General features: G+C 40.8%; 2 protein-coding genes and 1 pseudogene across 3 annotated transcripts; 1 reads left to right on the top strand and 2 right to left on the bottom strand.

Annotated features, from left to right (window-relative positions):
- Window positions 1-39,617: 39,617 nt before the first annotated feature.
- LOC137943737 (3-ketoacyl-CoA thiolase 1, peroxisomal-like) lies at window positions 39,618-84,128 on the bottom strand. The gene is made up of 5 exons (XM_068789176.1): window positions 83,979-84,128; window positions 40,461-40,751; window positions 39,965-40,258; window positions 39,836-39,911; window positions 39,618-39,736 (listed from the first exon to the last, which is right to left on the bottom strand). The coding sequence occupies exons 1-5, from the start codon at window positions 84,126-84,128 to the stop codon at window positions 39,618-39,620; spliced, it is 930 nt and encodes a 309-aa protein (XP_068645277.1).
- Window positions 84,129-94,210: 10,082 nt separating this feature from the next.
- On the top strand, window positions 94,211-97,592 carry LOC137944352 (pyrophosphate--fructose 6-phosphate 1-phosphotransferase subunit beta-like). 2 transcript variants are annotated; one of them, XR_011110810.1, is made up of 2 exons: window positions 94,211-94,608; window positions 97,398-97,592. XR_011110810.1 is itself a non-coding variant. In XM_068790012.1 (2 exons), the coding sequence occupies exon 1, from the start codon at window positions 95,003-95,005 to the stop codon at window positions 96,518-96,520; it is 1,518 nt and encodes a 505-aa protein (XP_068646113.1). In that variant the 5' UTR covers window positions 94,211-95,002; the 3' UTR covers window positions 96,521-97,286; window positions 97,398-97,592. The 2 variants fall into 2 exon arrangements, 1 of the variants encoding a protein (XP_068646113.1); XM_068790012.1 differs by having other exon boundaries at window positions 94,211-97,286.
- Window positions 97,593-100,759: 3,167 nt separating this feature from the next.
- On the bottom strand, window positions 100,760-102,174 carry LOC137944728 (glyoxylate/succinic semialdehyde reductase 1-like; annotated as a pseudogene).
- Window positions 102,175-144,179: the final 42,005 nt, after the last annotated feature.

Below are 144,179 nucleotides of genomic sequence, written 5' to 3'. Positions count from 1 at the left end.
GAGGAAAGTATTATTTTGGCCAAAAACAGGATCCTGAGTTTTCCTTGACGAGCTCAGGGTTGAAGTTCCCTATTGAGCTCTTATTATCCCTCTTGATCCCTCCTTCCCCCCTTCCCCTTCCGTTTTATATAGTTCAGCCCATAACAACAGCACTGAATGCGTTCACTGGTTTTAGGTGTTGTTGTTCGGTTTGTAGTCGACCAAAGCAGGGGAATTACAATTCCATTCTAGCGAGCAGCAATGTGCTGTTGTTCGTTTGAACCAGCATACCGTGGGTGGCTACCCAGCTTCCACCGAGAACAGAAGGTGCTGCAGTCTAGATCCCACCGAGCCCTGTAGCTTACAATTGTTCTGTAACTAAGCATAACCATGGGTGGCTACCCAGCTTCTGCCAAGAACAGTAGGCAATCATGATACGGTCTTCATTTGCCACTTTTGGAGAGAGCTTTTCTAATTATGTGGTACCAAGCTGAATTTTTCCTCTTCTTATCACCCGCATTTCAATGGGTAGACTAAGGTTGTTAACCACACGGTGGAAATGTACTTATGGTGCTTCATTGGTGACTGCCCGCCACGGTGGCTTGAATGGCTCCCTTGGGCCGAATATTGCTATAATACATCCTTCCATATGCCTTGTAAGCCACGCCATTCAAGGTCCTCTACAGTAGGGATCCGCCCAGGTTGTTGTCCTATATGTTCTTCCCTAGTTGACACCCTTGACCAAGCACTACTGTACCGTGAACAGGTACTTCAAGCAGCTACCCAACGTCTCTAGAACGTTCAGGACAGGATGAAAGCATACTATGACAAGGGCCACCGAGATGTTACGTACAACCCCGGTGATTATGTGTGACTTTGCCTCCAACCCTACCGTCAACAATCTCTGGCTGGCCCCCGCCACAAGCTATCTCCCAAATTCTTTGGGCCCTTTTCGGTTCTCCATCGTATTGGTCAAGTGACGTACCAGCTGCAGCTTCCACTAGACGCTCAATTGCACATCGTCTTTAATGTGTCCCTCCTCAAACCCTTAAGGGGTCCAGCACCTCCTCCTCCTCCGTTCTTACCGCCCATAAAGGATGGGCGTGTTATTTTCTCTCCGGCCACAGCCTTGCAAGCCTGTCAACTTCATAACAAGTGGGAGGTTCTCATCCAGTGGGCTGACATAGATGCAGCGGCGGCCACTTGAGAAGATGTGGAGACATTTCGCCGGGCCTATCCTACCTTCGAGCTTGAGGACAAACTCTTTCTCCAGAGGGAGTGATGTTATGAACTTGATAGAGAGCCGTGTAACTCAGCTGCACCGTGGCTGAGTCACTAAGTACTGAGTCCCTTAGTTTTATATTTCTGCATTTTATATCAGTTTAGGAGTAAATATGCCTCATGGGCATTCTTTTAATTTTTGCCCCAAACTATGGTTGGTGTCAAGCTTATGTAGGAGGGAAGATGGAATATGAAGAGGCAAGTATTATTTTGGCCAAAAATAGGATCTCGAGTTCTCCTTGATGAGCTCATGGTTGGAGTTCCCCATTGAGCTCTAGTTATCCCTCTTGATCCCTCGTTCTTCCCCCCTTCCCCTTCCGTTTTACAGAGTTCAGCCCAGAACAGCAGCACTGAACGCGTTCACTGGTTTCAGGTGCTGTTGTTTGGTTTGTAGTCGAACAGAGCAGGGGAATTACAGTTCCATTCCAGCGAGCAGCAGTGTGCTGTTGTCCATTTGAACCAGCATACCATGGGAGGCTACCCAGCTTCCACCGAGAACAGCAGGGTGCTGCTGTCATGATCCAGCCGAGCCCAGCAGCTTATGGCTGTTCTGTAACCGAGCATAATCGTGGGTGGCTACCCATCTTCCACCGAGAACAGCAGGGTGCTGCTGTCCAGATCCAGCCAAGCCCAGCAGATTACTGCTCCCTTGTTAACCGAGAGCATCAGTGGGTTGATATCCCGTCGCAGTCGAGACCAGAAAAGTGCTGTTGTTCAGATCTGGTCGACCACCTCAGAGAGTTTCTGTCCAGTCCCAGTAGAGAACAAAGTGGAAGAACTTACTCGCTCAGCTCTGGATCTATCCATCCCACACCGTGTTACACGATCTATAACAAGGGACCCCAACAATGGACTGGCTCCAAGGACTGAACACTATGCCTGCATGGTTGATGTACTCAATCGAGCAAGTCAGTTACACGAGGCGCTTAAGTTTATTGAGACAATGCCAGTAGAGCCAAATGCCTCCATGTTAGGAGCTATACTTACTGGACACAATAACCATGGAACAGTGGAGCTTGGTGCACATAATTATCGGTGTACCTACACATTTCAATGCCTGGTTCTCTGGTGTTTTCCAGAGTCAAAGTAGTTCACACTTTAGATAAGATACATGGCCAAGTCTATTGTTAGGATCTGCCCTTGCTATGGATATCGTCACCCTGTGTTCTCCTCTTTCCTCTAGATTGTCTATTGATGAAGAGAAGAATTTCTCGTGCTTGCTACGCCCAATTGCTTGGGATCGAACGAGCCTTGAAGGAGGCTCAACCTTGGACCTTAGAGAGGGAGAATCCAACCTTCTATTCTAATTTGATTTCAATGCTTACTTTTATTCCAGCCCATTCTCCTCCATAAAAAGGATTAGGGACACAAAACATCAAGCCCAAACCGAGGGGCACAAGTTATAAGAAAATTACAAGTAAACCACCCAAACACATCAAAAGGAAATTACATAAATTAACTCCTGTGTCTGCTTATTATTTGGGATGTTATGGAGTCTATAACATCACCCCCTCCTAGAGAAAGAGCTTGTCCTCAAGCTCGAAAGTGGGGTAGAGAGCCCTGAAAGACGCCAAGGGCTCCCATGTAGTATCAAGTGGGACTGTGTCGGCCCATTGTACTAAAAGCTCCCAGTCGCCCTGGACTCGGCGAGCCTGCAACACCTGAGCCGGGGTGGAAAGCACATGCCCCTCTTGAAATGGTGGCAAAGGGGTGTAGTGCAATGAAGAGTCACCCTGGAAGGCCTTCAATTGTGAGACATGGAAAACGTCTTGGAGCTTTGCATCCAGTGGAAGTTGCAAATGGTAGGCCACAGTGCCAATGCGTTCCATTATTTGGAATGGCCCATAAAACTTTGGGGATAATTTGTGACGTTTGGAGGCCTTAAGGGAGAGCTGGCGATAATGTTGGAGACAAAGGCACACATAATCTCCCGGAGAAAAGACCAGGTCTTGATGCCATTTATCATAATTTATTTTCATTGTATGTTGAGCTTCCTGTAAATGATCTTGGACCTAGCGGATCATTGCATCTCGTTCTGCCAAAGCCGGATCAAGAGTGGCCTCCCTAGAAGAGCCAGGTTCATATGATAAGAGCCGAGGGGGATCTCTGCCATAAATGACCTTGAAAGGAGTGGTGCCGAGTGATGTGTGGTATGAGGTATTATAACAAAAATTCGCCTAGGCCAGCCATCTGACCCAACCTTTAGGTGAATCCCCAACAAAACAACGGAGGTACATCTCAATGGTACGGTTGACTACCTCTGTTTGTCCATCGGTTTGCGGGTGGTAGGCGGAGGAGAAAGCCAACTTTGTCCCTTGCAGCTTGAAAAGTTCTTTCCAGAAAGTACTTGTGAAGACTGCATCTCTGTCACTGGTAATGGACGTAGGCACACCATGTAGGCGGAAAATTTGATCCATGAAGAGCTGGGCGACATGAGTTGTAGTATATGGATGCGCCAGGGGCAAGAAATGTCCATATTTATAGAATCGGTCGACCACCACAAAAATGATTGATTTGCCAGAGGATGGCGGAAGGCCATCAATAAAGTCCATGGATATCTGCTCATACCTGTGAAGGTAACTGAAGTGGTTGCAGCAACCCTGCGGGACTTAAAGACTCCACTTTGTTCCGCTGACAAATCTGGCAAGCTGTCACATAGTCCGCCACACTACTTTTCATGCCCGGCCAGTAAAAATCACGGCTTATACGAAAAATATGTTTTCTGCCGGCCCTCATGTGTGCTGTCATGAAATGTAGATAATATGTTGTGAATGAGGGGCGATGTCGGATGGAGATAAATCCGATTCTTGAACAATATGAGTTGGTCCTGAATGGTCCAGTTGCTATCCAGTGTTTTCTGCTCAATATTGTGATATAATTCAAGGAGCTCAGGGTGCTGGTGAGTTTCATCCCGAATGGAGTCCAACAAAAGAAATCTTGGCAGACTGATTGCATGCAGCTGAGGCTCAGACAGGTCCCTATGGGACAAGGTATCTGCACCCATGTTGAGGTGGCCAGGTTTGTACTGAACACTAAAATCAAATCCCATCAATTTGCTCAACCAATTCTGTTGGGGGAAAGTGGTGAGACGCCGCTCGAGTAAGTACTTCAAACTGCAATGATCGGTCCGTATGACAATGGGGTGCCCCCAGATATAGGGCCTCCAGCACTGAATGGCTTTTGCTAAGCCGATCAGTTCCCGTTCATAGGCAGCTAACTTGTGGTGATGTTGGCCTAGATGCTTGCTGAAATAAGCTATGGGGTGTCCTTGCTGTTGTAAGACCATGCCAATACCTCCTCCTGATGCATCACATTCAATAAAAAATAAATTATCAAAGTTGGCAAGCTAGAGTACCGGTGCGGATGATAATGTTGTCTTCAAGTTCTCAAAGGAGGACGCAGCAATGTCAGACCATGTGAATGCATTGCGCTTAAGGAGATTGTTGAGTGGAGTTGCAATCTATCCATAGTTACAAATAAATATTCTAAAGTAACCAGCGAGTCCCAAGAATCCCCTTAACGCTGTGACTGATGTGGGAATAGGCCAGTCGACGAGGGCCTAAATTTTGCTATGGCCTGCCTTCACGCCTGATGCTGATATGATGTGGCCCAAATATGCTAGCTCTGAAGTTCCCATCGAGCATTTGGATTGGTTGAGAACCAAATGATGGGAACGTAGGAGAGTGAACACCTGGTGTAGATGTTGAAGGTGCTCGTCCCAGTGCTTACTATAAACTAGAATATCATCAAAGAACACAAGAACAAAATTCCGTAAAATAGAACGAAATACCTCATTCATGAGGGCCTGGAAGGTGGAGGGTATGTTGGAACGACCAAATGGCATGACTAAAAACTTGAAATGCCCATGGTGCGTGCGGAATGTTGTCTTCTTCACATCGGAAGAGTGCACTCGAATCTGGTGATACCCTGATTTCAAATCCAGATTGGTAAATAAGTTGTCCCCGTGCAATTCATCTAAAAGTTCATCCACCACTGGAATGGGAAATTTATCTTTGATGGTATGAGCATTGAGCTCTCTGTAGTCCACACATAACCGCCAGGATTTGTCCTGTTTCTTGACAAGTAACACTGGTGAAGAAAAGGGAGACTTGCTGGGCTGAATAATCCCTTGTGCGAGCATAGTCTGGCATTGGCGCTCAATTTCATCTTTTTTTAAGTGTGGGTAACGGTAAGGCTGTACCACCACAGGCTCAGTGCCCAATTTTAATTGGATACGATGATCACAATTTCTAAGAGGTGTAAGTGCAGTAGTCGTCTGAAATAATTCACCAAATTTTGTAAGTAAGGAATTTAACTTATAGTGATCTGCGTCCATGACTTGAATTTCTTGAAGAGTACAAGGCATGGGAGCATGAGTGCCATGAAGTGTAATCGGATGTTGTTGGGCTGTAAAAGTGATAGTGAGTGCCTTGAAATCCCATAATATGGGCCCAAACATCTGGTGCCATTTAATGCCCAGTACCAAGTCAAACCCAGCCAGTCGAATGACTAGAAAATCTACTACAAATGAGTGCCCTTCTATATGAAATTCAGTAGAGTGAGAAATGCCCGCACTTGAAATTTTTCCTTATTGGCAACCGATACTGAAATGCCTGTATTATTTTGAACCACCAACCCAAGTTGTTGAGTGGCTGGCTGGCTAATGAAATTGTGAGTACCGCCTGAATCCACTAATGCCAGTAACTGGAGATGCTGCAATCCTGCATGGACTTTCATAGTGTTGGAGTTGTGCTTGCCTGTCATAGCATGGAGGGAAATGGCTGGTTCTTCCAGTTCGGGTTCAGCACTGTCTTCCAACTGTGGATCTTCCTCTGACTCATCCAGTACCTCCAACCAGAATAAACGTTTGCATTGGTGGCCCTGGACATATTCCTCATCACAATTGTAACAAATCCCCTTGGATTGTCTCTGTTCCATCTCGGGTCTAGACAGACAACATATATATTGTGCTGGTGGCATGGAAGTAGAATTGTCAATAAGCGGTGCTGGATTTTGCCCATAGCGTGGAGATGCTAAATAGGATGTGGGGGCACTAGTGGGAGCCCTGTTTGGCCAAAATGGCCGTCATATGAGAGACTCCTTAGGGACCCATTTTTTTGTATCTATAGTCCGGGCATGGTTCATAGCATGGGACAGATCTTGAGGGTCATGCAGTTCTACTTCCAAGCTCAAGGCCTCCACTAACCCGGTAGTGAATAAATTAACATATTGGGTAGGAGGCACAAATTGACTGGCTTGGGCCAGGCATTCCTGAAATTACTTCTGATACAACTCAATGGTCCCTGTCTGTTTTAAATTCACCAGATCCCCCAAGGGGTTGCTACGTGCAGGCGGGCCAAACCTCAACATGCAATAATCTTTAAATAAATCCCAATCATGAAGATGATGCTCTGAATTAAATTGGTGGTATGTTAGGATCCTCACGAGCCATGGATCTTGTCACCCTCCTCTCTTCTCTTCCTTCCATTACCTTGTTTGACGTTGGGGTAGAATGATGGAGTGATGAAAAAATAATTTCGGAAAGGAATTGGGGAAAAATGGGAGAGAGCTTGAAGGAGCTCTCAACCTGTTTAGCTAATTTACTCTAGGCTAAAATAGACTCAATTGCTACCTCTCATTAACCTACCCGTCCCCTTAAATAGGGTTGAGGACGCCCAATACAATTCAGACCCCTTGGGTCAATGGTTCAAACTAATAAATGCTAAACCATCCCAAACCAAATTCAATTACATGGAAATTGAAAATCACATTAATTAATTCCTACGCCTGTTGGTAACTCGTGATGCTATAGAGTCCATAACATCACCCCCTCCTGGAGAAAGAGCTTGTCCTCAAGCTCGAAGGAAGGATAGAGAAGTCAAAATTCTGATAACGGCTCCCATATCGTGTCACTGGGGTCTGCATCTGCCCACTGGACAAGAATTTCCAAATCACCTTGAATGCGGCGTGTTTTCAATACCTGAACTGGAGTAGAAAGGACTCTGCCCTCATGGAGTGGCGGTAAAGGAGTGTGCAATAGGGGAGAGTCACCCTGGAATGGCTTCAGTTGGGATACATGAAATACATTATGTATCTTTGCCTCGGTTGGTGGCTTCAAGCGGTAGGCCACGGGGCCAATTTTGTCCAACACTTGAAATGGACCATAATATTTTGGAGACAGTTTATGGCGCTTGGAGGCAGTTAGGGACAGCTGGCGTAGTGCTGAAGCTTTAACCACACATAGTCTCCTAGGCCATAAGATATCTCACGGTGCTTCTTATCATAATAGAGCTTCATAGAGTGCTGGGCATCCTAGAGATGAGTACGTACCTCAGTGATCATAGCATCTCGTTCAGCTAACGCTTGGTCCAAAGTAAGGACTTTGGATGCCCCCGGTTCATATGGTAATAGACGAGGTGGATCTCTGCCATAAACTACCCTGAAAGACGTAGTTTTCAGTGCTGTGTGGTAAGAGGTGTTATAGCAAAATTCTGCCCAGGAAAGCCACTTCATCCACCGTTTAGGTGAGTCCCCCACAAAACAACGAAGATACATTTCAATCGTGCGATTGCCGACCTCTGTTTGTCCATCAGTTTGTGGATGATATGCAGACAAAAATGCCAACTGGGTACCCTATAATTTGAATAATTCCTTCCAAAAGATACTGGTAAAAATGGCATCCTTGTCGCTGATAATGGATGTGGGAATTCAGTGTAATCGGACAACGTTGTCCATAAATAACTGAGCGACCTGAGCAGCAATATATGGATGCGCCAAAGCAATGAAGTGACCATATTTTGAAAAATGATCTACTACAACGAATATCACTGATTTACCAGATGAAGTGGGAAGGCCATCTATGAAGTCCATTGAAATGTCGGACCAGATTTGAGATGGTAGTTGGAGAGGTTGCAGTAGGCCGGCAGGACTTAAAGATTCGGCCTTGTTTTGTTGACAAATCTGACAAGCAGCTACACAATCAGCAATTGTGCTCTTCATGCCCTTCCAATAAAATTCCTGACTGATTCAGAAATATGTTTTATGTCGACCCTCATGTGTGCTATCATCGATAGAAGACAGGATGGTGGGAAGAAGAGGGGACGTATGATGCACAAAAATCTTGTTTTTGTAGAGTATAAGACGATCTTGAATCGTCCAATGATGAGCTGCTGTCCCCTACTGAATATCCTAATATAATGACATGAGTTCCGGATATTGATTTGTTTCCTCACGAATAGAATCCAGCAAAAGTGAACGTGGGTTACTGATAGCATAACCTTGTGTTGCTGAAATATCTCGATGTGACAAAGCATCACCCCCCAAATTCAAACTACCTGGCTTATAGTGAACAGTAAAATTGAAGCCCATGAGTTTAGTTAACCAATGCTGCTATAGGGATGTGGTGAGGCATTGTTCAAGAAGATACTTGAGGCTACAATGATCTGTACGAATGAGAAATGGTCATCCCCATAGATAAGGTCGCCAATGTTGGACAACCTTGGCTAACCCAATCAGTTCCCTCTCGTATGCAGCTAATTTATGGTGGTGTTGTCCCAACTGGCGGCTGAAATAAGCAATGGGGTGTCCCAATTGTTGTAACACTGCCCCTATACCTCCCCCGGAGGCATCACATTCCACCACAAAGTTTGCATCGAAATCTGGTAACTGTAGTAGTGGTGCTGAGGCTAAGGCCTCCTTTAATAGCTGAAAGGCCTGATCCGCTGAAGAAGACCAGTTGAATGCATGTTTTTTGAGAAGGTTGTTGAGTGGTGCTGCTATCTGGCCATAAGATTGGATAAACTTTCTGTAATATCCCGCTAGGCCCAAAAATCCCCTTAATGCGGTGATGGAGGTGGGAATCGACCAATCTGTTACTGCTTGTATCTTGCTCTGGTCAATTTTCACTCCCACAACTGATATGACGTGGCCCAAATATGCCACCTTGGAGGTACCCATAGAACATTTGGATTTATTCAAAACCAAATGATGAGAGCGTAGATTGGTAAATACCTGATGGAGGTGTTGGAGATGTTCGACCCAATTTTTGTTGTAGACCAGGATGTCATAAAAAAATACTAACACATAGTTGCGCAGAAGCGAGGAAAATACCTCATTCATAAGGGCCTGAAAGGTGGACGGTGCATTGGAGAGACCGAAGGGCATGACGAGGAACTCAAAATGACTGTGATGCGTGCGGAACGTAGTCTTCTCCACATCTGCCGGGTGAACTCTCATTTGATGATAACCCGATTTCAAATCTAACTTGGTAAAAATCGTTGCACCATGTAACTCATCCAACAACTCATCCACCACTGGAATGGGGAACTTGTCATTAATTGTCTTCAAATTGAGTTGCCTATAGTTGACACAAAACCTCCATGATTTATCCTTTTTACGTACCAGTAACACAGGTGAGGAGAAGGGAGACCGACTGGGCTGGATCACTCCCTGAGCGAGCATATTCATGCACTGTTTTTCTATTTTGTCTTTCTGTATATGTGGGTAACGATAAGGGCGCACCACTACTGGATCAGTTCCCAACTTTAAACGAATGCGGTGATCACAATGACGCACTGGTGGTAGACCCGTAGGGTCATTAAATAAATCCGCAAATGTTGTAACTAAAGGAGCTAACTGACCATCACCCGTGTTTTGAAGCTATAAAGTGTGAAGTGCGTTAGGTACCTGTGCCACAATACCCTATAATGTAATCTGGCCCTGTGGTGCTGTAAATGTCATAGTTCGAGCCTGAAAGTCCCATAATATAGGGCCTAATAACTGAAGCCATTTGAACCAGAGCACCAAAATCAAATCCAGCCAAAGGAATGACCAGTAAGTCTACCTGAAATGAATGTCCCTCAATGGTAAAAGGAGTGTTTGCACATAACCCCACACTGGCAATTTTAGCCCCATTGGCCACTGAAACCGAGAGACCCATTTGTTGTTGAATTTCCAATCCCAATTGTTGTGCTGCGGGTTCACTGATAAAATTATGTGTGCTGCCAGAATCAACTAAAGCAAGTAGCATGAGGTGGTGTAACTTGGCCTTTACCTGCATGGTATTAGAACTACGCAGGCCATGCATGACATGGAGGGAGAGTTCTGGTTCTTGCTGTTCCTCTTCAAAAAATTCATTTTCAGGAAGCTCTTCTGAACCTTCTTCCCAAAGTTCAATACTGAATAAACGTTTACAGGTATGTCCTAGAAGGAATTGTTCATCACAATTAAAACATAGGCCCTTGGCCTTTCTAGCCTCCATTTCCTGTCTAGTCAAAAATTTACGTGGAAGAGTGTGGGGGGGCACACTTGTAGATTGGTCTGCTCGGTTAGGGGCAGAGGAACCAAATCGTTGGCCAGATGCAGTACCCTGTATTCTATTGTTCCAAAATGGTTTTCTGCCTAAGGATTCTTTTAGAACTCTTTGTTTGTGTTCCACAGCTCTGGCATAATTCATGGCTGAGTCCAAGTCTGTCGGACCAAGTAATTCCACTCCCATCTAACCGCCTCAATCAATCCAGCATTAAAAATCTGAACATGTAGGTGAGGAGAAACAAATTCACTGGCTCGGGCCAACCTTTCTTGGAACATTTTTTGGTACAATTCTAAGGTGTCAGTCTGTTTATAGTTCATCAATTCCCCCACTGGGTTGCTGCTAGCTGGAGGTCCAAATCTCATCTAAAAAGCATGTTTAAAGTGTAGCCAATCCTGAGTGGAATGGACATTTCGGTAGTGATGGAACCACATGAGTGCTTCATCGAGCAGGTGGTAGGCGGCCAGTGTAACCTTGTCCATATCCACCGTTTGTTGATGATAAAAATTTTTTTTACATTTCATGAACCACAGTAAAGGATCTTTAGAGCCATCATATGTAGGAAAGTTGAGTTTGAAGTACTTGGGAACCGTAGTTGGTCCTTGTGCGTGATTAACCATGGGAACAGGTTGTTGGCGCAGTGGTGGCATTGGCGATTGAATTGCAGCAAGTTGGCGGATGACTGTCTGGAGAGAGGATTCCAGCGTGTGTAATGTATTGTGGATGTTAGTAATTTCAGTACCTTGAAGAGTGGATCGTTGTTGAAGTTCTGAAAGCACTTGACGTATATCCTCTGGAGAAGAGGAGTCACCAAGGGTGGACCTGTCTGATACCATGTTGTTATGATCCTCACGAGCCATGGATCTTGTCACCCTCCTCTCTTCTCTTCCTTCTATTACCTTGCTTGACGTTGGGTAGAGTGATGGAGTGATGAAGAAAGAATTTCGGAAAGGAATTGGGAAAAAATGGGAGAAAGGTTGAAGGAACTCTCGACCTGTTTAGATAATTTACTCTAGGCTAAAATAGACTCAATTGTTACCTCTCATTAACCTAGTCGTCCCCTTAAATAGGGTTGAGGATGCCCAATACAATTCAGACCCCTTGGGTCAATGGTTCAAACCAATAAATGCTAAACCAACCCAAACCAAATTCAATTACATGGAAATTGAAAATCACATTAATTAATTCCTACACCTGCTGGTAACTCGTGATGCTATAGAGTCCATAACATCGAGCTCTCAACCTATTTAGCTAATTTACTCTAGGCTAAAATAGACTCAATTGCTACCTCTCATTAACCTAGCCGTCCCCTTAAATAGGGTTGAGGACGCCCAATACAATTCTGACCCCTTGGGTCAATGGTTCAAACCAATAAATGCTAAACCAACCCAAACCAAATTCAATTACATGGAAATTGAAAATCACATTAATTAATCCCTACGCCTGCTGGTAACTCGTGATGCTATAGAGTCCATAACATGGTACCATAGGAGCGCTTCATCAAGCATATGGAAGGCAGCTAAGTGGACCCGATCATCAGCATGCGTTCTTTGATTATAAAAGAACTGGTCACAGTTGTGTAACCAAACAAGGGATCCGTAGATCCGTCATAGGTAGGAAAGTCGAGATTGGCATACCTGGGCACCGTATTGTGGCCTGGGGCGGGAGGTCCCATGGCAGCTGGAGGTTGGTGGTGCAGATGTGGTGAAGGTGGGGGCGGGTGGGGAGGATGGGGTGCGGCAGGAAGTGTGGAACAGCCCGGTGGCGTAGGACCACGAGCAAAACCATCCTCCACTCGCTGAAGTAAGTGTTGAAGAGTGTCATTGATGGTGGACACTGCCGATTGAAGTCCTTCAGTTTGATTTCGATTTTCCTCAACGCTATGATGCAACTCCTCAAAGATATGATGCAAATATTCTTGTGAAGAGGACTCACCAAGGGTGGTCCTGTCTGATACCACGATGTTAGGATCTACCCTTGCCATGGATCTTGTCACCCTGCACTCTCCTCTTTCCTCCAGTTGTCTATTGATGAAGAGAAGAATTTCTTGTGCTTGCTACGCCCAATTTCTTGGGATGGAACGAGCCTTGAAGGAGGCTCAACCTTGGACCTCAGAGAGGGTGAATCCGACCTTCTATAATAATTTGATTTCAATGCTTACTTTCATTCCAGCCTATTCTCCTCCATAAAAAGGAATAGGGACGCAAAACCTCAAGCCCAAACCGAGGGGCACAAGTTATAAGAAAATTACAAGTAAACCACCCAAACACATCAAAAAGAAATTACAAAAATTAACTCCTACATCTGCTTATTATTCGGGATTCTATGGAGTCCATAACATCTATATTCCTGATATTAACTACATCATACTACTTTGCCTATCCATCACTATAGGTTTCTGTTGGAAGATAGTGCCCAAGCCCACACGACCAAGGAAGGCCCACATATCTAAGAGTATTGTAAGATGGGCCACATGACCAAGGAAGGACCACAAGATGGGCCAAACACCTAAGAAGTAGGACCCACTACGATTACCACGAGCTTACATCCTTATCACATAAGTTGGAAGATCAAGAAGGACTCACAAAGGCATCTTTATCTTATGTTCACATTCTAGAAGAATTCTAGTTTGACTTATGTTTGTCTTTTATCTATATTGAGTTATTTAATTATGCTAGGACGTATCTTTAAGTGTTAGAGTTTGGGCGTAATTGGGACAAATTTAGTTTTATTTGTAATTGGACTCTACTCCCTTCCTCAATTATAAATAGAGGTTCATGTACTCTGATTATAAAAATTTAATGAAGTCAATGAAGTATTTCTCTTTTTCATAAATTCAACATGGTATCAAAGCAGGTTCTGTGAGTTGACTTGGTCAACTCACAGAGATAATGAGATCCTTTTCTCTAAACCCTAAACCCTAAGTCTAGGTTCGTAGTTATTGTTTTTTCAGTCCCTACACCCGTAGTTTGATTTGTGTTTTTCACCTCTATACTGAGCTTTTCATATTGAAAATTATATATTGATGGAAATATATTTGAGTCTACTTTCCAATAAAAAATTATTTTTTTCCAATTGAAGTTATCTACAAAGAGAAATCAACATTTGAATGAGCGAAGGTCAGATTACACAAGAGGTTTGAGCAGCAGCAGAAAGCTTCAACTTCTGAGGTAGTTTATGCTATAAAGAAGGAGACTTTATATGGACATATATATATATATATATATATATATATATATATATATATATATATATATCAAAATAAATATCTATAAGTCTATTCTCTTACATATTCAACCAATTTTTAATCGGATTTATCTACAAAGAGAAATCAATATTTGAAGCTGCGAAAGTCACATTGAAATAAAGGTTAGATCAGTAGCTGAAAGCTTTAAATACCGAGGTATTTTATGCTATCAAGAATGAGACTTTATACAAATAATTATATATCAACATAAATATCTGTAAGTCTATTTTGTTACCTATTCAACCAATTCTCAATTTGAGTTTTTTTATAAGGAGATATGGATCTTGGAAGAGTCAATGCTCATGCTGGAAAAGGAGAAACATTGCTAAGCTCGGCCAGATGACAGAGACCAAAATCTATCAGATTATTTATCTTCTGATAATTTTATTTTATGAAGATAGTTTATACATGGATGAAATGTATTTAAGTAAAGTTTCATACGGATAAAATTTCTTGTCAATCTGATCTACATTTAAAGATATATTTACATTGGAAGAATCAAAGGTCATTCTGGTATTTTGTTGAATTAAAAAATCTGAATTTATGCCATTTGTTTTGCATCACTATTTGAGTTGCTATATGAGGAAAATATCTCACTTCTCCCAGGTTTAAGGGATTATTGCTACATCTATATTATTTGGGCTTTTTGTTGCATCTATGATATTTAGTTCAAGCTGGGATCATTGTCATTGCCTCCTAGTTTGAGTGGGATAAGTAGAAGAAGTACAAGAAAGAGGTATTTTATTCCATATGTTGTGGATAAGTTTATGTGACCAAAATATTCAAGAAAGATGGAGCACAAAATATGAAGCTTATGCATCTAAGAAAAAATATTTATATCGGATTATGATTATTTCATGGGTCCTTCTACAGGGTTTATTATTTTGGTTCGTGTTATATGTGTTGGAAGATGGTCGTGTTACATTATAGTTGTAGCTATTATGTCTCTTTGGGAACATTATTATTGAAGAAGAGGTGACCTCATACCATTATTTTATTTGTCCCCATAAAAAATATCAAATGGCTGGGATTCCATGATGGAGGAACTTAATACCCATCTAAAATATCAAATATCAAAGGTTGGGATTCCATGACGGAGGAACTTAGTACCCCGTCAAAAATATAAAAAATGTCAATGGTTGGGATTCCATGACTGAGGAACTAAATACCCCATCAAAAATATCAAATGGCAATGGTTGGGAGAACATGACGAAGGAACTTATTATTACATCTATGTTATACCCCCCCCTGAATTGGCCAGCTGGGCCTAATTCAACAGAGCACCAACATGAGGGGGAGTGTTGGAAGATTGGAGGACTGCCATTTTATACAAAAAAGATTCTATACATCATTTGTAGCAAGTTGGGAGTTCTTGATGTTCTCTCACGCCCAGCTTGAGGGGGAGTGTTAGAAGATAGTGCCCAAGCGCACACAACCAAGGAAGACCCACATATCTAAGAGTATTGTAAGATGGACCACAAGACCAAGGAAGACCCACAAGATGGGCCCAAACACATAAGAAGTAAGACCCACCATGATTACCACGAGCTGGCATCCTTATCACATAAGTTGGAAGATCAAGAGGGACTCACAAAGGCATCATTATCTTATGGTCATGTCCTAGAATAGTTCTAGTGTGAGTTATGTTTGTCTTTTATCTATATTGAGTTATTTAATTATGCTTGGACTTATCTTTAAGTGTTAGAGTGTGGGTGTAATTGGGACAAATGTAGTTTTATTGTAATTGGACTCGACTACCTTCCTCAATTATAAATAGAGGTTCATGTACTCTGATTATAAAAAGTTAACGAAGTCAATGAAGTATTTCTCTTTTCCATAAAGTCTATAGTTTCAGAGATATTGGACACATTTGAAATGTAGCAGGTCTTGCCATAATCACTGGGATGCTTGCAATAACTTGGATCGTGTCACCATCATTTCTCTACACTGGGAGAAGAATGTACTGATCTCTGCCTTATTTTTTATTTTTTCTGGAGCCGTAGAAGCTATGAATTTTTCAGCTTGTGTGCTAAATCTTCATGAAAGTACAGGGTTTTTCATCTTCTTTGTGGTTGTTCTCATGGTAGTTATGTTGACATGGCACTATGGAACCATAAAAAAGTATGAGTTTGATTTACACAACAGGGTTTGCATGGATTGGCAAACTGATCTAGGTCCAAGTCTTGGAGTTGCTCGTGTCCCAGGAATTGGATTTATATACACAGAATTAGTCAGTCTTAACCAGTACTATTGCGGCTGCTTGTCGATTTCACAAGGATATGCAGAGTGATCTGAGGGCAGTAGTTTATGCAAAGAAAAGAGATGATACACTGGAAGAACTTGGGCTGAAAGAAGTAAGTAGGAATTAGTTGAATCCTGTTTGGATTTCAAAAATTGGAGTTGTGTCTCAATTTGAAACTACCAAACCACTGGTATGTAGGGTGTATGATGTTGCTACCCAGTTTCATGACATTCTTGTGAAGGCAATTAAGGTGGATGCGCAAAATTTTCTTTGTGAAGGTACTTGTGTTCTGTTAGAGATAGTACCTAAACAAAGTAGGAGTTCATCCCTCCATCTTCAAGTGAGCAATTTTGTGCACGATGGTATCAAGTACATGATGACACCTACAATCCGGGTTGAAGAAACAATTGTTGCAAGGAAGTTTGTAGATGTGAATATGCAGCTTTTGACAGCAATGGAGAATACTTGGAATGATTTACTGAGGATGATGAGGTCAGCAACCCAACACTCTCAAAATGCTAATAATGTCTATATAAGAGGTGATCATTTTTTTGCTCAGTAGCTTTCCCTAAAGGCCCATGATGAATTTTTAGTTGCAGAGGAATTGAATGGACAGGCAGCTACAAAATTTTTATATATTCAGAACCATAAACATGACCAATGGAAACTAGATTTGCATGGCCTGCTTGCATCTGAAGCCAATTCTACACTCAAAGAGCCTCTTCACAAGATTGAAACTAACATGCCTTGTATTCATTCTGTACCATTGCTTTCTCCTGCCTATCAAGATGGAGTGAGTATGTCTTCTTCATCAAAATATGTTGCGTGTCCTGACATGAAGGAAGAGCTTCAATCGCTAAAGAGACAGCAACATCGACTCACTCAGACCAAATCATCCTTTGAAAACTTGTAACGTGAAGACCAGCACCTTTCTCTAGCCTCTGTATTGCATTCCCGACTTATTAATGCCTAGTGGGAGATTCTAGTCTAGTGGACCGACATAAAACCAGCAACAACTACAGATAAACCCTTCAAGGGTACTCCACCTCCGTTCTTACCTCCAGTGATAGGGGGGCATGTTATTCTCTCTCCAACCACAGTTTTGCAAGCCCGACAAATTCATAACAGGTGGGAGGTCCTCGTCTAGTGGGCTGACACAGATAAAGCGGCTACTACCTGGGAAGATATGGAGACATTTTGCCAAGCCTACCCACCCTTCGAGCTTGAGCACAAACTCTTGCTCCACGGGGGAGTGATGTTATGGACTCAATAATAGGCTGAGTCATTCAGAGGCACTGTGGCTGAGTCATTGAGTTATTCAGTTAATTGCTTTTCTTTCAATTTGCTTTTACTTCATTTTTATTTCAATTGATGAGTTAGTATGTTGTAGTGTTATGGTCCTGGGTTAAGTACCTATGTCTTCCGCTCCTAACAGGCCGGTCTTTTGGGTAGTATTGGCTAGGTGCTTAACATTTGGTATCAGAGCAGGGTAACCCGGTAGAGAGAAGCACCAATGAATACTTTGAATTGCTTGAAAGAAAATTTGATATTATCCTAGAGAGGTTCTCAAAAATTGATATTGATATGGAGACCTTGAAGAGAAGGATGGATAGCATGGAGAATGGTCTAACTACTGGAAAGAAATTTGCTGCATTGGAGGAGAAGTTCACTCTCAGTTTGGAAACTTTGAAAGGAAGGATGGATAGCATGGAGACTGGTCTGAGCACTGGCAAGAACCCAATTTCGGGAGACCATTCGCATATCAGAGGGGGAGATGAGTTTACTAGACACACGAGTTTCTCGGGTCAGCAAGGACCCTTCATTCCGGGGGGACACCTCAACCATGGGGGAGGGACTGTACCCCTCATTCCAGATCAGAGAGGAGGGGACCATTCATATAACAGAGGGGGAGATGAATTTCCGAGGCGCACGAGTTTCTTAGGACAGCAAGGACCCCTCATTCCGGGGGGACACTTAATGTTAAGCACCTAGCCAATACTACCCAAAAGACCGGCCTGTTAGGAGCGGAAGACATAGGTACTTAACCCAGGACCATAACATCACACCCCGCCCGCCCGAGCCGACGACCACGGCGGCATTAACACAGCAACGCGACCGGGTCAGGGGTCACGCCAGGGGCTTGTGGTCCACCTGCGCACGCGGCCGCTGGGACTCGAAGTCAGGACGTAGCGCCTGCTCTGATACCAAATGTTACGGTCCCTAGCCATGGATCTAGTAACTCGGCGAGTTGAATATGAATCCAGCACTGTTTGAGGGTTTCTTATCACGTTTTTGTGAAAAGAACTCTCTTATACTTCTCCTTTCACGTTAGGATTGAAAAGGATTTTCCTTTTCTCAATTATAGATGCAACAAGCAAGTTAAAGGACTGTTTAAGCACTCAGATATGAAACCCCTCTTTTATGATTCAAGACAAGAGGGTTTTACTTGCTGTAATGACTCAAGAACAACCCCTTTCCCTTTACTGAATTCATTCCCCTTGAAAAAGAGTTTTCTTTTCTTAATTATGAATGAACCCAGCTAGTCAAGGAAGCTCCTTGAGGCCCCAACGTGGAACCCCCTTTCTTATGGCTCACGTCAAGGTAGGGTTTCCAATTTTATGCAGCACTGGTTCCTTACGTAAAAGAGAAACATAAATCTAATCTTAATGCTTGGAATAAGATTAGCAAATACATCTTGACATCAACACCAATCCAGCAACCAGAATTCGTCCTCCTTCCTGGTTAGCTCACGCCAACCCTTCTCCAAATACCTCTTGACGTCAACACCAATCTAGCAACCAGAATTTTCATGAAAGAGATGACCTCTCTTGTAGCTCGAAAGAGAAAGGTAATTCCTCTTACTTTTCCTTCCAAGATCTCCTCAAAGACTCCCCAATGGATGCAGCAAAACCCCAAGAGAGTTCACACCAAGAACCCTAGAATAGAGAGCCTAGAAGGAACCTAAATTACCCTAGTTTATGCTAATTCCGAACTTGCTTTATTTCTCCATCCTTACCCCTTAAATAGGGTAATTAACATCAACATAGGTTAGGGTTATTAAACCCAATTCTACCCCTGCCTTTAAGTCTTATTACAAATTAATAAAATTCGAAATTAAAAGCAACATAAATAATAAAAGTAAAGTAGATGACTCAGTCTTATTGAGTCCATAACATGTAGGGGCATTGTTTTAATTCTTCTCTTGAAATCTTATTGGTGTTAACACAACTTATGGGGGAAAGGAAATGAGAAAGGGTAAGTCTTGATTTAGCTTAAACAGGTATTTGGAGTTCTCCTCAACGAGCTCTAGGGCGTGCATTCTCCTCAACGAACCTATCGATGTGTGTTCTCCTCATTGAACCTAGGGCTTCAAGTTCCCCTTCGAGCTTGGTTTTCTCCTCTTCCTCCTCCTTCTTCCCTACAAATCGTTGTGTGAGATCTGAGACCGTAACAGGGGGGCCTTATTTATTTTTTTTAGTTTGGGTTAATTATTTTAAATATTGGTTTGTTTAAGTTGTAAAATTTCATGAATTTTCAAGAAAATAAAGAGGCAATATGGGAAAAGAGAGCTGGAAACGAATTTATTCACGTTAAATTTTGTTGAATTTAGGATCCCTTTTCCAATATTCCGAGCAAGAGAAAGAAGAAAAGGGAAGAAGAGCTCTCGGGTAGAGAGAAGAAAAAAAAAAAAAAGAGAAAAAGAGGGGTATGTGCCAAGCAAAGAAGGAGATGTGTAACTTGATTAATTCCAAATTACAACACCTCTATTTATAGTAGAGGAAGAGATAGAGTCCTTATACAATTAGCCTTTCAATCTCCTAATTATATTCCAACTCTAACTCTCTAAGATAAGTCTACTCCAAACAATCTACTAGAAGACTAATATGAGTTGAACTACAACTCTTTCTTTAATCACGTGAATATAAGGAGGAGGCCAGCTCGTGGCCTTATCCTTGTGGGTCTTGCATGATCTTCCAGCTTATCTTGATAAGGTTGCTAGCTCGTGGGATATTTATGGTCCCACTTGATCTTCAAGACTTCTAACTCATTTTAGGTTGTGCTCCTAAACTCCTTAACTCGTGCTGGCTTGGGTGAGGACTCTTCTTGGTGTCCCACATCCTCATGGTGGGTCCCACCAGATCGAGCACCATGGTGGGTCCCACATTGTAACACTCTCCCTCAAGCTGGGGGTGAGAAGACATCATAAATGGTCAACTTGCTGCATATGGTAGATATAATATTGTGAGTGACCGGCTGGGTAAGAATATATGCAACTGGACTTTGTGATGATATATGCTTCAGAGATAAGAAACCTACTTGGAATTTTTCGCGTATAAAATGGCAATCCACTTCAATATGCTTTGTTTTTTCATGGAAGATTGGATTCAATGTAATGTGTATTGCTGCTTGATTATCACAATATAGATCTATTGGAGCTTCTTTGTAGAATCCCAATTCAGTGAGAAGAGATCTTATCCATAGGATTTCACTAACACTGTGTGCTATGGCTCTGTATTATGCTTTTGCACTAGACCGTGCTACTACATTTTGCTTCTTGCTTTTCCATGTAACCAAATTCCCTCCAACCATCGTACAAAATCCCAAAGTAGATTTTTTGTCATCCGAGGATCCGGCCCAGTCTACATCCGAGAATCCTTCAATGTTGAAGTGACTATAGTTTTTATAGAGAAGTTGTTAAACACCTAGCCAATACTACCCAAAAGACCGGCCTGTTAGGAGAGGAAGACATAGGTACTTAACCCCAGGACCATAACATCACACCCCACCTTCGTGAGCCAACGACCACGGTGGCGCAACGACACTGGCCCAACCCTGTGGCCTACTCTAGCGGCGGCCTACTCCTAGTGCCCCTTCTCAGTTCTCCAGGTCGCCCCTTCCGAACCTACCAGTAATTTTAATCCAGCCTTTGCGCGCCCGGGACTCAAATTCTGGTCGTGGGAGCCCGCTCTGATACCAAATATTAAGCACCTAGCCAATACTACCCAAAACACCGATATGTTAGGAGCGAAAGACATAGATACTTAACCCCAGAACCATAACAAAAACCCTCTTCCGGGAGCTCCTTTTAGATATCGTAGTATCATTTCAAGTGCTTGCCAATGACTAAGTTGTGGCTTGTGCATGTATTGACTTACCACACTTATTGCATATGAAATATTCGGCCTTGTTACACACAGGTAAATAAGTCTTCCCACTAGTCTTTGATATTTCCCAATATCTACATCTTCTCCAGTGCCTCCACATAATTTTGTATTTGAGTCCATTGAAGTGTCTGCTAGTTTGCATCCCATCATTCTTGTCTCCTCTAGTAGATCAAGGGCATACTTCCTTTGGGATACCACAATCCCATGTCTGGATTGTAATACTGCAATACCCAAAAAATATTTGAGTAGTCCAAGATCCTTCATCTTGAATACAACACATATTTTTTCCTTTGTTTTCTGGATGCCCTCGGAATCACTACCAGTTAAAATGATATCATCAACATATACAACTAGAATCACCTTACCTCTAGGTGCATTTTCAATAAATACTGAGTGAAATCCAGAGCATCTGTAAAAGCCGGCCCGTATGAGGGCTTGACTAAATTTCTCAAACCATGCCCGAGGGGACTACTTTAGACCATATAAAGATTTTTTTATGCGGCATACTGACTCCCCCTCAACCACATAGCCAGGTGGTTGTTGTATATAAATTTCTTCTTTAATATCACCATTAAGAAATGCAGTTTTCACATCAAGTTGATATATCGGCCATGATGAATTGTCTGCCAGAGATAATAATTTACATAACTAGTTCATTTTTGCCACTAGAGAGAAGGTTTCTTCATAATCAATTCCATACACACTGAGTATAACCTTTGGCAACTAGTCGAACCTTCAGTCTTGCAATTGACCCATCCGGATTATGTTTGATAGTATAAACCCACTTACAACCAATCGGTTTTTATCTGATGGAAGAGGAACCAGTGACCATGTATGATTGTCTTTTAGTGCCTTCATTTTTTCATTCATTCCTGCCTTTCATGTTGTAGAGCCTCCTTATAGAAGTGTGGAACATATATGGAGGAATTAGAAGAAAGAAACTGACAACATAAATGTGAGAGGCGATGATGAGACACAAATTTGCAATGGGATGAGAAGTAGAAGTTCTAGTGCATGATCTAGGTTCTTTCTTTATGGCAATAGGATGAGTATCATATTGAGGGAAAAAAAACTGGTGATGAAGGACTTACCTCTGTTGGATCTGTTAACTCGATAGGTGCAGTGTCGGCCACTTGCTCCAGGGGTTGAATAATCTCTGTATCATGAGGCACAACTGGTTGAGGGGAACCTAGTACTGAGGACAAACCAGGAGGAGCACTATCAAAATAAACTGAGGAGTCTTCAAAAAATGTTCCATCCCTGGACACAAATAAACGTTGAAGAGTGGAACTATAACAAACATAACCCTTTTGTGTGCGAGAGTATCCCAAGAAGATACACTTGATAGATTTTGGATCAAGTTTGTAATGTCCAGGAAATGAATTATGAACAAAACATTGTCATCCGAAGACTTTCAAAGGTAGTGAAAACGAATCATAATTTGGTAATAATCTAGAGTAAGGAGATTTAATACCAAAAATGGAAGATGGTAGACGATTTATAAGAAATCAAGCTGTAAGAATGCATGAGGCCAATAAAAGTATGGAACTTTCATGGCATATAATAAACCTCGAGCTGCCTCAAGAATATGACGATTTTTCCGTTTGGCTACTCTATTTTATTGAAGAGTGTAGCTGCATGATTTTTTATGGATAATGTCATTTTCTTGACAAAAAGAGTCAAGGTCTTTGGAAACATAATCTTTGGCATTATCAAATCGGAGATTTTTTATTTTCTGACCAAATTGTGTGAGTACCATAGCATGAAATGATTTAAAAATAAGTGGTATCTCAAAACGCTCCTTAAATATAAACAACCAAGTTGTGCGAGTGAAATCATCAATAAATGTAATAAAATATTTTGCTTGAGAAATATTGGAGACACTCAAGGGCCCCCAAACATCAGTATGAATTAAAGAAAATGGAGTAACACTTTTGACTTCTGCGTGAGGAGAGTATGTACTCCTTTGATGTTTACTCAATTGATAAACCTCACAACGAAATTCTGACCTTACTTTAAGAGAAGGAAACATATAATGAAGAGATTGTGCAAATGGATGTCCCAACCGATTGTGCCATAACTGTGTCTAATTTTCAGTAGTGGAAACCATATTAATTTTTGGCACGTCCAATTAGCAAAGCCCCCCTTGTTCATGGCCTCCACCAATCACCTGCTTCGTTATAAGATCTTGAAAGATGCATGAAGTGGGTGAGAAGGTAACAAAGCAATTAAAATATTTTATCAACTGACTAACAGATAATAGATTCAAAGGGAAAGTAGGAAGGAAAAGAATATCAGTGAGTGGAAGTGATGGTGTGATAGAAGTGGAACCTTTCCCTTGGAATTTGGTTTGAGAACCATCAGCTATGGTAGCAAACTTGTGTGGAAGACTCAAAGATAGAGAATGTAATAAATTTTTGTTATCTATAAGATGCTCGGAGGATCCTGAGTCAATTATCCAGGATGAAGATGAGGCAGATAGCATACCTGAAGTGGTAGTGGCAGTAGTAATTGTGGAGGAACTAGGAGAAGAACCCTGCATTGTCTTCACTTTTTGAAATAGCTCATACTCTTTATCATTAAAAATTTTCCGTGATGCTGATTTTGTGGGTTGTTCTTCTTTTGTATTACTTACAAAGGCTTGATTGGCCCTTGTCAATTCTAACTGTCTATTGGCTTTATAGCATATTTCTTTATAATGTCCATATTGTCCACAGTACCTGCATGCTTTGGAATCCTTGTGTGGCCAAATTTCTTACAATGAGTACATTCTTCTCATCTGCTCTGCCAGCACCAATCCTTCGACCTCTTCCCCTACCTCCTCTATAACCTCAGCCTCGGCCTTGGCCGCGGTCAGATGATGATCCTCTATGATCGAAATACATAGTGGATGATACTTCAGTAGTGGAGGAAGAATTGTCTAGAATACGAATTAGTGTTGCACATACATCATCGAACTAGGGGACAACAAAAGCACTCTGAAGTTGAATCTTGGCAAACTCAAGATGGGGTTTAACATTTGCAAGGCAAATAGCAGTAATTAAGGCTTTCTTCTGCTTGTCTTGGATAGAAATATCTATGGTTGAAGGCTGAACTAACTTCCACTCTTGAAGAAAGCCTCTAAATTGGGTCAAGTACTCATGGATATTTTCTCCTTGTTTAGTATTCAACATTCTTTTGAGAATGTCATATGGTCTATGTAGAGTATCCGGGCAAGAATACGGTTTAGCACGTGTCTCCCAAATTTGTTTAGCAGTGTCAAGATGAATGACATTGTTGGAGACATCTTCTTCCATGGTATTGATTGGCCAACTAATCACCAAAGTATCATTTTCAACCATTTGTTATAAAAAATATCATCTTCATCAATAGGTGGTCCTTGGGTGGTGAGGTGACCAAGTAGGTCTGTTGTTATAAGGAACCTCCGAACCGATGTGGACCAACTCATAAAATTATACCCCACGTAAGGATATGGTGGTAATTCTCAGTACATCACTTTTGATATTCATATTCTCTTTAGCCATGATAGGCCTTTCTTCAAAAAATTCTAATAATAACACCAAGTAGTACTCTTCAAACAACTCAATGTATGGGGAATTTTAGCATTGATGCTAAATTATTATTTTGATTTTTTTATAATGCCACTCATAAGAGACTCAATAACAATCTTCTATATTAGGGGACTCTTGTTCCCATGAAAAAAATCCAATAATCTGATCATGGACTGGTCTAGGTTAACAAAATTTTCAAACCGACAAAACTGTTTTGATAGCTTCTTCTAGATAGAGAGACATGCATATCCATAATATAATAAGATAAAAGCATTAACATACTCAGATTTAAATAATCTTCTAAATTCGGAAACCAGTAACATGAAAAAAAAAATTTAAGCACTTATCTCACGGCTTGTGATCTTCCTACTCAAAATTGCCTTCTTTGAGTGGTGTTGATCATCACTTCTTTAGAGCATTCCTTCGACGAGGGATCCTAAATTTAATGTTTTGATACCATGTTGAATTTAGAATCCCTTTTCCAATATTCTGAGCAAGAGAAAGAAGAAAGAAAAAGAAGAAAAGGAGAAGAGCTTTTAGGTAGAGAGAAGAAAAAAGAAAAGAGAAAAAGAGGTATGCGCCAAGCAAAGAGAGAGGGAGAGATTAACTCAAGAAGGAAATGCGTAACTTGATTAATTCAAAATTACAACACCTCTATTTATTATAGAGGAAGAGATAGAGTCCACATACAATTATCATTTCAATCTCCTAATTATATCCCAACACTAACTCTCTCAGATAAGTCTATTCAAAACAATCTACTAGAAGACTAATATGATTTGAACTAGAACTCTTTCTTCAATCACGTATAAGGGGGGAAGCCAGCTCGTGGCCTTATCCTTGTGGATCCCTCATGATCTTCCAGCTTATCTTGATAAGGTTGCCAGCTCGTGGGATATTTGTGGGTCCCACTTGATCTTCAAGACTTCTAACTCATTTCAGCTTGTGCTCCTTAACTCCGTAACTCGTGCTAGCTTGGGTGAAGACTTTTCTTGGTGTCCCACCAGCTCGAGTACTATGGTGGGTCCCACGTTGTGATAAATTTTGAATAGGATAGTTAGGGTTCCCTTTTTTTTTACTATTGAAAAGCAGGCACGGAAGAGTCTTATATAACTCTCACAATAAGAAGTCTCACAAAGCAAAAATTAATATGGTGGAGTCTAAGAGGAGTCTCATAGAAGGAGGTCTCGAAAGAGCCTCAATTAAAGGTGTTTTAGTTATTTTTGTCTTCAATTTATGTTCACTTTTTTAATAATGTTTGGACATATCTTTAAGTGTTAGAGTTTGGGTGTAACTAGGACAAGGGTAGTTTATTTGTAATCTAATTTTATATTTTTTCCTCTATTCTAAATATAGGTTTATTGCACTCACATTAAACAAGTCAATGAAGTATTTTTATTTTCTAGAAATTCAATATGGTATATAGGAGGTTTTGTGAGTTGGTTGGTTAACCTACAGATATCATGTGAGCCTTTTTCTAATTTACTATTTCTAGTAGTTTAGGTTCATATTCTACCTTTTTCTTCCTTTCCTATCCTAGTACCCATTATTTCCTAGGTGTTTGTACCCCCATATTAAAATTTTCATATTTGAAGTTATATATTTATGGAAATATATTTGAGTTTAAATTTCAACGCAAAAACAATTTTGGTAATGAGAGTTTTCTGTAAAGCGAAATTGATATTTGAAGTAGTAAAGGTCAGACAATAAGAGAAGTTCGAGTAGTAGAAGAAAGCTTCAAGTTTTTAGGCATTTTATCACATCACAAAGGGACTTTACATGTCTAATTATATGTCACGAGAAAGATCTATAAGTTTATTTTCTAACCTGAGAAACAAATTCTCAATATGAGTCTTCTAGGTGGAGATATCAATATCGAAAGAGTCAATAGTCATGTTGGCGAAGGAAGAAAAACTACTGAATTCGACCAAATAGGAGTGTACAAAATCTGTCAGATTATTTGTCTCAAAATTATTATATATCATGAATAAATATTACACTTGAATAAAATATATTAAAAACTAGGTTAAGAAGTAGCAAATTTTATGTTAATCTGATCTACACATAAGGAGATATTCTCATTGGGATCGTTAAGGGTCTATTATGGACTCCATAGCAACACGAGTTATCCACAGGCATAGGAATTAAATTATGTCAATTTACTTTTAATGTAATTTTATTTGGTTTGGTTTACATTGGGTTGGTTTAGATGTAATGTGGCGTGAACCACTTGACCTATGGGTCACCTTTGTAATTTCGTCCTCAACCCTATTTAGGGGGACGCCAAGGGAAGGAGAAATTAAGTATTGAGAAAATTAGAGTAAACAGGTCAGATTCTCCCTCAGAGGTCTAGGTCGGATTCTCCCTCTGAGGTCCAGGTCGAGCTTCCTTCAAAGCTCCATCATTCTATTTGATTTCCATCATTCCACGTTCCAGAAACAAGAATCCTCTTCCAGCATCAAGAACAAGCATGGAGGGAAGAGAGGAAAGAAGGGTGACTCGATCCATGGCTCGGGAAGGACCTAACATCTTAGTATCAGACAGGTCCACCCTTGGGGATTCCTCTTCCCCTGATGATTTGAGGCAATTAGTTGAAGATAATCGGCAGAGGACAGACCTTCAGGCTCAATCCCTGGAAGAGGTGCGTCAGACAACCTCTGACCTGCGTGAGGCCATAAAATCCATGGATGCTGCCATCCAAGCTCTCCTCCAGTGCCAAGAGGACAATGGTACATGAGCACCACCACCGATAGCCTACTCTCCACCGGCCGACCACCATCAATTCCACCCACCACTCCCCCACAACCACCAATGCGTCATCACAATCCTCATCTGTGGCCTGCAACTCAGGGACCAAATACAGTTCCCAGGTATTTAAAACTTGACTTTCCTACGTATGATGAGTCTAAGTACCCCTTAATTTGGTTAGCCAAGTGTGATCAGTTCTTTTATCATCAAAAAACACCTGCGGATGAGAAAGTTTATTTGGCCGCCTATTATTCAGCCCATTAGGTCTCCTTTTTCATCACCGGTATTACTGGTCCGCAAGCATGATAAGTCATGGAGGTTTTGTGTGGATTACAGGCAACTCAATGCGCATACCATTAAAGATAGAGTTCCCATCCCAGTGGTGGACAAGTTGCTAGATGAGCTACATGGAGCTACTATTTTTACCAAACTCGATTTGAAATCTGGCTATCATCAAATCCGAGTTCACCCATCAGATGTGGAGAAAACAGCGTTCCGTACACATCACGGCCATTTCGAGTTCCTTGTCATGCCATTTGGTCTCTCAAATTCGCCTTCCACCTTCCAGGCCCTCATGAATGAGGTATTTTCCTTTCTCTTGAGGAAATACGTTTTGGTATTTTTCGATGATATTTTGGTCTATAGCAACAGTTGGGAAGAGCATCTTCAGCACCTTCACCAGGTATTTTCTCTTATCCGCTCACATCATTTGGTTTTAAATCAGTCCAAATATGCTATGGGAACTTCAGAAGTGGCATACTTGGGCCACGTTATTTCAACAGTTGGGGTGAAAGTAGACCAGAGTAAGATACAGGCCATTACAAATTAGCCTCCTCCTACATCCAATACAACCTTAAGGGGATTTTTGGGCTTAGCTGGGTATTATAGAAAATTTATTCGTAGCTATGGCCAGATTGCAGCTCCGCTCAACAACCTACTCAAGAAAAATGCCTTTACCTGGTCAGAGACAACGGCTCATTCCTTTCAGCAGTTGAAAGAGGCCTTATCATCCGCCCCAATTTTGCAGCTACCCGACTTTGATGAATCCTTTGTTGTGGAATGTGATGCTTCGAGGGACGGTATTGGTGCAATGTTACACCAATAGGGACACCTGATTGCTTATTTTAGCCGCCAACTTGGCCAGCACCACTACAAGTTAGCAGGTTATGAGAGGAAATTGATCGGATTAGCGAAAGCTATACAGCATTGGCGCCCTTATCTCTGGGGACGTCCATTTTTTATTCGCACTGATCATTGTAGCCTCAAGTATCTGCTTGAGCAGCGCCTCACTACCTCACCGCAGCAGCATTGGTTAAGTAAACTTATGGGGTTTGACTTTACTGTAGAGTATAAACCTGGGAGTTTGAATGTAGGGGTTGATGCTTTATCTCGCCGGGACATTCCAGAGCCGCAATTACATGCCATAAGTTAGCCCAGAGCTCTCTTGTTGGATTCTATACGAGAAGAGGCACAACAGTACCCGAAAATTATAGCTTTATATCATGAGATCCAGCAAGGGACAGCGGAAACCCATTGGACGGTTAAGGACAATCTGGTCCTCTACAAAAATAGAATCTTTCTACACCACACGTCCCCACTGATTCACATCATTTTAGCCTCCTTCCATGATAGTACACATGAGGGCCGACAAAAAACATATTTCCGGATCAGTCGGGAATTTTATTGGAGGGGCATGAAGCGTAGTATAGCCGATTAAGTGGTGGCTTGTGAGATTTGTCAACGGAATAAAGCTGAATCATTAAGTCCAGCTGGGTTGCTCCCACCACTTCAACTGTCATCACAGGTCTGGTCTGATATTTCTATGGACTTCATAGATGAACTTCCCTCTTCGTCAGGTAAATCCGTTATCTTTATAGTGGTGGATCATTTCTCAAAGTATGGGCACTTCATCCCTCTGGCACATCCTTACACTGCAGCTCAGGTCGCTCAGCTCTTTATGGATAATATTGTCCACTTACATAGGATGCCTAATTCCATTACCAGTGACAGGGAAGCAATCTTTACCAGTACATTCTGGAAAGAACTATTCAAGCTACAGGGCACAACGTTAGCATTCTCTTCAGCCTACCATCCGCAGACTGATGGTCAGACAGAGGTCGTCAATAGAACAATTGAAATGTATCTTCGCTATTTTGTGGGGGACTCACCTAAAAGGTGGGTTAAATGGCTCGCCTAGGCTGAATTCTATTACAACACCTCCTACCACAGTGCACTCGGCACAACCCCATTCAAGGTAGTATATGGTAGAGACCCACCCAGCATTTTATCATACGAACTAGGTGCCTCTAAGGTCGCCACTTTGGACCAAGCATTAGCCGAAAGAGACACCTTGTTCACTAAGGTACGTACTCATCTCCAGGAGGCACAACATACTATGAAGTTGTATTATGACAAGAAGCACCGGGAAGTCTTCTTTCTCCAGGAGATTATGTATGGCTGCGTCTCCAACACTACAGGGAGTTGTCACTGACAGCCTCCAAATGCTACAAGCTCTCTCTGAAGTATTATGGTCTCTTTCAGGTAATGAACCGCATTGGTACAGTTGCCTACAGCTTGCAGCTTCCGCTAGAGGCCAGGATTCACAATGTGTTTCACGTCTCCCAACTGAAGGCCTTCCAAGGTGACTCTCCCTTGCTGCACACACCTCTGCCCCCACTACATGAGGGACGTGTCCTTTCTAGGTGACTCTTCCTTGCTGCACACACCTCTGCCCCCACTACATGAGGGACGTGTCCTTTCTACTCCAGCACAGGTATTACAGGCTCGCCGCATTCAGGGTGATTGGGAGATCCTAGTGCAATGGGCTGATGCTGATCCCAGTGACACGACATGGGAGCTATTAGCTGCGTTCCGCACCCTCTACCCCTACTTCGAGCTTGAGGAAAAGCTCTTTCTCCAGGAGGGGGTGATGTTATGGACTCCGTAGCATCATGAGTTATCCACAGGCATAGGAATTAAATTATGTCAATTTACTTTTAATGTAATTTCATTTGGTTTGGTTTATGTTGGGTTGGTTTAGATGTAATGTGGCATGAACCACTTGACCTATGGGTCACCTTTGTAATTCAGTCCTCAACCCTATTTAGGGGGACGTCAAGGGAAGGAGAAATCAAGTATTGAGAAAATTAGAGTAAACAGGTCAGATTCTCCCTCAGAGGTCTAGGTCGGATTCTCCCTCTGAGGTCCAGGTCGAGCTTCCTTCAAAACTCCATCATTCCACGTTCCAGAAACAAGAATCCTCTTCCAGCGTCAAGAACAACCATAGAGGGAAGAGAGGAAAGAAGAGTGACTCGATCCATGGCTCGGGAAGAACCTAACAGGGTCATACTACAAAATGATGCAAATGAAGCAGTCATAACAGATTCTAGAACGAATCCCTTTATGTCAAGTTTTTTATCAAATCAAAGCGCTTTGTGTTTAGTTTCTTGGGCAGCAAAAAATTTATTGAGCTATATTTTGGGAGCTATTAATGTCATAAGCATAAAAGGTCAATTCAGCCAAATATTTTTCATAAGCATAAAAGGTCAATTCAGCCAAATATCTCTAATTTTTTCTATTTTCTGTCCAATTACCTCTCCATACATTGACATGAATTGAGTTTCCTTTTCTCCTAGAGTCCTAGTTTTTTAGGCAAATTTCTTTTCTTGTCAATGAGTTTTCGTTAGACTTAATCACTCCATGATGTGTTTGTTCAAGTTATGCAATATCCTGCCTGGATGTTTTTTTCAATTTTTTTTCAGTTTTTCTTACTTGGTTGTGTATCTTTCACTTCATCTCTAGAAATTATTCTCACCCCTTAAATTTTTTGAAGGTCCTACTTGGTCCAACTTTTTTATTACATTTACATATCTACAGTTACAATCACCCCTATTTGTTTCACAAAAATGGTCACATTCTAGAATCTTTTGGAAGTATGAGTGTTACATAGCCAGTTCCTTCTAATTAAAGTTTGTTTCTGTTGCTACTTCTTTAATTTATGATCTTTTATTTTTATCACTTTAGAGTAATGCCTATACCCAGTACCTAAAAAGTATAGGAGTACGCCCAATATCCAACTCAAGTCAAGTCTTCTATTCTTCACCTAAGATGTGATTTGTGTTTGAGCTACCCTTTAAAAGTGAGTTGTCTCTACTGTTGTTGGATCTTTCAGTTACAGTATGTTACAATGTGGGTCCCACCATGGTTGCACGAGCTGGTGCGACCCACCATGAGAATGTGAGATGACATGATGAGTCATCACACGATCTGGCATGAGTTGGGAGACGTGAAGCACGAGCTGGAATGAGTTGGAAGATTTAAAGATCAAGTGGGATCCACAAAGATAACCACGAGCTGGTATCCTTATCACATCAGTTGGAAGATCAAGTGGGACTCACAATGATAACCACGAGTTGGCATCTTTATCATATGATCACGTCCTCATAGAAGAATTTTAGTTTGAGTTATGTTAGTCTTCTAATTATGTTGAGTTATTTTATTATGATAGACTTATCGTTAAGAGTTATAATTTGGATGCAATTAGAAGAATGCTAGTTTAATTGTACTAGGACTCTACTACTTTCCACTACTATAAATATAGTTGCTTATACAAAAATTAATAATAATAAAGTGAAATAGTTCTTCACTTTTCTCTTGTGAAGACTTCCTCTCTAGCCTAAACTCTTTTTCTTTTTTTCTCTCTTCTCTCCTCTCTACCCGAGAGCTCTCTCTCTTCCTTTTTCTTTCTCCCTCTCACACCTTACTCGAGATTTTAGTAAAGGTTTCCTAAATTTGACATAGTACCAGAGCATCAAATTTAGGATCCTCACATCACAAGGAATGCTCTAAGAAGTTATGATCAAAACTACTCATAGAAAGCTCTTTGTGAAGCAAGATTGAAGCTCATGAGATAAGGTTTTTTTATTATTCTTATTATTAATTCATGCTACTGGTTTTCAGATTTAGAAGATAGTTTAGAGATGATTTTATGGTTGATTTTATGGTTGTCTTCACCTTATGAGTTGATATTTATGCATCTTGGATTAGAAGAAGTTACCAAGGCAGTTTTGTTGGTTTGGAAAATTTTTGATTGAAAACTAGTTTTATGTTGAGAGTTTATGCACAAAAAATATAATTTTGTGGGAACAAGATTTCCTGATGAAGAAGATTGGTATTGAGCCTATTATGAGTGGTTATTTATTCATTTGATTTCAGAAATATGATTACTTATCTTCTATGCTAAGCCTCTCCATTAACCGAGTTGGTTGAAGAACTCTACTTGGTTTTTTTATTATTATTTGTTGGAGAATTTTTTTTTACATTGAATTGCCTATTATGACTGAAGAAAACATGGGTAACAAGAGTGATATACTCAGAATCACTACTATACCCTTGCGAGGGGTATCAAATTTCATGAGCTGGTCCACATCAGTTCGCCAGTTTCTTTTAACAAAGGACCTACTTGGTCACCTCACCAAACTTGGCCCACTATTGATGAAGAAAATATTTTTTTATAATAAGTGGTTAAAAATGATACTTTGGTTATTAGTTGGCTCATCAATAGCATGGAAGAATATCTCTCCAAAAATGTTAGTCATTTTGATACCGCTAAACAAATTTGGGAGACTTGTGTTAAGTGTACACTAGCTCGAACAACTTACACATGCCATTTGATATTCTCAAAAGAATGTTCAACACTAAAAAAGGAGAAAATATCAATGAATATTTGGCTCATTTTAGAGGCTTTCTTCAAGAATGGAAAATAGCTCTGCCTACCTCCATGGATGTCTTAGTCCAGGACAAGCAGAAAGAAGCCTTAGTCATTAGTCATTGCCATTTGCTTTGCAAACATTAAGTCATATCTTGAAGTTGCTAAAAGTCAACTTCTTAGTGCCTTTGCTATTCCCACTTTTGATGAAGTATGTGCCCCATTACTCTATATTCCAGACACTTCTTCTATTTCTGAAGTATCATCCGCTATGTACTTGGGGCATATGGGAACATCATCCGACCACAGCAGAGGCCGTAGAAGAAATTATAGAGGAGGACAAGGAAGAGGTGGAAGGAATGGTTATGTCAGGAATAGATGGCAAGGAATGCACTCAGTGTTGGAGATATGGCCACACCATAGATACGTGCTATTACAAGAAATGAACCCATTATGGAAAATATTGCCACACTATAGAGACATGTTATAGAGTCCATGGCAAACCAGATTAGATGAAGGCTAATCAAGCCTTAGTAAGTGATACAAAGGAGGACCATTCTACCACATAAATAAAAAATAAAACCCTTACTAATGATGAGTATGACTTATTCCAAAAAATGAAAACACTGATGGTTTATTCTCCAAGTTCCTCCCTAACTGTTGCTGCTTCCACTGCTTCAAGTATCCTATCTGCCTCCTCTTCATCCTGAATAATTGACTCAGAGGCCTTCGACCATCTCACAGGTAACAAAAATCTAATAAACTCAGTTTCTCCTTGTCTCTCACATAAATTTTTTACCATAGCTGATGGGTCTCAAACTAAAGTTCTAGGAAAGGATCCACTTCTGTTACACCATCACTTCCACTCAGATATTCTTTTTGTTCCTACTTTTTCCTTGAATATTTTATCTGTTAGTCAGCTAACAAAATATTTTAATTGCTCCATCACCTTCTCATCCACTTCTTGTGTGTTTCAGGATCTTATAACGAAGAAGGTGATTGGTGGAGGCTGTGAACAAGGGGGGCTCTACTACCTGGACGTGCCTAAAATGAATACCGTTTCAACTAGTGAAACTGATACAAGTCTATGGCACAATCGGTGTAGACATCCATCCACAAAATCTCTTCATCGTCTTTTTCCTAATCTTAAATAAAGGTTAGAGTTAAATTGTGAAGTCTATCAACTGAGAAAACACCGGAGGACTACATACTCACCTCGTCTAGAACTTATAAGTGTTGCTCCTTTTTCATTAATTCATACAAATGTGTGGGGACCCTTCAGCGTCTCAAATATTTACTGTGTCAAGTACTTTATTAAATTTATTGCTGAATTTACTCAAACCACATGGTTATTTCTCTTTAAAGAATAATCTGAAATACCATCCATATTTAAAACCTTTCATGCTATGGTACTCACTCAGTTTTGTCAGAAAAAAATACTTCGGTTTGATAATGCCAAATAATATACTTCAAGAGACCTTGACTTCCTTTTTCAAGAGAATGGCATTATCCATCAAACATCGTGTGCCTACACCCCTCGAAAAAATGGTATAGCAGAACGGAAGAACCGTCATCTTCATGAGGTAGCTCGTAGTTTATTGTATACCGTGAAAGTCCCATACTTTTATTGGTCGCATGCCATCCTTAATGCATGATTTCTTATAAATAGGCCACCCTCTTTCATTCTCGATTATAAATCCCCATACTCCTTATTGTTGCCAGATGATGATCCTTTTTCACTTCCCTTGAAAGTCTTTGGTAGTCAATGTTTTGTTCATATTACCTCCCCACAATATAGTAAACTTGATCCCAAATCTATCAAATGTATCTTCTTAGGATACTCTTACACATAGAAGGGTTATATTTTGTTACAGTCCCAAATCTGACACAGGGATTCATAGGGAGGAAGACGAGAAAGACAAAAATCAAGTCGAAGGGAAGCTTGAAAACCCTAGGTTCTTTGAGGAGAACACACACCCCTGAGCTCGTTGAGGAGAACTCAAAACCCTTGTTTACACTAAATCAATGCTTACTTTTTCTCATTACTCTTACCCCTTAAATAGGGTTCCCCCTTACAAGGTTCAAGATAAAATATTACAAAAATACCCCTATAGATAAAATATTACAAAATGCCCCTATGACCATTAATTCTTTAACTGAAATAAAAATAAAATAAATTAAAGAAAACCAACTAATTAGACTCTAAATAATTTATAATGTTATTGCGTGCATAACATTACACCCCCTGGGAGAAAGAACTTGTCCTCAAGCTCGAAGGTAGGGTCTGCTTGCCCTTGTTGACGTCTCCACCTGTTTCCATGTAGCATCCACGGTATCTGTGGTAGCCCACTAGACGACAAAATTGGAGCATTCCACCCGAGAAACAATTTTTTTTTGCCGACACTGCTAGCATCACTTGTTTTACCACATCCAATACGGTTAAGTAGCATGACATCAAATGCAAAAACTACTTCCTCATACAACACCTTCACCACAACAAAAATTGCAATAGGTGGACCTATGCCCATTACAGAAGGGTCCACACCAACAATAGTAAAATTCCTGAATACACCAAGAATTGGTATTGCCTTCTACTCTGCAACTGAGCTTCTCATAAAGAGGATTGCACTAGCACCATCACCTACTTGGCTCGAGTTACCAGTAGTGGTCGTGCCATCCTTCTTGAAAACAGTCTTCCGCTTAGCCCGGTCAGACACAAATGCATTATGAAGGCAGCCCTCATCCATAGAAAGCACAACATTTTGTCGACAAACATCCTCCACAGAAATCACACCATAGAATGCTTGCATCCTGCAAACCCACACGCCAACATGGGTAACAGAATTCAGTCTAGTGCTGACCCCAACCCCTCTCTCTATGGCATTTATCTGCTTAGGAAGAACGCAAAATAGAAATTGATCAGCACTACCAGTGTTTCATTCTGCACTGCCACTATTTTCAACACTGATTTCTGGCTATCTAGCAGCAATGTTTGCTGCATTGCCACAGTAGCATTGTGGCCTTGGCTGTCTGGCAGCACTGTGTTTAGCACTGGCACAACAACCATCATTTTGTGGAAGAATCCATGTTCGTATGCGCAAGCTATCTATCTTGATAAGTGAAAACATTCCTCAGCACTATCCTTCAGATGGTTGATATTCCCACGCAAAACTGCAGCACTTATACTCTGTCCAGACGCAGCCCAGAATTTAATTTTTTTCCCTTCAACAACCATAAAAATCATTCCCCACAGCATTACATTCAAATTATGGCCAAGCGAACCTTCATCATTGAGAGTCTCCCTATTTGAAAATTTTTCTCAAAATCAATTGTATTAAGACATTCTTTACCAAAGACAACCCCTCTGCCACATAAGATTTCAATTGAGACTAGGTCAATGGCATGTAATTCATTAAATACACCACGGGCATCATCAATGTTCCCACCTTGCACAAACACATTCAAGTCTTGTCTCATTTGTTCAAAGTCAGAATATTCCACGTGGTGCTCCTTTGCATTATGTTTTTGAGCTTGTATTTTCTTTTGTGTTGCCCTTTTCTTCACTGCAATAGCAGCAACAATTTTAAATTTCAGCATCATCTTCGGCTCAAGAGCTCCATGAATGGCACATGTAGTAAGAACAAGAATTATTTTTGTTGTTGTCCCTTTTCGACCAGAATTAGCTACAAAGTGCAGAGGAGTATCTGTTGTGCCCACAGAAATAGTTAATTGTGCTCCAGCACTGCTGCTACTACTCACAGAACTGTCAACACTGTTTTCAATAGTCCCATTGTTGGCAGCACTGTTTTCTGTAGTGTCACAACAATAGTACAAAAAAAATTGTGGAAGAACCCAAGTGCTGCAAAACCAGCAGCATCCTCCTGTCTCCTCTCCCAAATCCTTCCATCTAAACCAGAAGCTTCAACATTTGGATCTTGTAGGAGTCTTTTACATACAACATCTATCAAAGTTGAATATGTAGCAACAGAGGGAAGAACATTAATTTTTTGTAATGAATCAAACACCCTAAATGCTTGCACCAGACATCCGTCATGGCACAAACCATTAATGACTGCATTATAAGTAACTATATTGGGATGGACACCCTTGGCTCTCATCCTCTCACAGAGAACTAAAGCCTCTTTAAAATATCCTTCTTTATAGAGCCCATCAACCACAACATAGTAGACAACAACATCCAAACCCATTCCCATTTCTTCAGCTTCCAAGACAAGCTCATGATCAAGTTGAGCTCTCCCTTGCCTAGTAAGTGCATACAAGATTGCGGTCAGGGTGCTTAAACTTCCCTCACCCCTATAATTTAGAAATTGAAGAGCTCCATTTATGTTCTATTTGCACATGCCTCTTCTCCTCATTACAAAGTAAACATCAGAAGCTGCATAATGACAACCTTTCTTGCATAAAAAAAATAATACCATCATTATACAACAAACCAAGTTTCTCATAATCTAATTGTTCAATCCGGTAAAGCAACTCGAAGATACCCTCTTCACCACCTTCATTAAACTTGGCATCCATCAATTTCATATAAATAAAATCAGGCAGTGGCAACCCATTTTTTCTGAGTTCAAAAAATAGGGCAGCTGCCATTTCCACCAAACTTTGTTGCAACAAGAAAAATGGCCTAACTACATACATGGGATCCAAAAAATTAAACAAAAAGTTTTGATATTGACTAGTACTGCTGAAAAAATGACCATGAACAAACACTGTTGTTGTGTGCATCCACAACAATATAATTTGTCCCATAAAAATTGATATAACTCATCCACAAGACCATTCTCGGCACACCCAAAAAACTTTTATCTCCATTTTGTCCCACATTGGCTACCTTCTCATATTCAGAACTCCCACCGAATTAAAAATTTTCCGTGAACAGAACCTGAGCAGCATACATGGGACCCAAAAAATTAAACACAACGTTTTCAATTTGACCAAGAACAGACGCATAGGTGTTGTTCGCATCAACAAAAAAACAACTCACCCCAAGAAAATTATTTAGCATTCGCAGAATCCCCAAAAAATTCCCATATCTCCCTTCAGATGCAAAAACATGAATTCCGTCAAATTTGCACTGTTTCTCTACTTCACGGAACAGAAAACCTCCATCCCCAAAATTCGAGCAGCATTGCTGCTGATCAGCCCCTTTTAGCCCCATCACCCCCATGAAAGAGTGTTTTTGACATCCAAATCGAGGGTGTTTTAGAAACTTACCCCAAAATTTCTTCTTCCACTGTGGTTCCCCTTTCTCTCGTTACCCTTTCTCCCATTTTCTCCTTGCCTTGTTGACTGCTAGAATGACGGACCCCAGAAAAAATTCGTTGTGGTTGGTTTCTCGTCGGTCTATCGAGAATGAGAGTGAAAGGGAGAGTTCTGAAGCCAAATGCCCCCAGACCTTTTTTCGACAGAGCCTCACCCTTTTCCGTTGGCGAATAGCGTCATGTTGGGGGTTCTCTACTTGGGGAAAGATTTTAGGTTGAAACTTTTCCAAGACAGAGGTATCTCAGAAATGTTTCCTATTCGGAGATGACTCTGGAAATTTTTTCGTCTCCCATTCGGGGAGACATTTTTCGTCCAGTGTGAAAGGCTTGTTGTTTGCCATGAGAAGGTTCCCTGAGCGGGACTTTTGCTCCTCATCCTTTCTCTCTGCAACCCCTTCACACATCGCTACCATCTGCCTTTCGAGTATGTGGAGTTTCTGGTTCAAATTTGGATTAGATCCAACTTTTGCATGATCTGAGCGAACCTGCTCTCACTTTTTGCCTGTACCTTTGCATGTGCATTCATCCCTCTGATCAACAACTCTAACTTCCCATTCCAGGAATTCCCCATGTTATGCAGCTTTGATACCAGTTATTACTATCCCAGATTTGACACTGCGATTCGTAGGGAGGAAGAAGAGAAAGATGAAAATCAAGCCGAAGGGAAGCTTGAAAACCCTAGGTTCTTTGAGGAGAACGCACACCCCTGAGCTCGTTGAGGATAACTCAAAACCCTTATGTACTCTAAATCAATACTTGCCTTTTCTCATTATTCTTACCCCTTAAATAGTGTTCACCCTTACAAGGTTCAAAATAAAATATTAAAAAAATGTCCATGTGGCCTGTTAATTCTTTAAATGAAATAAAATAAAGTAATATAAATAAAAATAATTAATTAGACTCTAAATAACTTAGCAATGTTATTGCGTACATAACATTACACCCCCCTTGGAGAAAGAGTTTGTCCTCAAGTTCGAAGGTAGGGTCTGCTTGCAGACGTCTCCATCTGGTCCCAAGTAGCATTCGCGATATCTGGGTCAGCCCTCTGGACGACAAAACTGGAGTATTCCACCAGAGAAGCAATTATTTTTTTACACTGCCAGCATCACTTGCTGTAGCACACCCCAATACGGTTAAGCACCATGACTTCGGGTGCAAGAACTACTCCCTCATTGAATGCCTTCACCATAGCAGAAATTGCAACAAGTGGACCCATGCCCATTACTGAAGGTTCCACACCAACAGTAGTAAAATTCCTGAATACACCAAGAATTGGTTATATTTTCTGCTCTGCAACTAATCTTCTCATAAAGAGGATTGCACCAGCACCATCACTTACTTGGCTCGAGTTACCAGTAGTGGTCGTGCCATCCTTCTTGAAAACAGTCTTCAGCTTAGCCTGGTTGAACACAAATGAATTATGTCACCAGCCATCTTCCACATAAGCACAACATTTTTCTCCTCCTGATTTTTAGTGTCAATGATCATTGTAGCCACTGATGCAGTTTCTGCAGCAGCTTGCTTATGGGAGAGAACAACAGCATCGTTTTGCTTCTGCTTGGTGACACCAATTCGATGAGGATCATATTCAAAAGTAATACCCAAAGGAAGAAAATCCGGAGCTTGCTGGAAATTATTTATCTTAGGGTGGATTGAGCCTTCCACACCATAGGATTTGCAGTCATCGAATCCAGCTTGTATAGTTGCAGCCACAGCGGTAACAGCCTGAAGTCTAGAAGAACCTTGCTATTTCACAGTTCTGATTGGCACCATTTATGGAAAACCAGCATAGAATGCATGCATCCTGCAAAACTGCATGCCAACATGGGCCAGAAAACCAGCAGCGTCATCTGTTTCATGCAGCACTACCACTATTTTAAGCACCGGTTTCTGCACTGTCACAACAACTCTGTTTTCTAGACTATCTGGCAGCACTCATTTTCTGCACTGACACAGCAGATATCATTTGGTGGAAGAACCCATTAGCCTCTTCCGTTGGCAAATGCTGGGGCTGACTTGCTCGACTGAGAACAGCCACCCAGTAGGCATCATTTTCAGTATTTGGAAGTAGTGCTTGTTCAGTAACTAGAGCACCCAAGTTTGTAGTATCACTTGTTGAATTGTCAGTGGAGGGGAATGAAGACATTACAGCAGCTGCTACCAAGTTCATCTCAGGATGTGTCTCTGTAATGTTCCAACTCCTCTGTGCCAGGTATAACTCCCTTGTTCTGGTTGTCAACTGCAGAACCCATTCTGTCGCAGAATGTAGGACTGAAATGGGTTGTCTCTTCCAGCTCCGTCCAGTCCCTACGTCCTTGTAGGAGTTTGTGGTACATGTTAGTAAATATTTGGTTGGCCTCTCCTGCCCAGGCCAACTTCTCCATCTCCCTATACAGTGGCAGCCAATGGCCTGGTTGTATTTCGTGTAACTTTCCAGCAAGTATAACAGTCCCCTTGTTAACATAACATCTGGTTATATAATTCAAGTACTTCACCTCTATCGTAGGCATTGCATCAAGTATAGGATTAGACCATTGCAAGAGATACAAAGTTGACATCCTTATGGTATTTGGGCAGACACTAGGGAGCTCCTATGAAGTCAAAATTAAGGAGTTCACCATGGCTCCGAATGTGGTGATGGAGATTCTAAACCATGTCCTCAACTGGAGAAAGAGAACATTCTCACGTCTTACCACAAGTGACATCTTTTGGATGTGGGCTATAACCCAACAAGTGACACTTAATTTTGGCTTCTCCATGGCATGTTAGAAGATTGATATTGCTACAAGTTCCAAAAAAAATGGCCTTCCATTTGCTCAAGAGATCATAATCATCCTCCTATGGTGTGGAATGGACCTCATCAATGAGGAAAGTGTGGACATCATGAAGAAGATGTCCATCAATGAGACCGAGGTATGAAATTTTAGCTTTACCAAGTGGTGAGGTCAATGGGTGAAAAAGGACACAATTCATAAGGAAGTGTTCCAAGGTGGGACCCACCATGATCACACGACCTGGTGGGACCCACCATGATCACATGAGGTGGCATGATGAATCTTACATGACTCTCACAATAAGAAGTCTTACAGAGCCAAAATTATTATAGAAGTAGGTCTCATAGAAGAGTTTCAGCTTAAAGGTATTTTAGTTATGCTAGTCTTCTATTTATGTTGAGTTATTTAATTATGCTAGTACTTATCTCTCAGTGTTAGAGTTTGGGTGTAATTGGGACAAAGGTAGTTTAATTGTAATTGAACTCTACTAATTCCCTCTATTATAAATACAGATTCATTTACTCTGATTACATAAAGTCAATTAAGCTCTCCACTTCTCAACTCCTGAAGAATCTCTCTTTAGCCTAAACTCTTTTTCTCTGTTTTCTCTTCTCTCCTCTCTACCCGAGTTCTCTCTCTCTCTCTCTCTCTTTGCTCTTTTTCTTCTCCCTCTCTCATCTTGCTCTATGTTTCAATCAGGGGGTCCTAAATTCAACATGGTATCAAAGCATCAAATTTAGGATCCCCACGTCAAAATAATGCTCTAAGAAATTATGATCAAAGCTACTTATAGAAGACACTTTGTGAAGCAAGATTGAATCTTTTGAGATAAGTTTTTTTATTCTTGTTATTATTACTTCATTTTATTGGTTTTTAAATCTTTAGAAGATGGTCCAAAGATGATTTTTTTTGTTGTCTTCATCTTATGAAATTATTGATATTTATGCATCTCGGATTAGAAGAAGTTTACAAAGGTAGTTTTGTCGGTTTCTATGTTCTTGGCTGAAAATCAGTTTATGTTGACATTTTTTAAATAAAAAGTTATAATTTTGTGGAAACAAGACTTTCCAGATGAAGAAAATTTTTCTTGAGCTTATTATGAGTGGTTTTTTATCCATTGGATTTCAGAAATCTAATTACTGAGCTTCTATAATAAGCTTCTCCATTAACTGAGTTATTTGAAAAACTCTATTCAGTTTTGTGTTTTTTTGGAGAATTTTTTGAAAGCCACGAGGTGGCTGATTGATCTTGGAAGTTAATATATACTGGTTTATCCCAAGTTGGAGTCAAATATATTTTTGGAATTCTCTTGGAAAGATGTAATTCGGAATTGCTACCTTACCTTACTTGATCTCATGATTATTGATAGATGTTTGCTATTCTGTACAAGGAAGACTAGAGAATTAAATATATAAATTTTTGGCCAGCAAGTGGACTAGCCTAAGAGGGTTCCCACCTTGCCTAAAAACTTAATAACCTCAGGTTCTCCTCCCATCTACCCGAGCTAGCCTTCGCTGGTTTTGAATCTCCAAGTAGCTTACTTAGGCTACTTAAAATTTGAGTACATTATTACCCTTGAATTGCCTCTAATGGCTAAATAATACATGGGTAACAAGAATGATATTCTCAAGATTACTACCATACCCTTGTGAGGGATATCAAATTTCTTGAGCTGGTTCACATCAGTTCGACGGTTTCTTATAACAAGGAATCTACTTGGTCACCTCACCAAACTTGGGCCATCCATTGATGAAGAAGATATTGCTAATGCTAATTGGTTAAAAAATGACACTTTGGTTATTAGTTGACTCATCAACAACATGGAAAAACTTGTCTCCAACAATGTTATTCATCTCAACACCGCCAAACAAATTTGGGAGACATGTGGTAAGTTGTACACTAGCTCCGACAACTTACACAAGTCATATGATATTCTCCAAAGAATGTTCAACACTAAACAAGGAGAAAATATCCATGAATATTTGGCTCGCTTTAGAGGCCTTCTTAAGGAATGGAAGCTAGCTCAACCTACCTCCACCGATGTTTCTATCCAAGACAAGTAGAAGGAAGCCTTAGCCATTGCCATTTGCGTAGCAAACATTAAGCCATATCTCAAAGTTTTTAAAAGTCAACTCCTTAGTGCTCTGCTATTCCCACCTTTGATGATGTATGTGCCACATTACTCCAAATTCTGGACTCTTCTTCTCCTTCTCCTATTGAAGTATTATCCGCTATGTACTCTAGGTATAGGGGAACATCAACCGACCACGACCGAGGTCATGGAATAAATTATATGAGGACAAGGAAGAGGTGGAAGGAATGGTTTTCTCAAAACAGATGGTAGGGAATGCACCCATTGTGGGAAATATGGCCACATTATAGATCAATGTTTTAAAATCCATGGTATACCGGATTAAGTTAATGCTAATCAAGCCTCAGTAAGTGATACAAAGGAGGACTATTCTAGCCCACCAATAGAAAAGAAAATCCTTACCAATGATGAATATGACTTTTTCCAGAAAATGAAAACACTAATGGTCTCTCCTATAAGTTTCTCCTCAATTGTTGTTGCCACCACTGCTTTAGGTATGTTCTCTACCACTTCCTCCTCTTCATCCTAGATAATTGACTCATGGGCCTCCGAGCATCTCATAGGTAACAAAAATCTACTCCACTCAGTTTCTCCTTGTCTCTCGAATAAATTGGTTACCATAGTTGACGGATCCCAAACTAAAGTTCTCGAGAAAGGATCCACCTCTGTTACACCATCACTTCCACTCACATATATTCTTTTTATTCCTACTTTTCCCTTGAATCTTTTATCTGTTAGTCAACTAACACAACATTTTAATTGCTCAATTACCTTCTTACCCACTGCTAGTGTGTTTCAGGATCTTACAACGATGCAGGTGATTGGTGGAGGCTATGAACAAGGTGGTGCCTCAAATAAATGCCATCTCAACCAAGAAAAATGAGACAAGTCTATGGCACAATCTTTTGGGACATCCATCCACACAATCTCTTCATCTTCTTTTTCCTACCTTTAAGGATATGTCAAAGTTAAATTGTGAAGTGCGTCAACTAAGTAAACACCGGAGAACCACATACTCACCTCGTCCAGAAGTTAAAAGTGTTGCTCCTTTTTTATTGATCCACACTGATGTATGGGGACCCTTGAGCATCTCAAACATTTCCTGAGTCGAGTACTTTATTAGATTTATTAATGATTTTACTCGTACCACATGGCTATTTAAAGAGCGATATGAAATACCATCCATTTTTAAATCTTTTCATGCTATAGTTGCCACTCAATTTGATCAGAAAATCAAAGTACTTAGGTCATATAATGCCAAAGAATATACTTCCAGAGATATTGACTATTTTTGTCAAGAGAATGGCATTATCCATCAAACATCTTGTGCCTACTCCCCCAACAGAATGGTATAGCAGAATGAAAATACCATGACAGTCCCATACTTTTATTGGTCATGTGCCATCCTTATTGCATGTTTTCTTTTAAATAGGCTACCATCTTCTGTTCTCGGTCATAAATCTCCATATTCCTTATTATTTCCATATGGTGATTCTTTTTCTCTTCCCTTGAAAGTTTTTGGTTGTACATGTTTTATTCATATTACCTCCCCACAACGTAGTAAACTTGATCTAAAATCTATCAAGAGTATCTTCTTAAGATACTCTCGCACTTAGAAGGGTTATATTTGCTACAATCTCACTCTTCAAAGGTTACTTGTGTCCAGGGATGTAATTTTTTTTTAAGACTCTGATACTACTTTGACAATGCTCCTCCAGGTCTCCTTTCTGTACCAGCCTTTCTTCAACCTGTTGTGCCATGTGCTACGAAAATAGTTCAACCCCCTGAAGCACTGGCTGACACCACACCTGCGGAGTTTAAAAATCCCATCGAGGTAAGTCCATCTTCTCCTGTTATTTTTGGACCACAATATGATACTCAATCCATTGCCTTAAGAAAGGAACCCAAAACTTGCACTAGGCCCTCTACTTCTCACCCTATATCCAATTTTGTGTCTTACAATCGTTTATTCTCTTCATGTTGTGTTGAATTTATGGAAAAGAGAAATACTTCATTGACTTATTATAATCAGAGTACATGAACCTCTATTTATAATAGAGGAAAGTAGTAGAGTCCAACTACAATTAAACTACCTTTGTCCCAATTACACCCAAACTCTAACACTTAAAGATAAGTCCTAGAATAGTTAAATAACCCAATATAAATAGAAGACTAACATGACTAAAACACCTTTAAACTAAAACTCCTCTATGAAACCTGCTTCCATAATAATTGTGGCTCTGTTAGACTTGTTATTGTGTAAGACTTCTTGTGCCACCTCACCTGATCATGGTGGGTCCCATATCTTATGGGCTTGGGCCCATCTTCCAACATTCTTGGATATGTGGGTCTTCTTTGGTCTTATTAGCTTGGGCCCATCTTCCAACACACTTGGATATGTGGGCCTTCCTTGGTCGTGTGGCTTGGGCCCATCTTCCAACACTCCCCCTCAAGATGGGGATGAGAGAACATCATGAACTGCAAGCTTGTTGCAAATGATGTATAGGATATTCTGGTATAAAATGGTAGTCTTCCATTTCTTCCAACACTCCCCCTTTCACTGGTGCTCTCTTCCATGAGGCCCAACTGGCATAAGATAAGTGAGAGTAAAATCACTCCAAGTTGTATGACATCGCTCCATACTCTAGTCATAACCCACGCTAGAAGTAGGGCACACTCCTATCATTCTCAAGTAGTGGCACTCCTATCTTTCGTAGGTAGTGGGTATATAAGCAGTGCTCAAAAGTGTAGTAAAACTCCTCCATCACCGTGTCCCTCCATAGGACAACAACTCTCAAGTGGTAGAAGTAATAAATTCCAATTAATTTGGGTAACATATATGTAGTAATAAGCTCCTCCATCGGGCGTCGACTCTCACAGGTAGAAATGGTTGATAAAGGCCTGTCATTTACAAGAGAATGAAAAAGACATGATAGGTGATAAATGTCTATCATTCACAAGACGACAATAAAAGATGTACTCCCCCTTTCTTAAATATTTGGTCACATAAAACTTACAACAACATATAGAATAAAATACCTTTTTCTTGTACTTCTTCCACTTCTACCCCTCAAGCTAAGAGGTAATGGCAATGTTCCCAGCTTGAACCAAATAACGTAGATGTAGTAACTATTACAATGTGGGACCAACTATGGTGCACGAGCTGGATACCAAGAAGAGTCCTCACCTAAGCTAGCACAAGTTAAGAGATACGAAGTAAAAGTTGGTATAAGTTCAAAAACTTGAAGATCAAGTGGGACCCAAAAAGATTCCACGAGCCGGTAATCTTATCAATATGAGGTGGAAGATCATGTGGGGCCCACAAAGATAAGACCACAGCCAGCCTCATCTCTTATGTCCACATGATTGAAGAAGAGTTAGAGTTCAAGTTATATTACACGTCTAGTAGATTGTGTTATCTTTCATGACAGACTTATCTTAGAGAGTTAGAGTTGGAAATTAATTAGGAGACTTAAAGGTTAATTGTACAAGGACTCTATTAAATAGAGGTGTTTTAATTAAAAATTAATTAAGTTGTATAATTCTTTCTTGAGTAAATCTCTCCCTCTATGCTTGGCGCACACCTTTCTTCTCTTCTTCGTGTCTCTCTTCCCGAGAGCTTTCTTCTCCCCTTTCTTCTGCTTCTTCTTTCTCTCTTCTCCTGCTCAGAATATTGGAAAAGGGATCCTAAATTCAACATGGTATCAGAGCAATAAATTTAGGATCCCCATGTCCAAAGGAATGCTCTAAGAATATATGGTCAACACCACTCATAGAAGGATCCTTGTGAAGAAAGATCACAAATCGTGAGATAAGTTCTTAATTTTTTTATTACTTCATTTTACTGGTTTCTGAATTTAGAAGATGATTTAAAGATGAGTGTGTGAATTTTTTTCATCTTATGAGATTGTGGAGGTGAATGCCTCTTGATCTAGAAGAAGCTATCAAAACATTTTGTCGGTTTGGAATTTTTGTTATTTGAGACCAGTCCATGATCAGATTGTTGAAAAAAAAATCGTCGGAACAAGAGTCCCCTAATATAGAATATTGATATTGAGTCTCTTATGAGTGGTATTTATTAAGGAAAAAAATCAGAATAATGATTTAGCATCAATGCTAAGATTCTCCATGCATCCAGTTGTTTGAAGAGTACTACTTGGTGTTATTATTAGAATTTTTTTTGGAGATTTATTTTTGTTGAAGGGTCTATCATGGCCAAAGAGAATATGATTAGCAAAGGTGGTATACTCAAAATTGCCACAGTACCCTTACGAAGGGTATCAAATTTTATGAGTTGGTCCACATCGGTTCAGAGGATTCTTATTACAAAGGATTTACTTGGTCATCTCACCAACCGTGGACCACCTATTGATGAAGAAGACATTTTTTTTATAAAAAAATGGAAAAATATGATACCATTGTGATTAGTTGACTAATCAAAAGCATGGAAAATTGTGGAAAGAATGCACTCATTTTGTGAGATATGGCCACACTATCGATACATACTATTACAAGGAAGGAAGTTATTGTGGAAAAAATGGTCACTATGGAGAAATATGTTATAATGCCGACAACAACTCAGACTTGACAAAGGCTAATCAAGCCTTGGTAGGTGATACAAAGGAGGATCAACCCACAAAATCAACTGAAAAGAAAAATTTTACTGATGAAGAATATGAGTTGTTTCAAAAAATGATGGGTTATTCTCCAAGTTCCTCATTAAATACCGCTGCCACCACTGATTTAGGTATCCTATCTGCCTCATCTTCATCCTGGATAATTGACTAAAGAGACTCTGAGCATCTTACAGTTAAGAGACATTTATTTCATTATGTATCTCCATGTCTTTGACATATGTTTATTACCATAGCTGACAGTTCTCAAACCATGGTTCAAGGAAAGGATCCACTTCTGTTACACCATTACTTTCACTCATTGATATTCTATTTGTTCCTACCTTTCCTTTGAATTTTTTATTTAGTCATCTAACAAAGTATTTTAATTGCTCTATCACCTTCTCACCAACTTCGTGTGTATTTTAGGATCTTATAAAGAAGCAGGTGATTGGTGGAGGCCGTGAACAAGGGGGGCTATACTACCTGGATGTGCCAAAAATAAATATTGTTTTCACTAGTGAAAATGAGACAAGGTTATGGCACAACCGATTGGGACATCCATCTGAAAAATCTCTTCATTATATGTTTCCTACTCTTAATGTCAGGTCAGAGTTTAATTATGAAGTTTGTCAACTGAGTAAACATCAAAGGAGTACATACTCACCTCGTCCAGAAGTCAAAAGTACTACTCCGTTTTCATTAATTCATACTGATGTATGGGGACCCTTGAGCGTCTCAAATATTTCTCAAGTCAGTTATTTTATAATATTTATTGATGACTTCACTCGTACCACTTGGTTGTTTCTATTTAAGGAGCATTATGAGATACCATTGATCTTTAAGTCTTTTCATGCTATGGTACTCACTCAGTTTGGTCAAAAAATAAAAATGCTTCAGTCTGATAATGCCAAAGAATATATTTCCAAAGACCTTGACTTTTTTTCTCAAAAAAATTGCTTTATCCATCAAACATCATGTGCCTACACTTCTAAAAAAATGGTGTAACCGAATGGAAAAATTACCATATTCTTGAGGTAACTCAAGGTTTATTATATGCCATGAAAGTTCCATACTTTTATTGGTCTCATGCAGTCCTTACTACATGTTTTCTTATAAATTGCCTACCATCTTTCGTTCTAGGTAATAAATCTCCTTACTCTATATTGTTACCAAATGATGAACCGTTTTCACTGCCCTTGAAAGTCTTTGGGTGTCAATGTTTTGTCCATATTTCCTTCCCAAAATACAGTAAACTTGATCCTAAATCTATCAAGTGTATCTTTCTAGGATACTCTCGTACACAAAAGGTTTATATTTGCTATAATCCCACTCTTTAGCGTTTACTTGTGTCTAGAGATGTCACATTTTTTTAAGACTCTTCATATTATTTTGACAATGCTCCTCCATGTTTATCTTCAGTACCAGGTTCTCCACCATTGGTTGTGCCTTGTGCTACAGAAACTTCTCAATCCCCAAAAACACTGGCTGACACCACACCTGCTAAGTTTACGGATCCCGCCAAGGTAAGTCCATATTCACTAGTTGTTTTTGCCCCACAATATGATACTCTTCCTATTTCACAAATAAAAGAACCCAAATCATGCACCATACCCTCTATGTCTCATCCCATATCAAATTTTGCATCTCATCATCATCTGTCACCTTCATGTTATCAATTTCTCTCTGCTATTTCTTCCATATCTATACCACAGTCCTATCAGATGGCTCTCAAACATCTAGGGTGGAAGGCAGCAATGGATGAAGAAATGTAGGCACTTTATGAAAATCAGACATGGGCTCTAGTGGGGTCTAGTCCCACTTCCATCAGATAAGAAACCCATCAGTTGCAAATGGGTGTTTAGTGTGAAACACAATCTGGATGGGTCAGTGGCTCTACTGAAGGCTCACCTCGTAGCTAAAGGCCATACACAATGTTATGGAATTGATAATGAGTAAACATTCTCTCAAGTGGCAAAAAAGAACTTGGTACGTGTGTTATTGTCTCTGGTAGCTAACTCTTCTTGGCAGGTATATCAACTTGATGTGAAAAAGGCCTTTCTGAATGGGGACATAAAAAAGAATTTTATATGCAACAACCACCTGGGTATGTGGTTGAGGGGGAGACAGTATGTCGACTAAAAAAGTCTCTATCTGGTCTAAAATAGTCCCCTCGTGCATGGTTCGATAAATTTAGTCAAGCCCTCATACAGGCAGGATTTTATAGATGCTCTAGAGATCACTCAATTTTTATTAAAAATACATCTAGAGGCTTCCAGGAAACAAAAGAAAAAATATATGCTGAATTCAAGACAAAGGATCCTGGACTACTCAAATATTTTTTGGTATTGAAGTATTACAATCCAGACATGGGGTTGTGTTATCCCAAAGGAAGTATGCCCCTGATCTACTAGAGGAGACAGGAATGTTGGGATGCAAACCAGTAGACACTCCTATGGACTCAAATACAAAATTAGGTGCAGGTATTGGAGAAGATGTAAATATGGGAAATATCAGAGACTAGTGGGAAGACTTATTTACTTGTGTGTAACAAGGCCAGATATATCATATGAAGTAAGTGTGGTGAGTCAATACATGCACAAACCACAACTTAGCCATTGGCAAGAACTTGAAAGGATATTACGATATCTAAAAGGAGCTTTAGGAAGAGGGCTTCTCTATAAAAATCATGGTCACTTCAACATCGAAGGATTCTCAGATGCAGACTAGCCTGGATCCCCAGATGATAAGAAATCTACTTTGGGATTTTTTACGTTGGTTGGAGGGAATTTGGTTACATGGGGAAGCAAGAAGCAAAATATAGTAGCATGGTCTTGTGCAAAAGTAGAATACAGAGTCATGGCACACACTGTTAGTAAGTTCCTATGGATAAGATCTCTTCTCAGTAAATTGGGATTCTACAAAGAAGCTTCGATGGATCTATATTGTGATAATCAAGCAGCAATACACATTACATCGAATCCAGTCTTCCATGAAAGAACAAAGCATATTGAAGTGGACTGCCATTTTATACGATAAAAGTTCCGAGCAGGCCTTTTATCTCTAAAGCATATATCATCACATAGTCAAGTTGCAGATATTCTCACGAAGCCGGTCACTCACAAGATTATGTCTACCATCTGTAGAAATTTGGGCATCTACGATGTTTTCTCACCCCCAGCTTGAGGCGGAGTGTTACAATGTGGGACCCACCACCGTGCATGAGCAGGTGGGACCCACCATGAGGACGTGGGATGCCAAGAAGAAGCCTCACCCAAACTAGCACGAGTTAAGAGATAAGAAGCACAAGCTGGAATAAGTGAGAAGACTTGTAGATCAAGTGGGACCCACAAAGATACCACGAGCTGATTATCTTATCAATATGAGTTGGAAGATCACGTGGGACCCATAAAGATAAGACCACGAGCCAGCCTCCTCTCTTATGTCCATGTGATTGAAGAAGAGTTAGAGTTCAAGTTATATTAGGCCTCTAGCAGATTGTGTTATCTTTTCATGATAACCTTATCTTAGAGAGTTAGAGTTGGAATGTAATTAGAAAACTTAAAGGTTAATTGTATAAGGACTCTATCACTTCCTTTACTATAAATAGAGGTGTTTTAATTCAGAATTAATTAAGTTCTGCAATTCTTTCTTGAGTAAACTTCTCTCTTTGATTGGCACACACCTTTCTTCTCTTCTTCTGTTCTCTCTACCTGAGAGCTTTCTTCCTCCTGTCTTCTTCTTCTTTCTCTCTTCTCTTGCTCAAAATATTGGAAAAGGGATCCTGGATTCAACATTAACCAAAAAAGGGGTAAGTGAGATATTTTCCTGATCTATTTGATCAATAACAACAACTCAAAAAGTGACGCAAAACAATCGACTTAAATTCGGATTTTTCAATGCAATTGGATACTAGTATGACATTTGATTCTTCCAAAACGAATATATCCTTAAATATAGATTAGATTGACCTGAAATTTTCTCATTCTGAAACTAAACTTAAATAAATTGCATCAAAGTATAAATTCAGTTCATAAAATATACTTCTATTGAGATATAAAATCTGATATATTTCGGTCTCTGTAATCTGGCGAACTAAGTACTCATACTCCTTTTGCCAACATGACCATTGACTCTTCCAAGATTAATATCTCCATATAAAAAACTCAGATCAAGAATTGGTTGAATAGGTAATAAAATAGACTTACATATATTTCTTGTGATATATAGTTCTCCATATAAAGTCTCGTTCTTGATAGCATAAAATAGCTTGGAAGTTGAAGCACAAGTCCTAGGTTTATTTCTAAGAGCTATGGGCTGAGTATCAAACTGTGGACAAAATATAGGAGGGGAAGATGGACTAACCTCGTAGGGATCCATAAACTCTAGAGGTGTGATATCAATTGATGCGTCAAAAGGCAGAGAAGAGAAATCCGTATCAAGTGGCACAACAGGCATCGGAGTCACCTGAACAAATGAAAGATCCGGAGGAGCATCCTTGGAATAAAAAAAGGATGTATCCTAAAAAAATGTGATAATCCTAAAAATTAACTTACAAAGAGAAGTATTATAGAAAACATATCATTTTTGGGTGCGAGAGTAACCCAAAAAAATACACTTAATTGCCCTCAGTCTTTCTTACTCTTTTGTTGGGATGTGACATAAACAAAGCATGTACAACCAAATACCTTCAAAGGAAGGGTAAAACGGTCCCCATTTGGAAATAACAAGGAATATGGAGACTTATGACTAAGTGTCAAAGTTGGTAGTTTAATAATAAGGAAACATGTTGTAAGAATCACATGAAGCCAGTAAAAATAGAGCACATTCAAGGAATAGAGTAGCCCATGAGCTACCTCAAGGAGATGTAGATTTTTCCTTTCTGCTACACTTTTTTGTTGAGGGGTGTAGGCACAAGATGTTTGGTGTATGATGCCATTATCCTTATAGAAGGATTGAAATTCCCCTAGTAGGTATTCTCTAGTATTATCAGAACGAAGGACTTTTATCTTTTTACAAAATTGAGTGAAAACCATGGTATGGAATTATTTAAAAATAGGAAGGATTTCAACCTATCCTTAAATAAAAATAGCCATGTAACTTGAGTAAAATCATCAAAAAAATGTAATAAAATACTTATCTTGAGGGATATTTCAGACACTCAATGGACCCCATACATTTGAATGGAGCAAGGAAAAAGGAGCAACACCTTTAAGTTCAACAAGGCTAGTTTACTTAGGATATCATTAAATCTTTTGCTCATTTTTTTATGGTCTCTCATGTCTTCATTTCAAAGTTTTCATACTTATTTTGAGTATGTGATCATTGCTTATTTTACTTGAAATGTCCCTTCATATGTCACTGCAAGTTTGTCCCATACCTCTTTTGTACTACAAGCTCCCTTTAGTCTTGAGTGTGTTGTGGCTCTAAGAGAACATAAAAACAAGCTCAAAGCTTTATACTTTGAGAAACTTTATTTTTTTCTTCTACCATGTACACCCTAGGTGACTGTTCTACTTCATTTTCTCCTTTCCAGTTCATGGGAGTATAAGGATCTTGGATTGTAAGTATTCAGAGTTTAAATTCATAGCCAGGAAGGAAGTGCTTCATTTTGTACTTTTTTATGGGAGTAGATAGTCTTGGAGGCTTAGTAACTGACATACATGTAGCAAAAGCTTGTTAGGATGTGTTAGCAGTCATTTTTGGACCTTTTATATAACCAGGCTTGAAGAGTATAACCACTTTGTTACCACTTTAAAAATTTTCGTTCAAGTAAACCTTGAGGGGGAGGGGTGGGGTGTGAATAAGTTTACTACAGTTTTTTAAGTTTAAAAAATATATTTAAAAACACATCCAATACACTAGAATGTTTATAGAGGTTCAAAATCACTATTTTAGATTGCTACTCCACTCCTAAGGATCTTTTTTCCATACAGTTAAAGATTCCACTATGTTATGCGTAACAACACCTACAAAAATGTACTAAGCTGATTTTTTATAGCACCTAACCAAAACACGGAGGGACTTACGTTCAACAGCACTAGGTGCAACCACCTAGACCTAAAAAGAGATTTCATACGACTTTACCAATCTAAGAATAGATTGATCTTAATATTTTACAATGTAGTACAATTGTCTCTTAACATTTATCACAAAAAAGTGCTACAATTTAATCTTAGGTGAAATGTTAGAAGATGGCAAGCTTGGGTGTCATTGTTATAATTATCTTATGTTTTTTGTCTCTTCTTCACTCCTAATAGGGTGAAGGGTATACTTATAATATTGGTATTTTTGGTATCTATAAATAAAGCTTAAGGGAGAGGGTTAGGACAAGTTCCACGACCATAATTCTCCCCCATCTTCTCTCCTCAACATGACCACTTCTCTCCTCTCTCTCTCCCAGTTGTCCTCTCTCCTTCCTTCTATCTTCTTCTCCTCCTCTCTTCTTCTCCTTCTTCCTTTTCTTCTTCGTTCTCTCAACCTTGAAGCCCTTTGCATGGTATCAGAGCTACATTTTTAGGACTCCATCTGAATCTCATTGTTGTGCTCGGTGGATTACATGCTGCAATGATGAACTAGTAGCAGCCCAAGAGGTTCGAGTTGGATATTTGCTATGATTCTTAATATGTTAGTGCTTCTTTTCAAAAGTATTGTTGAAGATTTTAGTCCTTTCCTAGAGTCCTGGAAGATGTGGTGTTTTGTGCCTCTTCCATGCATGAGTTTTATATGGATTTATCTTACATGATACATTCCTTTATTCATGAGGAAAGATTACTATTTTCCATGATCAAACAAATTATAAGTGGAAGCATATTTTAGATATTATGCTGCTATTTTTCCTTATAGATTGGCCTCTTCATATGATAACTTGATGTGCATGGAGTGCTGGAGTATTGATAATAAATTTACTCTAGTTTGTTGCCGTCAAACAATATAGAAAACACGGATTTGCTATCTGAAATTTGACTCGGAAACAAGAAGAGAGAGTAGCAGCAGAGTGGTCTTCCTTGCTTGTCTAAGTTTCGTCCCCTGCTTGCCTTTGTGTGAAGAGATTTTTTTTTTGAGTTCTGAATCCAGAACTATACCTAGATGCGGAGTTCCAGTTGGTAATAATTCAGTAAATGCTATTGTTGGTTTGATCTTCCATAATTGCAGTTTTGAAATAGGTAAGTTCCCAAGATAGAAAGTTATCTTGTCTCAATCAGAATTCTCAAGATAGAAAGTTACCTTGCTTCTCATCTTTATTTTCAGAAACCTTTTTGTTGCTTACTGCCTAGATTAGAAGGTGTTTCCACGTTGACAAGGAGATCTGAACTTTAAAGGAAAGTTTCCCAATTTTAGATAAGATTGAAGGAGAATTCTAAACTCATGTTGCCTTGCCTATGCTGGCTCTCACATTTTTAATTGCAACAACCTTTATTGATTTAAATGAATCCATTACAAATTAACTCCGACAATTGGTTCAACTTCAGAGCTTGCTTTCTTTTCTGGTTTCTTTTGAGAAATAATTGTAGCCGGCATTGAGTAGCAACAGATCTTGTAACTTGACTCGAGTTCTTGACTACAGCAGCTAGACACCTTGTCTTGTTCTCTATTTTGAGAAGTCCTTGCAGCAACTCTCAGACCCAGCAACACTGAGTTTGGTTTTTTTTTTTAGAAGATTGACAACACTCGGTTCAACTTATTATTGGCAGCTTATTACTTAGTTCCAGCCTTATTAATTTGTATACAACCTCTTTACTCACAGTTGGACTTGCTGCAGATTATGCCATTTGTCCTTATTACACTAAAGGATTTTCATTATTTTCATGTTATCCACTATGTTACGGTCCCGCATCTCACACAGTGATTCGTAGGGAAGAAGAAGAAAAGAGAAGAATCAAATCGAAGGGAAGCTTGAAAACCCTAGGTTCGTTAAAGAAAACTCACACCCCTGAGTTCGTTTAGGAGAACTCAAAACCCTTGTTTACTCTAAATCTAGACTTACCCTTTCTCATTTCTTTCACCCCTTAAGTAGGGTTCACACTAACAATATTCAAGATAAAGAATTATAATAATGCCCCTACGGCATATTAACTCATCAATTGAAATAAAAATAAAGTAAATAGAAAGAAAAGCAATTAACTTAATACTAAATGACTCAGCCACCGTTATGGAGTTCATAACACGTTGCTATATAATAAAAATAATACGATACATTCTACTTGGGTATTAGCTCATTACCGTGGCTGCTATTGTGTCTCTTTGATTGAGACATTAGTGTTGAAGAAGGAAATTATTGGTTGATTACGCTGGGTTCATTACGTACTGACTATTGATATTTTGATATATTTTAAAGGGTTCAATTTATTCAAGAATTCAGCTATATAATGGTTCCTAAGAACACCAAAAGCAAGAAGACCATCTCTGTAGAAGAGTTTCAACTACTTCAAAAGATAAAGCATATGATGGCTCATACCAAAAACCATGCCTAAACTAGTCTTCTCCTGTAGCTGTTACTACTATAACAGGTATGATTTCAACTACTTCTCCATCTTGGATCATTGACTCTGGGGCCATTGATCACTTGACAGGTAATGGTACCCTCTTGAGTTCTATATCTCCTTATTTGATTGAAAAGTTTTTGTCTATAGCAAATGGATTCAAAACTACGGCGTGTGGGGGGTCCACATTTGCTATACCTATGGTTGAAAGAAAAATAGACAGCTTCTTGAGGTTGCTCATGCTTTACTACATCATATGAATTTTCATAATTTCTACTGGCCACATGTCATCCTTATGGCTTGTTATCATATTAACAGGTTACCTTTTTCGATGGTTGGTAATAAGTCACCATACTCTCATCACTTCCCTAGTGATGAGCTATTTTCACTTCCTTTGAGAGTTTTTTGGTGTACTTATTTTGGTTCATTTTACATCCACCCCCCCCCCCCCCCCCCCCCCCCCCCACTACTAAATTGGATCCTAGGGTAATTAAATGTATTTTTTGGGCTATTCTCATACTCAAAAAGGGTGTGTTATAATCCTTCTCTCAAGATGATGTTTGTTTCTACTGATGTGATATTCTTTGAAGAGCAGCCCTTTTATTTATCCACTGGTGCCTCACCTGATTTTTTTGCAGCAAGTGAGTTTCTTAAGCCTATTTTACTGATTGATGACTCAGTAGTTCATGGCCTTGATGATGTACCTACTTCGCCCCCTAAAGCATTGGCCAGCACTACACTTGTGGAATCTCCAGACCCCTTTGAAGTAAGATCTCCATCTACACCTATTGTTTTCCCTTAGCCAATCAGTTGCCCTTCGGAAAGATCCTAGGGCATGCACACAACCACCTACCTCTCACTATTATGGACTCCATAGCATCCCGAATAATAAGCAGACGCAGGAATTAATTTATGTAATTTCCTTTTGATGTGTTTGGGTGGTTTACTTGTAATTTTTTTATAACTTGTGCCCCTCGGTTTGGGCTTGAAGTTTTGCGTTCTTAATCCTTTTTATGGAGGAGAACTAGCTGGAATGAAAGTAAGCATTGAAATCAAATTAGAATAGAAGGTCGGATTCTCCCTCTCTGAGGTCCAACATTGAGCCTCCTTCAAGGCTCGTTCCATCCCAAGAAATTGGGCGTAGCAAGCACAAGAAATTATTCTCTTCATCAATAGACAATCTGGAGGAAAGAGGAGAACGCAGGGTGACGAGATCCATGGCAAGGGCAGATCCTAACATCGTGGTATCAGACAGGACCACCCTTGTCGAGTCCTCTTCATCAATAGACAATCTGGAGGAAGATTTGCGTCATATCATTGAGGAGTTGCATCATAGCGTTGAGGAAAATCAAAATTGAACTGAAGGACTTCAATCGACAGTGTCCGCTATAAATGACACTCTTCAACACTTACTTCAGCGAGTGGAGGATGGTTTTGCTCGTGGTTCTACGCCACCGGGCAGTTCCACACTTCTTGCAGCGCCCCAACCTCCCCACCCGTCCCCACCTCCACCACATCTGCGCCACCATCCTTCAGCTGCCATGAGACCTCCCACCCCAGGCCACAATACGGTGCCCAGGTATGCCAAGCTCGACTTTCCTACCTATGACGGGTCTACGGATCCCTTGATCTGGTTACACCATTGTGACCAGTTCTTTTATAATCAAAGAACGAATGCTAATGATCGGGTCTACTTAGCTGCCTCCCATATGCTTGATGAAGCGCTCCTATGGTACCACCAATTTAATTCGGAGCATCAACTTCATGAATGGGATTTATTTAAATATTATTGCATGTTGAGGTTTGGCCCTCCTACACCTAGCAACCCTTTAGGGGATTTGGTGAATTTAAAACAGGCAGGGACCATTGAGTTGTATCAGAAGCAATTTCAGGAACGCCTAGCCCAAGCCAGTCGATTTGGGCCTCCTACCCAATATGTTCATTTATTCACTGCTGGGTTAGTGGAGGCCTTGCGCTTGGAAGTAGAACTGCATGACCCTCAAGATCTGGCCCATGCTATGAACCTTGGCTGGACTATAGATACAAAACAATGGGTCCTTAAGGAGTCTCTCAAACTACGGCCATCTTGGCCAAGAAGGGCGCCCACTAGTGCCCCCACATCCTATTCAACATCTCCACGCTATGGGCAAAATCCAGCACCGCGTGTTGACAATTCTACTTCCACTCCACTAGCACAATATATCCGTCGTCTGTCTAGACCCAAGATGGAACAGAGATGAGCCAAGGGGCTTTGTTACAATTGTGATGAGCAATATCTCCAAGGCCACCAATGTAAACGTTTATTCTGGTTGGAGGTACTGGATGAGTCAGAGGAAGATCCACAATTGGAAGACACTGTTGAACCCGAACCGAAAGAACCAGCCATTTCCCTCCATGCTATGACAGGCATGCACAACTCCAACACTATGCAAGTCCGTGCCGGATTGTAGGATCTCCAATTACTGGCATTAGTGGATTCAGGCAGTACTCACAATTTCATTAGCCAGCCAGCCGCTCAAAAACTTGGGTTGGTGGTTCAAAATAACACAGGCATTTCAGTATCGGTTGCCAATGGGAAAAAAATTTCAAATGCAGGCATTTCTCACTCTACTGAATTTCATATTGAAGGGCACTCATTTGTAGCAGATTTTCTAGTCATTCCACTGGTTGGGTTTGACTTGGTATTGGGCATTAAATGGCTCCAGACGTTGGGGCCCATATTATGGGATTTCAAGGCGCTCACTATGACTTTTACGGCCCAATAGCATCCTATTACACTTCACGGCACTCATGCTCCCACGCATTGTACTCTTCAGGAAATTCAAGTCCTGGATGCAGATCATTGTAAGTTCAATTCCTTACTTACAGAATTTGGTGAATTATTTCAGACGGCTACTGCACTTCCACCTCTCAAAAACTGTGATCACCGTATCCGATTAAAATTGGGCACTGAGCCTGTGGTGGTACGGCCTTACCATTACCCACACTTACAAAAAGATGAAATTGAGTGCCAATGCCAGACTATGCTCGCACAAGGGATTATTCAACCCAGTAGGTCTCCCTTTTCTTCACTAGTGTTACTCGTCAAGAAACAGGACAAATCCTTGCGGTTTTGTGTTTACTACAGAGAGATCAATGCTCATACCATCAAAGATAAATTTCCCATTCCAATGGTGGATGAACTGTTAGATGAATTGCACAGAGCCAACTTATTTACCAAGCTGGATTTGAAATTAGGGTATCACCAGATTCGAGTGCACTCTTTCGACGTGGAGAAGACAGTGTTCTGCACGCACCATGGGCATTTTGAGTTTTTAGTCATGCCATTTGGTCTATCCAACGCACCCTCCACATTCCAGGCCCTCATGAATGTATTTCGTTCTATTTTATGGAAGTTTGTTCTTGTGTTCTTTGATGATATTTTGGTTTATAGTAAGCACTGGGATGAGCACCTTCAGCATCTGCGCCAGGTGTTCACTCTCCTATGTTCCCATCATTTGGTTCTCAACCAATACAAATGCTCGATGGGAACTTCAGAGGTATCATATTTGGGCCACGTCATATTAGCATAAGGCGTGAAGGTAGACCATAGCAAAATTCAGGACGTCATCGACTGGCCTACTCCCACATCAGCCACAGCGTTAAGGGGATTCTTGGGACTCGCTGGTTACCATAGAAAATTTATTCGTAACTATGGACAGATTGCAACTTCACTCAACAATCTCCTCAAGCACAATGCATTCACATGGCCTGACACAGATGTGTCCTCCTTTGAGAACTTGAAGACAACATTATCATCCGCCCCAGTACTCCAACTTCCCAACTTTAATGATTTGTTTGTAATTGAATGTGATACGTCAGGAGGAGGTATTGGCCCAGTCTTATAGCAGCAAGGACATCCCATAGCTTATTTCAGCAGGCAGCTAGGCCAACATCACCACAAATTAGCTGCCTATGAACTGGAACTGATCGACTTAGCAAAATCCATTCAGCATTGGAGGCCCTATATCTGGGGGCGCCCCTTTGTCATATGGTCCGATCATTGCAGTTTGAAGTACTTACTCGAGCAGCGTCTCACCACGTCCCCCCAGCAGCATTGGTTGAGCAAATTTGTGGGATTTGATTTTAGTGTTGAGTACAAACCTGGCCACCTCAACATGGGTGCAGATGCCTTGTCCCACAAGGACCTGTCTGAGCCTCAGCTACACGCAATCAGTCAGCCAAGATTTCTTTTGTTGGACTCCATTCGGGATGAAACTCACCAGCACCCCGAGCTCCCTAAATTATATCACAATATTGAGAAGAAAACACTGGATAGCAACTGGACCATTCAGGACCGACTCATATTGTTCATGAATTGGATTTATCTCCATCTAACATTGCCCCTCATTCACAACATATTATCTACGTTTCATGACAGCACACATAAGGGCCGGCAGAAAATGTATTTTCATATAAGCCGTGATTTTTACTGGCGGGGAATGAAAAGTAGTGTGGCGGACTATGTGACAACTTGCCAGATTTTTCAGTGGAACAAAGTGGAGTCCTTAAGTCCAACAGGGTTGCTGCAACCACTTTAGTTACCTTCATAGGTATGGACAGATATCTCCATGAACTTTATTGATGGCCTTCCCACATCCTTGGGCAAATCAATCATTTTTGTGGTGGTCGACCGATTCTCTAAATATGGACATTTCTTGCCCCTGGCGCATCCATATATAGCGACTCATGTTGCCCAGCTCTTCATGGATCAAATTTTCCGCCTACATGGTGTGCCTGCGTCCATTACCAGTGACAAAGATGCAGTCTTCACAAGTACTTTCTGGAAAGAACTATTCAAGTTGCAAGGGACAATGTTGGCTTTCTCCTCCGCCTACCACCCACAGACCAATGGACAAATAGAGATAGTCAACCATACCAATGAGATGTACCTCCGTTGTTTTGTTGGGGATTCACCTAAAGGTTGGGTCAAATGACTGGCCTGGGCGAAGTTTTGTTATAATACCTCGTACCACACATCACTCGGCACCACTCCTATCAAGGTTGTTTATGGCAGAGATCCCCCTCGGCTCTTATCATATGAACCTGGCTCTTCTAGGGTGGCCACTCTTGATCAGGCTTTGGCAGAACGAGATGCAATGATCCCCCTGGTCCGAGATCATTTACAGGAAGCCCAACATACAATGAAAGCAAATTATGATAAATGGCATCGAGACCTAGTCTTTTCTCCGGGAGATTATGTGTGGCTTCTTCTCCAACATTATCACCAACTCTCCCTTACGGCCTCCAAACGTCACAAATTGTCCCCAAAGTTTTATGGGCCATTCCAAGTACTGGAACGCATTGCCACTGTGGCCTACCATTTGCAACTTCCACCGGATGCAAAGCTCCATGACATTTTCCAAGTCTCATAGTTGAAGGCCTTCCAGGGGGACTCTCCGTTGCTCCACACCCCTTTGCCACCACTTCAGGAGGGGCGTGTGCTTTCCACCCCGGCTCAGGTGTTTCAAGCTCGCCGAGTCCAGGGTGACTGCGAGCTTTTAGTACAATGGGCCGACACAGACCCACTTTATACTACATGGGAGTCCTTAGCATCTTTCAGGGCTCTCTACCCCACTTTCGAGCTTGAGGATAAGCTCTTTCTCCAAGAGGGGGTGATGTTATGGACTCCATAGCATCCCGAATAATAAGCAGACGTAGGAGTTTAAGTTATGTAATTTCATTTTGATGTGTTTGGGTGGTTTACTTATAATTTTCTTATAACTTGTGCCCCTCGGTTTGGGCTTGATGTTTTACGTACCTAATCCTTTTTATGGAGGAGAACTAGCTGGAATGAAAGTAAACATTGAAATCAAATTAGAATAGAAGGTCGGATTCTCCCTCTCTGAGGTCCAAGGTTGAGCCTCCTTCAAGGCTCGTTCCATCCCAAGCAATTGGGTGTAGCAAGCACAAGAAATTCTTCTCTTCATCAATAGACAATCTGGAGGAAAGAGGAGAATGCAGGGTGACGAGATCCATGGCAAGGCCAGATCCTAACAGTCACCCATTGCTAATTATTTATCCACCCATTGGGTATCCTCATCTTGTTGTTAGTTTCTTGATTTTATGTCTTTTGTTGCTATTCCTCAGTCTTATTAAGAGGCCCTACAACATCCAAGATGAAAAGCAGCCATGGATGAAGAGATAGAAGCCCTTTATGTGAATCATACGTGGCAACTTGTTCCTCTACCATATGGAAAAAATAATGTGGGCTATAAATGGGTATTCACTGTCAAACTGAATCCGGATGGCTTTGTGGCCCGCCTTAAAGCTCGACTAGTAGCTAAATGTTATGGTCCCTGGTCATGGACACTGAGAAGGATAATTCAAGGTTTAGAGAACGAGTTCTTCTCTGTCAAGATCACCTTTGATTTCAAAAAAAAAGGAAAAGAGATAGAATCAAATTTGAAAGGGAATCTGGACCTTTGCGTTCGTTGAGGAGAACTCCAACCCCAGAGCTCGTTGAGGAGAACTCAAAATCCCTTGTTTATGCTAAATCAAGACTTGCTCTTTTCTTTCTCTTGCCCCTCTAAGTAGGGCTCATGACAACCAGAGTTTAAGAGGAAGAATTACAATTATGCCCTTTGCGGCACACTAACTAATAAATTGAATATAAAATGAAATAAAAGCAATTAACTGAATAACTCCATGACTTAGCCACAATGCCTCTGAAGCCCCCCCCCCCCCCTCCTAGGAGAAAGAGCTTGTCCTCAAGCTCGAAAGCTGGGTAGACTTGCTGGAAGTTGTCCATGTTTTCCCAAGTAGTTGCTGCTGGTTCGGTGTCAGTCCACTGGACTAGAATCTCCCACTGGTCATTGTGAATACGAGCACTCAGTACAGAGGCTGGAGTATGGATAACTTGGTCGTCGTCCACCAGAGGGAGAAAAGGAGATGGAGGAGGGTCTGCGCCATTAAATGTTTTAAGTAGGGAGAGATGAAAGACATCGTGAAGCTTGGCATTGGCTGGAAGTTTAAGTTGATAGGCAACCTCCCCAAGTCGCTTGAGGATAGAGAATGGCCCAAAGTGCTTGGGGGAGAGTTTGTGGTGCTTCTGGCCAGAAATGGAGTGTTGTCTATGAGGTTGCAGTCGTAGCCATAAGTAGTCCTCTACATTGTATGAGATGTCCCTATGCCCATTGTCATAGAACTCCTTTATATGAACTTGGGCCTTCTGGAGGCGATCCTTAATATCATGTAAAAATAGGTCATGGTCAAGGAGGGCCTGATCAATGGCTTCAACTTTGGTGGAGCCCGGAGTATAAGAGAGAAGCCAAGGGGGATATCTGCCCAAATGAACTTGGAATGGAGTAGCCTGCAAGGCTGTGTGGAAGGATGTGTTATAGCAATACTCTACCCATGGAAGCCATTGAACCCAGTGTTTAGGGCGATTGCTCACAAGGCACCGTAAATACATCTCCATGGTGTGGTTGACCACCTCTGTTTGGCCGTTTATTTGAAGATGATAGGAGGAGGAGAAGTTCAGCTTGGTGCCACACAGACAAAAAAGTTCCCTCCAGATATGGCTAGTAAAGACCGTATCCCGATCACTAACAATTGATTATGGAATGTCATGCAAACGAACAATATTCTCGTGGAAGACTTGTCCCACTCTTGAGGTTGCATAGGGGTGTGCCAGTGGAATGAAGTGAGCATACTTGGAGAATCGGTCCACCACCACAAATATCATTGATTTACAGGACGACTTGGGAAGACCATCAACAAAATCCATAGATATATTGGCCTAAACTTGTGTCGGAAGGGCTGGCGATTGGAGGAGTCCTGCTGGACTCAATTTTTCGGTCTTGTTGCGCTGACATACCTTGTAGACTGTCACATATTCAGCAATGGTGGTCTTCATGCCTGCCAATAAAAATCATCCTAATTGTGATGTAATGTTTTCTAGATGCCTTCTTTGGTGATGTCATGGTAGGCAGATAGGATTGATGAAATCAATTCTAAAGTATGAGGTAAATAAATACAATTTTTGAAGCAAATAAGATTATCCATAATTGACCACTTAGAGTCCTTTGTCCCCCTGTAATTTGTTGGTGCAGCTCCTGTAGGGCAGGAGTATTTTGAATTTACTCCTTAATCAAATCTAAGAGGAGAAAATGAGGTTGGGTCACTGCATAAATGAGCTATTGATCCCCTAGTAGCCTTGTCAAAGCATTTGCCACCGTGTTTAATTTTTCAGCTCGGTACTCCATAGAAAAGTCAAACCCCATCAACTTACTGATCCAATGTTGTTGAGGAGAAGTAGTGAGGCACTGTTATAGAAAAAATTTGAGACTGTAATGATCGGTGCATATGAGAAATGCACGCCCCCACAAGTAAGGTTGTCAGTGTTGCACTACCTTGGCCAAGCTGATCAGTTCCCTTTCCTATGCTGCCAATTTGTGATGCCCTTCTGTCAACAGCCTACTGAAATATTCAATTGGGTGGTTGTCTACTGAAGAACGGCCCCGATGCCCCCACCGGACGTGTCACACTCCACCACGAATAATTCATTAAAATTAGGGAGTTGCAGAACTGGTGCGGATATGAGTGCTAGTTTGAGCGCTTGCAAGGACTGTGATTCATGTTCACTCCAAGGATTTTTTTCATTAGGAGGCTGGTCAATGGTGCTACCAATGGTTGGTAATTCTTGATGAATTTTTTGTAGTATCCTGTTAACCCCAAAAATCCTCTCAAAGCTGAGCTATTCTGAGGTTGTGGCCACTCGAAAATGGCTTGAATATTTTCTAAGTCATCGGTGACCCTTGCATTGGAAATAATATGGCAGAGATAGGCCATTTGGGACTTGGCAAAGGAGCATTTAGATCGTTTCAAATAAAGTTGGTCAACCCGCAGAAATTGAAATACAATACGTAAATCCACTAAATGTTGATCCTCTGACTTGTTGTAAATTAATATATCGTCAAAAAATACAAGCACAAATTTTCTGAGATAGTTTCGAAATACCTTGTTCATTAACGCCTAGAAAGTGGATGGGATGTTGGACAACCCAAACAGCATCACGACAAACTCAAAAAATCCATGATGAGTGCGGAAGGCTGTTTTCTCGATGTTGGGAGGATGCATTCGAATTTGATAATACCCAAAGCACAAGTCCAATTTTGTAAAAACCCATCAGATGTTGTGGACTCAATAGCACACCGAGTCACACAACGAAGAAGACAACAACAACTCACTCAATAGGATTTAATTCTTATATTTCTTTGAGTAGGATTTATTTCTAATATTGTTTTAAGTAGGATTTATTTCTTATATTGTTTTAAGTAGGAGTTATTTCTAATTACTTTTTATGTAAGGGCATTATGGGGAATTATTGTAACCCTAACCCTAAAACTCCCTATTTAAGGGATAGGTATGAATGAAATAGGTAAGCTTTGAGATTTTAGAATAACCTAGTCTAAATAGGTTGGGATCACCTCTTGATCCCGAGTTTAGGGTTTACTCCAAAAATCCAACCTATCATTCACCCTCCATTGCCATCCATCTTCACCCAAATTCATCCACCATCATCCCTATCAAGAAAAGGAGCTTCCTACCCATTTTCCGAGCCCAAAGAGGAGGTCTATCCTCCTTCTTGGCAGCAGCAACAAGAGAGGCCCAATTCCTCCATTACCAAGCAGCAAAGTGAGGATTTTTATCCTCAAATCTTGAGCAATTCCTGGTGCAACGTGGGAGCTGATCATAACATCAAAGAAGAGGTATTAATCTATCCCAAACTCGTGTTTCAAGTTATTTAAGAAAGAAGGATAGCATTCTTAGCTAGAGCAGCAACAAAGAGGGCCAAACCCTCTTTGCCGTGACCAAGAAAAGAGAGCACCTTGCTCTAGCAAGGTCAGCATTGTTGTGGGGTCTTCTACCTAGCACAACAACTCGATAGGACCCTCAAAATAGGATCTTTCCTCCTGGCCAAGCATTGGTTAAGGAGAAATACTCATACACAAACCCTTGACATGAAGTGAGTAAATTCTGAGTGCTGGATTCACAAATCCCACGCCGTGTTACTCGATCCATGACTCGGGACCGTAACAACTTGGTATCAAAGCAGGGTAACATGGGGGATAATATCAGCAATGAAGAAATCCAAATCAGGATACAAAAGATAGAAGATAGCCTTGAAACAGTACAACCAGTGTTGGGAAAGGTTTGTGGTTTGGAAGAAGAGATGAGCCGAATCATTAGCATGCTACAGGAGTTGAGGACAGAGAGACATCAGAGTCCAGAGGTGAGAGAGGTTGCTCAACCATATCACAGAAGAGGGGAGCAGTGGCCTGGGCGCACTGCTGTCCAAGCACCTCAGCATGGAGGCACAATCCCAAGGTACACCAAGTTAGAGTTTCCCTCTTTCAATGGTTCTGTGGATCCCGTAATTTGGTTGCATAGATGTGAAAAAAAAATTTTGAACCAAGGGACTACTGAATGGGATAAGGTGCAACTAGCCTCTTTCCATATGATAGATGAATCCATGTTATGGGTGACTCAAGTAGAGAAAGAGAGACCGGGAATGACTTGGGGAGAATTTAAAAATCTATGCACAGTTAGATTTGGGCCTCCCGCCAACAGCAACCCCTTGGGAGAGTTAGTCCTATTGAGACAAACCGATTCGGTGGAACACTATCAAAAACTCTTCCAGGAAAAGTTGGCTCGTGCTGGAGAGAGGGTATTGGTTGACCAGCAGGTCTCCTTATTGACAGCAGGTCTCAATGAGTATTTACGGCTAGAGGTAGAACTCCTTATGCCCACGGATCTAGCTCATGCCATGAATATGGCCCGAGCAATGGAACAACGACAACAGTTGCAGCAACGTAAGCCGGGTTGGTCGAGTGAGAGGAACACTTCCTCCACGTGGCAAGAGCGCCGCTATAATTCATCTCAGGGAACATCTACAGCAGCACCATCCAGACACACTTCGACTACGACTCGGGTAGCCGATCCCCACCCTGGTAATTCCCTACAGAGCTTTATAAAAAAATTGACGAGTGCGGAGATGGCAGAAAGGCGGTCCAAAAATCTCTGTTATAACTGCGATAAGCAGTATCGGGTCGGACACCAATGTAAACGATTATTTTGGCTCGAGATGGAGGATTCAGAGGATCCAGAGGAACCAGAGGATATTATCGAGGAGGAACCACCAGAGATATCCTTGCATGCTATTACTGGGCAGAAATCGCCTACTACAATGCAAGTCCGAGCTCATGTCATTGACCGAGAACTGGTGGGACTAGTCGACTCGGGGAGTACACACAATTTTCTGAGTTTGACAGCCGCACAGCATCTCCAGCTCCAGATACACACTCATCCGACAGCCACCGTCTCAATGGCCAATGGCGAGAAGGTCCCTAGCTATGGGATTAGTAAGGCGGTAACTTTTTCCATTGGATTTACTTCATTTAATGCGGAATTTTTTGTTATTCCCCTAGCGAGATTTGATATGGTTTTAGGCATTAAATGGTTACAAACATTGGGGCCCATTCTGTGGGACTTTTTGGCTTTAACCATGAGCTTTGATTTGGCCGGAAGTCGGGTGCTCTTACAGGGCTGTCAAGTGGACAGGGCCCACCGCATACACACTTTGCAGACACAGGATCAGCCTGACAGTACTAGTGATGGTCTGGTTGAGGAGTTCTATGACCTCTTCCAGGAGCCTTCGGGGTTGCCTCCCATGAGGCACTGTGACCACAGGATCTGTCTGAAACCAGGTTCTGAGGTAGTGGTTGTGCCACCATACCGTTACCCACACCTTCAGAAGGACGAGATAGAGCGTCAGTGCCATGAGATGTTGAAACAAGGTCTTATTCGTCCCAACCGCTCCCCGTTCTCTTCACCCGTCTTACTTGTGAAGAAACATGATGGGACATGGAGGTTCTGCGTGGATTATCGGGAGTTGAACGTGCAGACAGTAAAAGACAAGTTCCCGATTCCTGTAGTGTATGAGCTTCTGGATGAGTTACATGGGTCGTGGTTATTCACTAAACTCGACCTCCGTTCGGGATACCATCAGGTCCGGATGCACCCCTCTGATATTGAGAAGACGGCGTTCCGCACGCACCATGGCCACTTTGAGTTCGTCGTCATGCCGTTCGGGTTATCCAATGCACCCTCCACTTTTCAAGCTTTGATGAACGAGGTATTTAGCCCCTATCTTCGAAAATTTGTTCTTGTATTTTTCGATGATATTTTGATATATAGCAAGTCGGTTGAGGAGCACTTGGCACACTTGAGGATTGTTTTCGACTTGTTAAGAGCACATCAGCTCTATTTGAAACACTCCAAGTGTTCTTTTGCGGCTTCACACGTGGGATATCTGGGACACATTATCTCACATGAGGGGGTTACGGTGGATCCCGAGAAGATCCGAGCTATTCACGAGTGGCCGCAACCACAGTCGTGTTCTGCATTATGGGGTTTTCTGGGTCTTGCGGGCTACTACCGTAAATTTATTCAGAACTATGGGCCAGTGGCAGCACCATTGACGAGTTTACTCAAGAAAAATTATTTTATTTGGAATGAGGGGGCCACCACGTCATTTGTGGCACTCAAAGCTGCCCTCGCATCCGCGCCAGTATTACAACTTCCCAACTTTGACGAATTGTTCGTGGTAGAATGCGACGCTTCGGGCGTGGGCATGGGGGCCGTTTTATAGCAGCTAGGCCATCCTATTGCTTATTTTAGCAGATAGTTGGCAGTCCGCCATCACAAACTGGCAGCCTATGAGCGCGAATTGATTGGGTTGGCCAAAGCGGTCCAACATTGGAGGCCTTATCTCTGGGACCGGGCTTTTCTCATACGCACGGATCACTACAGCCTTAAATTCTTACTAGAACAGCGTTTGACGACGTCGCCACAACAGCACTGGATCAGTAAGTTGTTGGGGTTTGACTTCTCGGTGGAGTATCGTGCGGGGAGATTAAATAAGGCGGCAGATGCCTTGTCACGGTGTTTTGAAGATCAGCAGTCGGTCTATTCTATCAGCCAACCGAGATTTCTCATTATGGACTTGGTGCGAGAAGCACATGCTACTAACCCTGCACTGCAGGAACTGCATCAGCAGATCTCAGAAGGGACAATGAATGTGAAATGGTCCATCCAGGATTCACTTATTTATTATAAGCATCAGATTTTCCTTCCACCTGAGTCCGAGTTGATTCCAGCTATTCTCTCGGCCTACCACGACAGTACACACGAGGGGATCCAGAAGACCTTGCACAGAATTCGAGCTGATTTTTACTGGCAAGCCATGAAAGCCTCTATTGCGACTTATGTTGGCGACTGTCAGGTATGCCAGCGCAACAAAGCCGAGCACTTGAGTCCAGCCGGTCTTCTCCAGCCTCTGGCCCTTCCAACGCAGGTTTGGGCCGATATTTCAATGGAATTTGTGGAAGGCCTACCCCTGTCAGTCGGCAAATCCGTACTTTTCGTAGTGGTTGATCGATTCTCCAAGTACGGGCATTTTATACCGATGGCTCATCCGTATACAGTAACACGGGTTGCTCAGACTTTCCTGGAGCAGATAGTCTGCTTACATGGCATTCCAGAATCCATTGTGAGTGACAGAGATGCAGTTTTCACGAGCACCTTTTGGCGGGAACTATTTCGCTTGAGTGGGACGAAATTGAAGTTCTCCTCCGCCTATCATCCACAGACAGACGGGCAGATTGAGGTGGTGAACAGCACCATCGAGATGTATCTACGGTGCTTGGTGGGGGATCGTCCGCGGCAATGGGTTCAATGGCTTCCGTGGGCCGAATATTGTTACAACACTTCGTTCCACTCTGCATTGCAATCCACTCCTTTTCGGGTTATATATGGCCGGGATCCACCTCGCCTCCTCTCGTACAACCCAGGGTCCACCCGCGTGGACACGATTGATCAGGCACTCATAGACAGGGATCTGCTGCTACAGAATATCACAGAACGGCTACGACGTGCCCAAGCTCGGATGAAGGATGTATACGACAGAGGCCACCGTGAGGTATCTTTTGAGGTTGGAAAGTATGTGTGGCTACGGCTCCAGCCCTACCGTCAGCAGTCTCTAGCGGGACCTCCACGTCATAAGCTCTCACCCCGATTTTTTGGGCCGTTTCCCATTCTTCGACGCGTGGGACCAGTCGCCTATCAACTCAAATTACCGGACACCACCAAAATTCACGATGTGTTTCATGTCTCTCTTTTGAAGCCGCATTCCGGAGCACAGCCTACATCCACTCCATTCCTACCACCAGTTGATCATGGCGAGGTTATTCTTAACCCAGCTGCGGTGTTACGTGCACGGCTGACCAATGATCATTGGGAGATTCTCGTTCAGTGGACGGACACTGACCCCGACGCTGCAACATGGGAACGTGTGGACATCTTCAAACAAGTCTACCCAGCTTTTGAGCTTGAGGACAAGCTCTTTCTCCATGGGGAGGCAGATGTTGTGGACTCAATAGCCCACCGAGTCACACAACGAAGAAGACAACAACAACTCACTCAATAGGATTTAATTCTTATATTTCTTTGAGTAGGATTTATTTCTAATATTGTTTTAAGTAGAATTTATTTCTTATATTGTTTTAAGTAGGAGTTATTTCTAATTACTTTTTATGTAAGGGCATTATGGGGAATTATTGTAACCCTAACCCTAAAACTCCCTATTTAAGGGATAGGTATGAATGAAATAGGTAAGCTTTGAGATTTTAGAATAACCTAGTCTAAATAGGTTGGGATCACCTCTTGATCCCGAGTTTAGGGTTTACTCCAAAAATCCAACCTATCATTCACCCTCCATTGCCATCCATCTTCACCCAATTTCATCCACCATCATCCCTATCAAGAAAAGGAGCTTCCTGCCCCTTTTCCGAGCCCAAAGAGGAGGTCTATCCTCCTTCTTGGCAGCAGCAACAAGAGAGGCCCAATTCCTCCCTTACCAAGCAGCAAAGTGAGGATTTTTATCCTCAAATCTTGAGCAATTCCTGGTGCAACGTGGGAGCTGATCATAACATCAAAGAAGAGGTATTAATCTATCCCAAACTCGTGTTTCAAGTTATTTAATAAAGAAGGATTGCATTCTTAGCTAGAGCAGCAACAAAGAGGGCCAAACCCTCTTTGCCGTGACCAAGAAAAGAGAGCACCTTGCTCTAGCAAGGTCAGCATTGTTGTAGCACAACAACTCGGTAGGACCCTCAAAAGAGGATCTTTCCTCCTGGCTAAGCATTGGTTAAGGAGAAATACTCATACACAGACCCTTGACGTGAAGTAAGTAAATTCTGAGTGCTGGATTCACAAATCCCACACTGTGTTACTCGATCCATGACTCGGGACCGTAACAGAGCCATGCAATTCATCCAGGAGCTCCTTCACCATAGGTATAGGGAACTTATCCTTTATGGTTTGGGCATTCAATTCTATGTAGTCTGCACAGAATCTCCACGTGCCATCATGTTTCTTAACTAGAAGAACAGGTGAAGAGAATGGGGAACAGCTGCTGCAAATAAGGCCCTATTCTAGCATTGCTTGGCACTGCCATTCTATTTCATCTTTCTGGAGTTGTGGATACCTATATGGTCTAACAACCACCACATCTGATATGGGTTTTAAACAAATTCTATGTTCACAATGCCTCAATGGAGGCAGCCCTGAAGGTTTTGTAAACAAGTCTATGAACACTTCCAGTAGCTTCACTAAAGTGCTGCCCGATGGGTCCTATTTTTGGAGTAGGTGGATATGATGTGCCGCTGCAGCTTGACTACCCTTTAGCATTACTTGGCATCCTTCTGACATAAAACTCATAGTTAAAGTAGATAAACCCCACAAAATTGGGCCTAAGGTTTGTAACCATTGATTCCAAGTACCAAATCAAATCCAACTAATAGTACAACAAAACATTTAGTGGTAAAATGAGTGTTACCAATAGAAAAATTTACCGCCTTACTGACGCCATAGCGACGAACTTTCTCTCCATTGGCAACTGAAACCATGGAAATTTGGTGAGGTTAGATCCCAAGTAGAAGATGTTAAGCAACCGTTAAGCTTAAGAAATTGTGGGTACATCCGGAGTCCACTAACCCCATCAGTTCCTGGTCTAGAACCCTTGCCTGCACTTGCATAGTTTTGGCTGACTACAGTCCAGTAAATGTATTCAAAGAAATTTCTGGTTCGTCCTCCTCTTGAGGAACTTCATTTGGTTCTTCTTCTCCCAATGCATCTAACTCCAACCAGAACAACGTTTTATTTTGGTGGCCTACCCTATATGGTTCATCATAGTTATAACATGGGTTTTTTGCCCCGCAGTCAGCCATTTCTAAACTAGTTAATTTTCGTATATATTGGGGTGGTAGGTTGCTTGTCCTTGTATCTATCACCATTGTATTAACTGGAGTATTTTTGGTGGCTACACTGTTGGAACGGTCACCTGAGGCAAATAGTTCCTCAACCCTTGCCAACTAGGTGAATTCTTCCTCCCCCCTTGCCAACCAGTCCTTTGACTCTGAACTTTCTGTCTTGCTTCCAGTGCTCGATCTAAATTCATTGCTCGGGCCAAATCAGCAGGTGGGTGGAGTTCCACCTCTAACCTCAAAGACTCATTAAGGCCTGCTATAAACAAATTTACTTGTTGGTCGACTCTAGCCATCCAGCTTGCTCAAGCCAATTTTTCTTGGAATTATTTCTGATAAAGTTCCACGGATCCAGTTTGTCTTAATAGGACCAAATCCCCCAATGGGTTGCTGTGTGCTGGAGGGCCGAATCTTATAGTACAAAACTCTTTAAATTTCTCCCAATCTAGCACCAATCTGTCCAATTCTACTTGATGAAACCATAGTTGCACTTCATCGAGCATGTGGAAGGTGGCCAGTCCCACCTTATCAAATTCAATTGTTCCTTGATTGGAAAAAAAAATTCACATCTATGCAACCAGATTAAGGGGTCGTCTAACCCAATAAAAGTGGGAAAATCCAATTTTGTATACATGGGTACTGTACCTCCACCCTGTGCAGGGAAACTTGTGCGCCCTGCAAATTGTTCCCCCCTTTGCTGAGCGAGTTGTCCCCCCTCCCCTTCGGTCTGGGGTTGGGTTTCTTTTAGCCAAAAGATCCAAAACCATACTTGAGAATCTCTCGAGTTGCAAGCTAATAGTTGGGATTTGTTCCAACTATTGTCCAAAATTTGTCATTCTCACCTCATGTTCAGCATGTGCATCCTGCACCTCTCTAACCATGGCTCTTAGCTCGTCATTGCTGGATGAATCACCCATATTACCCTGCTATGATACCAAGTTGTTATGGTCACGGGTCATGGATCTTGTAACACGACACTGAGAAGGATAATCCAGGGTTTAGAGAACGAGTTCTTCTCTGTCAAGATCACCTTTGATTTCGGAAAAAGGAAAAGAAATAGAATTAGATTCGTAAGGGAACCAGGACCTTTGAGTTCGTTGAGGAGAACTCCAACCCTAGAGCTCATTGAGGAGAACTCAAAATCCCTTGTTTATTCTAAATTAAGACTTGCTCTTTTCTTTCTCTTGCCCCTCTAAGGAGGGTTCAAAACAACCAGAGTTTAAGAGGAAGAATTTAAACTATGCTTCTATGGCACACTAACTAATAAATTGAATATAAAATGAAATAAAAGCAATTAACAGAATAACTCCATGACTCAGCTATGATGCCTCTGAATGACTCGGCCTACTATTGAGTGCTCAACACTAAAGGCTATACTTAGTGTTATGGGATTGATTATGAGAAATTTTTTCTCTAGTCGCCAAGCTCATCTCGGTGATTCTTTTAATATAACTTGTTGCTAACTCTCGATTGCCTTTTTTAGCTAGATGTGGAAAAAACTACCTTCCACAATGACAATATTAAGGAGGAAATTTATATGCGGCAGCCACCTAGATATGTGGGTGAGGGGGAGTTGATATGCCGCCTAAATAAATTATTATATGGTCCAAAGAAATCTCCATGGGCCTAGTTTGACAAGTTTAGTCAAGCAATACTTCGATCCGGGTTCACAAGGTGCTCTATGGACCATTCCGTATTTGTCAATCATACTGAGAAAGGTGTGGTACTACTTGTTGTGTACGTGGCTGACATTATTTTGACAGAAAGTGATACCGATAGCATAAGTTAAGTCAAACACAATATATGTAATGAATTCAAGCAAAAGACTTGGGACTTCTTAAGTACTTCTTTGGTTTTGAAGTTCTTTAGTCCAAGCATGGTATTATCTTATCACAGAGAAAATATGTTCTTGACTTTCTTAAAGAAATAGGAACGATGGGATGTCGCCCTACTAAAACCCCTATGGAGACAAATGCAAAATTATGTACTGGCTCGGGAGAAGAAGTTGATGTGGGCAAGTACCAAAAGCTAGTTGGAAAGCTTATTTATCTTACTTTGACTAGACCAGATATTTCTTTCATAGTCAGTGTGGTCAATTAGTATATGCATAAACCTCAGATGTCTCATTGGCAAAGGATTCTCAGGTACTTGAAAAAGACATGAGGAAAGGGCTTCTATATAAGTGTCATGGTCACTTCAAGGTTAAAAGTTTTGTCGATGCAGATTGGGCTAGATCACCAGATGATAGAAAATCTACTTCATGATATTATACTCTAGTTGGAGGAAATCTTATTACATAGTGAGAGAAAAAAGGTAGTTGTAAGGTCCAGTGTAGAAGCAGAATACATAGCCATGGCACATGTTGTAAGCGAGATTCTATGGATTAAATCTCTTCTAACAGAGTTGGGATTCCATAAAGATATGGAACTTCATTTAGATAGTCAATTTGCAATCCACATTGTCTCCAACCCAGTCTTCCATGAGAGAACTAACCATATCAAGGTGGACTGTCACTTTGTGAGAGAAAAGTTGAAAGCATGAATTTTAAGTTTGAATCATGTCTCACTCATAGACAACTTGCTGATATATTCACAAAGTGATTTAACTCAAAGCTTCTCTCCACTGTATGTACCAAGTTGGAGATATATGATGTCTTTTCACACCAGCTTGAGGGGGAATGGTAAAAGATATAAGCAAGCTTGGGTATCATTGTTGTAATTATCTTATATTTTTATCTCTTCTTCACTCCTACTAGGGTGAAGGGTATACTTGTAATATTGGTACTTTTGGCTTCTATAAATAAAGCTTAAGGGGAAGAGTTAGGACGAGTTCCAAAACCCTAATTCTCCCCAAATCTTCTCTCCTCAAAGTGACCTGTTCTCACCCCTCTCTCTCACAGCCGTCCTCTCTCCTTCATTCTCTCATCTTCTCCTCCTCTCATCTTCTCCTTCACTTTCTTCTTCGTTCTCTCAACCTTGAAGATCTTTAATTAATGGACTCCTAAAAAACATAAAACTACCACTTTGTTCAACTACATAAGGATAGATATAAAAATAAATTCACTTGATGCTAACTTAATGGAAGTCTTCTTTTGAAAAATAAAATCTTAAACATGGAGTATTATATAGAAAAAAAAGAAAGTATTCAAGAGATATGAAAATGAATGCTAGAATATTGAGCTCTTCGAGGATGATCTTTTTTAGGAGATTTGAATCTAAGATTTGAAAATCTAGGCTGAAATTTTCATGGAAGAAGTTGTTATAAATTCTTGAAAAAACTTGGGTAATTTTATGACAAAATCCCAATTAAAAAATCTAATCGTTGTTAAAAATCAGGCATGCTCCTAATTGTTGTAAAATTCAGTAAAAAATATGTTGATTTTCTCGATTCCATGGATTCAACTCATGCAGAAAAAAAGATGACATGTTGGGGAGGAAACAGGAAGAAGAAAGTTGTTATGGACTTATATCCTAACCCTCCCCCTAAGGCTCAATTTATAGATGAATAAGATTATAATATTACACTAATATCCCTAAAACTTAAACTAATTACATCAATGCCATCTTTATGAGATGACTCTTTATTAACCATAATGCCACTATTGTGTAGGCTTGTGGGCCTTCACCTTGGTCTTGTGGGCATGAGCCCATCTTCCACACACTTGGACGTGTGGGTCTTCCTTGGTTTTGTGGGCTCAGGTCCATCTTCCAACACTCCCCCTCAAGTTGAGCATGAGAGAACATCATCAATGCCCAGTTTGCTATAAATGGTGTATAGGATCTTACCATATAAAATAGCAATCCACAATATCTTCCAACACTCTCCCTCAAGTTGGTGGTCTCTTTATTTTTTTCCAATAGACTCTTATACCCCATAGCATCACGAGTTATCCGAATTAAATTATGTCAATTTGCTTTTCATGTAATTTCAATTCGGGTTGGTTTAGTTTGTTTGGTTTGGTTACTTTGGGTTGGTTCTGTGTAATGTGGCGTGAACCACTTGATGTTAGGCTCTCTAGCCATGGATCGAGTCACCCGGCGATCTCCTCTAGCTTCCAGATTGAATGATGAGGAAGGGAAGGATTTGGGGTTCTTGGAACGCCCAATGGTGAAGGACGTGAGCCTTGAAAGGAGCTCTCACGTTAGGCCTCTTTTGAGAGAGAACCTGATCTCATTTAGACTAATACTCAATGCTTGTCTTCATTACTTCACTTGACGCCCTAAATAGGTCAAGGAAAACATCAAAGGTTCTATAATTACAATTAGACCCTTATGGAACTTCAAATTACAATTAAACCCCTAAGATATTGAAATACAAGTTTACTCCATCTATTCTCTTCTCCGGTTAGCCACTCTTGATGCTATGGAGTCCATAACATCACCCCCCTCCTGAAGAAAGAGCTTGTCCTCAAGCTCGAAAGTGGGAAATAGAGTCTGGAAGGACTCGAGGGTCTCCCAAGAGGCTTCTATCAATTCCTTGTCAGTCCACCGAACCAACACTTCCCAAGCGTTGTTAACTCGCCTGGCTTGAAGGATCTGAGCAGGCGTGGGCATGGACCTGCCATCTTTGAGAGGAGGCAAAGGGGTATGCAGCAGTGGTGAGTCTCCCTTGAATGGCTTGAGAAGGGAGACGTGGAAGACGTCATGGAGCTTGGCGTCTGGTGGTAGTTTCAAACGATACGCCACAGTGCCAATACGTTGCGTGATCTGGAATGGCCCATAAAATTTTGGAGAGAGCTTATGGCGTTTGATGGCTGCTAGAGAAAGTTGGCGATATGGCTGAAGTTTGAGCCAAACAAATTCTCCAGGTGCAAAGGTAAGGGGACGGTGTCCTTTGTCATAAGTATGCTTCATAGTTGCTTGTGCACGTTGTAACTGAAGGCGGACTTGAGCAAGCATTGCATCTCTGTCGGCCAAGGCCTGGTCCAATGCTTCTACCCGAGAAGACCCCATTTCATAAGAAAGTAGTCGCGGAGGTTCGCGTCCATAAACAACTTGAAAAGGGGTAGTACCCAAGGCGGTGTGGTATGAGGTATTATAACAATACTCCGCCCATGCTAACCAACGAACCCACAGTCGGGGCGTGTCCCCCACAAAGCACCGCAAATACATACCCAAGGTGCGGTTAACCACCTCTGTCTGGCCGTCTGTTTGAGGGTGGTATGCTGAAGAAAAAGCTAACTTAGAACCATGGAGCTTAAAGAGTTCCCCCCAGAATTTACTGGTGAAGATAGCATCACGGTCGCTGGTGATGGTCTCCGGAAGGCCATGGAGACGGACAATATTATCCATGAAGAGCTGAGCGACCTGTGTGGCTGTATACGGATGGCTGAGGGCCATAAAGTGGGCATATTTGGAGAACCGGTCTACCACAACAAAAATAACAGATTTCCCTGCAGAAGGAGGAAGACCATCGATAAAATCCATTGATAGATCTGCCCATACCTGTGAAGGAAGTGGAAGTGGCTGGAGCAAGCCGGCTGGTTGTAAGGATTCTGACTTATTCCTCTGACAGATCTGGCACGCTGCAACATACTCCACAATGACCCGCTTCATACCGCTCCAATAAAATTCCCGACTGAGGCGGAAGTATGTTTTCTGCTGGCCCTCATGTGTACTATCATGAAAGGAGGCAATAATGGCAGGAATGAGTACCGACGAAGGATGAAGATATATGCGTCCTTTATACAGAATGAGACCGTCCTGTAGTGTCCAGTTCTTGTCCTTGGAATGGTTTGCGATTTGAGCTTGTAACTCAAGGAGATCTGGATGATGGCTAGTATCCTGACGGATTGTGTCCAGCAAGGGCGACTTGGGGTGGCTCAATGCGTGCAAGTGTGACTCCTCTAGTTCCCGGCGTGACAAAGCGTCTGCTGCCCTGTTGAGATAACCCGGTTTGTATTCCACCTGAAAATCGAATCCCATTAATTTGCTGAGCCAATGTTGTTGTGGGGAGGTAGTAAGGCGCTGCTCCAATAAATATTTGAGGCTACAGTGGTCTGTCCGGATCACAAAAGGTCTGCCCCACAGATACGGCCTCCAATGCTGCACCGCTTTGGCCAAACCGATAAGTTCCCTTTCATACGTGGCTAACTTGTGATGGTGAGGAGCGAGATGGCGGCTGAAATAGGCAATAGGGTGACCCTGTTGCTGCAAGACGGCACCAATCCCTCCCCCGGATGCATCGCATTCTATAATGAAATGTTCGGCAAAGTTGGGCAATTGGAGAACTGGTGCTGACGCTAATGCCTGTTTTAAGTTGTTAAATGAGGAGTCTGCCAACTGAGACCACTGAAAGGCATGTTTCTTCAATAAATTATGCAATGGTGCTGCCAGGTGACCGTAGTCTTTGATAAATTTTCTATAATACCCTGCGAGACCAAGGAACCCTTTCAAAGCAGTAACGGTGTGAGGTGTGGGCCAATCCATCACCGATTGTATCTTGCTGAAGTCTGGTTTCACCCCGGATGCTGATATCACATGCCCCAAATAAGCTACTTCGGATGTGGCAAAGTCACATTTGGCACGATTGAGAAATAAATGGTGTGCTCGGAGAATGGTGAAAACCTGTCTCAATTGATGCAAGTGTGCTGCCCAAGTTTTGCTATAGACCAGTATATCGTCAAAAAAAACTAAGACATGCTTCCGTAAGAAAGGGCGAAATACCTGGTTCATAAGCGCTTGAAAGGTGGACGGGGCATTGGATAGCCCAAATGGCATCACCAAGAACTCGTAGTGACCATGGTGGGTGCGGAAGGCAGTTTTTTCGATATCCTCTGAATAAACCCGAATCTGATGGTAGCCTGATTTTAAGTCCAACTTTGTAAATAATTGAGAGCCGTGTAACTCATCCAATAATTCATCGACCACTGGAATTGGAAATTTATCTTTGATGGTGCGAGCATTGAGGTCACGGTAATCCACACAAAAGCGCCAAGATTTATCTGATTTCTTTACCAGTAATACCGGGGATGAAAAAGGAGAACGACTAGGCTGAATAATACCTTGTTGTAGCATTTGTTGACATTGACGTTCTATCTCATCTTTTTGCACATGGGGATAGCGGTAGGGACGCACTACCACTGGTTCTGTGCCCATCTTCAAACGAATTCTGTGATCACACACTCTGATAGGAGGAAGGTCGGCAGGTGCCTGAAATAAATCAGCATATTCGGCCAACAATGAAGCTAAGTTATCCCCTTTTGAAGTATCCACCGAAAGTGTGTGGAGGCTGCATGGCCTCTGGGCGCTATTGCCATGGAGGGTGATCGGATGGGTGTCCTGGTTAAAACTCATGGTCAGGGATTGGAAATCCCATAAGATCGGACCCAAGCTCTGTAGCCATTTAATGCCCAAGACAAGGTCAAACCCAGCCAACGGTATGACCAAAAAATCTGCTACAAAGGAGTGACCTTCAATAGTAAAGGGCACTGCTGAACCGAACCCCACGGTGGTGACCTTGTCACCATTAGCCACTGAGACTGATATGCCTGATTTCTGCTGTAGTGATAAACCCAACTGTTGTGCTGCCTGGCTGCTTATAAAATTATGTGTGCTGCCTGAGTCCACGAGTGCTAGCAGAATATGATGTTTCAAGGTGGCATGGACCTGCATGGTATTTGTGCTATGCAGGCCGGTCATGGCATGGAGGGAGATTTCTGGTGTTTCCTCCTCGGTTTGGTCCATATCCTCCTGAAAGTCATCCTCTGAGGGGTCTTCTATTTCTACCCAAAATAGTCTTTTGCATAGATGGCCCTTGACGAATTTCTCATCACAATTGAAACATAGGCCTTGAGCCCTCCTCTGATCAATTTCGGCTTTTGTCAGACGTTTGATAAAACCAGGTGGGGGTGTAAAGGCTGGTGGTGGTGGTGATGGTTGGGTGGGAGGAGGCCTGGGGTGAGTGGGATAAGGGCCATGGGGCTGTGGGCGAGGTTGCCAAGGAGGACGTTTGTTTAAGGACTCACGGAAGAGGCGCTGTTTGGTGTCCAATGCTCTTGCCAAATTCATTGCGTGGGCTAGGGAGGTGGGGGCTTCCAATTCCACTTCTAGGCGAAGGGGTTCTACCAGGCCAGCCGTGAACAAATTGACATAAAGTTCAGGTCGGACCAAATGACTTGCACGAGCAAGTTTTTCTTGGAACAATTTCTGATATTGTTCTATAGTTCCACTCTGTTTTAGATTGACCAAATCCCCAACTGGGTTGCTGCGAAGCGGAGGACCAAACCGTAGCATACAATTTTCTTTGAAAAATTCCCAATCATAGACCATGAATTCGTTTTTGAATTGATGAAACCACATAAGCGCTTCATCGAGCATGTGGAAGGCGGCCAATTGAACCTTGCCTTCGGGCAGAGTTCCTTGATTGGAAAAGAAATGATCACACCTGTGCAACCACATTAAAGGGTCGGAGGACCCATCATACGTTGGAAAATCAAGCTTTGTGTACCTTGGCACGGTAGGAGGGGCTGGATTGAGGCCCCCACGAGGTTGAGGTGTTTGGCGCAGGGGAGGAGGTGGAGGTGTTGGAAGAGGGTTGAGGGGATCTGTTGGACGTGAGGAGGATGCCATCTGGACTGAGAGCTGGGTGAAGCCTTCCTCCATGCGTGACAGCAACATCTGGAATTTTCCCTCCAAGCCATTGATTTGAGATTGTAGACCAGCATGGTTTTCTTCCACAAAATTTCGAATTTCTGCAGGTGAAGAGGAATCACCAAGGGTGGTCCTGTCTGATACCACGTTGTTAGGCTCTCTAGCCATGGATCGAGTCACCCGGCGATCTCCTCTAGCTTCCAGATTGAATGATGAGGAAGGGAAGGATTTGGGGTTCTTGGAACGCCCAATGGTGAAGGACGTGAGCCTTGAAAGGAGCTCTCACGTTAGGCCTCTTTTGAGAGAGAACCTGATCTCATTTAGACTAATACTCAATGCTTGTCTTCATTACTTCACTTGACGCCCTAAATAGGTCAAGGAAAACATCAAAGGTTCTATAATTACAATTAGACCCTTATGGAACTTCAAATTACAATTAAACCCCTAAGATATTGAAATACAAGTTTACTCCATCTATTCTCTTCTCCGGTTAGCCACTCTTGATGCTATGGAGTCCATAACACTTGACCTATGGGTCAACTTTGTATTTCCGTCCTCAACCCTATTTAGGGGGACGTCAAGGAAAAGAGAGGCAAGTATTGAGAAAATTAGATTAAACAGGTCAGATTCTCCCTCAGAGGTCTAGGTCGGATTCTCCCTCTGAGGTCCAAGGTTGAGCTTCCTCCAAAGCTCCTTCGTTCTATTTGAGTTCCACCATTACTCGTTCAAGAAACAAGAATTCTCTTCCAACGTCAAGAGCATCCATGGAGGGAAGAGTGGAAAGAAGGGTGACTCGATCCACGGCAAGGGAAGAACCTAACACAGACCCACATGGCATAATATAAGAGAGAGTAAAATCACTCCTAGCCATAGGACAACTGTTATGGACTCCATAGCATCAAGAGTCTCTGTCAGGCATAGGACTTAATTGTTGTTAGATTCAGGTTAAGTCATGAGAGGTACCGTTGTAATTAATCATGGGGAACCCTTGTAATCTAGGCATGGAGTATTATTCGCCAGCATCCCTGAGTGAGGGGTAATTTGGTAATCTGGTAGGTCATTTTGTAATCTGGCGTTAGTGTTGGTCAGTGTTCCTTCCAGCATCCCTTAGTGAAGTGTAATCTTGTAATATGGCAAGTCATTTTGTAATCTGGCATAAGTGTGGCCAGCGTCCCTTCCTTGGTTTATAAGGAGGACAATATTGAAATGAAGTCAAGCATTTTCCTAAGTTAGAATACAGTACCCAAGATAGATTAACACTCTCATTGAGCTCCTCTTCCCTCACGCAGTCATCACTCCATCTACCTCTGAGCTCTTCAACAAATCAGTGACGCCAAGGAGGCTTCTTCACTCCATTCTCCATCTTACAAACTGGAACCCTCAAGGGGAACGTCGAGTGACAAGATCCATGGCAAGGGAACCTAACATCGTGGTATCAGACCGGACCACTGTTGGCGATTCCTCTTCCTCTGATGACATCCGAAATTTACTGGAGGCACAACGTGTAAGCACACAGGTCTAGCTTGACTCATTCCAACAGCAACTTCTATCTCTCCAAGACTCTGCCCAGCAGCAATAATAGCAGTACATTCTCTCTATCCAGCAACTGATGGCCCGGATGGATGAAGGTTACCCACGTCCTCACACCCAGCAAGGAATCTCTTCCTCTCCCCCAGCCCAACCACACTTCCATTTCCCTCCACCACCACCCCAATTCCGTACCCACACCCTATAGCCATGGGCGCCCAAGGACCAGCCCCTTCCTCGATGCCAAGGTACGCCAAATTGGACTTTCCAAAGTTTGATGGGTCTTCGGACTCTCTCATTTGGTTGCATAAGTGCGACCAATTCTTTTGGCACCAACGAACTCAGCCCAAGGACAGAGTTCCACTTGCTACCTACCACATGTTTGACAATGCGCTCCTGTGGTATCATTAGTTCTGATATGAGAATCCTCTGTATGATTGGTAGATTTTCAGAACCTCTTGCATGTTACGGTTCGGACCCCCTGCCCGCCACTGCCCTCTTGGTGACTTAGTCAACCTTAAACAATCTAGCTCGCTAGCACAGTACGAGAAATCCTTCCAAGAAATGTTGGCACGTGCCACTCACTTGGTGCAACCCAACCAGTATGTCCCCTTGTTCACAACAGGCCTGGTTGAGGCACTCCGCATTGAGGTTGCATTACTGGCCCCAACCACTCTCGAACATGCCATGGATTTGGCCCAATCATTGGATGCCAAACAGCGCATCCTGAGAGACTCCCTTGGCAAAAGACCACACCCCCCCCCCCCCCCCCCCCCCGGCCAGGACGTCCCACTCCAGCACCTCCCCCCAATTTCCTGCGCCCAAACCCCAATACCACTCCTCCCTTACAGCCCCCAACCACCAACCCACCTCTCCAATTCATCAAACACCTCTCTAAAGCCGACCAGGAACAGCCGCACGCTCAAGGCCTCTATTTCAATTGTGATGGAAAATATCGTCCCAACCATCAATGCCAAAGGTTATTTTATCTTGAAGTGGGCGATCCGGAAGAGGGTAACCTTTCCGACACCGAAGACAAGCCAACAGTGGAAGAACCTGCCATTTCCCTCCACGCCATGACCGGCCTGCATAGTACCAACACCATGCAGGTCCACGCCTTCATCCACAATCTCATGCTCGTTGCCTTGGTTGATTCGGTCAGCACCCATAACTTTCTCAGCCAGACCGCCGCACAGCAGCTAGGCTTACCCGTGCAACACAACTTTGGCCTCTCGGTTTCAGTGGCCAATGAGGCAAAGCTTTCCAGTCTTGGAGTATGTTCGGAAGTCCGGTTTGATATTGAAGGCCATCCATTCGAGACAGATTTCTTAGTCATTCCTCTCGCTGGGTTTTGACTTAGTTTTGGGTATCAAGTGGCTTCAACAGCTGAGTTCTATCCTTTGGGATTTCACATCCCTCACCATGACCTTCACCTCCGGCCAGCAAGACCTCACTCTTGATGGCACTCATGCCCCCGCTCGCTGCACACTCCATAATTTACAGGTCACCACCTCGGACAGCAGCAACTTGCAGTCCCTCATCTCTGAATTTGGGGACTTGTTTAGAGAGCCTCAGTCACTTCCTCCCATCCGGACCTGTGACCATCGCATCCAGCTGAAATTGGGCACAGAGCCAGTCATTGTCCTGCCCTACCATTACCCGCATTTCCAGAAGGATGAAATCAAGAAGCAATGCCAGCAGATGCTTGAACAAGGCCTGATTCAATCCAGCAGGTCCCCTTTTGCTTCTCCGGTGCTGCTAGTGCGCAAGAAAGATCAGACTTGGCGCTTATGTGTCGACTACATAGAGCTGAATGCGCACACTATCGAGGACAAATTTCTGATACCCGTGGTAGATGAGCTCTTGGACGAACTCCATGGTGCCAACTTCTTTAGAAAGTTGGATTTACGTTCCGGGTACCATCAGATCCGAGTCTACCCACCCGACATGGAGAAGACGGCCTTCCATACTCACCATGGCCACTTTGAGTTTCTAGTCATGCCATTTGGGCTCTCCAACGCCCCCTCCACCTTCCAGGCCCTCATGAACGAGGTATTTCGGCCCCTTTTATCAAAATATGTCCTTGTTTTCTTTGACGATATTTTGATCTACAGCCACACTCGGGAGAGCCACATTCAGCACTTGTGTACGGTGTTTCAACTCTTACATGCACACCAGCTATTCCTCAAGCACTCCAAATGCTCGTTTGGTGCTTCGGAGGTAGCTTATTTGGACCATGTCATTTCTGCCACCGGCGTCCAGGTGGATAGTTCCAAGATCCAAGCCATTGTGGACTGGCCTACTTCACATTCAGCAACAGCGTTAAAAGGCTTCTTGGGCTTATCGGGGTACTACCGCAAGTTCATCCAAGATTATGGCCAGCTCGCCGCACCACTTACCAGCTTACTGAAACGTCATGCATTCGCATGGTCCGAGGCAGCTGCCACCTCCTTTGATCAACTCAAGCTGGCGTTAGCATCCGCTCCCGTGCTTCAACTTCCAAACTTTGAGGATCTCTTTGTTATTGAATGCGACGCATCAGAGGGTGGCATCGGGGTCGTTCTATAGCAGCAAGGGCATCCCATTGTGTATTTCAGCAGGCACAGCCATTCATAATCACAAACTCGCGGCCTATGAGCGTGAACTTATTGGCTTAGCCAAAGCCATTCAACACTGGAGGCCATATCTCTAGGGTCGCCCCTTCCTCATCTATACTGACTACTACAGCCTAAAGTACCTTCTGGGGCAGCGTCTTACCATGTGCCCCCAACAACACTGGCTCAATAAATTGATGGGCTTCAACTTTCGGGTGGAGTTCAAACCTGGCTACCTCAACAAAGGAACCGATGCATTGTCCCGCCGCGAGGAGCCAGAGCTCCAACTCTTGGCCATCAGTCCACCTTGGCGATCATATTTGAGATGAGATTCAGCAGTCGCCCTCTACCAGCGCACTGAACAGTAGCCCTCGGACAGTAGCTGGACCATCCAGGACGGCCTCCTCCTGTACAAGCAACGCATCTATCTGGCTGCCCCCTTGCCCTTACTGTCCACCATTCTGTCCACCTATCAAGACGGTACTCATGAAGGTCAGCAGTGCACTTATTTCCGCTTGAGGAGCATGGTGGCTGACTACGTCTCAGCATGTCAAGTCTATCAGTGCAACAAAACTGAGACTCTCCAACCAGCGGGTTTGTTGAAGCCCCTTCACTTGCCTACTCAAGTTTGGGCAGAGATCTCTATGGACTTCATTGAGGGTCTTCCGAAGTCATCCGATAAGTCTACCATCCTGGTCGTGGTGGACCGTTTCTCCAAGTATGGCCACTTCTTTCCTTTATCACATCCATATACAACAGTGCATTTAGCTCAGATTTTCATGGACAACATTGTGCGCCTTCATGTCTTATCGGAGACCATCACGAGCGACCGCGAAGATCTTTTTACTAGCACCTTCTAGAAGGAGGTTTTTCGACTACAGGGCACCAAGCTGGCATTCTCTTTTGCTTACCACCCCCAGACTGATGGGCAAACCAAGGTTGTCAATCGCATACTGGAGGTGTATCTGCGCTGCTTTGTGGGCGATAATCCGAAGACGTGGGTGTTAAGAACCTAACTAATACTATCTAAATGGCCGGCCTGTTAGGAGCGGAAGACATAGGTACTTAACCCAGGACCATAACAGTACACCCTGCCCTCTCAAGCCGACGACCATGGTAGCCTTAACACAACAACGGGGATCGGGTCAGGAGCCCATACTCCCTTACGACGCCCCGCCAGGGGCATGCTGTCCACCTGCTCACCCGAGGACTCGAAGTTAGGATGTAGTGTCTACTCTAATACCAAATGTTAAGCACCTAGCCAATACTACCCAAAAGATCAGCCTGTTAGGAGCGGAAGACATAGGTACTTAACCCAGGACCATAACATCACACCCATCGTCGCGAGGCCGATGCCCACGCTGGCCTACACTAGAGACGGCCCACTCTAGCGACTGCCCTAAGGTGCGGGAACACACTCAGGTCGCCCCTTCCGCTTATAGCGATGGCCCATGGTGCGGGAACACGCGGGAATCGAACCCACAATGTAGCGCTAGCTCTGATACCAAATGTTAAGCACCTAGCCAATACTACCCAAAAGACCGGCCTGTTAGGAGTGGAAGACATAGGTACTTAACTCCAGGACCATAATAGTGGGTCCGCTGGCTCACGTGGGCTAAATTCTGCTACAACACGTCCTACCATTCAACGCTCAGGATGACCCCCTTTAAGGTGGTTTATGGTCGCCCTTGCCCTCGCCTAGTCTCCTACCTTTCTGGCTCTTCACATGTGCCTGCCATCGACTAGGCTTTGATGGAATGGGATAGTATGTTGGCACATATCCGTGATAACTTACTGCGAGCTCAGTCGCGCATGAAGAACTCTTATGACATGACCCACCGCAACTAGTCTTATGCACTAGGCAATTATGTGTGACTCCGTCTGCACAAGTACCGCCAGTTGTCCCTCACTATAGCAAAGTGTCACAAGCTCTCCGCCCTTTCAGATCTTGGAGCACATCGGCAGTGGCGCCTACCGTCTCCAATTGCCAGTCGATGCTCATATTCATGACGTCTTCCACGTGTCTCTGTTGAAGCCCTTCATGGGTGATTCGCCACTGTTGCACACCCCGCTCCCTCCACTTCGCGATGGCCGCATCCTTCCCACTCTAGCCCACGCCTACCAGGTTCGCAAAGTTGATGATCGTTGGGAACTGCTCGTCCATTGGGCGGAGACGGATCCAGTGGAGGCCTCTTGGCAGCCGTTGGATGAATTTAGAGAACTCTTATCAGCCTTTGAGCTTGAGGACAAGCTCTTTCTCCAGGAAGGGAGTGATGTTATGGACTCCATAGCATCAAGAGTCACTGCCAGGCATAGGACTTAATTGTTGTTAGATTCAGGTTAAGTCATGAGAGGTATTGTTGTAATTAATCATTGGGAACCCTTGTAATCTGGGCGTGAAGTGTTATTGGCCATCATCCCTTAGTGAGGGGTAATTTGGTAATCTGCCAAGTCATTTTGTAATCTGGCGTAAGTGTTGGCCAGCGTTCCTTCCAACATCCCTTAGTGAAGGGTAATCTTGTAATCTGGCAGGTCATTTTGTAACCTTGCGTAAGTGTGGCCAGCATCCCTTCCTTGGTTTATAAGGAGGACAATATTGAAATGAAGGCAAGCATTTTCGTAAGTTAGAATATAGTAGCCAAGATAGATTAACGCTCTCACTGAGCTTCTCTTCCCTCACGCACTCTTCACTCCATCTACCTCTGAGCTCTTCAACAAATCAGTGACGCCAAGGAGGCTTCTTCATGCCATTCTCCATCTTACAAACTGGAACCTCAAGGGGAATGCCGAGTGATAAGATCCATGGCAAGGGCACGTAACAACAACGCTCCATACTCCATACTCCATACTCCATACTCCAAACAAATGGTTATACTCAAAAATACTTTCCGGTCAATTTCACTAGTAGAAAAGTAGCCCTAATGTGGGGCATAGAGTCTACCCACTTTTTCAGGATAGCTCAAAAAAACACCTCCTGGGGGGGGGGGGGGGGGGGGGGGGGGGGGGGTGTAAAAGGTAATCACTAGAAGATAATATTCTGAGGCCACCATATGCTTTCTTTTTCATCAGAATAACCAATGCTAATAATAGTTAGCAATCAAGAAATCCTTCTTCAATAGTAATGTCTTAGTCAGAGAGACACAATAGTAGCAGCTGAAATAGACCCGAGACCAAATAACACGTACCAAATAATGAAATTCCTTAAAAATGACCCATAAAATAATCCGAAGATAACCCATCACTAAATAAGGAAGTTGCACCAAATATTATGGTAGAACCAAGTAATATGTTGCCAATACATCAAAATAATAATCTACTCGTAGACAAGTACCGAGTCAAGCCAAATCAAGTAGTAGACCAATATAGCCGAGTCGCAAAAGAAATAGGTATAGAACTCGGGACCCAAACCCGTATAACCGAGGCAGGAAGCAAGTGGGCCAAGTCAGGTTTACGTCCAACCGAGTTGACTTGGTTTGAGTCTCGATAGAATAGTAAGGCATTGGTTCGCGGGGCTAAATCGCTGAATTAAAATCAATCAACCACCTAACTTGGCGGGATTTTGATGTCGTAGTAGTGTCTTCTTCCCCGAACAGTATGGGATAACGACAAGAGAAAAGAGGGATCATCGCGGCTGCTGGTGATGAACCATTGAGAACCAGAGACTGTCGGGTCTTCATCCTCCATAAAATGACAACTTCCTGGCTGGATTGGAAAATAATAAGTAGCAGAGAATGAAGGAAGAGATGTTCCAAAGCCGGTGCACTGCAGCTCAATTACGAAAGAAATTGAGACACCACCTCAGGGGTCTTTTGGAAATAAATTAATTAGAATCAACTGGACTCACTGGATAGCTGGATAAATGAGATGAATAAACTCGGTATGGAAAGGCCAGTGAAGAGTCAAACCAAGACAGCAATGAGAATCGGTAAGATGCCAACAGACAGCGCAAACTTCCAAAAAAAACCAATCAAGAAATGATCCTTTGATCAAGTTGAATCAATCAATAGAAATATGACCACAAACAACGATGAACCAGCTCTTGTTGAATATCTGGTGAGCTGGTCAATTACCAAACCTATTTCCGAATGCAAACCTATTATTTTCCAAAGGTAAGAAAAATAAATCGTCCATGCTAGATGTTAAAGTCTAGCGAAGGTACGATGAAAAGCCAGCTAGATACAATATTGAGGAAAAGTAATTCTTGTTGGAGCAAAGGTTACTGGTAGAGCAGAGTGATGTTCATCGGGCAGAAGTTGTGACCTTCCGATAATAGGAATACCCGACTTCCGACGACCAGAAACTGATGATCGGAGTTTTCTAGAGATGACAAATTCAGAGTTCTCTTGGGATGACAGATGCGCAGGAACCCATATCATCGAAAAACTGGTTCACGCCTTCGCCATAAACAACGTCATCTCGCGTGAGAACTAGAAAATAATTGCACATCTGGTTTTATGATCATCGAGTCTGAAATTCCTCTTCCGTCAGTTTAGCGTTGAGGTGTGCCATGGTCTTGAAGATTGTCGCAAGCAGATGATGAACCAGTGTAGGAGGTGATATCTATTAAGAAGAACAATGAGTTCCTTGTTGTCTTGGTTCGAGTTAACCCAAGTTAATAAAATCCATATGATTCTCAGGTCGCTGGTAGAATAGTATCTCTGATGTCACTGGTTCGGATTTGGTAGAGAGACTTGGAAATGAGAAAATTACCAGCTTCGGAGGCTATCTTACCAACGGAAAAAAACCAGCAACGTCGGCAACTTTGGCCCTCCTCCTTCAATCAGATTATTTGCAACGTCGGAGAAAAAAATATGGGTAGAGTAACTCAGAATGGGTAGTATTAATAATTTGAGTAGATAGCAAGATTGGAATTCTAAGCTACCATAGCTAGGAGTCCTAAAAAATCAATGGTCTAGTACCATGTTAATTTTCAAGACTTCATGGATTCAGATAGTAGAGAAAAAAGAGACGACATGTTGGAGAGAAAATAGATGGAAGAAAGAGGTTATGGACTTATGTCCTAATCCTCCCCTCGAGGCTCAATTTATAGATGAATAAAATTATAGTATTACAATAATACTCCTGAAACATAAAGTAATTACATCAATGTCATCTTTATGAGATGACTCTTTGTTGATTTTAGGATCCCATGATTAGAATCTCGAGTAAAGTAAGAGAGAGAGAGGATAAAAAAAGAAGAGAGAAAGGGAGAGAGAGACTTATGGCTAAGAGAAGGGGAGACAACTTGAATAATCTACACCAAGCCAAGGACCTCTATTTATAGTTTTTGAGAGGATGTTATAATGTCCATAATGCCTGTAGGGCTACAAGCTTTATATAAGAAAAGACATAAGTAAACATGTTCCTCCTTGACTAATTACATCCTTGTGCCATATTTATAAGAAATCTTCTTATTTACCATGATGCCACCTCCCTTGGACGCCTGGGCTTTCTCCTTGGATGTGTGGGTTTGAGCCCATCTTCCAACACTTCCCCTCAAACTGAGGGTGATTGAACATCATAAACTCCCAACTTGCTGCAAATGGTGTATAAGATATTCCCATATAAAATAGCAGTTCATCATATCTTCCAACACTCCCTCTCAAGCTGGTGGTCTCTTTTTTATTTACCAAGAGACTCAGTGGGCATAATATAAGAGAGTAAAATCACACCTAGCCGTAAGACAAAGCTCCATACTCCAGTGAAATGGTCATAGTCAAAAATATTTTTCGCTCAATTTCACAAGTGGAAGAGTAGCCCTACTGTGGGTCATAGAGTCTACCCACTTGCTAAGGGTAGCTTAAAAAAACACCTCTTGGGTAAATAAGACTTGACTCATGCTGGATGTTGGGCACACTCCTATCTTTTGTAGGTAGTGGGTCTATAGGAATTGCTCAGAAGTGTAGTAATAAGCTCTTCCATCACAGTGTCCCAACACAGGATATTGACTCTCAAATGGTTGGAGTAAAACTGCCAAATAAGGGGGGTAAAAGTTAATCACCGAAAGATAATATTTTTGGGCCACCATTTGCTTTCTTCTTTATCAGAGCAACCAATGCTAACAATAATCAACAACTGAGAAGTCTTTCTTCAATAATAATGTCTCAATCAGAGAGACATAATACCAATAGTATATATGGGTCAATGCCCAAATAGCACGTACCAAATAATAAAAGTCCTTAATAAGGACACATGAAATAATCCGCAGTGAGTCCATCCTTGAATAAAAAGAATGTGCACCAAAGAATAAGTTGGAACCAAGAAATAAGCTGCTTGTAAAGGATGAAGTAAGAAAGTAATTTCCAAGTCTTGGTAAACTTCAAGTCGAGAGCTATTAATCCTCTTAGGACTGGCAAGGACCAATAATTAACTCAAGAAAGAATAGATTAAGTACAAGCTGACCAAAATTTTTGTGAATCACCTTAAGACTAAACTTAGCCTGAGATGTCCGTTCTTGGTAAATTGAGCTTGCCCGAGTTGAGGATGGGCTTAGGTCAATTTTTCATCTTAATTTTTCATCCACTAATTAAGGAGGCTAGTAATAATAACTTCACAATAGATCAAATATCATTGGCATAATTTGTTTAAGAAGAGCCAAACCAAATCAAAGAGCCTAAGTAAGTGACAACTTGAACCAACTCGGGTCAAGAAAGAATCTGAGCCCAATCTTTCAATTTCAACTTAAACTGAATTATTAACATTAGTCAATTAATCATGCACTTAATTAAGAAAACTCTTGGCTGGCCAAAAATCATATATTTCTTAATCTAAAGGATGATAATCAAATTATCCACTAAATCATGATCTTGAGAAGATCTTTCATAAAATCAGCCACTTTCAAATATAAATAAGGAAACTTTCTTTTGTATTATGGCACCACTTACCAAAAAATCAACCTTTCCTTGCTTTAATACTCAATGATATCAAATTAGATTCTTGTAATCTTTCCAAATCACCAAAAAAAAAAAATTAAAAAAATTGTGGAGATCTTTCTTTCGATATATAATTCTCCATATAAAACTTCATTCTTGATGGCATAAAACAGTTCGAAAGTTGATGCTTTCTACTACTGCATGGAACTTTTCTACTTCATATGAGAATTTATCTTTGTAGAAAAATTTGATCTCAATGATTCTTTTGAGTTGGAAATATATAATTTTCTATATGAAACATATGGTAAGAGAGTTAAAAATCCAATGAAAAATATGAATTGGGAAAGAAGACTAAAAGAAAAGTGAGAAACTCCTCTTGTTTCTTTTTCTTCTTCTTCTTATTCTTCTTCTTCCTCCCCTTCTTCTCCATCTTCTTCTCCTTTTCCATCTTAGATCTTTCCCCACTCTGATACCATTTTGAATTTAGGATCTCATGATTAGAACTTCGAGCAAAGTCAGAGAGGGAGAGGAGAAGAAAAGAAAAAGAGAAGAGAAGAGAGAAAGGGAGAGAGAGAACCTTTAGGCTAAGGGAGAGCTTAGATGAATTAAGTGAAAGGGGAGAGAGCTTGAATGCTCAAGGGCCTCTATTTATAGTTTTTGAGAGGATGTTACAATGTTCATAATGCCCTTAGGGCTGCAAACTTTACATAAGAAAAGATATAAGTAAACATGTTCCTCCTTGACTAATTACATCCTTGTGCCATTTTTATGAGAAGTTTGTTTATTTACCATGATGTCGCCTTTCTTGGACTTGTGGGCCTTTTGCTTGGATGTTTGAGCTTTCCTTGGTCATGTGGGATTGATCCCATCTTCAAACACTCTTTATTTACCATTATGTCACCATTGTGTGGACCTGTGGGCTTTCTCCTAGGTCTATGGGCGTTGAGCCTATCTTCTACCTCTCTTGGATGTGTGAGCTGTTATAAACTCGATAGTAGGCTAGTCATTTGGAGGCGCCATGGCTGAGTCAATTACTTAGTTATTAAGTTACTTAGTCAAGTTAAGTTAATTACTTAGTCATTAAGTTACTTAGTTGTTAAGCTACTTAGTTATTAAGTTAAGTCATTAAGTTTATTTAGAATGCCGTGGAGGGGCATATCTATAATTTTTTACTCTTGAACCCTACTTACGGGGTGAAAGGAATTGAAAAAAGCAAGTCTTGATTTTAGAGTAAACAAGGGATTTTGAGTTTTACTAATCAAGCTCAGGGGTGTGTGTTCTCCTCAACAAACCTACGGTTTTCAAACTTCTTTTTGGCTTGATTTCTTTTTCTTCTTTCTTCATCTCAACGAATCACAATGTGTGGATCTGGGACTGTAATAACTTGGTATCAGAGAGGGAACACAATGAGAGATTCTCCGTCCTGAGAAAAATAGCTTGCCATACTCTATACTCTATGGGAGAAATACTCAGAAAGTTTTCAGCATTACATTATGGAATGTGTCAGTCTTCCGGTGTAATGTCTGAGAGATTGCAAGAAATCCATAAGCATCACATTAAGGCCTTATAGGTGAAGGTAGACGTCCCGGAAAATGAACACTTAGCTGCCCGATTTGGGTTCGACCTCAAACCTCCCATTCTCACAACAACCAAAACGTGTCCCAGAATTAGAGACGGAAAATTCCAAGATAAAAAGCCCCATATTGCTACTGTTTGTCATCGGCAGCAAGTCAGGCTCGACGTTGTCACGGAGCATAAAAATTTTCTACCCAGCAGCTTCAATTTTTTCTACCCCTACAGAAATCATGACTTATGTGAAGCAATAATGAAGCTCCTTCCCAAACTACTCGGACAGCCACCGGTTTCTCTTATTCAGGCAGACAGCAGAGAGGATAAAAAATTGGAGAAATGGAAATGGTGCCCATCGTGGGGTTATGGAGCAAAGAGCTCTTCGGAACACTCTGATGATCGCCAGCCCCATGTTGCTGCTCTCGCTCTCGGCCTGCAAGCTGGAAATTCGAAGTTAGAGTATATTGTAATGTCAAACAGAAAGGAACCAAGAGGGATGTTCGTCGTTCAACCTCAAGGTTCTTCGGAACTGGCCCATTCCTATTTAAAATTTCAAAACCTCTCACTCTCACTGTCGGCATCCAAGATGAAAACCGACTTGAATGATTTTTGGGGTAAGTTTCTGAGACAATTTTCTCCAAATTTTGTCTTGTCTTTTCTCAAGTCCCTCTATTTTTTACGAGTGTTTAGTTGGGCTGAGAAACAGAAAGGGTGCTCGCATTTGGACGGAGTTCAGGCTTTAACGTCAAAATTTTGAGATGGGGATTTTGTTATGAAGGTTCCAGCTATGTTCATAAAATCCGCAGAGAAGGTGTTTGAGAGAATAGCGGATAGGAGTATTGTCACTTGGAACTTCCTCTTATCATTTCGGCTTGAGATCCCTGAATGTTTAGCCCAATCTGAAAAGCCTGTTTTTGTGGAATGGTCAGAAGATCTGCAAGGCAAGAAAGCAATTCGTCTTTCTGGAGAATTTGACAACTTAAATTTCAAACTGAAGCTTGATAGGGAATGTTAGGACTGATGCGCGGTCTTCAAAAAAAATATTATCACTTTGTAAGGCTAATGGAACGTGCGGCCTCTCATATCACAGTAGAGTGTGCCTTGCAAACACATCCTAATATCACTATTATTGGAGAAGAGGTGGCTGCTAAGAAGCAGAATCTGAAAAATGTGACTGACTGCATTACAAATATTATTTATAAACGAGCTGTTCTTGGCTATAATTATGGCGTGATACTTATATCAAAAGACTTAATTGGTTTCATTCCAGAGGTGCAACAACTTATTGCAGAGCTAAATGAGATCCTTGGTCATGATGTTGTTGTTGAAGGTGGATTGTGGAAAAAGAAACTAAGACATCAATCGCAGCTGCTTTTTGAAATTTTACCAAAAGCAATTCAAGAGCAGCTAATGCTTGAAAGAGATCCTCATGGAAATGTGCTGGCTGCCAAAATAGAGACTGAAAAGATGCTTATCTCGATGGTTGAAACTGAGTTGGACAGAAGAAAGCTGATAGGTCAATATTTAGGACAGTTCAAAGGACAATTCTATTTCTTTGGTTACGAAGGAAGATGTGGGTTGCCTACAAATTTTGATACCACCTATTGTTATGCATTAGGTTATGATGCAGGTTCCCTTCTTCATTTTGGAAAGACTGGATTAATTTCATCGGTGGCAAACTTGGGTGCTCCAGTTGAACAATGGACTGTTGGTGGCACGACATTGACTTCACTTATGGATGTGGAGAGGAGACATGGTAAGTTCAAGGCTATTAACAAGAAGGCCATAGTGGAGCTTGGTGCATGTATCAGTAAGGTCCTGTTTTGCGATATTCATAAGCAGACAAATGCCATAGAAAGAGTGGTTGGGTTAAGTACTAGAATTATTTCTGTTTTTCATAGTGATGCAATTTCTAGATTTGAAGAGCACTTGCAAATTTTAGAGTTGTCTGATATTGTCATTTTTACTGCTGCCTACAAACCAATGCTGACCATACAATCAATTCTGGAAGAGTGTGAAATTGTGAACCTGTGTTGTGCACATATCTCTCTAATTCCTTGGGTTCTATACCTTAGTGCATCACTCGGTGTCATTTATGTCCTTGTAAAACCATCTCAGGAGACTTCTAGTGATATTGCTACTGCCAAATCAGACCTCAACCATATTGGTCTGCTGATGCAGAACATATTGGTTCAGCAACTTGGAATTGCTAGAAGGGGTACCCTATCCATGGAGTCCACAACCATTACTGCAGAGGCTGCTTGTGGGTTTCACAAGGATCTACAAATGGGTGCTACTAAGGCCATTGTTCAATATGAAAGCCAAACTGATCCTAAGGTGGAGATATCAATTGTTACACTAGCTCCTCAACCAGCTGAAGCTCCCATTTTACTGCAGAACCACAATCTGATACTGATTGTGAGAACATACTCAGGACCCTCTCTCTGCTGGGTTGGTGCAGCACAATCCAGAACTTCGTCTAAAGAAGCAGCCTTATGCACTACGGTATCCAATAGACAATATTGATAAGGAAGAGCTTCATGTGGTAACTGAGGTTACACTGGCAAAACTTGGGCAGACAGCAGTAATTATCAATCACTCCAATCCTGTTTGGATTCCAAAAATCGGAGTGGTGTCTCAAATGGAACCTGCCCAACCACTGATATGTCGGGTGTCAAATGTTGCTACCCTGTTTCATGACATGCTTGTCAAAGCCCTTAGGGTGGATGCACCAGATTTTCTTGGAAAAGGTACTTGTGTTATGTCAGATATAATAACTCCACAGGGTACAAGTTTAACCCTCCATCTTCATGTGAGCAATTTGGTGCATGATGGTGTTTAGTACATGGGAACACTTACAATCCATGCTGATGCAACGGTTGCCTCAAGGAAGGTTATAGAAGTGAAGATGCAGCTTTTGACAGCAATGGAGAATCCTCGGACTGCTGCACTGAGGATGATGAGATCAGCAACCCAACACTCTCGAGACGCTAATAATACCTGTATAAGAGGGGATCACTTTTCTGCTCAACAGCCTTCCCTAAAGGCCTGAGAGGAATTGTTAGTTACAGAGGAGTTGAATGGACAGACAGCTAAAGATTTTATGTAGGTGCTGTCCATTCTTGTGCGCATTGCAGAGTCACCACATTTTAGGCCTCCATTTTGTTCACTTTTCGCAATTGTGGGTTTATTCTCACATCAGTTTCAAAAGATTATGGTGGTGAAACGACTTGTTGACCAGTTATGGTATATTGCCGACCAGAAATGCCTACCGGTTGCCAAAGTGGAGCAGGTGCTAGGTTCAGACTACGGGTTGACCAACCCTGTTGTTTGGATGCTTAATCATGTGGTTTTTTGCTACAACGAGAGATGCCTGTTAAAAAAAAAAATTGTTGCTTTTCAGGTGGAACATACGGACAACGGATCGTCCACTAGGCTACCACAGATGCCGTGTATGCTACTTGGGAAGATGTGGAGACGTTCGGCAAGCCTACCCAACCTTCGAGCTTGAGGTCAAGCTCGTTCTCCAGGGGGGTGTAATGTTATGAACTCAATAGTAGGCCGAGTCATTTAGAGGCATCATGGCTGAATCAATTACTTTGGCTCAATCAATTGTTTAGTCATTAAGTTACTTAGTCAGTAAGTTAACTCAATTAATTAGTCATTAAGTTACTTAATTATTAAGTTAAGTCATTAAGTTTATTTAGAATGTTATGGAGGGGCATATCTATAATTTTCTACTCTTGAACCCTATTTATGGGGTGAAAGGAATGGGAAAAATCAAGTCATGATTTTAGAGTAAACAAGGGATTTTGAGTTCTCCTAATCGAGCTCAAGGGTGTGCGTTCTCCTCAACAAACCTAGGGTTTTTGCGTTTCCCTTCGGCTTGATTTCCTTCTCTTCCTTTTTCGTCTCTACGAATCGCAGTGTGTAGATTTGGGACCGTAACATGGGCCTTCCTTGGTCTTGTGGGTTTGGGTCCATCTTCCAACAAAATATCTAGAAGAAATATGAAAAAATATCAAAATTATTAAACTTGTGTTTTTTGTCATTTTGGTAGGCCAGATAAAACAATTAAAGACTTACCATGAAAGCTATTGTCTTTAGAAGTCTTTGATTTTCATGTTTGGAGCTTGAGGTCAAATTATTTGCCTTCGGTTTGCATCCGTTGTGCTCCAATGGCTCTTTTGAAGGTTGAATCTTTTGTTTGAATTGAATCTCATGACTTAGGTCTACTATAGCGGTTGAATCTTCCTTGTTCACAATCTTCAAATTGGATCAAACTTTGGTCTAATATAGTGGTTGAATCCTCCTTGAGTCATATGCTCAACTGTTTTTGCTTCTTGAGATGGAAGTTGAAATTTAAAATTTGGTTGGTCATCTTCTTGCATATGTACTTGACTCATTTTAAAACTTTAGCTCATAATCAACTTGTTAAATAATCAAATTAATGTGTTTTTTATCGTCAAAATCTAGGACTTTATAAGCTTGTTTGGAACCCATTGAAAAGAAAAGAATAGAAAAGAAAATGGGAGAGAAAGTTATTTTTTGTTGTTTGGTAGTAGAGAATCATTGAGAGAAAACAAAATACGAGAGAAAAGAAAATAAGAGAGAAAATCACTCTCTCTTAGTCAATAAATTTTCCCTCACAAAATGATGGAATTTTGGGTGAAAAGAATTAGAAACTTGAGAGAAAATTTTAACCATCAAAATTTGAAAATTTACTATTTTTTTTATTTTTTATTTTTCATATGTATCCAAACAAGAGAAATTATATTTTTCTTCCATTTTTCGTCTCATTTTCTATGGTCATCCAAATAAGGGAAAATAAACCTCTTTCTCTTTTCTTTTTCTTTTTTTTTCTTTTTTTTTCTTTTTCTTTTTCTTTTTCTTTTTCTTTTTCTTTTTCTTTTCTTTTCTCTCCACTTCCTGAGTTCGAAACACACTAAAGGAATCTTAAGTTTTTTCTTCCTCACCTTGCACTTTTACTCACAACTTCCCCATCTTCTTCCTCACCCTACCCTCAGCAACCTCATATACAAAAGAAATTAAAAAAAAAAAAAAAACATAGAACCCTGGCAATGGTGCCTCCAAATATAAACAACTGAATTACAAATGTGAAATCTCCAAACTACCCTTAATGAAACAGTAGTAAATATATCGTGGACCGGTCGGGGGGCTCTCCTCGTCCTTCAACCCGCACGATGACCTTACCGCGAAGGTCGATCTGTGACACAATGTAAAGTGTGAATTAGGCTCCACAACTTAACTTGTACTATAGTTTCAATTCCATAGAAAGAACAAGCAAAAAACATTATAAATGTAGGCCACATAAAAACTGACCTCTTAACTTTACCGAGAGATAGGCCAATCTTGCTGCCATGTAATACAAATTTTATGGAATACGTGCTTTCTTTGGTACAAAGAAGTCCAAACAAAGACATGGAAAAGACAATTCTCACCTCCATCTTCAACTTCTTCATTCATGCATTGTGGGCTGCTCCATAAAGAACCTGTATATGGCTTCTAATATAGATTACAACCTCAATTGTATGACAATTGTTAATACTACAATTTTGAGTTGAAATAGAGGTTTCCTTTTGTTTTTAATTCTATTGCTGGATAATGGCAAGTAAATTTTTCCATTCTGAGGATTTATAATAGAAAGTGGTGAATGCAAAGTTCTGAGGACGAGCCTGGTAAGCCGAAGAAGCAATTCCGAGGACAAACCTATGCAGGAAATAAATTCTACTGATTGCCTCCACATATGCAAGAACGAATGCCACCGTTAAGAGAGACATAAACGAGCACACGTCCATAGAAACCCACATGCTTGGCTAGGAAAGAGGGAAGAGGTAGTTCTGTCTATTACAAATAACATGAATACATGAAGTGAAATGGGCACTTATTTGTAGCCATAGCATTGGGAGGACCACAATTCATTTTATTTATTCAAAATAAAATCCAACACTCCCCCACTTGGTCTTGTACACAAGCCATACGAGAAGACATATAAGATATATGAATTTCATTTCAATAGAGTTATAAAATACAACACCTAAGATCAAAAGTAAAGTGACTGATCTGAATAATGTTTCATCCTGGTTACATGGTCCTTAAACAAACTTAGTGGCATGCCTTTGTGAGTAAGCCTCAAATGCTTATATTAAATCCTATCAAACACAATAATATTTGTCATTCACAACATGCATGTATAAAAGCAATAAGAGAAGGCTAATCAGATATTTGAATTTCGTGTCAATAGTGGTATAAATTACTAAACCTGAGATCAAAAGTAAAATGACCAATTTGAGCAAAATCCCATCTCGATTACATGAACCTTAAACAAACTTAGTGACATGTCTTTCATCAATAAATTTGCAACAATTTGTTTAGTACGCATGTGTTCGATCAACAATCCTTGATGGCTAAGTACTTAATGTTAATGTGTTTACTTCAACTTCCACTTTTATTATTATAAATCACGAACATGATGAATGAATTGACAAAATAAATATCCTATGGCTTAGAGATGAAATCAACAATTCCAAGCCAAAATATAAAATTCTTTAACAATATACCCTACAATGTAGTCTTGAAGCATACAACAAATTCAGCTTCCATAGTAGACATAGTAAGTAGTAATTGCTTCACATTTTTCCATTACACAACTCCATAAACTTACATGAATATGTATCTGTTACATTCTTGGATCTAACATGGTGATTCGTAAGGAACAAGAAGAAAATCAAGTCAAATGGAAGCTTGAAAACTGTAGGTTCGTTAAGGAGAACGCACACCCTCGAGCTCGCTTAGGAGAACTCGAACCCTATGTTTAGCTGAAATTCAGACTTCCTTTTTTCCATTCTATTTCCCCTCTAAATAGGGTTCATGTCCACAAGGTTCAAGAGAAAATTATAATTTTTCCTCTCCATGGCATTTAACTTGAAAAACAAAAGGTTCAAGGGAAAATTATAGATTTGCCCCTCCACGGTATTTAATTTGAAAAACAAACTTAATGACTCAGTAACTGACTCAGCCACGGAGTCACTGCATGACTCGGTTTGTTATTGGGTTCATAACATTACACCCCCCCTCCCTGGATAACGAGCTTATCCTCAAGCTTGAAAGTAGGGAGGCATGCCGACGTCGCCACCTGCTCCATTCTGGCAACTTCTGCTTCTACATTAACAGCCCTTGTGTGATCTGCCCCAACGGCTGCCGCATTGGCAAAATGCAGCACATCTCCGGTAACCTCAGTAACCGGATTGAGCTGATTCCTAATTACTGTTGGTTGCCCAAGTTCATCCAATAGTCCTTCACTTGTCTGTACATACATTGTTGCTATGGCTCTACAAAAATAAAAAACAATGCAGAGGGCACAATAGTCTTGTTAGCCAATTGGCATTGTGGATGATCTTTTATCATATCAACCAAATTATGTTGGAGGTTTAACTTGGCAGCAACAATGTTGCTGGAATTGGGCTGAGAAGTTGGTGCAAAGACCACCCAATGATGCAGAGAAATTTGTGTTCCATTTTCAGACAAAGCATTCATCATACTGCCCATTATCATGTTGACCCCAAGCTTCCTTTTAGATCCATTACCAACCTCCCCCAAATAGAAAGATTTTTTCCCCATGACATTGAAAGCAAGAACTTCTTCCTCATACAGCGCCTTCTCTCCAGCAGCAAGGATGACAAGCTGGCCATCTTCAGATGGTTTTTTACTACCTGAAACAGGGGCTACAAGAAAATATCCACCCTTCTTTGTGATTACCTCAATAATTTTTTATGATGTGTCTGCATCGACTGTTTACATGTCAATGTAGCATTTTCCACTGGATATTTCCACAAGCACTCCACCTTTGTCCAAATAAACTAAGAGAGTAGCAGCTGGATTAGATAACACAACTATTGTATACTTGCAATTCTTTGTCACTGCAACAGGGGTTTCACCTATTGAGGCACCATGTTCAACAAGTTCTTCACACTTAGAGAGAGTCCAGTTCAACAAGCTCTTCACCAATTGACCTTAAATCCATTTTTTAGGAGATTCATAGACATTGCCTTCCCCATGATTCTGAAGCCTAGAAATCCGACCTCCATTTCAGTAGTTTCTCTAGCACAGCGTGATCCATGGACTCGGGAAAAAACTGCTGCTCCACTTCTTTGCTCAGTTTTTTCTCTCCTCTGTTTAGACTTTGAATCCATTGCTTTTGACCTTTTTTTTTTGCACTAAAAACCAAACTTTGGTGCAAACCAGCATATATGTTCTCCTTAAAAGAAGAAGCATCATGTTTTGGAGTTTGTGGACCCCAAGGAGGCAAATTCAAGTCTTGTCTCATATTTTCCAAGCTAGCTGTGTTATCTGAGCTATATGTTGCAGTACCCTCTGAATGATTTGTGTCTGACTAGAAATAGGGACCTAAGAAGGACGAAGAGGACGATGGAGCAGCAGTTTCACTTGATGTTGCATTGACTTTTTGGAGATCAGTGGTAAAAGTAAACCCTGCTGCACCCTTGCCTGAAATGCATTTTTACTCCCTATGTTCAAGTTCTTCAGCTCATCCTGAACTGTCTTTCCCATGTTGGCCCCCAGTTGATGTCTCCAAAACGTCCACAGAATTTGATTTTGTCTTCAAATTTGATGACTCCCTTTGTCCAAGCACAAAAGAGTAAGATTTATCATTCTTATTCACAAACTTCGCTTTACTCTCAATAATCAACTTCTTCATTTCACTTGGGATAGTATCCTCATATCCAGCTACGATAGTAAATTGAGCAGGTTATAAACCCTCAAGAAGAGCATTCCTATGTTTGTATAGTTCTCTCCTTCAACTTAGAGTTCCATGTTACCAGATTTCTGCATGTCATGCCATCATACGTGGTTGTCCTCTCCTTCACAACCCAATTTTGCATTCATATTAATCAATCCATTAGACACCAAAACGTCATATTCAAAACCATTCTTTATCGTGTAATTATGGATCAACCTGCCCAAGAAAAAATCATTGGGTGGGGCACACATTGGAAGGACACGAGACACTGTGATAAGACTCATAACCTACTTGTCTTGTCATCTCCTCAAAGAAACCCAGTGCTTCCACTGCATTCCTGTTTTGGCAGAAGCCGACTATCATGCGTGCCCACCAAAATCCCCATTTCGACCGGGCATTTCATCAAATGTGTGGAAGGCAGCAGGACTAACCCCAAAATTGGAACTCATACGAATCAAAAAAGGGCCCCTGAAGACATAATTTTTTAAACACAACTGCAAAACCGAGCAGTGGATTCTTCAGACATTCTACAACACCACACAAGAGGGAAGAAGAGAGAAGAAACTTTTCCTAGACTCGTCATCCACGGTAATGTAACCAGAAAACCGTCCCCAAATTTCTTCTTGTCGACTCTCACAGGTCTTGATTTCTCCACCTACTGTCGATGCCATTTCTCCCACAGTGGTCGCCATTTCCATTTCTCCCATTTTTTATTCACTCTGTTCACGACGGCGAGCAACAGCCATATGGGGCTTCTCCACTCGGAGAAGCTTGGAGAGGTTAGGACGAATTTTTTCCGAGACAGAGGTAGCTCGGAATTTTTCCCTCTCCTATTCTGGGAGGAATTTAGGTGACCTTGCAAAGGGTCGATTTGAAGTCGAACCCAAATCGGTGTAATGTTCTAAAGAAATCTTTCTTTTCTAAGTTAAAGAGAAAGATGAATTTCCAGCTTGGAGACCGAGAGAAGCAACAATGGGCTGACGCTCGTCGGACCCTCCGATTTTGGATTTCCAAGCTCTTTGTATCCGTGAGTTCTAGGCTCCGGAATGCGTGTTTGTAAGCTGTAACGAGTTGGTTGTAAATTGATTAACGTGATTGTAGGAAGCAAATTGTTTCCTTAATCTTGTAATTTATTATTTGATTTTAGGATCTAAATTGATCTTAAAATCAGTATATAATGTATTATAAATTGTCTCCTAAACGGAGAAGAATACATCATCGGAAAATCATTCTTTGAATATCTGTTATTGTTTTTTTGGTTCTCTCTGTTTCACATGGTATGAGAGTAGGAGAATTATCCTCTCTTTTCCATCACCAAAAGTCAAAGCTAAGTGCTCCCGTAGTCGTAGAAGGAGGAAACCAAAAAAAAAATCGTCATGGAGTTGCAGAACTCTGTTTTTTCTGCAACTCCGTATTCCGGCTGTCCCGTAGCCAAAAGAACTTCGCCGATGACCAACGACGATCACCGAAGACCGAAGACGACTGTTCCACCTGTCCGTTATTGCCGCCGATCACCGCTGTCGCCGAGGGAAGTCGACTTGCTGACAGAGAACAGAGTTCTGCGACGACGGTCCTGTAGCCGAAATCACGTCGCCGACAAGTGCCGATGATGGCTGACGAGCGCCGACAATCGCTGACGAGCGCCGACGACAGCACCACCACCCCGTTGTCGCTGCCAACCACCGTCGTTGTTGAAGGAAGCCGAAGTTCCGTTGCCGTTGTCGAAGAAGAAAGGTATTTTTTTGAAACTTAGGAACTACTGTTCCTTTATTTTTCTGCCGACCCAGACCGGCGGGTCAATCGAATCGGACCGAACCGGACTAAAATCGAACTGGACCGGACCAGAATTGAACCAGACTAAATTGTACCGAACTGGACCAGATCGAACTGAACCGAACCGGACCGGATTAGACAAGATCGGACCAAAATTCCAAATCGATGGCCACCACTACAGGCGCATCCACCGAACTTATCCCATCACCACAGATTATAGTCCACCAAGACAATTCTGCATTTCCAACTGGAATTATCCTTGATGAGACCAATTATTCATTATGGTCCCAACTCATGGAGATGTGAATTGGCGCAGGCAACAAAGCTGGATACCTCATCGGCGAAACAAAAAAACCAGCATCTGGCGATGCCAATCTTGGAGCATGGATTACTGAAAATCAAAGAGTCAAAAGTTGGCTTATTGACTCCATGAGTCCATTGCTCATGTAGCGATTTATTCGCCTCTCCACTGCCAAGAAGACATGGGAAGCAGTATAAAAAACATTCTATGATGGATCAGATGAAACTTGTATATTTGAACTGAACCAGAGATCTTTTTCTACCAAACAAAATGGTAGACCGTTATCCACGTACTACAATGAACTGGTTGCTATTTTCCAGGAGATTGATTATAGAACTATATCTCAGGAAGGAACAGTCGAAAGGCTAATCCAGTTGCACTCTGCAATGGCTAGGCTTGGGGTTCATATTTTTCTTAGTGGGCTTGACTCCTAGTTTGATCAAGTTCGTGGAGAAATTTTGCGAAAAGACCCAAAACTTGATTTGGAGAGTACATATGCATATGTTAGACGTGAATATCAACAAAGACAGACAATGGGGAGCTATCGTCCAGTCTCAGAGAACTCGGCGATGTTGGTCAACCAAAACCAACAAGGATCATTAAGCAGTCGGAACCCTCAATCCTCTGACAAAGGTAACAACCGTGTATGTTCTCATTGCGGAGAAAAAGGACATTCACAACACTGGTGTTATGATATTATTGGCTATTCGGAGTGGTGGGATTTCTCAAAAAAACCCGGTAAAAAGATTGCTGGGAAAGCTATGGTGACATCCGTGGAAGATAATCAGGAGCTACCTACGACAAATATTGCCCATCCAGGTATTCTCGATAATACATTAGTATTTTTTGTACATTCTAAGAATAAACCTTGGATTATTGATACAGGTGCATCCGATCACATGACAAGGGATCCCAGTCAGTTACAATCTATTCTACCTTCTCCACAATCTGTTATTTCAATAGCCAATGGTAGTACCTCTCCTATTACTAGGGAATGATCTGTTATATTATCCAATAATCTTACATTAGACACTATCCTTGTGGTTCCCTCTCTTGAATATAACCTTTTATCTGTTAGCCAATTTACTTCCACTATTGCTTGTACTGTAACTTTTTTGCCCTCATTTTGTGTCTTTCAAGACATTTTAACCCGGAAGATTCTTGGTTATGGTGTTAGACGGGGCAAACTCTACTATTTGGAGTTGACAGAGAACGGGGGATCGAAAATCAGTCAAACAAATCAAGCTAGCAGTGAAGATAATGATCAAACATCTGTATGGTTATGGCACCGACGATTAGGCCACCTTTCCTTTGGTAATCTTAAGAAATTGCGACATCAAATTTTTTCAGGTTTGAATGATGTGCATTTTCATTGTGACACGTGAATTGGTTAAGAGCTACCGTATTGCTTATTTACTGAGTTTGAATAAAAGTTTCGAACCTTTTGAGGTTATTCATTCCGATGTTTGGTGTCCAACCAAGGTTCCCACTATTTCTAAAGCTCGTTACTTTGTGACATTTATTGATGAATGCACTAGATTGACTTGGGTATATCTGCTTATATAAAAGAGTGATGTGTGTCTAGCATTTTAAAAATTCCACACAAGGATACATACTCAATACCAAAAGCAGATTTGCGTTTTGCAATCTGACAATGGTACTGAGTTTGTTAATGCTTCTCTTAAAATTTTTTTGACCACTCATGAAATTCGTCATCAGACCTCTTGCACCTATACTCTCCAACAGAATGGATTGGCAGAAAGAAAGAATAGAAAACTTTTGGAAGTAGTGCGTACCTCTCTTTTTGGCATGAACATGCCTCGATTTTATTGGGGCGAAGCTGCCACATCTGCTGCCTACCTCATCAATCGAACACCTTCTAGAGTACTTGATTTTCAAACTCCTCTATGCAAGCTGCAATCCCTGATTTCAATTCCCCATCTTCCGAATCTTGAACCCCGAATTTTTGGGTGTACCGCTTATGTTCATATCCCAAAGATCTTGCGAAATAAACTTGATCCATGTGCCAAGCAATGTGTATTTGTTGGCTACTCTTGAATTTCAAAAGGATATTGGTGTTATGATCCACACACCAACAAGCTCCATGTAACTCAGGATGTCTCCTTCCATGAATCCGTACCTTATTATTCAGGGGGAGTTTCTTGGACATCTCTTCAGGGGGAGAGTTCAAATGAAGAGAATGTTCCATAAAAAACTAACGGAGGTGCTGAGTTTATTGAGTTAGAAGCGGTGAATGAATTTTTCAAGTGTCATGATGTGCAACAAGACTGTGATTCAGTAATTTCTCCTGAAGAATCCCCAGAGTTGCCCCGTCTGCACCAACAACTGAAGAATCAACCCGGAATGTTCCTCCTCCAGTAAATACGAATCCTATGTTTGATGAGTCTAATGAAACATGTCTTCCTACAGAAAACATAACCCCTAGATATCCACAGAGATTGAATAGGGGAGTTCCAAAAAAAAAGTATGAACCTGATCTTGAAGCCAAGACCAAATACTCAATCAATAACTATGTTTCATCCCATAGGTTGACTAAATCGTATGCATTTATTTTTTATCAATTATCCAGGGTTTCTATTCCTAGTAATGTGCAAGATGCATTAGCTGATCCAAAATGGAAAAGAGCGATGAACGAAGAGATGGAGGCTCTACAAAAAAATGCCACTTGGGAACTTGTTCCCCGGAGTAAAAACAATTGGATGTCGATGGGTTTTCACATTGAAACTCAAACCGGATGGAAGTATTGACAGATATAAAACTCGGCTAGTTGCAAAGGGATATACGCAAAGGTATGGGATAGACTATCAAGATACTTTTGCACCAGTAGCTAAGATCAATATAATTCACATTCTTATATCTATAGCAGCAAATTGAGACTAGCCTGTGCAACAATTTGACGTTAAAAATGCCTTCCTCAATGGAGACTGAGAAGAAGAAGTCTACATGAAGCTACCAGCCGGTGTAAAAAGTGGTTCTTTGTGTCAAGGTGAAGTCTGTAAATTGAAGAAGTCATTGTATGGGCTGAAACAGTCACCTAGAGCATGGTTTGGGAGATTCTCGACTACAATGAAGGAGTTTGGCTATAAACAAAGTAACTCAGATCATACTTTATTTATAAAACACAAAGAAGGAAAGGTAACAGCTTTAATTGTATATTGTGATGATATGGTCGTGACAGGAGATGACCTAGGTGAAATGCAAGCTTTATAGAAGTATTTAGCCACTAAATTCGAAATGAAGGATCTCAGACAACTTAAATATTTTTTTGGAATTGAGGTTGCAAGATCGAAACATGGAATCTTCATTTCACAGAAAAAATATGTATTGGATCTTCTCACCGAAACCGGAATGCTTGACTGTAAACCAATAGAGACGCCCATGGAAATGCATCATAAACTCAGAATTCTTCCATATCAAATCCCAGCAGACAAATGGCGTTATCAACAATTAGTTGGAAGATTAATCTACCTATCACATACAAGGCCCGATGTAGCATATGCAGTAAGCGTTGTGAGTCAATTCATGCATGCACCAAGTGAAGAACATATGGAAGCAGTCAATTAGATTTTGAAATACTTAAAGAGTGCTCCAGGAAAAGATTTGTTATTCTCAAAAAATGGTATCTCTAATATTGAAGGATATACAGATTCTGATTGGGCAGGTGATCAGACAACCAGAAGATCCATGTCGGGTTACTTTACTTTTGTGGAAGGGAATCTGGTCACTTGGAAAAGCAAAAAACAGAAGGTAGTATCAAGATCAAGTGCTGAAGCTGAATTTTGAGGTATGACTCATGGTGTATGCGAGTTGTTATGGATAAAGAATATACTGAGGATTTAGGGATTGAATACTCCAAACCAATGAATCTCCAATGTGATAACAAGGCAGCCATCAACATTGCACAGAATCCGGTCCAACATGATCGCACTAAACATGTTGAAGTTGATCATCATTTCATCAAGGAGAACCTCGATGAAAAAATCATACAATTCCCCTTCATTCAATCTGAGACTCAGCTGGCTGATATGCTCACGAAGGCAGTATCAGGGAAGGCATTTCATGGTATAATTGACAAGTTAGGCATGACCGATATCTATGCACCAACTTGAGGGGGAGTGTTTGCAAATTGATTAACGTGATTGTCGGAAACGGATTGTTTCCTTGATCTTGTAATTTATTCCTTGATTTTAGGATCTAAATTGATCCTAAAATCAGTATGTAATGTATTATAAATTGCCTCCTAAATGGAGAAGAATACATCATCGAAAAATCATTCTTTGAATCTCTATTATTGTTTTTTCGGTTCTCTCTGTTTCACACTGCGCCTGTGGAATTCCTTGCTCAGTGATTTGAGGTTGGCTGATGAATAGCAGCAATTGTTCATCATCCGAAATGGCAACCTTCCTCTCTGAAACTATTTTACGACGCTTCTCGAATTCCAGCAATCTCTCTTCTATGTTAATGGAAAACTGATATAGCATTGCTGAAAACTCTGCGCATTGTACTACACATATTTCATCTACGATCTACAAATCGCTCATTGTGTTTCTCTTCTGATACTAAGTTGTTACGTTCCCAGATACGGTGATTCGTAGGGAAGAAAAGAAAATCAAGCCAAAGAAAATACCTCTCTGCAAATCCATACTCAGCAGCTTCCACAGCAACTTCACTCAATATACCACAAATGGCTCATATGGCCTATAGCTACTATGATGATGAGCACCATGTAGCTCTCAAAGAGCTCACCCTGTCCTTGCTCATGGAAAGCGTTCCTCTCTAGCTAGAAAAAGATAGAAAATGAGATCATTTCATGTCTCCCATTTTAAAAAGTAAAAACCGGTTCTACACTTTCCACATGAAGGCCTTTAAATGGCTCCTTCACGTCTCATCTTTTAGTATAGAGTCGTTGTCCATTTCAATGTCTGCTACTTAAGATTCTAGAGGCATATTTAATAAAAAGATTAATAATATAAAAAATTAAAGAGAATTTCAGTATATTACCTAACTTTTTAACATAATAACACAAATAACCAACTTTTTAATTTATTTGCACTAATACCCAACTTTGACTGGTCAACTATATATGTGTATAGTCAAATGTGACACTTAGGCTTTGACCGATTACGTGGTGCCACATCATTGAATGCCACATAAGTCTTCCACTTCAGTTTACCTTTTTTCTCTCATTTTCTTATCATGATTGATTTAGGTTATTTTGTAATTAATTTTTTTAAATAAGAATTTCTGGTTTTAAAATTCTTACACATTTCATTTCATTATTTTTACTTTAATATAATAAAAAATATAAATTTTCATTATTAATTATTTAAAAAATATTTTTTAATATAACTATTACTTTTCTTTACTTAATACCGTAATGTAATTATTTTACTAGAAGATATTAATTAATTTAATACAATATTTACTAAAATAAATTATTTTTAGAAATCTTATTTGTTGGTACAAATATTCTACCTTTTTTTATAATAAAAAAATATAAAAATAGTATTAATAAATTAAAATAATTTATTCTTACCTATTTAACACTTTAATTATTGAAAAAAATATTAAAAAATATTATAGAGTTTAAAAATTTAATTTATTGGTACACGTTTTATTACCTTATATATATAAATATCTTGAAATATTTTTTAATTTTTTAAAATTTATTTTAATCATAAACAAATTTAGAAATTAATTTTTTATATTTTAAAAAATATTTTCTTAACAAAAAAATATTTAAAATATTAATAAAAGTATTTATAAGTATTTAAAAAATATTTAATTAATTATATTTTTTAAAAAATATATACATATTTTAAATATTTTTTAAATATTTAATTTTAAAAATATAAAAAATGTTTTCTCAATGATGTGGCATCCTTCAGTGTGACATGGCTGGCTGTTGACTGTGTCAGTTGGCTTGACGTAAGACTCATATAGTATTGATGTGGTATGATGATGTGGCACCATATTATTGGTCAAAGCTTACGTGTCACCTTTAACTATATGCATGTGAAGTTGACCGTCAAAGTTGGGTATTTGTACAAATGAGTTAAAAATTTGGTTATTTATGTTATTGTGTTAAAACAATTTGGGTAATATACTAAAATTCCCAAAAGTAAATAAATATCAATGATGAACGAATTGGAAAAGAAATAAATATAGAATAAAATGAAGTAAGATATAATTGCACTTTTGTGAATATAATATAGTTGTACACGATATTTTAGTAAATAATATTTTTTTATGAAAAGAAGTTGGGCATAGCCAAAACTCAGAGACTCCTTTCCCTCTATTTAAGATCTATTCATGCATCAAACTTCATTGCAAATATATTTTTTAAATATAATCATCTTAGATATTTTATTTCCAAATATGGTCTCTTAGATACAATAATAGCAAATATAGTTGTGAGTAGATTCTAAGTGATTGATGTCTTGCCACTTACTTGCTCATGTTATAGATCTCTTTTAGTTGACTTTTGGTGAGAAAATATTTTGTCACTAAAAAGTATCTTTTGTGACAACTATAGAGAATTTTTCATTACAAAAAAATTGTATAATATTTTTTGCTATTTATCTAATAAACTTTAAATATATAATTATTAAAAATAAAATATATAAATTATTGAAATTAGCATCAACCGTTAAATTTTAAAAATATATATAAATGTACACATTAGGCTAAAATATTAATATTATGTTACAATAAAGAAAATATAATGGTCATGACTTCTAAGAGGGTGAACAATGGGCTGAAGTTCACCCGGATCTTTGCAAGTTCACTCTTTACTTGCTCTTTGTTTTGGAAAAATATCATTTGCATCAAATGGAGGGCTATGACTAGATGATGGTAAAGCAAGAGAACTAACCATAGAGGGTTCCCCACCTCTCATGCCCTACACAAAGCCTAATATGGTGCATAATACCCAAAACATTATATCTGAGTCACAAAGGGTTACCCGAATTTAGCAATATCCGTTTCCATTGGTAGTTCTTGTAAAAATTAAATGATAATAAAAATAATATAAAATTTAATTCATAGTTTTATAATTACATATCTTGCATTAGCTACCTTAGTCCATCCTCATCCCTCCCAATAATGACTAATTAATTATTTAGAAAATAAAACAACTAAAAATGTCTAAAATATATTTATTAAAGATTTTCAGAGGAAATTTTCACCAACAAAATGTTGTTTATACTACGCAGAATAAGGTATTGTAGGCGAAGACAAATTTTCAATCTATAATTTGAAATCAATCTTCGTTGGAAATTTTAGCAAAAAAGGCTTTTTCTTTTTAAAGAAAAATATTTATTAATGCAATTTTCCATGAAAAATATTTTTCATTTTTGAAAAATACTTATAAAAGGAGTTGTTAATACAAAAAATGTTATTATTATAATACAAATATTTACATGAAATTCCTTGCTTATGAAGAGCTCACACCATAGCAATCCTGCATAGAAACTTGTTCATAGCTGTTCATCTTTGCCTCCACTTCCTCAAACTACTAAAACCATATACGCATACGAAATGATATTATTTATCAGCTTCCACAAGAATAACTAAATAGAGCAATTGAAAATCGAAAGAAACTTTGAGAATCAAATAGTAAAAGACTATTGTACCAATTCGATAATCATGAAAGTAGTCGCTCTATGTCTCCCTAATGCATTGTTAAACAACCGTGTCACCATAGCAATCTACTTGAAACTTCTTCTCCATTCATCAAATAACACCAAACATCAATATCAAATTTCACAACCATGGCAAATACAATAAGACAAAAAGTAAACAATGTTACATCAATTAAATCGATAAGAAGGCAAACTACTCATCCTTATATGGCTTAAACTTTACTTCTCTACATAGATCCACAAAATGAGGCAAAAAATTGAGGTGAATTTTGTGTAATTATCCTCGATTGGTTTGTTGTAGGTGGCTAGAATTGTAATGGTGAGCTCGTTCCCTAAGCTCACATGCATTGAGGTCTCAATGACAAGATTATACTTCTATATTTTCTTTTATTTCCTATGATTTTTTTGGTTTAGGGGATACACATGTAGAAGGACAACATGTATTTTTGTAATTTGGCATATTATGAAAGACAAGAAGAGATTAGTCTAGCCAATGTTGAGGACAAATTATTTATTCCCAATTTTGTTCTATTTTCAGAGCGTAGGTGTTTGGGCCTTCTTTGAAGTGGTCAAGTTGTCAATTAGTGTTGTGTTCCTTTGATTGATTGCTAAGTGTATCATGTTACGATATCTTGCATTGTATTTTAGATAGAATTTCTGATTATAATTATTGTATAATTTGGGTTATATAAATAGGGTATTTAGAGTAGGCTTAATGGGTTGGGGCATTGTATTGGCCCATGACCCAGTTTGTAATAATCTCTAAAACCTAAGCTTAAATAGCTAATGAAAGGAGAAGAAGGCAACGCAGCATTTCAGAGAAATTGTTCATCTTCTCCGGCGCCTTCGTCTTCGCCGAGAGACCAGAGAGAGCAACGCTCTCGGTCTGGACTGTCCCGTCAGTCCCGCCAAGTGGTGGTGGTTCCGTCCACCGTCGTAAGAGCTGAGAGCTCTCGCTGTGCCGTCAACTGTTGTCCGATGCACTTCATTTTCGTTCCCGTGAAGACCAGAGCATAAACTCTGGCCTTAGCTAATTTGTGGTCTTGCTTCACCGTCGGGAATCATCTCTGACATTCTATCAGAACTTGCTCCATCCGAAGAGTGATCAAATCATCTCCGTTTGAAGAGTTTCACCTGAAGAACCTTTGTCCGACGAGCTGCTGTCTGACGACTCAGAGTTCGGCAGAGCTATCGTGGGTGGTCGGAAAACACCGTTCGAGCTCAGAGGAGTGGTCGGAATTCACTTTCCGATATCCGAGGAGTGTCTCTCGCCGGAAAGGAGAACAGACAGGTTTGTTTCTTTCGACGTCGGCCAGTACTGTTTTCATAAGTTTGGAATGAAATTATTTGCATAAGGTAGTTTCTGTAATTTTCAGAAACTGTGGGGGCATTTTTGGAATTTTTGAAACTGTGGGGGCAGATTTGGAATTTTAGAAAAAATGGGGGCAGATTTGGAAATTTTGAAAACGTAGGGGTAGATCTGGAATTTTTGAAATTGCGGGGGTGGAACCGGAATTTGTTGGGAGTTGTAGGGGTAAATCGGGATTTTTAGTGGGGTAGTATTTATGAAAATCTCAGCAAAATTTCAATCTTATCATGTCAAGAGAAAAGTTAGATTTTGATCCTATTCGGTTTACGGGTAAGAACTACAGTGTTTGGGAATTTCAGTTCCGGTTATTTGTCGTGGGAAAATATTTATGGGGTCATATTGATGGAAGTGATCCGGCACCTCGCGATGCTGAAGCGTTGTCAAAATGGACCACCATAGATGCTAGAGTCATGACCTGGATACTTGGATCCATTGAGCTTCATCTAGTCCTTAATCTGAGGCCCTACAAAACTGCAGCGGATATGTGGAATTACCTCCACAAGGTTTATCACCAAACCAGCATGGTGCGTTGATTTCAAGTTGTTGAATTTAGGATCTCTTTTCCATGATTCCGAACAAGGGAAAGAAGAAAGAAAAAGAGAAAAAGGGAAGGAAAGCTCTCGGGTAGAGAGAAGAAAAAATAAAAGGGGAAGAAGAGGTTGCACCAAGCAAAGAGAGAGAGAGAGAGAGAGAGAAACCAACTATGGATTGAATGTGTGACTTGATTAATTCCGAATTACAACACCTCTATTTATAGTAGAGGAGGATGTAGAGTCCTTATACAACTTGTCTTTCAATCCTAATTACATTCTAACTTTAACTCTTTAATATAAGTCTATTCAAACTAAACTACTAGAAGACTAACTTGAGTTGAACTAGGAGTTCTTCATTATTTACGTGAATATAAGGGATAAGCCAGCTCGTAACCTTATCCTTGTGGGACCCTCATGATCTCCCAGTGCTCCTTGATAAGAGTGTCAGATCGTGAGATATTTGTGGGTCCCACTTGATCTTCAAGTCTTCTAACTAAATTCAGCTTGTGCTTCTTGATCCCTTAACTCGTGCTTGCTTTGGGTGATGACTCTTCTTGGTGTCCCACGTCCTCTAGGAATCTTCTTGATGTCCCACGTCCTCATGGTGGGTCCCACCAGGTCCCGTATTGTAATACTCCCTCTCAAGCTGAGGGTGAGAGGACATCATAAATGCCCAACTTGCTGCATATGGTAGACATAATCTTGTGAGTGACCGGAGAATGTCTGCAACTTGATTTTGTGTTGATATGCGCTTTAGAGCTAAGAGACCAGCTTGGAATTTTTCTCGTATAAAATGGCAATCTACCTTAATATGCTTTGTCCTCTCATAGAAGACTGGATTCGTTGTAATATGTATTGCTGTTTGATTATCACAGTATAGATCCATTGGAGCTTCTTTATAGAATCCCAATTCAGTGAGAAGAGATCTTACCCATAAGAGTTCACTAACAGTGTGTGCCATGGCTCTGTATTTTGCTTCTGCACTTGACCGTCCTACTACATTTTGTTTTTTGCTTTTCCATGTAACCAGGTTTCCTCCAACCATCGTGCAAAATCCCGAAGTAGATTTTCTATCATCTGGGGATCCGGCCCAGTCTGCATCCGAGAATCCCTTGATGTTGAAGTGACCATGATTTTTGTAGAGGAGCCCCTTCTAGGTGCTCCTTTCAGATAACGTAGTATCCTCTCAAGTGCTTGCCAATGACTAAGTTGTGGCTTGTGCATGTACTGACTTATTACACTTACTACGTATGAAATGTCTGGGCTTGTTACACACATGTAAATAAGTCATCCCACTAACCTTTGATATTTACCAATATCTACATCTTCTCCAGTGCCTCGACATAATTTTGTATTTGCATCCATAGGAATGTCTATCGGTTTGCATCCCATCATCCATGTTTCTTCTAGTAGATCAAGGGCATATTTTCTTTGGGATAGAACAATCCCATGTTTGGATTGTAATACCTCAATACCCAAAAACTATTTGAGTAATCCAAGATCCTTCGTTTTGAATTCAGCACATATTCTTTCTTTTATTTTTTGAATGCCCTCAGAGTCACTCACAGTTAAAATAATATCATCAACATAAACAGGTAGAATCACCTTACCTCTCGCTGTGTTCTCAAAAAATACTGAGTGATCTGCAAAGCATCTGTAAAAGCCTACTCGTATGATGGCTTGACTAAATTTCTCAAACCATGCCCGTGGGGATTGGTTTAGCCCATATAGAGATTTTTTAAGGCGACATACGGACTCCCCCTCAACTACATATCCAGGTGGTTGTTGCATATAAATCTTTTCTTTCATATCACCATCGAAAAATGCATTTTTAACATCCAGTTGATATATTGGCCATGATGAATTAGCTGCAAAAGATAATAATATACGTACCGAAGTCATTTTTGCCACTAGAGAGAATGTTTCATCATAATCAATGCCATAGCATTGAGTGTAACCTTTTGCAACTGGTCGAGCCTTCAGTCGTGCAACAGTCCCATCCGGATAATATTTTACTGTATAAACCCACTTGCAACCAACGGGTTTTTTATTTGTAGGTAGAGGAACTAGTGACCACGTGTGATTATCATTGAGTGCTTTCATTTCTTCATCCATTGCTGCCTTCCACCCTGGATGTTGTATAGCCTCCTGATATGACTGTGGAACAGATATGAAGGAAATAGAAGAAAGAAACGGACAACATAAAGGTGAGAGGCGATGATGAGACACAAAATTGGAAATAGGATGAGAAGTAGAGGGTTGAGTGCATGATCAAGGTTCCTTTCGTATAGCAATAGGGCGAATATCAAATTGAGGACCAAAAATGACCGGTGATGAAGGACTTACCTCTGGTGGATCTGATAACTCGACAGGTGTGGTATCGGCCACTGGCTCTAGGGTCTGAACAATCTTTGTATCACGAGGCACAAAAGGTCGAGGAGAACTTGGCACTGATGACATACCAGGAGGAGCACTATCCAAATAATATGAGGAGTATTAAAAAAATGTTACATCCCTGGACACAAATAAGCATTGCAAAGAAGGACTATAACAAACATGACCCTTTTGTGTGCGAGAGTATCCCAAAAAAATACACTTGATAGATTTAGGATTCAGTTTGCTATGTCTAGGCAATGTATTATGAACAAAAAATTGACAACCGAAGACTTTCAATGGTAATGCAAACGGGTCATCATGTGGTAATAGTTTAGAGTAGGGAGATTTATTTCCAAGAACGGTAGACGGTAGACAATTTAAAAGAAAACACGTTGTAAGGACAACATGGGGCCAATAAAATTATGGAACTTTCATGGCATATAAAATACCTCGAGCTCCCTCAAGAATATGACGATTTTTCCGTTCGGCTACACCATTTTGTTGAGGAGTGTAGGCACACGATGTCTGATGGATAATGCCATTTGCTTGACAAAATGAGTCAAGGTCTTTTGAAATATACTCTTTGGCATTATCAGACCAGAGGATTGTTATCTTTTGACCAAATTGTGAGAGTACCATAGCATAAAATGACTTAAAAATGGATGGTATCTCAGAACGCTCCTTAAAAATAAACAACCAAGTTGTGCGAGTAAAATCATCAATAAAGGTAATAAAATATTTGGCTTGAGAAATATTAGAGACACTCAAAGGCCCCCAAACATTAGTATGAATCAATGAAAAAGAAGTGTTACTTTTGACTTTTGGATGAGAAGAGTATGTACTCCTTTGATGTTTACTTAACTGAAATACCTCACAACTGAATTCTGACCTGATCTTAAGAGATGGAAACATATGATGAAGAGACTGTATAGAAGGATGTCCCAGCCGATTGTGACATAATCGTGTCTCAGTCTCAGTAGTAGACACCATATTGATCTTTGGCACGTCCAAGTAGTAAAACCCCCCTTGTTCATGGCCTCCACCAATCACCTGCTTCGTTATAAGATCCTGAAAAAACACATGAAGTAGGTGAGAAGGGGACCGAGCAATTAAAATATTTTGTAAGTTGACTAACAGATAGTAAGTTCAAATGATAATTAGGAACAAAAAGAATGTCAGTGAACGGAAGTGATGGGGTGACAGAAGTGAAACCTTTTCCTTAGACTTTGGTTTGAGAACCATCAGTTATGGTAACAAACTTGTGTGAAAGACTCAGAGAAAGAGCATGTAATAAAGTTTTGTTACTGTAAGATGCTCGGAGGCTCCTGAATCAATTATCCAGGATGAAGATGAGGCAGATAGCATACTTGAAGCAGTAGTGGCAGCAGTAGTTGTAGAGGGACTAGGAGAAGAACCTAGCATGGTCTTCATTTTCTAAAAAAGCTCATACTCTTCATCAATAATATTTTTCTGTGCACCTGATATTGTGGGATGGTCTTCTTGTGCATCACTCATAAGGGTTTGATTAGCCCTCATCAATTTTGACTTGTCATTAGCTTTATAGCATATTTCTTTATAGTGGCCATATTTACCACAGTAAGTGCATGCCCTATCACGGCACTGGTCTATAGTGTGGCCAGGAAATTTACAATGAGTACATTTAATATCATATGTTCTACCAGTACTAGTCCTTCCACCTCTTCCTCTGCCCCCTCTATAACCTCTTCCTCGGCCTTGGCCATGGTCAGAGGATGATCCTCTATGATCAAAATACATAGCAAATGATACATCAGTAGTGGAGGAAGAAGTGTCTGAAATATGAAGTAATGTTGCACACACATCATCAAACTTTGGGACAGCAGAAGCACTCAATAGTTGACTCTTGGCAATCTCACGATGAGGTTTAATACTTGCAAGAAATAGCAGTAATTAATGCTTCCTTTTGTTTGTCTTGGATAGAAATATTAGTGGTGGAGGGCTAAGCTAACTTCCACTCTTGAAGAAAGCCTCTAAACTGTGCCAAGTACTCTGTTATGGTCTTGGGTTAAGTACCTATGCCTTCCGTTCCTACCAGGCTAGTCTTTTGGGTAGTATTGGCTAGGTGCACAACATTTGGTATCATAGCTGGCGCTACGTCACAAGTTCGAATCCCCGCAGTGTGAGTCCTGAGCAGCGAGAGTACTGAGCGGAGGGGGCGACGTAGCAGAAACTAGAGTGGGCCGTCGCTAGAGTGTGGTTGCCGCTAGAGTGTGGCCGCCGTAGTCATCGGCTAGTGAAGGTGGGTGTGATGTTATGGTCCTGGGTTAAGTACCTATGCCTTTCGCTCCTAACAGGCCGGTCTTTTGGGTAGTATTGCCTAGGTGCTCAACATACTCATGAATAGTTTCTCCTTGTTTAGTATTCAACATTCTTTGGCAAATATCATAGGGTCTATGCAGTGTATCAGAGCATGAATATAGTTTAGTACATGTCTCCCAAATTTGTTTAGCAGTATCAAGATGAATAAAATTACTAGAGACATGTTCTTCCATGCTATTTATTAGCCAACCAATTATCAAAGTATCATTCTTCAGACATTTCGTATAAAAATTATCATCTTCAACAACAGGTGGTCCTCGGGTAGTGAGGTGACCAAGTAGGTCTTTGGTTATGAGAAACCTCCTAACTGAGGTGGACCAACTCATAAAATTTGATACCCACGCAAGGGTATGGAGGTGATTCTCAGTATATCACCTTTGATATTCATATTTTCATCAGCTATGATAGGCTCTTCTTCAAAATACTTTTAATAATAACACCAAGTAGCACTTCTTCAATCAACTCGGTATATGTGAATATAGCATCAATGCTAAATTATAATTTTTTTTCCAAAAACTACTCATAAGAGATTCAATAGAAATATTCTATATCAGGGAACTCTTATCCCACAAAAAAAAAAAATCAATAATCTGAGTATGGACTGGTCTTGGCAAACAAAGTTTCCAAACCGATAAAACTATTTTGATAGCTCCTTCTAGATAGAGGGGCATGCATATCCATAACATAATAAGATAAAATAATTCACATATTCATCCTTGAATCATCTTCTAAATTCGAAGACCAGTAGCATAAAAAAAAATTTGAACACTTATCTCTTGGCTTGTGTTCTTCCTTCATACAAGAGCCTTCTTTGAGTGGTGTTGATCATCACTTCTCTAGAGCATTCTTTTGATGAGGGATCCTAAATATATTGCTCTAATACCGTGTTGAATTTAGGATCCCTTTTCCATGATTTTGAACAAGGGAAAGAAGAAACAAAAAGAGAAAAAGGGAAGGAAAGCTCTCGGGTAGTGAGAAGAAAAAATAAAAGGGGAAGAAGAGGTTGCGCCAAGCAAAGAGAGAGAGAGAGAGAGAGAAACCAACTATGGATTGAATGTGTGACTTGATTAATTCCGAATTACAACACCTCTATTTATAGTAGAGGAGGAGGTAGAGTCCTTATACAACTTGTCTTTCAATCCTAATTATATTCCAACTCTAACTCTTTAAATAAGTCTATTCAAACTAAACTACTAGAAGACTAACTTGAGTTGAACTAGGAGTCCTTCATTATTTACGTGAATATAAGGGATAAGCCAGCTCGTAGCCTTATCTTTGTGGGACCCTCATGATCTCCCAAGCACCTTGATAAGAGTGCCAGCTCGTGAGATATTTGTGGGTCCCACTTGATCTTCAAGTCTTCTAACTCAATTCAGCTTGTGCTTCTTGATCCGTTAACTCGTGCTTGCTTTGGGTGAGGACTCTTCTTGGTGTCCCACGTCCTCTAGGAATCTTTTTGATGTCCCACATCCTCATGGTGGGTCCCACCAGCTCGAGCACCGTGGTGGGTCCCACATTGTACACATAAGTCGAATATGAATGGCAAATTTCACACAAGGAGGCCGTTCCATTGAAGAATATTTCTCAGGCTTCTAAACTTTGTGGACTAACTATATTGATATTGAATATGAGAATGTCCCTGTTGTTGCTCTCTCTGCAGTACAAGCCATACATGAAACCAGTAAATAGGACCAATTCTTGAAGAAGCTATGTCCAAAATTTGAGATTGCTCAATCACATTTGATGAATCGTTATCCAGTGTCATCACTGGATGCTTGTTTGAGTGAACTTTTGAGGGAAGGGTTGTGCATTGCTACTCAATTCGGGATGGAACATTGAGTCCAGACTGATATCTCGGCTCCTGTGGCTTATTTATCACAAGGGAAAAATAAGGGTCGGGACAAGAGTTCTGTTCAGTGCTTCCACTGCAAGGCATATGGTCACTTTGCTCGGGAATGCCCCAAGAAATCCTATAACTACTGCAAGAAGTCGGGTCATCTCATCACAACTTGCCCTACTCGCCCTAAAAAGAAGAAGAATACAACTTATCATGCCTCCGTTGGTACTTCTAGTTCTGCAGCAATGCCAATTGCCATCCCCGTCACTACACTTTCATTTTTTCCATCACCTGCGAGTTCGACCACTCTCACTCCTGAAATGGTACAACAGATGATAATATCTGCTTTTTCTACTTTTGGTATCTCAAGTAAGCAGAAAATCTCTACTCAATCATGGTATTTTGATTTCGGTGCCTCTAATCTCATGACCAACAATGTAGAGTCTCTTTCTAACGTCAGAAAGTATGATGAAAACCTGCACATCAACATTGTTGATGGCAGCTCTCTGCCTATCAGTGTTGTTGGTGATCTCTCTCCTTCTTTAGCTGATGTCTATGTGTCTCCTGACCTATCGTCAAACCTTCTATTTTTTGGTCAACTGGTTGATAAAAATTGTAATGTTCACTTTTCTCACTTTGTCTGTGTTGTGCAAGATCAAGCATCGGGGAAGGTGATCACAAAGGGGCCTAAAGTGGGTAGGCTATTTCCACTTAAAGTCTTTCTATCCACCTTTATTCCACATTCTCATGTACTTTCATTGTTTAAATAGGGTTTATTAGGCACTTAAGACTGCAATTCTCTCTATACTTATTTTGACTGTTCATCATGCAAACTTGGCAAAAGTAAAGTTCTACCATTTCCTCATCATGCTCGCATGCTAACCACAACTTTTACCTTATTCATAGTGATGTCTGGGGAATTGTTCCTATTGTCTCGTTTGCACAAAATAAGTACTTTATCACCTTTATTGATGATTTTAGTCGATTTTCCTGGGTCTACATCTTACGGGCTAAGTCTAAAGTTTTAGTCATTTTTAAGAGGTTTCTTGCACTTATTGAAACACAAGTCTCTGCTCACATTAAAGTACTATGCTCTGACTCTAAAGGCAAGTACATGTCTACTAAATTTGAAAAATTTCTTCAAAGAAAAGACATTATCTCTCAGCATTCTTGTCCCTCGATACCGCAACAAAATGGGGTTGTTGAGCTGAAAAATCATCACTTTCTTGATATGGTCCGCACCCTTCTCATTGAATCATCCATTCCTCCTTAGTTTTGGTGTGAAGCACTCTCTACTTCCATTCATTTAATCAATTGCCTGCCCTCGCCTACCTTGCATCATGTCTCTCCATTTGTTAAATTATTTGGTTATTCTTCATCCTACACTGACGTTCGGTTGTGTTTGTTTTGTGCATCTACCTAATCATGAATGACATAAACTTAGAACCCAATTAGTTATGTGTGCATTTCTTGGGTATGTCGTTTCTCAAAAGGGCTATGTTTGCTATGATCCCCAGATGCGTCGAGTCCATGTTTCTCAGAATATGGTCTTCTTTGAAAATCAATATTTCTTTCCCTCTCAAGTTACACTGCCTTCTGCATCTCTGCATAGTCTGCTGAGCTTTGATGAGCCTCACCCCACTTCATCACTACCCCCTACCCATCCCGACCTGGCGCTTGCTCTTGATCCTCCCTCTGCTCTTCCCATCACTCTTCACAAATCCACTCGTCGTTCTTACCCTCTTGACATGTATGGTTTTGCCACCCATCTATCACTTGCAGCTACTTTATCTTCTATTCCCATTCCTTCCGGCTACAAACAGGCTATGGCACATGAGTGTTGTCAAAAGGCAATGCAAACAGAACTACAAGTGCTAGAGAAAAATCACACTTGGGACATTGTGACTTGACCACCTACTATTCGGTCTCTTGGGAGTAAATGGGTATTCTTTGTTAAGCTGCGTTCAGATGGATCGTTGGATCGGTATAAAGCCCGCCTTGTGGCCCTGTGGAACAGGTAGGAATATGGGATTGATTATGAATAAACATTTACGCCGGTTACCAAAATGACCACTATCCGTACTATAGTAGCCATTGAAGCCTCTCAATTCTGGCCGCTGCATCATATGGATGTGAAGAATGCCTTTCTCCACGATGACCTCCAGGAAGATATCTACCTGAAACTCTCCTCGGGTATGACTACCTCCTCTCCTGATTAGGTATGCAAGCTTTGTCGTCTTTTGTATGGGCTTAAGCAAGCCCCTCGAGCTTGGTTTGAGAAGTTTCGCGGTACACTTATTCTCCATAGGTTTACACAGAGTCAATATGATTCATCTTTATTCTATCATAAGTCTACCACGGACATAGTCATTCTCCTGGTTTAACTGGATGACATCATCATTACTGGCACTGACTCTGGACTGATTACCAAGCTACAACAGGTGATATATGCCACCTTTCATATGAAGGATCTTGGACACTTCATGTATTTCTTAGGGCTGGAGGTATACCACCAACCCACTGGTATTTTCTTAAACCAACATAAGTATATTCAAGATCTTATTACTCTCGCTGGGTTGGAGGACATATCTTCGGAGGCTACCCCTATGGAGGTCAATGTCAAATATAGAAAAGATGAAGGGACTCTCTAGCGACGACTGGTAGGGAGTCTTATATATTTGACCACTACTCGATCAGACATCTCCTATGTTGTTCATCAGGTCAGTCAGTTTATGTCATCTTCTCGGCACCTTAATCTTGCGGCAGTTTGGCGTATCATCCACTATCTAAGCGGGTCCTCTGCTCATGGATTATTCTTTCCCACCGACTCCGAGCTACAACTGGTTGCATACAGTGATACTGATTGAGTAGGGTGCCCTGATACCCATCGCTCTACTACAGGCTGGTGTATGTTTTTAGGGGATGCACTAATTTCTTGGAAATTTAAGAAATAAGATCGGGTGTCCAAGTCATCTTCTGAAGCCAAGTATCGCGCCATGTATACTGCATGTTCTGAAGTTATTTGGCTCCACGGTCTTCTTGCTAAGCTCCAGTTTCCTCAGATCTCACCTACACCACTTTATGCGGATAATACGAGTGCCATTCAGATTGTGGCCAATCCTATTTTCCATGAGCGCACGAAGCACATTGATATTGATTATCACTCTATCCACGACACTTTGGAGCGCCGGGTAATATCTCTTCCGTACATTGTTATGGACTCAATAAGACTCAGTCATCTACTTTACTTTTATTATTTATGTTACTTTTAAGTTCGAATTTTATTGATTTGTAATAAGACTTAAAGGTAGGGGTAGAATTGGGTTTTATAACACTAACCTATGTTGATGTTAATTACCCTATTTAAGGGGTAAGGACGGAGAAATAAAGCAAGTTCGGAATTAGCATAAACTAGGGTAATTTAGGTTCTTTCTAGGCACTCTATTCTAGGGTTCTTGGCTTGAACTCTCTTGGGGGTTTGCTGCATCCATTGGGGAGTCTTTGAGGAGATATTGGAAGGAAAAGGAAGAGGAATTACCTTTCTCTTCTGAACTGCAAGAGAAGATCATCTCTTACACGAAAATTCCAGAAAAGGAGAGGTCTTGACATGAGTCTACCCAGGAAGGAGGACGGGTTCTTGTTGCTGGTTGGGAGTTCCGAATTCTAGGCAGAGGAGTTCCGAATTTTGGGCTTAAGAGGAGTTCTGAATCTGAACTGAGGAGGAGTTCCGAATTCTGGGCAGAGGAGTTCCGAATTTTGTGTTGAGGAGGAGTTCCGAATTCTGGGCAGAGGAGTTCTGAATTTTGGACTGAAGAGGAGTTCCGAATCTGAGCTGAGGAGTTCTGAATTCATTCAAAGAGGCAACTTGAGATTCTATTTTCTTAAGTACAGCAGGTTAGAATTCTGTTTTAATTTACCTACGTGATTAGTGGTTAAATCCATACGTTAGACAAAAGGGATTCTGTTTCAACTTACCTACATGAACAGTGGTTGGAGACGAGATTCTTGGTTCCTTACAGTGTTTAAAAACCTTATAACGCATTGGATTCATCAATATCTCGCCGAGTTACTAGATCCATGGCTAGGGACCATAACAACTTGGTATCAGAGCAGGGTAACCCGGCAGAGAGAAGCACCAATGAATACTTTGAATTGCTTGAAAGAAAATTTGATACTGTCCTAGAGAGGTTCTCAAAAATTGATATCGATATGGAGACCTTGAAGGGAAGGATGGATAGCATGGAGAATGGTCTAACTACTAGCAAGAAATTTGCTGCATTGGAGGAAAAGTTCACTCTCAGTTTGGAAACCTTGAAAGGAAGGATGGATAACATGGAGACTGGTCTGAGCACTGGCAAAAACCCAATTCCGGGAGACCATTCGCAGATCAGAGGGGGAGATGAGTTTACTAGACACACGAGTTTCTCGGGTCAGCAAGGACCCTTCATTCCAGGGGGACACCTCAACCAGGGGGGAGGGACTGTACCCCTCATTCCAGATCAGAGAGGAGGGGACCATTTGTATAACAAAGGGGGAGATGAATTTCCGAGGCACACGAGTTTCTCAGGACAGCAAGGACCCCTCATTCCGGGGGGACACTTCTACCAGGGAGGAGGCACTATTTCGAGGTATACTAAAATGGAATTCCCTACTTATAATGGGTCAGAAGACCCTTTGACATGGTTGTATCGATGCTAAAAAAAATTTTAGCCATCAGCGAGTCCCAACCTGTGACCGAGTCAACATAGCTGTTTTCCACTTACTAGGGGAAGCACAACTTTGGTACCAGCTAGTTGAGGTTGATAGTGAGGTAGTAGATTGGGATGAATTTAAGCAACTGTGTTCTCTCCGTTTTGGTCCTCCGGCTTACAGTAACCCTTTTGGAGATTTGGTTTTACTACGCCAAACTGAGGCCGTGGAGCAATATCAAAAATTGTTCCAGGAAAAATTAGCACGAGCCAGCAGTATGGTACAAGTGGATCAGCAAGTTGCGCTATTTACAACAGGACTGACGGAGGCCTTAAAGCTTGAGGTGGAGCTCTATGCACCTGTTGACTTATCCAGCGCTATGAATATAGCTCATGCTTTAGAATTGCGATAGCAGGCATAGCACAGACGACCTCCAGGGTCAGGGGAGTGCATTCCTCCGAGAAACAACCCGGGTATTACTTTGAAAGGGGATCCAAGATCTAGTCATCCTACAACTCCTTATATAAAAAAATTGACAAGTGCTGAGTTGGAGGAACGGCGGGCTAAGAATTTATGTTACAATTGTGATGAACCATATCGGGTTGGGCATCAGTGCAAAAGATTGTTTTTGATCGATAAGGTTGAAGATGAGGATATCGAGGTGACAGAGGATATGATTGAGGAAGAACCACCGGACATCTCCTTGCATGCCATTACTAGGCAGCAATCGGCCACAACTACACAAAATGGGAGCGGCTCGACAACTTTCACCAGGTCTACCCAGCTTCCGAGCTTGAGGTCAAGCTCGATCGCCAAGGGGGGGTAGATGTTATGGACTCAATAAGACCGAGTCATCTACTTTTACTTTTATTATTTATGTTGCTTTTAATTTAGAATTTTATTGATTTGTAATAAGACTTAAAGGTAGGGGTAGAATTGGGTTTTATAACCCTAACCTATGTTGATGTTAATTACCCTATTTAAGGGGTAAGGATGGAGAAATAAAGCAAGTTCGGAATTAGCATAAACTAGGGTAATTTAGGTTCTTTCTAGGCTCTCTATTCTAGGGTTCTTGGCTTGAACTCTCTTGGGGGTTTGTTGCATCCATTGGGGAGTCTTTGAGGAGATCTTGGAAGGAAAAGGAAGAGGAATTACCTTTCTCTTCTGAGCTGCAAGAGAAGATCATCTCTTTCATGAAAATTCCAGAAAAGGAGAGGTCTTGACGTGAGTCTACCCAGGAAGGAGGATGGGTTCTTGTTGCTGGTTGGGAGTTCCGAATTCTAGGCAGAGGAGTTCCGAATTTTGGGCTTAAGAGGAGTTCTGAATCTGAGCTGAGGAGGAGTTCCGAATTCTGGGCAGAGGAGTTCCGAATTTTGTGCTGAGGAGGAGTTCCGAATTCTGGGCAGAGGAGTTCCGAATTTTGGGCTGAAGAGGAGTTCCGAATCTGAGTTGAGGAGTTCTGAATTCATTCAAAGAGGTAACTTGAGATTCTATTTTCTTAAGTACAGCAGGTTAGAATTCTGTTTTAATTTACCTATGTGATTAGTGGTTAAATCCATACGTTAGACAAAAGGGATTCTGTTTCAACTTACCTGCGTGAACAGTGGTTGGAGACGAGATTCTTGGTTCATTACAGTGTTTAAAAACCTTGTAACGCATTGGATTCATCAATATCTCGCCGAGTTACTAGATCCATGGCTAGGGACCATAACAACTTGGTATCAGAGCAGGGTAACCCGGCAGAGAGAAGCACCAATGAATACTTTGAATTGCTTGAAATAAAATTTGATACTGTCCTAGAGAGGTTCTCAAAAATTGATATCGATAAGGAGACCTTGAAGAGAAGGATGGATAGCATGGAGAATGGTCTAACTACTGGCAAGAAATTTGCTGCATTGGAGGAAAAGTTCACTCTGAGTTTGGAAATCTTGAAAGGAAGGATGGATAACATGGAGACTGGTCTGAGCACTGGCAAAAACCCAATTCCGGGAGACCATTCGCAGATCAGAGGGGGAGATGAGTTTACTAGACACACGAGTTTGTCGGGTCAGCAAGGACCCTTCATTCCAGGGGGACACCTCAACCAGGGGGGGAGGGACTGTACCCCTCATTCCAGATCAGAGAGGAGGGGACCATTTGTATAACAGAGGAGGAGATGAATTTCCGAGGCGCACGAGTTTCTCAGGACAGCAAGGACCCCTCATTCCGGGGGGACACTTCTACCAGGGGGGAGGCACTATTCCGAGGTATACTAAAATGGAATTCCCTACTTATAATGGGTCAGAAGACCGTTTGATATGGTTGTATCGATGCGAAAAGAATTTTAGCCATCAGCGAGTGCCAACATGTGACCGAGTCAACGTAGCTATTTTCCACTTACTAGGGGAAGCACAACTTTGGTACCAGCTAGTTGAGGTTGATAGCGAGGTGGTAGATTGGGATGAATTTAAGCGATTGTGTTCTCTCCATTTTGGTCCTCCGGCTTACAGTAACCCTTTGGGAGATTTGGTTTTACTACGCCAAACTGAGGCCGTGGAGCAATATCAAAAATTGTTCCAAGAAAAATTAGCACGAGCCAGCAGTAGGGTACAAGTGGATCAGCAAGTTGCGCTATTTACAGCAGGACTGACGGAGGCCTTAAAGCTTGAGGTGGAGCTCTATGCACCTGTTGACTTATCCAACACTATGAATATAGCTCATGCTTTAGAATTGTGACAACAGGCACAGCACAGGCGACCTCCAGGGTCAGGGGAGCGCATTCCTTCGAGAGACAACCCGGGTATTACTTTGACAGGGGATCCGAGATCTAGTCAACCTACAACTCCTTATATAAAAAAATTGACAAGTGCTGAGATGGCGGAACGGCGGGCTAAGAATCTATGTTACAACTGTGATGAACCATATCGAGTTGGGCATCAGTGCAAAAGATTGTTTTTGATCGATAAGGTTGAAGATGAGGATATCGAGGTGACAGAGGATATGATTGAAGAAGAACCACCAGACATCTCCCTGCATGCCATTACTGGGCAGCAATCGGCCACAACTACACAAAATGGGAGCGGCTCGACAACTTTCACCAGGTCTACCCAGCTTCCGAGCTTGAGGTCAAGCTCGATCTCCAAGGGGGGGCAAATGTTATGGACTCAATAAGACTGAGTCATCTACTTTACTTTTATTATTTATGTTGCTTTTAATTTAGAATTTTATTGATTTGTAATAAGACTTAAAGGTAGGGGTAGAATTGGGTTTTATAACCCTAACCTATGTTGATGTTAATTACCCTATTTAAGGGTAAGGATGGAGAAATAAAGCAAGTTCGGAATTAGCATAAACTAGGGTAATTTAGGTTCTTTCTAGGCTCTCTATTCTAGGGTTCTTGGCTTGAACTCTCTTGGGGGTTTGCTGCATCCATTGGGGAGTCTTTGAGGAGATCTTGGAAGGAAAAGGAAGAGGAATTACCTTTCTCTTCTGAGCTGCAAGAGAAGATCATCTCTTTCACGAAAATTCCAGAAAAGGAGAGGTCTTGACGTGAGTCTACCCAGGAAGGAAGACGGGTTCTTGTTGCTGGTTGGGAGTTCCGAATTCTGGGCAGAGGAGTTCTGAATTTTAGGCTTAAGAGGAGTTCCGAATCTAAGCTGAGGAGGAGTTCCGAATTCTAGGCAGAGGAGTTCCGAATTTTGTGCTGAGGAGGAGTTCCGAATTCTGGGCAGAGGAGTTCCGAATTTTGGGCTGAAGAGGAGTTCCGAATCTGAGCTGAGGAGTTCTGAATTCATTCAAAGAGGTAACTTGAGATTCTATTTTCTTAAGTACAGCAGGTTAGAATTCTGTTTTAATTTACCTTCGTGATTAGTGGTTAAATCCATACGTTAGACAAAAGGGATTCTGTTTCAACTTACCTGCGTGAATAGTGGTTGGAGACGAGATTCTTGGTTCCTTACAGTGTTTAAAAACCTTGTAACGTGCTGGATTCATCAGTATCTCATCGAGTTACTAGATCCATGGCTAGGGACCATAACATACATCTCTTCAGATCTTCAAGTAGCTGATATCTTCACCAAAACATTGTCTCAACCACGGAATAATTTCCTGGTTAGGAAATTGTTGCTAGTTGACTAACCAACATCAATTTGTTGGGGGATGTTACGATATCTTGCATTGTATTTTAGATAGAATTTCTGATTATAATATTTTTACAATTTGGGTTATGTAAATAGGGTATTTAGAGTAGGCTTAATGGGTTGGGGGCTTTGTAGTGGTCCCATGGGCCAGTTTGTAATAATCTCTAAAACCTAAGCTTAAATAGCTAATGAAAAGAGAGGAAGGCACGAAAGCATTTTAGAGCGACTGTTCATCTTCTCTAGTGCCGCCATCTTTTCCGAGAGACCAGAGAGCACGACGCTCTCCATCTGGACTATCCTGTCAGTCCTGTGAGGTGGTGGTGGTTCTGTCCATTGTCGTAAGAGCTGAGAGCTCTCGTTGTGCCGTCAGCTGCTGTCCGATGCACTTCATTTTCATTCCCGTGAAGACTAGAGTGTAAACTTTGACCTTAGCTAATATGTGGTCTTGCTTCACCGTCGGGAATCATCTCTGACATATCAGTGGTATTAGAGTGACATCCTCAACATGTGGAAGCATTTGTAGAGGAGTTGGCAGAAAGTAGTTCTTCCACATAGGTAGAATAAGCGAGACTAGTGAGTGACCATTATGTTCAGTCACTAGGAGGAGGTTCCTGTACAGAAACCCTAGCTATCACCAAGGGAGATGATTTCCATGTAGAGAACCCTAGATGACATTAAAGAGTGATGTCAAAACAAAAAGTCCCAATTCTAGTGTCCTTACCATTAAAGACTTCATGAGCACACAAAATTGGTATATTTTAAAAAAAATTGACTCTCAAGTAATTAGATTTGTTTCAACACTTTGCACACAAAGTGTTCGATTAAAGGCACTTGACTATGTAGCATGGTATAGTGCTCGTCAAGCCACATTGGAGAGACTTAGTATAATCATTGTGATGGGTTCGACACTAAGTTCATAAACGTTTTGCATACTAAAGAGATCAGATTTAGTGCCTTACAAGAACTTATTAAAGGCGATCACGCACAAAGGAATTTTAGTTAGTTCTCAATTGTGGGGTGTTGTTAGCCAAAGGGTGATGCAGTTGGATTGCCATCAACAACTTGAATACAAAACATTGAACATTTTTTTTAATGTCATTGGAGAAGGGGGATTAGAATGGCAGATTGGCTAATTTTTACCTAGAAGGCATTGAAATGCAACTACAGCCACAAGGAGGACCATGGGGAGCCCAAATGGAGAACTTTTGCTGCCTCTTTTGAGCCTGATTTAGACATAACAAGTATGGAATTTTCACAAAGCTTTGGCCAAGATGAAGCATATTAAGTTGTGGAGCCTAATTAACGCATTACACTGAGATGGTTGCAAATATATGAGTAATCCGGGTAAACAACATTGGGAAGGAGTGAAGTGGATTCTCAGGTATTTGAAACGCACTGTGGACTTAGCCTTATGTTCAAAACGTCAGGCTTGGGATTACAAGGTTATGTAGATTCTTAATGGCTGGAGACATTGATGGCAGGAAGAGTACCACTGGATATGTATACTCATTGGATGGTATAGCAATAAGTTGGGTCTCTCAGTTGCAAAAGATAGTTGCTCTTTCCACTATAGAGGCAGAATATGTTACCATGATTGAAGCCAACAAAGAGATGGTATGGCTGCAGTCTTTCGAGGAGGAATTAGGTCTCAAAGATGGGAAGTGTTGAATTTATGGAAAAGAGAAATACTTCATTAACTTATTTGTAATCAAAGTACACGAACCTCTATTTATAATAAAGGAAGGTAGTAGAGTCTAATTACAATTAAACTACTTTTGTCCCAATTACACCCAAACTCTAACACTTAAAGATAAATCCTAGCATAATTAAATAACCCAATATAAATTGAAGACTAACATGACTAAAACACATTTAAACTGAAACTCTTCTATGAGATCTGCTTCCATAATAATTTTGGCTCTATAAGACTCATCATGACACCTGACGTGATCATGGTGGATCCCACCAGCTCGTGTGATCATGGTGGGTCCATATCTTATGGGCTTGGGCCCATCTTCTAACACTCTTGAATATGTGGGCCTTCCTTGGTCGTGTGGGCTTGGGACCATCTTCCAACAGGAAGAATGTGTTGTATTGTGACGTGATGGTAAGAGTGCTATTCATTTAGCAAAGAATCTTGTTTATCATGACAGAACAAAACACATATAGGTGCGTTATCACTTCATCAGATTGGCTTTGGAGGATGAAGTCTTAGTACTTGAGAAAATTCAAGGGAGTCAGAAACTGGCTGATATGTTGATGAAGACTATTACGATCAAGAAACTAAAGTTGTATGAAATTTTAGTAGGACTTCTCTCTGAGGATTGAGAAGTTGTTGCCACAGTAGAGGAGATATTGATGATGGATTAGTCTCTATTGAATTTATGGAGAAGAGAAATACTTCATTGACTTATTATAATCAGAGTACATGAATCTCTATTTATAATAGAGGAAAGTAGTAAAATCCAATTAAAATTAAACTACCCTTGTCCCAATTACACCCAAACTCTAACACTTAAAGACAAGACCTAGCATAATTAAATAACCCAATATAAATAGAAGACTAAACTAAAACACCTTTAAACTGAAACTTCTCTATGAGACCTGCTTCCATAATAATTGTGGCTCTGTTAGACTTCTTATTATGTAAGACTTCTTATGCCAGTCACGTGATCATGGTGGGTCCCATATCTTATAGGCTTGGACCCATCTTCCAACACACTTGGTTATGTGGGCCTTCCATGGTCTTGTGGGCTTGGGTCCCTCTTCCAACTCTCCCCTCCAAGAACATCATGAACTCCCAACTTACTGCAAATGATGTATAGTATCTTCTCATATAACATGGTAGTCCTCCATATCTTCCCACACTCCCCCTCACGCTGGTGCACTCTTCCATGAGGCTCAACTGGCATAAGATAAGTGAGAACAAAATCACTCCAAGTCGTATGACATCGTTCCATACTCTAGTCATAACCCATGTTGGATGTAGGGCACAATCCTATCATTCTTAGGTAGTGGGACTCCTATCTTTCGTAGGTAGTTGGTCCACATGTAGTGCTCAGAAGTGTAGTAAAAAATCCTCCATCACCGTGTCCCTCCATAGGACAACGATCTCAAGTAGTAGGAGTAATAAATGCCAATTAAGGGGGGTAACATATATGTAGTAATAAGCTCCTCCATCACGGTGTCCCAACCCAGGCACCGACTCTCACAGGTAGAAATGGGTGATAAATGCCTGTCATTCACAAGACGGTGATAAAAGACTTGATACATGATAAATGCATGTGATTCACAGGACAACAATAAAATATGTGATAAGTGGGTAATGCCTGTCATTCACAAGACGACGATAAAAGACCCACGGGTATATATAAGTCTCAATAGACTTAAAACACCCAACCATGATGGACTTAAACTATCAACCAAAGCAACACGCAAGAGGTTGGCCCAAAGAAGTATGTGAGAGTCAAATAAAGGATGGTAGGAGTAAGGTTTTCAAATAACCAATAGGAAATGGGTAAAGAGGAAGATTGGATGTTGTGGCCACCGCTTCTTCAATAATAACTGTTGTAATATATGATGTAATAAGGGTGGCACTGATGTAATTATTTTACATTTTCTGTCTCTTCATCACTCTTATTAGGGTGAAGGGTATACTTGTAATATTGGTAGTTTTGATACCTATAAATATACCTTATGCGGGAGGGTTTGGATAAAGTCCATAACCTCTTCTTCCTCTAGTTTTCTCTCAATGACTCCCTTTATCTTTTTCTCCATGAGCCAAATCCATGGAGTCTTGAAAATCAACATGGTATCAGAGCATTGGTTTTCAGAACTAGCTGTATGTTTTTTAGAATTCCATAAACCAATATTTTCTTTCGCATTTGATTTTTTGTCATTACTAGAACTTCATTTTATTTTTTATATTGTTACTCTAGTTCTCTGGCCTCAAAATAATATCAATATTTTGCTGTGACGGAGACGACAAAGGAGATATTTTTATTTTTGGAAGTCTTCCACTGTCTCGCCCAGATTATTGCCATTAGTCTCCGTTGATTATACATGATCACTGATAATAGATTCATGGCTGATCTTATATTTCTGAAAGTTCTATCTGCTCAACTAATTTCTGTTGGCCTTGCTCTCTGCCTTCAGAAGAATGTCAACACTGCTCTCTTCCCCGACATTGATTCCTGTCAATGAGTTCATATTGCGTCGGTGATTTTATTGAAGATGGTGATCTATGGTGATCTATTGCAATCCAAACTGGACTCATGTTGGCATCTCACTTATCTCTAGAAGGATTTGTTTTGCTCAAGTTGGATTCTTTTTGGTGTCTGCTTATCGTTTGTTCTGAAACAAATCGGTTACAACAAAACATTGGCAGTCAGAATGTTTTCTTTGGTTCTGTTTCTTGCCGAAAAATCTTTGTGGTTCATCTTATCATATCTTATCTACTGAGGTATCTTTCGATGACATCCTTAATCTCCTAGCAAATTTTTGGTTTCCATTCAAAGCCTGAAACCAATTTGGAAGAATGCTAGCACTATTGCCTGTGGAAGTTTTATCGTCATTCCACACTGTTTTAAGATTTTCTTATCAGAGTCATGCTCACTGCCATTGCTACGGCTGCCATTTCCATCACCGAGGTCATCGCCAAGGCTTTAGATATTAACATGGGAGCATTATTCATCTTCCTTATTTCTGGAAGTTTTTTGCTCGAGTCATATTAATCCAATCGTCGTGACTTCCATTTTCTGAAATCATCCATCCTTAGCCGTCAGATGTTAAAGTCTCTAAAAATCCACCAGAGTTTTTGCTTCTCTGAGATTTTATGCTATCTTTGGGAGGTTCACAACTTCTCTATTATGCAGAAGTTTAGCTCATTTAGAGGAATTCTTTGGCGGTCAATCAGGAAGCATCTCTGCTTGATTTTTCGAAGTCGTCTCTGCTATCATTGCTATCCCGCTCTGTTCGGAGATCTCTTCATTTTTTGGCTGGTTGGTATCTTTCGAGATGCTAGATTATTTACTTTCTGCTGTGGTTCATTGTTGTCTTGCTCTGTTCAAAAGGGGGGACGATGACTGCCTTATTTCTGCCTCTACCGAGAATCACAGTCATGTTGCCATTGTCAGAGAAGGCGACATTGTTCCGGTGTTTTGAAACTCTTTTGAGGCATCGATAACAGGAATTGAAGCTGGATGGTTAATCGCCACACTGTTTGAAAACTAGTGTCGTGGGGAAGAAGAAGCTAATGTGGAAAAATTTAAAAGTACATAAGTTAGGAAACTAGATCATAATCTTGCGCCGGCCCGCGCTTGTTCTAGCCCAACTAGGACCGGGCTGAGTTAATTTAGCAACCCTAGCTTACTACTTCATCACCAGTATTCCGAGTTAACTCAAACCAACTCAGATCACGTCAACCAGGTCTGGGTCAACTCGGACCGAGTCGACCCAATTTGGCCACTTATGTTTCTGCCTCGTTATACGGGTCTGGGACACAAGTTTTATATCTATTTTTTCTATGACTTGGCTATATTGGTATGATATCTTACTCGGTTAGACTCGGTTCTTTTTCTCTGGCTGGATTATTATAGTGGATTACTACTCGGATTTGGTGCAACTTCCTTATTTACTGATGGACTCGTTGCAGACTATTTCATGTGTCCTTATTACTCTTAAGGACTTCTATTATTTACCGGTTATCCGATACTATACAACTGCACATATGGTGCATGTTATATGGGCATTGGCCAATTTTCGTTGTTGTTATTGTGTCACTTTGATTGAGACAATATTTCTAAAGAAGAAATCATCAGTTGCTTGCCTTGGGTACATTATTTGCTGACTATTGTTGGCATTGGTTTGTTTGATGCAAAATTTGAATTTATTAGAAAAATACATCACATGGTGGCCTTAGCATCGTATCTTCTTATTTACCCATTACCCTTTGGCATTATTTCTCCTACCAACCTTTATTTGACTCTCACTTACCCTTATTGGCCAACCCTTTTTAAAGCAATGATTTGGTAGGTTCCATTTTATTTATGTGGGTGTTTTAAGTCTATTGAGACTTTTTATTGGTACCCGTGTGCCTTTTATCGTCGTCTTGTGAATGATAGGCATTATCCACTTTAGTGATTATTTTCACTATATTCGTTTTAAATCCTCGAGTTAGGTTTTGACTTATGTTTTATCACCCATTTTTACCTTTTGAGAATTTATATCCAGTTTCATACTTATCCTTGGGGCACCGTGATGGAGAAGATTATTATTACATTTATGTTGTTTGGTTCAAGTTGGGATCACTGCTATTACCTCCCAGCTTGAGGGAGAGTGTTAGAACATATGATGTAATTAGGGTGGTACTAATGTAATCAGTTTATGTTCCTATCTCTTCTTCACTCTTACTAGGGTGAAGCATATACTTGTAATATTGGTAGTTTTGATACTTATAAATATACCTTTTGGGGGAGGGTTTGGATCAATTCCATAGTCTCTTCTTCCTCTGGTTTTCTCTCAATGTGTTCCTTTCTCTTTTTCTCCATGAGTTAAATCCATGGAGTCTTGAAAATCAACAATAATGTCTCATCCAAAGAGACACAATAACTGCAGTTGAAATGTGCCTGAGACCATATAACACGAACCAAAATAATAAAATCCTTGTAAAAGGACCCGTGAAATAATCCGATGCGAGTATCTGCATCAAATAATATGTTGACCAAGGAATATTTTGTGAATACCTCAAAATAATAATTCAGTCGAAGAAATATAATCGAGCTGAGCTGAGTCTAGTATCACCAATAATTACCACAATTATTATTGCTAGTCAGGATTCTTGATTTTCAATTTTATATGCTGCAAAAATTTCTTCTTAGATGCAAAAGCTTCATATTTTGTGTTCCCCCTTTCTTGAATATTTTGGTCACATAAAACTCACCACAACATATGAAATAAAATACCTCTTTCTTGTAATTCTTGTACTTCTCCCCCTCAAGCTGAGAGTTAATGGCAGTGTTCCTAGCTTGAAACAAATAACATAGATGTAGTAACCAAAAAAGGAGTAAGTGAGATATTTTCATGATATAATTGATCAAAAATAGCAACTCAAAAAGTGACGCAAAACAATTGGCTTAAATTCGGATTTTCCAATGCAACAGGATACCAATATGACCTTTGATTCTTACAATGCAAATATATCCTTAAATATAGATCAAATTGACATGAAATTTTCTCCTTATGAAAATAGACTTAAATACATTTCATCCAAGTTTAAGTTCACTTCATAAAATATACTTCTATTGAGATATATATGTCAAAGTTCTAGGCAAGAGTACTTCCCAGGAGGTCACCCATCCTAGAATTACTCTCGCTTAACTACGAAGTTCTGAGTCAGATACCTAACCAATACAACCACACCCACCCCGTCCATTCTGGAGCCGCTTCTCACAGGATACGAATGCGGGCCGTGGTGTGCCTAACTCTGATACCATGTCAAAGTCCTAGGCAAGAGTACTTCCCAGGAGGTCACCCATCCTAGAATTACTCTCGCCCAGGCTCGCTTAACTCCGAAGTTCTGAGTCAAATACCTAACCAATACAACCCGAAAAGAGTAGTCGTTTAAGGTGCGGAAAGCCAAGTACCTAACTCAGACCACAAACTCTAACAAGAGTGGACGAAACCACTCTGACAATATAATCTAATAGATTTCGGTCTCTGCCGAACTAAGTGTGTGATTCATCATCTGAGGAGCATCAAAGAAGAGAGTATCAAGGGGAAATTTAATTTTTATTTTTATTTAGATTAATTATTTATATACTTATTAATTATATGTTATTCAATTTGATGAATGTTTTTGGCTATTTTTTTTTGTTCCATCATGAAGATCAAACAATACAATGGGACCGTTGAATAGATTATATTTTATTGTTGTATGTCTATCTATGGAGTATGTTTGTTGAATTATGCAATGATGAGTTCATATATGGTATATAGGATCAAGGGGGAGAGGTAGGGGGACTAGGAGCTAAAGTGAGGAGGGGAGAGGGGAACAAAACTATGGGGAGGAGAGCAAGCGGTATAGGGACTAAACTAAGGTGAGCAGAATGTTGAATTTCTGGAAAAGAGAAATACTTCACTGACTTGTTATAATTTGAGTATAATGAGCCTCAATTTATAATAGAGGAAACTAGTAGAATTCAATTATAATTAAAATGGCCTTATCCCAGTTACGCCTACAGTTAAACACTAAAAGATAAGTCTAAGAACAATACAACAATCAACATAAATATAAGACTAACATAACTAAAACACAATTAATTGAGACTCTTCTGTGAGATCTCCTCCAATGAGACTCCTGTAAGAATCTACCATACTAATTCTTGCTCTGTGAGACTTCTTATTGTAAGAGCATGTACGACTCTTCCATAACTCCTCTTCAACACTATCCCTTAGGCTCGAGTTTATAACTTCAGCTTGCAATGAAAAGGATTTTTTATCTTCAATCTTGGTTTTCAATCTTAATTGGCTAAAATTTTTTCATAGATATTAAATCTTCATAATTTTCCCCCCCTCTCTTGAATATTTTGGTCACATAAAAATTACCTCACTATGTGGAACAAAATACTTTTTTCCTTGTACTTCTTCTTCTACTTCTCCCCCTCAAGTTGGGAATAAAAAAAACATAGACCCATTTTGGACAAAACACAATGTGGAAGATGAAAGTCACTCCAAGCCCTATGACAAAGCTCCATATACTTGTCTAAACGATCATAGTCTGAAACACACTTCACTCAATTTTAAAGGTAAAAAAATGGCCCAACTTTAGGGCTATTAACAAAAAGACTACTCACTTTTAACAGTAGCTCAAACACAAATCACCTCTTGGGTGAAGAATAAAAGACTTAACTCAAGCTAAATATTGGGCATACTCTTATGCTTTTTAGGTAGTGGGTCTAGGCATTGCTTTGAAGTGATAAAAACATAAGAAGATAAACTGAAAAAAATATGAGGAAAACAACTTTAAACGAAAGGAAACAACTATGCAACACTCATACTTCCAAACGAATCTAGAATATGACCTTTTTCATTAAAAAAATTAGGGGAGACTATAATGGTAGAACTTAATAAATTTTACCAATTATAATTTCTTTTTGTGGGGTGACCACAATTTCCAGACTTGACGATGCATAAGATAGACAACCAAGTAACAAAATGCAAAACCTGAAAACAACATGGAAGCAATAAATTTTGCATACCTTGAATGAGCACATCATGGAGTGATTAGTTCTAGCAAAAAATCTCTTATTATAAGAGAAATTTGGCTTAAAAACTAGGATTCTAGGAGAAAAGGAAGCTCAATACACGCCAATGAGTGGAAAAATGAGAGATTATCTGTAAAATTGACCTTTAGTACTTTTGATATCAAAATTTCTTACATACCATAATTAAAAATTGTTTGTTTCTTAAGAAACTAGCTTCAAAGAGATTTAGTTTGATAACAAATTTGACATAAAAAGCTTTTTTTTTTAATATGTCATGACCTCTTTATTTTCTTCTTTCTATAGTTTGACAATTGTTGATTCCAATGCGAATAACTCCTTACACATAGATCAAATAGACATGAAAATTTTCCCTTATGAAACTAGACTTCGATACTTTTCATTAACCTATTAATTATTTTGATAAAATATATTTCTTTTGAGAGAAATAATTTGATAAATTAGGGACTCTTTAATTTGGCCAAGCTTAGTACTATTTCTTCTTTGGCCAACATGACCATTGACTCTTCCGAGATCCATATCTCCCTCTAGAAAACTCAGATTGAGAATTACTTTAATAGGTAAGAAAATAGACTTCACATCTATCTTTTGACATGTAATTCTCAATAGAAAGTCTCGTTATTGATAGCATAAAACCCTCACAAGTTGGAGCTTTCTAGTGTTGCTTGAAACTCTCTTGTAATCTAACATTTACTGCTTCAAATATAGATTTTTGCTTGTAGAAAACTCCAATTGACAAAATTCTGTGTTGGAAAGTAGAATTGAAGATATTTCTGTAAATATATAATTATAATATTACATTTTCAGAATGGAGGTACAAATGCCAAGAAAATAAAAGATACTGGGATAGGAAAGAATGAAAAAAGATAGAATATAAACCTAAACTGCTAGAGATGATAGATAGAATAGAAACCTCAACTCACAAAACCCACTCTGATACCATGTTGAATTTTTTGGATAAGGGAAATATTTCAATGACTTTTTTTAATTTGAATATAATGAGCCGCTATTTATAATAGAGGAAGTACATAGAATCTAATTACAATTAAACTAACCTTATCCCAGTTACATCCAAAGTTAAATACTAAAAGATAAGTCCTAGAACAATTGAACAACTGAATATAAATAGAAGACTAATATAACTAAAACACGTTTAATAGCGTCTCTTCTATGAGACCTCCTCCTATGAAACTCATGTAAGACTCCACCATATTAATTTTGGCTTTATGAGAGTCATGTAAGATTCTTCAATATATGCTCTTCAATAGAGAAGGGAGAGGGTGTTATGAACTCAATAGCAGGCCGAGTCATTCAGAGGTGTCGTGACTGAGTCATTGAGTTATTCCATTAATTACTTTTCTTTCAATTTGCTTTTACTTCATTTTTATTTCAATTGATTAGTTATTATGCCTCAGGGGCATTATTTTAATTCTTCTCTTGAACTCTTATTGGCATGAACCCTACTTAAGAGGGAAAGAAAATGAGAAGTCTTGATTTAGCCTAAACAGGAATTTGGAGTTCTCCTCAATGGGCTCTAGGGTGTGCGTTCTGCTCAACGAACCTAAGGATGTGCGTTCTCCTCAATGAACCTAGGGTTTCAAGTTCCCCTTCGAGATTGGTTTTCTCCTCCTCCTCCTTTCCTGCAAATCGCTATGTGAGATCTAGGACCGTAACAACTTGGTATCAGAGCAGGAACACAATGAGCGATTTTTCAATCCTAGAGGAAATACTTGCCATACTCTAGAATATGCACAAAACAGTACGTGAGATGCATCAGGATATTAGCAAAACACTATGTGAGATGCGTCAGTCTTCCATTTACATGTATGATAGATGGGCTGCAATCGAGATGCATCTTGATAAGGTCACAGAGGGAAATCCAGAGCCGAAGTCTAGAGCCTGGATATCCAAAGTCGTGGAGCTTGGAAATTCGAAGTCGGAGGGTTATTGTGCAAAGAGATCTTCAGAACAACCCTATTTTGTTTAGCAAGTCATTGATGTACACCAGGTAGTCTATATGCCCATCAATCTCCTCTTTTCATGACAACCTAACCTTCTCTGGGAAATTGAGACTAAAAAATTCCGAGCAGAGAAGCCCCATGCTAAATTTTGGCCACGACTTGCTGTTGTTCACCGTAAAAAAAAGTTATGGTTCTACTTCGCTATGAGGCATAAAATTTTTCTACCCAGTAACTTCAATTTTCCACCATTAGTGGTTTATGCGAATAGTAGGGCAAAAAAATCCAGAGAATTTGATTTTGAAGTGGAAATTGTTGCCTTGGTGGAAGATGAAAATTCAGGAACAATGGATTTAGCCGAACCCGACAAGTACACTTTTCCATGCACATTGAAGTCCTCTAGAGTTCAGGCACTCAAACAAGGGGAACAAATTCATGGCCTTTTGGAGAAATTTGGGTTTGGGATATACGAAAATGAAGGGAACATTTTAATTCAATGGTATGCGGGTTGTCGTAAGGTTGACATAGCCCGTAGGCTGTTTGAAAGAATGTCAGATAGGAGTATTGTCACTTGGAACTCTATGTTATCTGTTTTTATGATGAGATGGTATGAAAATTTTCCCGAGTTCAACCCAGAAAAGTGTGGGTGTTGATGGGTGCATAACTTATGAAAGGTGTTTCTATCTCAATCTTCCTGAGGTTCAGATTGCTCTACATGCAAACAGGATAAACTTACCATATATATCGTCAATGTGCAACGGCGTTTTGAACTACAATGTTACAGATGGTAACATCAACATCCTTCCACTGCTTAAGACCATTATTCAACAAGATATACCAGTTTTGGGTTTCAGTGGAGATCAAGATTTTGTTGTCCACAATGTCTTGCAATTACGTTTCACTGCTTGCGTTCATGATGGGTTTGTATAGGATGCCTGACACTTCTTCAAGTCCCTTGATGAACATGGATGTTATGAACTTGATAGAGAGCCGTGTAACTCAGTGGCACCGTGGCTGAGTCATTGAGTACTGAGTCCCTTAGTTTTATATTTCTGCATTTTATATCAGTTTAGGAGTAATTATTCCACGTAGGCAATCTTGCAATTTTTTCCCTAAAATATGGTTGGTGTCAAGCTTATGTAGGAGGGAAGATGGAATATGAAGAGGCAAATATTATTTTGGCCAAAAATAGGATCCCGAGTTCTCCTTGACAAGCTCAGGGTTGGAGTTCTCCATCGAGCTCTAGTTATCCCTCTTGATCCCTCCTTCCTCCCTTCCCCTTCTATTTTATAGAGTTCAGCCCAGAATAGCAGCACTGAACGCGTTCACCGGTTTCAGGTGCTGTTGTTTGGTTTGTAGTCGAGCACAGCAGGAGAATTACTGTTCCATTCCAGCGAGCAGCAGTGTGCTGTTGTCCGTTTGAACCAGCATACCGTGGGTGGCTACCCAGCTTCCGCCGAGAACAGCATGGTGCTGCTGTCCAGATCCAGCTGAGCCCAGCAGCTTACGGCTGTTCTGTAACCGAGCATAACCGTGGGTGGCTACTCAGCTCCCGCCGAGAACAGCAGGCGATCATGATTCGGTCTTCACCAGCCACTTTTGGAGAGAGCTCTTCTGATTATGCGGTACCAAGCTGAACTTTTCCTCTTCTTATCACCCTCAATTCAATGGGCAGACTAAGGTTGTCAACCGCGTGGTAAAAATATACTTACGGTGCTTCGTGGTTGACCACCTGCAACGGTGGCTTCAATGGCTCCCTTGGGCTGAATATTGCTACAATACGTCATTCCATATCGCCTTGCAAGCCTCACCATTCAAGGTCCTCTACGACAGGGATCCGCCCAGGTTGCTGTCCTATATGACCAATTCTACCCGAGTTGACACCCTTGACCAGGCACTACTGGACCATGATCATGTACTTCAAGCAGCCACCCAACGTCTCCAGAACGCTCAGGCCAGGATGAAAGTATACTATGACAAGGGCCACTGAAATGTGACGTACAACCTCGGTGATTATGTGTGGCTTCGCCTCCAACCCTACCGTCAATAGTCTTTGGCTGGCCCTAGCCACAAGCTATCTTCCAAATTCTTTGGGCCCTTTTCGGTTCTCCAAAGCATTGGCCAAGTGGCGTACCAGCTGCAGCATCCACTAGATGCTCAATTGCACAACATCTTTCATGTGTCCCTCCTCAAACCCTTCAGGGGTCCAGCACCCTTCAGGGGTGTGTTATTTTCTCTCCAGCCACAGCCTTGCAAGCCCACCAACTTCATGACAAGTGGGAGGTTCTCATCTATTGGGCAGATATAGATATAGTGGCGGCCACATGGGAAGATGTGGAGACATTTCACCGGGCCTATCCTACCTTCAAGCTTGAGGACAAACTCTTTCTCTAGGGGAGAGTGATGTTATGAATTCGATAGCGAGCTGTGTAACTCAGCGGCACCGTGGCTGAATCACTGAGTACTGAGTCCCTTAGTTTTATATTTCTACATTTTATATCAGTTTAGGAGTAAATATACCTCAGGGGCATTCTTATAATTTTTGCCCTAAACTATGGTTGGCGCAAGCTTATGTAGGAGGGAAGATGGAATACGAAGAGGCAAGTATTATTTTGGCCAAAAACAGGATCCCGAGTTCTCCTTGACGAGCTCAGGGTTGGAGTTCCCCATTGAGCTTTAGTGATCCCTCTTGATCCCTCCTTCTTACCCCCTTTCCCTTCCGTTTTACAGAGTTCAACCCAGAACAGCAGCTCTGAACGCGTTCACTGGTTTCAGGTGCTGTTGTTCGGTTTGTAGTTGAGCAGAGCAGAGGTATTACAGTTCCATTCCAGCGAGCAGCAGGGTGCTGTTGTCTGTTTGAACCAGCATACCGTGGGTGGCTACCCAGATTCCGCCGAGAACAGCTGGGCGCTGCCGTCCAGATCCAGCCGAGCCCAGCAGCTTACGGCTGTTCTGTAACCGAGCATAATCGTGGTGGCTACCCAGCTTCCGCCGAGAACAGCAGGGTGCTGCTGTCCAGATCCAGCCGAGCCCAGCAGATTACTTCTCCCCTGTTAACCGAGCGCATCAGTGGGTTGATACCCCGTCCCAGCCGAAGCAGAGTGCTGCTGTTCAGATCTGGTCGAGCACCTCAGAGACTGTCCAGTCTC

This window comes from Aristolochia californica, unplaced genomic scaffold (genome assembly GCF_029961685.1).
Source record: "Aristolochia californica isolate CCGP_79_NKW_82.1479 unplaced genomic scaffold, dmAriCali1.0.hap1 SCAF_11, whole genome shotgun sequence".
In the NCBI taxonomy this organism is placed as follows: domain Eukaryota; kingdom Viridiplantae; phylum Streptophyta; class Magnoliopsida; order Piperales; family Aristolochiaceae; genus Aristolochia; species Aristolochia californica.
This window is presented reverse-complemented; position numbering and strand designations above follow the sequence as displayed.

Coding starts and splice junctions, on each gene's coding strand:
- LOC137943737 (XM_068789176.1), bottom strand. CDS start 84,128: ATGGGTGCTGACCGAATCAACCAAGGCAACGAGCATGAGATTGTGGAT. Junction 40,752..83,978: donor TTGTCTTCGGTGTCGGAAAG/GTTACCCTCTTC, acceptor TGGGTTCTGCAG/TTGACAACCAGAACAAGGGA. Junction 40,259..40,460: donor AAATGATATCTGCTGTGTCA/GTGCAGAAAATG, acceptor ACTGTGAAATAG/CAAGGTTCTTCTAGACTTCA.
- LOC137944352 (XM_068790012.1), top strand. CDS start 95,003: ATGTTAGGACTGATGCGCGGTCTTCAAAAAAAATATTATCACTTTGTA.